The sequence below is a fragment of the Coregonus clupeaformis genome, chromosome 21 (genome assembly GCF_020615455.1).
Source record: "Coregonus clupeaformis isolate EN_2021a chromosome 21, ASM2061545v1, whole genome shotgun sequence".
Classification (NCBI taxonomy): domain Eukaryota; kingdom Metazoa; phylum Chordata; class Actinopteri; order Salmoniformes; family Salmonidae; genus Coregonus; species Coregonus clupeaformis.
This window is the reverse complement of record NC_059212.1, coordinates 57025883-57170061: the sequence shown is the minus strand read 5'-3', so window position 1 is coordinate 57170061 and position 144179 is coordinate 57025883. Positions and strand designations below refer to the sequence as shown.

The window sequence follows — 144179 nt, the reverse complement described above, 5'->3', positions numbered from 1 at the left end:
ATAGTGTAGGTTAACAGGAATAATAAACCAATATCATCGATATTACATTTACATTTTAGTCATTTAGCAGACGCTCTTATCCAGAGCGACTTACAGTTAGTGAATGCATACATTTTTTATTTTTCATACTGGCCCCCCGTGGGAATGGAACCCACAACTCTGGCGTTGCAAACGCCATGCTCTACCAACTGAGCTACATCCCTGCCGGCCATTCCCTCCCCTACCCTGGACGACGCTGGGCCAATTGTGCGGCGCCCCATGGGTCTCCCGGTCGCGGCCGGCTACGACAGAGCCTGGATTCGAACCAGGATCTCTAGTGGCACAGCTAACACTGCGATGCAGTGCCTTAGACAACTGTGCCACTCGGGATATCAAATGGTATCGATATTATATACAATTATCGATTTTGGTGCCCACCACTATACGATTTCCTCATCTGATAAACCTCTACCACAACTTTCTGTCTCGAAGTGGTAGTATTCATTCCCAATATCTTGGGTGTCTGAGATTTGATTGAGATTTGACTGACACCCTTGGATACATCTTTATCCTCAAAAGTGTGTACATTTTGCATATTAATTTGGCAGTCTGAGGGTCTTCTCTGAGCAGTTGACATTCCCTCATTTAAACTCTCTACAGGCAATAGGTTTTGTAGCTGAGCCTCATATACATTCTCTGTTTGTACCATTTTGTTTCATTTCACCTTGTTGTCACTAGCAATAGAATGTATAAATATTACCTCTATTCTTGTCCCACATATTCCTATGATTTTTGACACTACGTTTAGTGACAATGGGCTTTCCAATTGGCTATTGCAAAGTTTTATCAGTATGGTCTGCTCCACAGTTAACTATCACCACAGACAACAGTGTCACTATCAGTACAGTCAACTCCTACTATAGCACTAGGTCCAGCCTTTACCAGTCCCTCCACAGATACAGTGTATATAATTTTTTGGGACAAATAAAAAATGATTTTCTCAAGAAGCCTTTGACTTGCCTCCTGAAGTGCCACCATACACATCACAGCCATTAGTTAGACAGCACAAACATGTTTACATCAGCAAGAGCAGGACAGGCCAGGGCTCATGATTGGAATATCCATTGCAGTGTGTAATGCAGTGTAGCCTAGTTTTATTTACACCATCCCAGCAGCGCAAAAACTTTTCCCTGTGCTTCTCCGAGCATGCACTTTGTATACCCTAGTCCTATAGCCTAGTATAGGCTATGGATCTTTTGATTGAGACCACACTAAATATAGGCACACTTGATATTGCACATCCAGCAGAGAATCAGGGATGAGGGGCAGCACATACATTGGCATGCATACATTTTACTTCGGCACCTAGAATAGTTCTTTCTCTATAAGCCAATATGTAATTTATAGGCCCTGAGTGTATTGCATTGGGACCAATGGAGTGGGTGGAGTAGAAAGTGTTGCTGGGCATATAGACCTAATTCCCTAATGAAATAACACCATATACAGACCCTACTAAGTACTCCACACCCCACTTTTGCATCGGCACAAATAATTGTTTTTCCTGTAAATTGCTATATTTGTACTGTGTGGTGTCCAGACACCCCATTTTAAGCTATTTGACCACAGTAAAAGGCCAGCAGCACTCCGTATTATGCAGCGCCCCATTAAATGACACCATACAGTGGGGAGAACAAGTATTTGATACACTGCCGAAATCCAGAAAATCACATTGTATGATTTTTAAGTAATTAATTTGCATTTTATTGCATGACATAAGTATTTGATACATCAGAAAAGCAGAACTTAATATTTGGTAGAGAAACCTTTGTTTGCAATTACAGAGATCATACGTTTCCTGTAGGTCTTGACCAGGTTTGCACACACTGCAGCAGGGATTTTGGCCCACTCCTCCATACAGACCTTCTCCAGATCCTTCAGGTTTCAGGGCTGTCGCTGGGCAATACAGACTTTCAGCTCAGACTTTCCGGTCTGGAGACTGGCTAGGCCACTCCAGGACCTTGAGATGCTTCTTACGGAGCCACTCCTTAGTTGCCCTGGCTGTGTGTTTCGGGTCGTTGTCATGCTGGAAGACCCAGCCACGACCCCATCTTCAATGCTCTTACTGAGGAAAGGAGGTTGTTCGCGATACATTGCCCCATCCATCCTCCCCTCATTACGGTGCAGTCGTCCTGTCCCCTTTACAGAAAAGCATCCCCAAAGAATGATGTTTCCACCTCCATGCTTCACGGTTGGGATGGTGTTCTTGGGGTTGTACTCATCCTTCTTCTTCCTCCAAACACGGCGAGTGGGGTTTAGACCAAAAAGCTCTATTTTTGTCTCATCAGACCACATGACCTTCTCCCATTCCTCCTCTGGATCATCCAGATGGTCATTGGCAAACTTCAGACGGGCCTGGACATAACCTGGCTTGAGCAGGGGGGACCTTGCGTGCGCTGCAGGATTTTAATCCATGACGGCGTAGTGTGTTACTAATGGTTTTCTTTGAGACTGTGGTCCCAGCTCTCTTCAGGTCATTGACCAGGTCCTGCCGTGTAGTTCTGGGCTGATCCCTCACCTTCCTCATGATCATTGATGCCCCACGAGGTGAGATCTTGCATGGAGCCCCAGACCGAGGGTGATTGACCGTCATCTTGAACTTCTTCCATTTTCTAATAATTGCGCCAACAGTTGTTGCCTTCTCACCAAGCTGCTTGCCTATTGTCCTGTAGCCCATCCCAGCCTTGTGCAGGTCTACAATTTTATCCCTGATGTCCTTACACAGCTCTCTGGTCTTGGCCATTGTGGAGAGGTTGGAGTCTGTTTTGATTGAGTGTGTGGACAGGTGTCTTTTATACAGGTAACGAGTTCAAACAGGTGCAGTTAATACAGGTAATGAGTGGAGAACAGGAGGGCTTCTTAAAGAAAAACTAACAGGTCTGTGAGAGCCGGAATTCTTACTGGTTGGTAGGTGATCAAATACTTATGTCATGCAATAAAATGCTAATTAATTACTTAAAAATCATACAATGCGATTTTCTGGATTTTTTTTTTAGATTCCGTCTCTCACAGTTGAAGTGTACCTATGATAAAAATTACAGACCTCTACATGCTTTGTAAGTAGGAAAACCTGCAAAATCGGCAGTGTATCAAATACTTGTTCTCCCCACTGTATATACATTCTACAGACCCTACTGAGTATTCCCTACAATACTTTTACTGCGGCACCAGAATAGTTTTTGCTCTGTAAGCCAATATGTATTCCATATACAGTGATTCGCATTGTGGCCAATGGAATGGGTGGAGTAAAATGCCAGCAACACTCCATATTATTCAGAGCCCCATGAAATAACCCCATAGATTCTACAGACCCTAATGAGTATTTCCAACCCCACTTTTACATTGACACATATAATAGTTTTTTCTCTCTAAGACAATAATGTAATTTATAGGCATACAGTGTGTTGCATTGGGACCAATGGAATGGGTGGAGTAGAAAGGGCTGCTGGGTATTTAGACCACAGTCATCCAAGAAATAACACCATATATACTGACTATACCAAACATTAGGAACACCTTCCCTTTGGGTGGTGGACCATTCTTGATACACATTGGAAACTGTTGAGCGTGAAAAATCCAGCAACGTTGTAATTCTTGACACAAACCGATGTGCCTGGCACCTACTACCATACCCCATTCAAAGGCACTTAAATATTTTGTGTTGCCCATTCACCTTCTGAATGGCACACATACACAATCCATTTCTCAATTGTCTCAAGGCTTAAAAATCCTTCTTTAACCTGTCTCCTCCCCTTCATCTACACTGATTGAAGTGGATTTAACAAGTGACATCAATAAGGGATCATAGCTTTCACCTGGATTCACCTGGTCAGTCTGTCATGGAAAGAGCAGGTGTTCTTAATGTTTTGTATACTCAGTGTATAGGGCATATATAAGCCTTAAAAGTCTGTTACATATTGTGTTTGTACTGTGTAGGCTATATGATGTTCACAAATGCCTGTTTCATTACTTCCATTCAACTACTTAATTTTTTCCCCAAGACTTTTAATGAGAACATTTATGCAGTTTATCAATTTCATGCACATTTTTTGTTGAGATGTGTATGTGTGGTTTTCATATGGTGTATTTAAAACTTGTTTATGTTTAATAAACACAAAATGGGACTTTTTATTCAAAGTCTTCCATTGAGACTCGCTTTAGTTTACATCACATCTGATCTCACCCTATTCTGCATGTATCCAACAATGCTTTATAACCAATATATACTTAAATATAAAAAATATACCTACACATACCCACACACTAACAAACACCTACTGTACATATCAAAATAGTCAGGCTTGTCTGATGATGACTTTTGACTTATCATAGCTGACTATTTACTCACAACATCATATTTATGTCCACCATGATGGGTTTAACAACAATGAATTATGTAACTACAGTATAGGACTCAAATGTAGTGGGGATGGGTAAACACTCCATGTTGAAAGTGTGTTTATTATCTGTGTGTACGTACCTGAGGGAGTGTATGTCTGTGTAATATGTATCACCTGTCTCTTCCAGGAGGAGGGGGGTTCAGAGATGCTGCTGGTGAAGGAAGAGGGGTGTGAGGAGGGTCTGGGGAACCCTGAGGGGACCATGGTCATGGAGGACAACCAGACTACACCTCCTCCTGAACACACAGAGGAACCAGCTGAGCAGCACAGGACCACACACAGTCTCACTGAGGTGGGCCCACTGTGAACTACTGTCTGAATGGTATTAGGTCAGGGCCCGTATCCACATCCTCTCAGAGTAGGAGTGCTGATCTAGGATCAGTTTTGCCTTTTAGATCTTAATGAATAAGACTATATAGACAGGTGGGGACCTGATCCTAGATCAGCACTCCTACTCTGAGACTCTTTGTGGATACAGACCCAGGTCTTGATTAATTGTGTCTTAAGTGTGGGACCATGTCTTTGAATGATCAAACCATGACTGTAAGTCGCTTTGGATAAAAGCGTCTGCTAAATGGCATATTATTATTATTATATTAAAGAGTTTCAAGTAATCAAATCAACTAACACGTTTGCTTAGTATCAAATCAACTAACATGTTTGCATAGTACTCATAGCAATCCCTCATTGCCCAATCAGAAGATGCAGGGTGCTCATATCAGATGTCTTGATCCAACATCCTCTCACTCTGTATCTCTTACAGTCAGTAGACATGGAGGATGGGAAGCCTGATCTACTGCTAGTCAAAGAGGAGACAATAGAAGACGGACCAGAGAGCATTGACCTGCTGAGTGGGCTAAAGATGGGGGAGCAAGGTAAGGGAGAAATACATAAAGCCTACATACAGTAATAGATCTTCAATGGGAATAGTGATGCGCCTGGCTATAATCTTTTCGTCATTTTCTTAATTCATATAATGTTTACATACAAAAACACACATTATAATGTATGAACTTGACCAGGTAATTAACAAAAAAAATGTACAGTTTTCTCTGCCATGTTTATAAAGTCTGTTTTCTAACCTCTTTCTGCAGGTGGTTGGCTGGAGAATGATAGAGGAGACTGGGCGGCCATCTTGGATTCCCAGACCCAGACGGGTGCAGCCAAGGGCCTGCGGGACAACATAGTGGAGGTCAGTGGATGGGACAGCGTCCTCAACTCTGGGCTGGGGAACAACACTGTTGACCACAACCAGAAACAGACAGTCGAACACAAAACCACGTCTGAACTTAGTCTCCATGACAACAGACTGGCTGAAACAAGGGCGAGGCGTAGATTTGGTCTGCAGGGACGGGGAGGTGTCCCTATGCGGCTGGAGAGAACAGACACAGACTCAGCTAGCGATGCTCCGTCCTGCTCCTATAGTTGTGATTCAGAGAGACTGATGGCGCCTCAGGTTAACCCCCCTAACAGGTGCTGCCTTCAGCCTGCCTTCTATAGGATCTATCAACTGGAACATGGAGCCTGCAACAACACAGACACTCCCTGGCCTTCGTCCTCCTCACACTCTCCTAATGTTAAACCAGACATTAGACAATGCCAGTGCCTCAACACTAAATGGCTACACAAGCCCACTGACAAATGACAGTAGTAGTAATGCTATCAGCAGATCCGGTGGCAAAGAGAAGCTCTTCTCGTATTCGTTCTGTGGGAAAGCCTTCAGTTTTCCTAAACAGGTGGAGCTCCACCAGAGGATGCACACGGGGGAGAAATTGTTCGGCTGCCACCTGTGCCATGCCAGTTTCTCCCGCTCGTTCAACCTGAAGAGGCACCAGCGGGTCCACACAGGGGAGAAAACCTACAGCTGCCCCCAGTGTGAGAAGAGGTTCTCCCACCAGCACCACCTGAAGAGGCACCAGAGGGTCCACACAGGGGAGAAATCCTACAGCTGCCAGAGTGTGAGAAGAGGTTCTCCCACCAGCACCATCTGAAGATACATCTGAAGGTCCATACAGGAGAGAGACCGTTTGCCTGTACTCACTGCAGGAAGAGGTTCTCAGAGAGGAGCTACCTCAGGATACACCAGCAGAAAATGCACATGGCCCATGTATAGTGACATGTAATGTAGTACTAGTTAGTTTGTTTGTAGTTAATTCTGTTGGTTTTGGATGTAGTAGGGAACAGGATGAGGTGAATTAAGGATATAATCAGTATGGTGACATACACCCCACTGATCTAATGAGCCTTATTAATACATACCCAAGTCCTTATTCCCAGTCCCCTCCTGACCTCATCACTAACTGCAATGACTGCCTTTCCTCCTCCCTGGACACACTCGCTCCCCTCAAACCCGCTCAGTCTCCTTCACCCAAACTGCTCCCTGGTACACCCCAGAGCTACGCTAGTTAAAAGCCAGTGGACGGCTGCAAGAGGACTGGTCTAGTAGTTCATTCTCAAGCATACACAGATCACCTGTTAAAATATAAGAACGCCCTCTCAGCTGCAAGAACATTTTACTACTCCGACATCATCAACTCTGGTAAAAACAACCCCAAAGTCCTCTTCTCCACAGCGAACCGCCTACTTCAGCCTCCTGACAACTTCCCTGCAGACTCTTTCCCCGAACAGTGCAAAAGTTCCTCAAAATCAATGACATCCACCAACACCTACTTACAATGCCCAGTACTCCAGTACAATGCCCAGTACAACCTCAGCATCACCATAGATAGTTTCCCGGTCCCTCTGTCAACACAAGTCAAAAGCCTCGGGGTCACCCCTGGCCCGAAACCCTCATCCCTGCCCTTTTCACTTCATGTTTGGACTATTTCAACACTCTCCCTCCCAAACTCACGAACAGACTCCAATTGGTCCAGAACTCTACTGCCAGAATCCTCACCCGCACCAGATCAACCAAACACATCCCACCAATCCTCATCAATCTACACTGGCTCCCTGTGCAATCCCGTATTAACTTTAAGACACTCCTCCTCACCTACAAAGCCCCCCACAACCTGGCACCCACCTACCTCTCTGACCTTCTCCCAGCCTATGCCCCCTCCGCTCCTCCCCTGCTGGTTTCCATGTCAACCCCCATTCACAGGTCAAATGTAAATAGGGGGTGCTTATATTTGTCCTGTTTCACTGCATGTATTAGTGGTTAACCAGTGTGAGTGTTAGATGTGAAATGGAAATGTGTTTTTTTTATATCCCAACGCCCTTCGAGACACCCTCGGAGAGTGGGTTAAGGGCCTTGCTCATCGGCACAGACAGATTTTAACTAGTCAGCTCAGGGATTCGAACCAGCGACATTTTCGATAACTGGCCCAATGCTCTTAACCGCTAGGTTACCTGCCACCTCTCCACCATGGTTGCCTGAACCTTCAGCTGCTCTGCCCCAGGCTCTGGAATGCACTCCCCCACACATTCAACATGCAGACACAGTCATCTCATTCAAAAACCTCCTAAAAACACACCTCTTCAAGGATGTCTATAACCTGTAGAAATAACACATATGGAATCATGTAGTAATCAAAAAAGTGTTAAACAAATCAACAAAAATATATATATATTTGAGGTTCTTCAAAGTAGCCACCCTTTGCCTTGATGGCAGCTTTGCACACTCTTGGCATTCTCTCAACCAGCATCACCTGGAAAGCTTTTCCAACAGTCTTGTAGGAGTTCCCACATATGCTGAGCACTTGTTGGCTGCTTTTCCTTCACTCTGCGGTCCAACTCATCCCAAACCATCTCAATTGGGTTGAGGTCAGGTGATTGTGGAGGCCAGGTCATCTGATGCAGCACTCCATCACTCTGCTTCTTGGCCAAATAGCGCTTACACAGCCTGGAGCTGTGTTGGGTCATTGTCCTGTTGAAAAACAAATGATAGTCCCACTAAGCGCAAACCAGATGGGATGGCGTATCGCTGCAGAATGCTGTGGTAGCCATGCTGGTTAAGTGTGCCTTGAATTCTAAATAAATCACAGACAGTGTCACCAGCAAAACACCATCACACCTCCTCCTCCATGCTTCACGGTGGGAACCACACATGCGGAGATCATCCGTTTACCTACTCTGCGTCTCACAAAGACACGGCGGTTGGAACCAATAATCTCAAATTTGGACTCATCAGACCAAGGACAGATTTCCACCGGTCTAATGTCCATTGCTCTTGTTTCTTTGGCCCAAGCAAGTCTCTTCTTCTTAGTGGTTTCTTTTAGTAGTGGTTTCTTTGCAGCAATTTGACCACGAAGGCCTGATTCAACAGTTGATGTTGAGATGTGTCTGTGACTTGAACTCTGTGAAACATTTATTTGGGCTGCAATTTCTGAGGCTGGTAACTCTAATGAACTTATCCTCTGCAGCAGAGGTAACTCTGGATCTTCCTTTCCTGTGGTGGTCCTCATGAGAGCCAGTTTCATCATAGCGCTTGATGGTTTTTGCGACTGCACTTGAAGAAACTTCTTGACAAGTTCTTGACATTTTCCGGATTGACTGACCTTCATGTCTTAAAGTAATGATGGACTGTCGTTTCTCTTTGCTTCTTTGATCTGTTCTTGCCATAATATGGACTTGGTCTTTTACCAAATAGGGCTATCTACTGTATACCAACACTACCTTGTCACAACACAACTGATTGGCTCAAACGCGTTAAGAAGGAAAGAAATTACACAAATTAACTTTTAAGAAGGCAGACTTGTTAGTTGAAATGCATTCCAGTTGACTACCTCATGAAGCTGGTTGAGAGATTGCCAAGAGTGTGCAAAGCTGTCATCAAGGCAAAGGGTGGCTATTTGAAGAATCTCAAATATCAAATATATTTTGATTTGTTTAACACTTTTTTGGTTACTACATGATTCCATATGAGTTATTTCATAGTTTTGATGTCTTCACTATTATTCTGCAATGTAGAAAATAGTAAACATAAAGAAAAACCCTGGAATGAGTAGGTGTGTCCAAACTTTTGACTGGAACTGTATGTAAATGTGATATTTCCGTTATTTATTTGCCAAACAAATTACAAACCTGTTTTTGCTTTGTCATTATGGGGTATTGTGTGTAGATTGATGAGGGAAAAAAACGATTTAATCAATTTTAGAATAAGGCCGTAACGTAACAAAATGTGGAAAAAGTCAAGGGGTCTGAATACTTTCCGAATGCACTGTATGTGTCCCCCTAACCCTCACCCGGGGCTGTATCTTATTCCCAACCCTACCCCCTAAACCTTACCCTAAACCGTATCCTCTACCCCTCCCTCCTCTTTTTATCTGACCTGTTCGTCTGGTCCTTTATTTGAATATTAATTTGATTGATGCACTTGATTTTATGATCTTTTGTACAGCACTTGATTTTATGTAGGCCTACTTTTAATGTAAGATGTCCTTGATTGCCCTGAAAGGCGTCTGCCAAATATAATGTATTATTCTTCTATTATTATGATGATGAGGCAGAGTAGATGATAAGGTGATGGTAAGGTGATGGTTGGTGTGATGGCGTCTGTACAAATGGTTCACTGATGAAGAGTGACAAACTTTGTCCCTTTAGGTTGATACTGGTGTTTTATAATGAGATAATGATAGTGCCTTAATTCATGTTTACTTGACATTAAGTAGTGAAGCTGTGTGTAATGTAATGTTGAACCTTTTCCAAAGTATTCTAACATTAATTTAATCAAGGCGAGGGTACCAGATTTACAGAGAAGGTAAAGTGTTACCATTATTCTACTTGTCACGTATCGTTTTGTGCAATAAAAGTACTGTACTTCATGTTATGTGAGTGTGTGACCATTTTGTTAAATACAACGTTAACTATGTGTCGACTGCCTTGGTTATTTTTGTATCATTGCAGGGACTGAGTTTCCCTTATCTCTCTCTCTAGTAGTCCGTCGGTTTCGACGATGACGACTCATGGATGTAATTTCAATTTATTGTGTGTTCTTGAGTGGCTCAGGAGTCAGAGTTTTGAAGCGCAGACTCGGAGGCATGAGGGACAGACGTGCTTCTGGTGGTGTTGTGGGCGCGGTTGTGCGAGAATGACGCTTTGCTCTCTGGCTGCAGATAGAGAGTTGTTTCTGTCCCGCTCGTAGTTGTCTACTGCAGTGAGGGTTTTGGAGTGCCAGGTGGATCGGGTAGAGGCGATGTCTGTGAGTTGGCTGGGCTGGATATTGCAGAACTTGGGTTTGTGATTAAGGTGGTCTTTGAAGCGCTTTTTGGGTCGGCCTCTCTTCCAGTGCCCTTGCTAGCCTGTCCATCGGAGCTGTGCCTTAATGATCTTAGCCTCAATGCTGGTGCTGTTAGCTTACTGCAGTACCTCCAGGTTGGAGACCTTGTCTTGCCACTGGATACCAATAATAGATCTCAGAGATCGTGTATGGAATGTCTCCAGCTGTTTGAAGTGGTGACTGTACAGGGTCCAAGTTTCACAGCCATACAACAGAGTTATGATGACTACCGCATTGTAGATTTTCACCTTTGTGGAAAGAGTGATGGTGTTCTGGTTTAGTATCCTGTTCCTCAGTATCCTGTTCCTGCCTTTGTTGAGGTCCTTAGTGGCGTGGTTGAGGATGGCAGTGAAAAGAAGTTGAACAGCATCGGGCTCAAGATACATCCTTGCTTGAAGCCATTGGAGATGGGTAAAGCTTCAGAGATATCACCACCACAGTGGATCTGGCCTTTCATTTTGTCATGGAGTACACGGATGATGTTGACTAGTTTTTGCGGGCAGACAAAAATGAGATGAGGATCTTCCATAACCCCTCTCTGTTCACCATGTCAAAAGCCTTGGGTGAGATCTATGAACATGCAGTAGAGGTTCATGTTTTGCTCAATACATTTTTCTTGTATTTGCTTGATGATAAATTTCATGTCCGTTGTACTGCGACCAGGCCTGAATCCAAATTGCGCTTCTGGGAGGTTCTCTTCTGAGAGGTTAGCCTATTGAGGATGACTCGGGATGACTCGATACCATGCGGATAGCTTTTTCAGTTTCCTCGAGTGTAGGTGGTTCGTCCAGGTGATGTTGGATGGCCTTTTGGGGCATCAGGTTTATGGTTGTGGGGTCGACAGTGGATGGTCTGTTCAGGAGATTGCTGAAGTGTTCCACACACCTCTCTGCAATACTTGTTTTGTCTCTGAAGAGGATTTTGCCATCTGCTGATTTCAGAGGTAATGTGCAAGACTTCACCGGTCCGTAGATGGTTTTGAGGCATTCAAATAACTGTTTGGTGCAGTGTGTGTCTGCATACAGTGGCTTGCAAAGTATTCACCCCCTTGAAATTTTTCCTATTTTGTTGCCTTACAACCTGTATAAAAATTTATTTTTGGGGGGTTTGTGTCATTCGATTTACACAACATTCCTACCACTTTGAAGATGCAAAATATTTTTATTGTGAAACAAACAAGAAATAAGACAAAAAAACTTGAGCGTGCATAACTATTCACCCCCCCCAAAGTCTATACTTTGTAGAGCCGCCTTTTGCAGCAATTTCAGCTGCAAGTCTCTTGGGTTATGTCTCTATAAGCTTGGCACATCTAGCCACTGGGATTTTTGCCCATTTTTCAAGGCAAAACTGCTCCAGCTCCTTCAAGTTGGATGGGTTCCACTGGTGTACAGCAATCTTTAAGTCATACCAAAGATTCTCAATTGGATTGAGGTCTGGGCTTTGACTAGGCCATACATTTAAATGTTTCCCCTTACACCACTCGAATGTTGCTTTAGCAGTATGCTTAGGGTCATTGTCAAGCTGGAAGGTGAACCTCCGTCCCAGTCTCAAATCTCTGAAAGACTGAAACAGGTTTCCCTCAAGAATTTCCCCTTATTTAGTGCCATCCATCATTCCTTCAATTCTGACCAGTTTCCCAGTCCGTGCTGATGAAAAACATCCCCACAGCATGATGCTGGCACCACCATGCTTCACTGTGGGGATGGTGTTCTCGGGGTGATGAGAGGTGTTGGGTTTGTACCAGACATAGCATTTTCCTTGATGGCCAAAATGCTAAATTTTAGTCTCATCTGACCAGAGTACCTTCTTCCATATGTTTGGGGAGTCTCCCACATGCCTTTTGGTGAACACCAAACGTGTTTGCTTATTTTTTTTCTTTAAGCAATGGCTTTTTTTTGGCCACTCTTCCGTAAAGCCCAGCTCTGTGGAGTGTAATGCTTAAAGTGGTCCTATGGACAGATACTCCAATCTCCGCTGTGGAGCTTTGCAGCTCCTTCAGGGTTATCTTTGGTCTCTTTGTTGCCTCTCTGATTAATGCCCTCCTTGCCTGGTCTGTGAATTTTGGTGGGTGGGCCTCTCTTGGCAGGTTTGTTGTGGTGCCATATTCTTTCCATTTTTTAATAATGGATTTAATGGTGCTCCGTGGGATGTTCTTGTACATCTCCACAACTTTGTCCCTGACCTGTTTGGAGAGCTCCTTGGTCTTCATGGTGCCTCTTGCTTGGTGGTGCCCCTTGCTTAGTGGTGTTGCAGACTCTGGGGCCTTTCAGAACAGATGTATATATACTGAGATCATGTGACAGATCATGTGACACTTAGATTGCACACAGGTGGACTTTATTTAACTAATTATGTGACTTTTGAAGGTAATTGGTTGCACCAGATCTTATTTAGGGGCTTCATAGCAAAGGGGGTGAATACATATGCACGCACCACTTTTCCGTTATTAATTTTTTAGAATTCTTTGAAACAAGTTATTTTTTTCATTACACTTTTTTCATTACCACACCTATTTTGTGTATGTCCATTATATGGAATCCAAATAAAAATCCATTTAAATTACAGGTTGTAATGCAACAAAATAAGAAAAAATGCCAAGGGGGATGAATACTTTTGCAAGGCACTGTACATTTGTGTGCATTCTGCTAGTCCCTCCCACCAATGATCTTTCATCGATCGGAGCTGTTTCTGCAGTCTTTGCTGCACGTTTTTGAACTTGTCTCTCTAGGAGGCAGATTGGGGGTTGTTTTGGAAAGACAAGAATGCGCGTTATTTTCCTTCAGGAGCATCATGTCGTTGTTGTCATCGAACCAGTCTTGGTGGGTTCTCTTTTTAGTGCCAAGGAGTTTTGTTGCTGATTCCTGTACAGTCTCTTTGAACTTGTCCCATTTTTCCGAATGCGTATCTGAGGGGATGATACAGTTTGCAAGTTGGGTTTCCAAGCTGCCTTGCAACTGAGCCCTGAGGTGTGCCTCTTGCAGCTTCCCGACATCTGGGGAGGGTGTAGATTGTTTTTGTGCCGCCTTGGGTGGTTTGTCACGATGTGCATACCAAGGATCGCTCTGACCATTCTATGGGTAGCACTCTTCGCCACGCATGGCTCTTGTTATCTTGACATCCATAATGTAGCTCTGTTGCACAATGATATAATCCATCAGGTGCCAGTGCTTGGATCTTGGGTGCATTAATGTAGTTTTGTTCTTGTCTGCTTGCCCAACGATGGTGTTGATAATGGCGAGGCTATGCTCTGAGCATTTGCTCAGGAGTAGGAGCCCATTTCCATTCATGGTTCCCACTCCATCTTTGCTAATCACTCCTCGCCAGTTGGTGCTGTCTTTGCCCACCCTGGCATCGAAGTCTCCAGCAATGATTAGGTTGTCACTCCGGGGAGTTATTGGATGAGTAGATCTGCTCTTGGTAATTTAGGTTCATTGGCACTGATAATTGTGGCAAGCCTGGTCTTGTTGAGAGGAAAAAAATAAAAAAAATAAAATAAGAATCCTGATTTTCATTAGCCTCTCAATTATGCCAGAGGGTAAGTCTTGCAGGTGCCTGTGAAGGTTGGTTCTTATAGCAAGTCCCACCCCATGTATTCTGTCCTCATCGTTTGGTTTCCCTTTCCAGAAAAACGTTCAGTGATGGTGCCATCGTCAGCTAACTTTGTTTCACTCATAAGATTGACAAAGCAGCTCTATCTGCTCAGTTCCCTGGACAGCAAGGGAGTTATTCTCTCGGGACGTGGGACAGAGTTTTTGTCCATTATTGTTCTAACGTTCCAAGCAGCTATTACGAGCTGCTTTTTGTCCAGTTTGCCTGGTTTTCCTTTTTTGTTTATATTGGTTGTGTTTCTACCGTTTGGGGGATGATCTGCCAGCCACGGTAAACTGGCCAGATTCAGTAGGTCAGGCAATTTCTAGGGCACCTTTTCTAGCCCCTTCCCTAGGTTAGGTTGAACAGTGCTGTCCTAAAAAGGGCTGCTCAGACATCCAGGGTGCTGCCAAACATTTTCTATGTCCTGGTTCCGAAGATGAGCGGCCAATATCCTGGACCTCCTGCCAGTGAACATCTCTCCCTGTCCCTTCGCCATTCCCCCCACCGCTGTAGGGCTGTAGAGAAGTGGTGTTAGCACGAGATACCTGTGCGTGAGTTGATTATAGTGGGAGAGACGTTGCACTGGGACAGTCCCACTCTCTCAGCCTCCAAAGCTAGGGCCCAGAGGCATGGTAAATGTTGCGGCTGGAAGCTTCTTCAGCTGCAGTGGCTGGCCAGGGACATGTGTGTCTTGCCTTTGTGCACTCCACAATGCATTGTTGCTTTTTAACCCATAGGTGGGGTACAGGTTGACGGGGCGCCAGGCGTGCCTGCTCACCGGCGGGCCTGCACAACTTGTTTCTGGGACCCACTACTGCGCTGAGATCCCCTGTAGTTTAGCCTGGGGTCGCTTGATACCCAGTTACCACATTTTGCCACTGGGAGGCACTAGAGGAGTCTTGGCGGTGGAGAGGCTATGTACTGGCAGGGGGAGACTTACATAAATGGCTCCTCCTTTTTGCACCGCAGAGTTGCTTGGGGCTAGCCAGCAGCAGTAGCTGAAAGCAAAAGTAGCAAGCAAGCCGGCAAGCAGACATGCTGTATCCACTAACTACCACTACACTACGGCACTAGACGCATCACATACACAAAGTATTTGTTATGTGAGTGTATGACCATTTTGTTGAAATTAAATACAAAGTTAACTATGTGTTGACTGACTTGGTTATTTTTGTATCATTGCAGGGACTGAGTTTATATTATACTTAATTCCTGAATCAACACATATGGACATTTTTATAATAAACTCCAATGGCTCCATATTGTTTGGTACTTGAATCACAGTGTTAGAGATGGGTTTGACTGTGGTTAACATTTAAAATATCATGTCCTGTTTCTGTGTGTACAGTAACGAGTTTGTTATATAAACCTTTATATGCTCTTCTGTACAATTTGTGTTTATAGTCTGCAGTCCATGAGGTCCTGCTGATATCCGGTGTTGCTGGTGGGAGAGACTGGACCTCTGAAGCGGCTGATCACAAAACCTGGCCCCTGATCAGGACCCTGGATCAGGAGCCGTCGCTGTTCCTTTCCGAGTCAGAACCGGGACCGAACCGTGAGGGACAGAGACTCCACCAAAACCACCACACAGAACACAACCAGTGGACAGGTGGACTGAACAACCTCAGTCCTGGTGGTCATCAGAGAGACAGAGGCTCCAGTCAGGGATCCAGTCTGCAGCCCAGACCCTTCTCTTCACAGTCTCAGTGCAGGGATGGAGCAAGGCCTGTGGTTAATAGAGATATACCCTCCTGTTCCTATGATACAAACACCACAGTATCCATGATGAACAGAGCAGGTCATCCTGGGCTTCAGCCTTCACAGAGAGTGGTGGGAGACCCCCTGGTGGTAGTCTATCAGGAAGTATGTCTTCTCCTTCAGGGTCTCGTCTAATGCCTGGTGATTGGGTTCATAGAAGGCCTGGGCTTGGACCTGAGTCTAGCCTTCCTCGGTTACCTCAGGGTTACCCCACCAATACAGACAGGGTCAGGATGGGCGTTCACCACGAGAAGTATCTAGCTTATAACACAGCACACAATCCCAACCACACCCAAACAATGGCTAGAGGTCCAGGAGGGAGCTCAAACACTAACCACCTGAGGGTGGTGGCTCCTGCTTCTACCTCTGGTGTCATTGGGTCACAACATGGGAGACCGAGCATTAGGACGGATGCCGACAAGCCGTACAGCTGCCCCACGTGTGGGAAGTGCTTCACTAGGGCAAACTATTTGAAGGAGCACCAGACCGTTCACACCAAGGAGAGACCCTTCAAGTGCAAGCTATGTTACAAGAGCTTCCCCTTCCGGAGTAACCTTATCAGACATAGGAGTGTCCACAATGGGGAGAAATCGTAGCAGTGTGGCTTGAGATATAAACAGGGGATGTCAGGGGACCATTCTTCAGCTAACATATTATAGTTATCATGTGAAGTGTCTTGGGGTAAGAAGGTAATTAACCACATACCCCTCATTAACCCTTTTGTTAACTTATTTAAAACAGTCTTGTGTAAATACCTGTTTTTTAAGAGACAGTAAACCTAGGCTAGAACAAGGACAGTTGAATATTTACCTTACTGAAGTGATGTAGATGGAATAAAGTAATTCTATTATTTTCTACTCTATTCTTGCTAACACACTGTTCTTTCTAAACAAGTCTGCCCTAAGCTTTAAATATACTGATCATAGGAGATTTGACGTGTAATGTAATAAGCAGTACTGTTCTTTATTTTATTATTATTATTATTTTACCCCCTTTTTTCTCCCCAATTTCGATCTTGTCTCATCGCTGCAACTCCCCAACGGGCTCGGGAGGCGAAGGTCGAGTCATGTGTCCTCCAAAACATGACCCGCCAAACCGCGCTTCTTAACACCCGCCCGCTTAACCCGGAAGCCAGCCGCACCAATGTGTCGGAGGAAACACCGTTCACCTGACGACCGAGGTCAGCCTGCAGGCGCCTGGCCCGCCACAAGGAGTCGCTAGAGCGCGATGAGCCAAGTAAAGCCCCCCCGGCCAAACCCTCCCCTAACCCGGGCGACGATGGGCCAATTGTGCGCCGCCTCATGGGTCTCCTGATCACGTCCGGTTGTGATACAGCCCGGGATCGAACCCAGGTCTGTAGTGATGCCTCAAGCACAGCGATGCAGTGCCTTAGACCGCTGCGCCACTCGGGAGCCTTTGGCTGTACGCACTGCGGGAAGAGGTTCTCAGAAGAAAGTTGCTTCAGGATACACCAGCAGAAAATGCACATGGCCCATGTATAGTGTATAGTGACATGTAATGTAGTACTAGTTAGTTTGTTTGTAGTTAATTCTGTTGGTTTTGGATGTAGTAGGGAACTGGATGAGGTGAATTAAGGAAATAATCAGTATGGTGACATAAACCCCACTGATCTAATGAGCCTTATTAATACATACCCAAGTCCTTATTCCCAGTCCCCTCCTGACCTCATCACTAACTGCAATGACTGCCTTTCCTCCTCCCTGGACACACTCGCTCCCCTCAAACCCGCTCAGTCTCCTTCACCCAAACTGCTCCCTGGTACACCCCAGAGCTACGCTAGTTAAAAGCCAGTAGACGGCTGCAAGTGGTCTAGTAGTTCATTCTCAAGCATACACAGATCAGAGTGCGCAGCTCCACACTATGCTGGAAACACTCGGTTTGTTATTTTAACTAAAACATAATCAATCTTTGTTAAACATAAATACCAAACTTGTTTTTGCATGGATTCTCCAACGCGGTTAGCATTTAACAGCTAGGGCCACTATTTCTTGTCCCGGAATCCCGCTTAACTGACAGGTTAAAGTCTGCTCGAAAGAGCCTCTAACCTAGCTAAGCTGCTAATATTAGCCATCAAGCTAACGAAGTTAGTCCCAAATGAGTTTTCCAATGGAGCCCTCTTTGTCTGGAGAAGTAAATGAACGGTTCTAGCGCTGTAGGAGCTGTATCTACTACGCTTTGTTTCGGGGACAAACTGGATTACTCAGAGTTCCAATGTGGCAATTGTTTGCTTGCCGAGGATTATAGACTTGGTGGCTTCCTTGATCACGCAGGTCGGCAGCCTCCGTCAGAAACTGGGGAAAACGCAGAGTGGAATGTTTACCCTTTTTTATTTTAAATATATATTTTTACCCCCTTTTTTCGATCGTCTCATCGCTGCAACTCCCCAATGGGCTCGGGAGGCGAAGGTCGAGTCATGCGTCCTCTGAAACATGACCCGCCAAACCGCGCTTCTTAACACCCCCGCCTGCTTAACCCGGAAACCAGTCGCACCAATGTGTCGGAGGAAACACTGTTCACCTGACGACCGAGGTCAGCCTGCAGGTGCCCGGCCCGCCACAAGGAGTCGCTAGAGCGCGATGAGCCAAGTAAAGCCCACCCGGCCAAACCCTCCCTAACCCGGACGACGCTGGGCGGATTATGTGCCGCCCTATGGGACCCTATGGGACTTGTGCGCCACTCTGGAGGCCAATGTTTACCTTTTCTACACTGGACGGTGTTTGCGCATGTTGGATGCATCTCAGTCTTGTCGTTTGTCGTTATCCGACTGGCCAGTGTTGCCCGGAGTTCGTTCGCCAGGGAAGCCATCTCCTGCCTCTCCTCCCCCATCTGATACTGGAGTCGAAGGAGCATGGCAATCAACGATGGTCGCATGTCACGAGCCGTGGAAGCCGAAGACAGCGGCCTCCCGCAAAGCAGTCTACACAAACCATTGAGAGGCCTGGAGCGGATACAAACAACGAATAGTTTCGCCGTCCTGGAACATGATCTTCCTGCACCTTCGTCGCTGGGGGTACCTGTGTCTGCGGCCACTGTGCCTACTCCTACTCCTTCCCTTATGATTTCGAAGTCGACGTCGGCAACCTTCCGTCCCTGATCTGGATCGAGCTGGGCTTCTCCATCTGTCGGAGGCCTGCACCATCCTGTGAAGCGTGGGAGTGGGTGGATTTCCTCGTCCTTCTCGCCAACCATGATTTTAGCCAGCTCCATGTGACTGTTCCTGGTGCAAAAACAATGTCCTATCCCGGAGCTCGAGTAAATGACATTACTAAGTTGCTCCCGAATGTACTACGCCAGGACATGGACATTGATTCTATCGTAGTCCATGTGGGTTTTAAATGACATTATGAAGGGCAGCTCTGAACAGTTGAATCTGGATTTCAAAGAGCTGATTGACTCTCTGCTAGACACTAATAAAAGACCCATCATATCTGGCCCTGTGCCCTCTCTGAATCGTGGCATTGAACTCTTTAGCAGGATTATTTCTCTTCACAACCGGCTACGTGATTATTGCAGCTCCATGGGTGTAACTTTTGTTGACAATTTCGATACCTTTTGGAAACAAAACACGTTTTATGAGGAAGATGTGATCCACCCAAATCATTTGGGTTCCTGGATCCTTTCACAGCATTATAAAGCTGCGTTGAGACTACAGACTTTCAGCACACTTATAGGGAAGGACATTCAACAAGCACTTACACAAATTACTGATGATTGGCTGAGAGAAATTGATGCAAAAAAGATTGTGGGGGCTGTTTTGTTAGACTTCAGTGCGGCTTTTGACATTATCGATCATAGTCTGCTGCTGGAAAAACGTATGTGTTATGGCTTTACACCCCCTGCTATATTGTGGATAAAGAGTTACCTGTCTAACAGAACACAGAGGGTGTTCTTTAATGGAAGCCTCTCCAACATAATCCAGGTAGAATCAGGAATTCCCCAGGACAGCTGTCTAGGCCCCTTACTTTTTTTTACAATATTTACTAACGACATGCTACTGGCTTTGACTAAAGTGTTGTGACTTGACTAACATTAATCTGAAGAGTGTTATTGATCTAATTAACTAGCTATTTTTAATTGGTACCCAATTAAATGAATCATGTAACAATTAACTCATTAGGATCTGGGGCACCACGAGAGCGGTTCTTTAAAGAGTTACCATCTCCCGAATTAAACTCTAAAAGGTCTTTACCTATCACATCTATAAACAGTCAACTTATTCATCATAACCTTGTATCATATCATCATTCTGAACAGTCGTAACCTCCTTGCATCTGCAAAAACCCGAGCCTTACTTATGATTCAATACTACACAAATTGGTTTAATTATTTATTTACTTGCTAATTAAATGAGAACACAGGATAAACACTCTGCACCGGTTATTGACTGGAGACTTAATATGCTGAAAACAGGTCCCTAGCAGAATGACAACATGGCTGCTTGTTAAAGAAGAGATGGAGAGGGGAGAGAGAGGGACAGAGATACTTAACCTGGATACATTCAGAAACTACTCTCACCTACATTGCCCATATATCGTTGCACACGAACCGCCGCCCGCTTTGAGTAAGAAATTATTAATGTATTTGCGTGAAATGCCTGGGTTCCCCGGGGGTCTCTCGGTGAACAAGGCAGCCTTGGAAGGGGGTTGGGCCTTTTCGCGGCACGCTTGTAAGGTTCTGATTGTCCGAAATGGTTCCAACAAGTCTTCTACTGTTGTCCTTATTTGTAGTTGTCGGTATCTGGTGACTTGTCGTGTAGTCCTGAACAGAACTACAGAGTTGATTTTCCCTTCCATTTGCTCTTGAAGAGGCTTCTTTGAAGATAAGCTAGCCAGCCGTATCCATGGTTCCCCAGTGGGGTGATGAGAGTAAGCGTAATACGATGGTTTGAGCAGAGTAATAGGATGGTCCTACTTAAATTCACTCAGCCGTACCAGTGACTGTCCGGGAGGCGAGTTTCTCTTCTTCACCTCGTGTTGAGATTCAAAGTTCAAACCATTTTAAACGTGTAGATGATGTGTTAATTCGTAACCCATCATTTATACATTCTGCTCGAAAGGGGCGGTTCCGGCAGGCTGACACACTCCCTGACCTCACTCCTGGGCAGTGACTACTCACTGTGCAAAGTTCATGGAAAACAATCTATTATAGCTTCTCAAATCACATCCCTCTCTTAACAAAAACAGTTTCATCATTTTTCATAATACATGCACAACACATAGTATGGAAACTTCATATATGTAGTGGGCAGGGGCGGTGTGTTCATTAGGGCGATATGGGCGACGCACTGCCAAACGGGAAAAGGAAGGGATTTTTTTTCTAATCAATTATATCACGGCAACAGTAGTTATCAGTGTTCTAATCTAGACGTCTGATCTGCCACTAAATGTCCAATCAGGCTAAAGTCGTGCTTCAAATGGCCCCCGCCCCTTTTAGGCGATTTCAGTCAGGTTGAAAATCGCCCCAGAAGTCTCTCATAGACTCTCATGTAAAATCTTTTTTTTTTCAAATATCAGAGCTTTCAATACAATCTCTATGGGTTCCGGGGAGGGCTTGCACTTACGCGCTTTCGTCATACGTAACATAAGTAACCATGAACATAACTAAGAAAAGAGCGGGTAGCAGCGTCAATCAATTCACGTACTACTGTCAAGATGGCTAGCTTTGCGAGGCAAAGATGAAACTGAGGGCTCCACCAACCCTGGTATTTTCTTGGACTTGTCAACTTTGTGGGACAATTAGATGAGGTGTTTGATGACCATCTTAAAAATGCTAAAGTTTTCAAGGGCACATCAAAGACCATTCAAAACGAGCTACTGGAGTGTATGCTAGCGGTCATGAGGGAACATATTGTGGAGGAGGTGAAGTCGGCGAACCGTAGCTATCCAAGCTGAGGAGACCACGGATGTTTCTACACAGACACAGCTGGTGCTTGTGCTGAGGTACATAGATAGCAACCACAAAGTGCAGGAGCGCTTTTTTTGAGTTCCTTCCCATCTCGGAATCAACCTCAGTCTCAATCGCCAGTGTGCTTTTGGAGAGACTGAACGGTCTTTTTGCCGACGACGAGAAAGTCAAACTCATTGCGCAAGCTTACGATGGAGCCAGTGTGATGAGGGGGAGAGAAGGCTGGTGTGCAGCAAAGGTGCGTGAGCATTTCAAGAATGCCCATTACGTGCATTGCTATGCGCATCAGCTGAATTTGATCATGCAGCAAGCTACTTCTCGCATCAAAAAAGTAACTAGTAAACTAGTCCTCAGCATGCCTGATTTCAATGAGAAAGTCATTGACCGCTTTGCTGCATTGAAAGAGAGAAGAGAACAGTTTCAGTACAAGTAATGTAGCCTCTCTCTCTCTTTGTCCCTCCCTGTCTGTCTCTTTAACACACACACGCCCAAATCAGTTCACAGTTGATGTTGTTTAAAATAGTTATTTTTCATTTTAAAAAAAGTAAAAAAAAAAAAAAATCTGTTCATGTTCATTTTTACAAATCTATACAATTGGCCAGAATATGGTTGTTCATATTTACAAATCTATACAATTGGCCAGAATATGGTTGTTCATTTTTACAAAGCCATACAGATAGCTGTGTTTACCTTTTCTAGAAATTATTTTCAAATTCTGTTTTCAGGCAAAATGTCTATCACTGTTCATTTTCACAAATCTATACAAGAGGGCAGAATATGGAAGTCTATAAAAATTTCTTATTACCAATAACTTGCATCAATGTTTTCAGTAGCCTCTATCAAAAGCTCCTCCTTGCTTGTTGTGAATTATGCTCAGGTGCACATATTTCCAATTCAACCATGAGGCCTTTTTGAAGCAAGTAATGTGTATATCAGTATTGACTTATATGCTGCCCCTGTCTTCATGTTGTTGCTGGACATATCTTTTTTAAAATGTGTGTAGGTCACCTAAATCATCAGAAAAATTGCCCCCCCTGAGAATTTTTTCAGGAGCCGCCACTGGTAGTGGGTATATTTCCAAGTTACAGTATTTCCTTTATAACATTTTTAATGACATCACAAAATAACAAACAAAATGACCTTAATGTCCTATAGATCGCCTCTAACCATTCCCCACGTTCTACGTTAGAAATATTGTTCCAGTAGACGCTTTTGAACGTGTTAGAGTTTCAGCGGGAAAAATACTGTTGAAACAAAGAACATTCCTTTAGTGAATCTTGAGAGGGAGAGCCTGCATCTTCTCCCTTGATTTACAACAGGATGGGAGTTGTTAATCATTAGTTATTTCCTTCCCTCTCAATGGGTGAGAGGAGGTCTGATTCAAGTTATTCATTGCAAACCTGATCTGACCTATTTGGATTCTTGTTGGACAGTCATGACAAAAGCCAGTGTTTATGTATGCGGATGACTCAACACTATACACGTCAGCTACTACAGCAAATGAAATGACTGCAACACTTAAGAGCTGCAGTTAGTTTCAGAATGGGTGGCAAGAATAAGTTAGTCCTAAATATTTCAAAAACTAAAAGCATGGTATTGGGGACAAATCATTCACTAAACCCTAAACCTCAACTAAATATTGTAATGAATAATGTGGAAATTTAGCAAGTTGAGGTGACTAAACTGCTTGGAGTAACCCTTGATTGTAAACTGTCATGGTCAAAACATATTGATACAGTAGCTAAGATGGGGAGAAGTCTGTCCATAATAAAGTGCTGCTTTACCTTCATAACAGCACTATCAACAAGGCAGGTCCTACAGGCTCTAGTTTTGTCACACCTGGACTACTGTTCAGTTGTGTGGTCAGGTGCCACAAAGAGGGACTTAGGAAAATTGCAATTAGCTCAGAACAGGGCAGCACGGCTGGCCCTTGGATGTACACAGAGAGCAAACATTAATAAGTTACAATCTATCTGCAATATTAAAGCTGATCTACCCCCTAAAGAAAAAGAAAAAAAAGAAAAAAAACAATAATATGCAGGTCAATCTCTCCTGGCTCGAAGTAGAGGAGAGATTGACTTCATCACTACTTGTATTTGTGAGAGGTATTGACATGTTGAAAGCACCCGAGCTGTCTGTTTAAAACGACTAGCACACAGCTCAGACACCCATGCATACCCCACAAGACATGCCACCAGAGGTCTCTTCACAGTCCAAGTCAAGAACAGACTATGGGAGGCGCATAGTACTACATAGAGCCATAACTACATGGAACTCTATTCCACATCAGGTAACTGATGCAAGCAGTAGAATCAGATTTAAAAAACAGATAAAAATACACCTTATGGAACAGCGGGGACTATGAAGCAACCCAAACATAGGCACAGACACATGCATACACACCGATAACATACGCACTATACACACACGTACACATGGATTTTGTGTTGTAGATATGTGGTTGTGGCGTATGGGCCTTAGGGCACACACTTAGTGTGTTGTGAATTCTGTAATTCTGTTATGGGTGAATTCTCTCCATTGGGAATCTCTGCCTCTGACCCTATTACGGGGCGGAGTCACTGGCTTACTGGTGCTTTCCATGCCGTCCCTAGGAGGGGTGCATCGCTTGAGTGGGTTGAGTCACTGACGTGATCTTCCTGTCCGGTTTGTGCGCCCCCTCTGGCTCGTGCAGTGGAGGAGATCTTAGTGGGGTATACTCTGCCTTGTCTCAGGGTAGTAGGTTGGTGGTCTGTTGATATCCCTCTGGTGGTGTGGGGGCTGTGCTTTGGCAAAGTGGGTGGGGTTATATCCTGCCTGATTGGCCCTGTCTGGGGGTATCGTCGGACGGGGCCACAGTGTCTCCCGACCCCCCTGTCTCAGCCTCCAGTATCTATGCTGCAATAGTTTATGTGCTGGGGGCTAGTCTGTTATATCTGGTGTTATTCTCCTGTCTTATCCGGTGTCCTGTGTGAATGTAAGTATGCTCCCTCTAATTCTCTCTCTCCCTCCCGGAGGACCTGAGCCCTAGGACCATGCCTCAGGACTACCTGGCCTGATGATTCCTTGCTGTCCCCAGTCCACCTGGTCGTGCTGCTGCTCCAGTTTCCACTCTTCTGCCTGCGGCTATGGAACCCTGACCTGTTTTCAACTCTCTCTCTCTACCGCACCTGCTATTTCAACCTCTAAATGCCCGGTGATGAAAAGCCAAGTGACATTTACTCCTGATGTACTGACCTGTTGCAACCTTTACAAACACTATGATTATTATTTGACCCTGCTGGTCATCTATGAACGTTTGAACATCTTGGAGAAAAATCTGGCCTTAATGGCCAAGTACTGTTATAATCTCCAGCCGGCACAGCCAGAAGGGGACTGGCCACCCCTCAGAGCCTGGTTCCTCTCTAGGTTTCTTCCTAGGTTTCTGCCTTTCTAGGGAGTTTTTCCTAGCCACCGTTTCTACATCTGCATTGCTTGCTATTTTGGGTTTTAGGCTGGGTTTCTGTACAGCACTGTGACATCATAAGTACATTTGATTGATTGATTGTAATGTTTTTTAAATGGTATAACTGCCTTAATTTTGGCAGACCCCAGGAAGAGTAGATGCTGCCTTGGCAGCAGCTAATGGGGATCCATAATTAATACAAATACCTGTTAAAAACAGAAGAACACCCTCTCAGCTGCAAGAACATCTTACTGCTCCGACATTATCAACTCTGGTAAAAACAACCCACAAGTCCTCTTCTACACAGTGAACCGCCTACTTCAGCCTCCTGACAACTTCCCTGCAGACCCCTCCCCTGAACAGTGCAACAAGTTCCTGAACTTCTTCCACGCCAAAATCCACTACATCCACCGACATCTACTTACAATGCCCAGTACTCCTGACGACAACATCTCCTTGATGAACACCTCTGAAGGCCCAGCCTACACCACCTGCATCTCTGACCTCACCCTCGCTACTGTGAACTGCATCATTGAGTTTATCCGCAAATCCAAATCATCCACCTGCCAACTTGACCCCCTGCCCACCAACCTTGTCAAAGCCTGCCTGCCTTTCATAGCTCCCCTCACCACTGGCATCGTACCCTCCACTCTCAAGATTGCTGCCGTTTCCCCATCCTGACCTGAACAGCTTCCGTCCCATCTCAAACCTTCCCTTCCAAAATACTGGAGCGGGTTGTGGCCACTCAGCTGCAACACCATCTCAACTCCAATAACCTTCGAACCATTCCAGTCCGGTTTCCGCTCCAAACACAGCACTGAAACAGCCCTGGTCAAAATCACCAACAACCTCCTTTGTGCAGCTGACTCAGGACTGCTATCCATCCTCATCCTCCTCCACCGGAGTGCAGCCTTCGATACTATCTCCCATCCACTCTTCATGGAATGACTGGCTGGTGTTGGTGTCATGGGTGTTGCACTCTCCTAGTTTTCCTCCTAACTCACTGACCGTCAACAGTTTGTGCAACTGAAATATCACAGATCAAGTTCACTTCCACTGCTATGCTGATAACACCCAGCTCTACCTCTCCACCAAACCCACCACTCCCCTCCCTACCACCTCCCTCATCAGCTGCCTTTAAGACATCTGGAGCTGGATGAGCATGAACCCCCTCAAACTTACCAGCAACAAGACAGAGGTCATGCTCACCGGCTACAAATCCACTCTCTCCAAACAGCACAACCTCAGCATAGATGGTTTTCTGGTCCTCTGTCAACACAAATTAAAAGCTTTAGTGTCACCCTGGACAGTTCCCTCTCATTCAACCCCACATAAAAACCATCACCAGGACAGCATTCTTTCTTCACCTCTGCAATATCTCCAGGCTCCGTCCCTCACTGTCGCAATCCAGCACCGAAACACTCATCCATGCCCTCGTCACTACCCGTTTGGACTATTGCAACACTCTCCCTCCCAAACTCACCAACAGACTTCAACTGGTCCAGAACTCTGCTGCCAGAATCCTCACCTGCACCAGATCAACCGAACACATCCCACCAATCAACACTGGCTCCCTGTGCAATCCTGTATTAACTTTAAGACACTCCTTCTCACCTACAAAGCCCTCCACAACCTGGCACCCACCTACCTCTCTGACCTTTTCCCAGCCTATGCCCCCCTCCCGCTTCCTCCACTGGTCTCGTCACCCCCATTTCGCCTCTCCACCATGGGTGCCCGGGCCTTCAGCTGCTGTGCACCCAGGCTCTAGAATGCACTCCCCCCACACATAGAACATGCAGACACATACAACATTCTCATTCAAAAACATATTTAAAACACATCTCTTTAAGGATGCCTATAACCTATGGTCTATGATTGACTCTGTCTTACCCCCCCCCCCCTTCTGTGCCATCTCAGTATACCTATTGTGGCAGACCAGGGGGTTTGATCTAAACGTTTACACAGATCAGACACAAGTGTGATACCTCAGTTTCAAGGGTGTTTATTTAAAACAAAGTAAAGAAAACAGGTCACCTCCAGGAGACCTCTTCCGGGTTACCGTCTTCTGGGCTCCGGGGAACGCTGTCTCCTCTGGGGTAGAACACCGAGCCCCTCGGTTCTAGCAGACCGTGAGGACATCTATCCGGTAGCAACCTCTCACTACCTCCAACCTCTCTCCTGTTCCGCTCTCCTGGCAGCTTTATGGGCCCCTTACGGCTAGTGAGCAATCAGCCCCTTGATTACGCACCAGCCCCAATTAGTCCTGGCCGGAGGACCCGTCAAGACATGGCACGTCCAGCAGAGGGACCCACCGCCGTGTGATGTAGACTCCGTCTGTCACCAGGCCTCGACGAGTCTCCCCCTGGTGGCTTGTCCGTGGTACGCCACACTGTGTATCCCTATGTGTCTCCCCCCAACCCCCACCCTTACCCTAAACTGGGTCTGTATCCTCTACCCAACCCCTCCCTCCTCTTTTTATCTGACCTGTTTCGTCTGGTCCTTTGATTTAAATTGTACTTTGATTGATGCACTTGATTTTATGTAGGCCTACTTTTAGTGTAAGATGTCCTTGAGTACCCTGAAAGGCGTCCGCCAAATATAATGTATTATTATTATGAGGCAGAGTAGATGATATGGTGATGGTGTCTGTAAAAATACTAAACTGATGAAGAGTGACAAACTTTGTGCCTTTAGGTTGATACTGGTGTTTTATAGGCCAGGTACTCAAGCAAAATACACAACAAAATTTAACATTAACAAACAAAGGGCAAACAATTCACACAATGAAACAATGAATGCGCACAAATTAGTGGGAGACGGAGAGGCGTTCTGGAGAGAGACATGCCTATTGCGTCTTCGCCACAAACCCCTTCCCTTCTTGTGTTGACATTTTAAATTAGGGATGTCATTTTTGAAAATACTAAGCTGTAGTGTAGACCACAACACAATTATCGCATTCTGTCTTCTCCCTACAGTTTTCAGCCATGGAATACCTCATGTGAAAATCCTGACGCTGTGTTTTAACGTTTAGAAACCTCAATAATCATCGCTTGTGATATGGCTTTCGAAAAATATGGCCCTTATCTTTCACCAGCAAGAAAGAATCCTTCAAATAAAAAAGATACACTTACTGTAGCAGTTACAGATCCATACAGCTATGGGCGCCTCCATCTGAGGAAACTACACTTCCTGAATTACGTTTACACACAGGTCTTGGGAGCACGCTAGATCGCTAATAAGCACAGATGGCCGCCTCTTGTCTTCCGTAAACAAGCGCTGTAATATGGAGATATGGCCATGTGGGAACACTAACCCTATCAAAAAAGGTGTGTATCAATTTAACCTTCAGTTTTTCATTCTCACTGATATGAAAGATAAGGTCCTTATGCTTCCAAAACCGTACCGCGTTTATGTTCAGATTGGGTGTCAGGGATCTTAAAAAACTTCCCCATACAGAAGAAGCCTTAGTCCAATGACTTAGTCTATGTGTAATGTAATGGAACTGAGAGTCATGATCGATGGCAAAATTCCCTGCCAGAAAAGTCACCAAAAAAATATTATTTTGGATCCGATACAGACCAGACCCAATTTGGATCCGGTTCACCCTCATCTCTGACATATTTTGGGTCGATCCACCTCGGATCGGTATTGATATATTTTTTAAATGACCGGGTCCTGTAGGTGTCGGATGGGAATTTCACAGATCCAATTCGGTTCAGATCTCAATTTTGGGATACGAGAAGACCTCAAATCTGTAGGGTTAGATGGTGGTGATAATTTTTTCCCCCATTACCTTTTCCCATTTTTTTATTTGTGACAAAATGTGCAATTCACACTCCAACCTGTGGAAGGCAGCAATACCGCAACACAGTATCTAGTCTGCGGGAAACGCACACGAAGAAATTAACGGATTTGAACAGTGACCAAGAATAATTAACACGTTAGCCTTTTTATTGTTATTATTTAAACGTATATTAACACCTTGGAACTCAAAATATGACTAATTGAACTGCAAAGCATCACATACTTACCGCATGTAGTGTTTCATTCGCGTTGGAGACAGGACTTGGTTGATAGATGTTATCTAGGAAACGCTAGTTGTCTAGCTGCTAACAATGGCTAACTCTAACTGTATGGTTTTTCACACTCAAATAGCCTCCATCATGGAGGTGCTAGCGAATGCAGCCGTGGCAGAGATCTGTAAACTCGTAGACGACGACTATGCAGTGTTTCGTTTGGAAATAACTCAAAGCCAGAAAGAAAACAGGACATTGCGGAGGAAACTACTGGAAGTTAAGGTGGCACGGGAGCGCGCAGAGAGGACATTGCGAGAGCGCGTCCTCGCCAGTCGTCCCAGCAGTATCAAGATCCTCGACAGATACAGAGGAATAGCAAGAGGTACATTTTGCAGAAGGCCGAGGCTGCGCGGCCTGTCGCCGTTCATGTAACAGTGCAGTGCCTGTCGCCCCGTTCACCTCTGCACGTGTTCAGATGTGTGACACAGAATTGGTTCTTGGTCAGTTTTTAGATAGCTAATCAGGGGAATTATTGCATACTATCATGTGCAAAGACACAATATCATATTCTAACAAGATTCTTCATTTACTGCATTTCCTATTATTTACTCAATGAAAACAATGTGATGCATGGATAATAATACATCAATTAATAATTAGTATATCATGAAGTTATGAGAAGTGTTACCTTACATCCTTGCCAATTCTAGGGTACAATATACCGTTGAGCATTGACAGTAGCTAACTTAACCACCTCTTTTACCCCAATCACTCTCTCAGGTGAAGGACATCTCACTGGAGGACACAGGAGCTTTGTGAAGACAGCGGCACACAATACATGGAGAGATGACCAACCAATCACTGTTGATGAGGGAGTGGAACCTCAACCCAGCACGTTATCATGATAGAGGTTAGTGGAATAGTGTTGCATTAAAAATTATTAGGTACTTTGTATATCAAATGTGGCTGTTTATTTCAGAAAGGCTACCCTTAGGTATTCACTTGCTTGCATGTAAATCCTCATTTATCTGCCATAGGGGAGCTTGTGAGACTTCTCTACGACATTGTTATCCAATACAACTCATGTACCGGTAATAACCCTCTCTCTTCTTGTGTCAGTCTGCAGATGTAGAGGCTGCAGGTCCTGGAAGATCGTCTCTGGTCAAGCAGGAGAGGACTGAAGGAGAGCACCCACGACACAGCAGAGACATCCAGACTGGAGCACGGCTGTACTGGTGACCCCTGCAGCTACGGATCACCTATCCACCGCCGTGCCCCAGCCCAGGGACGCGATGCAGCATCACGGAGGTCAGTGGGAACGCCAACGCCGCCCTCAAGTCAGAGATGGACACAGAGACTTTAGTTTTAAAACAAAGGCTTTTACACACAGGATCTGACCACAGGTCAGACCCAGAGAGACTGGGCTGTCCACTTGCTTCCGGCTCAGAGTATTTACTTCACGGTAACCCGAGACCGAGGACGGTTCATTCCCATCGGGACTCAGGTGACACTATAGAGACTGGCAATGATCCGTCTTGTTCTTACACAACAGAGATTGACCCTGACAACATGCCCTTAGGTTTAGAGACACAGACTGATCTGTCTAGAGCGGATTGGAACCAGTACAGTAGTAGTGTATACTCTGAAGGGTGCCTAGATAAGAAAGGGGAGGTTATAGTGGTAGATGAGTTGACTGTGAAAGTGGAGGACGACACTCCTCTGACATGGAATGTAGACGAGACTCACTTAGGAGAAGGACACTCACAAGGCAGAGATTTCTTAGATTACAGGGGAAGCTTAAAGACGAATCTAAATGTCGCCACCCATTCCCCTTTACACGCGTTCAGGGATCGCGACTCAGTGTCCACGTCGATGGCACCTTCCGATTCACATGGCAGTGTCTTTTTCGATCAGGTATTGAACTCAAACGACAGGGCTAGAGCCCAGGCTCAGGGAGGGGGAGCCACATCAGGTAATAGTAAAGAGAAACGGTTCCTCTGCATGTTCTGCAACAAAGGCTTCAGCTGCCCCCCAGAAGGTGGAGCTCCACCAGAGGGTCCACACAGGGGTGAAACCCTTCAGCTGCCCCCCAGTGTCACATGCGCTTCGCCCTGGCTGGCAACCTGAAGAGACACCAGAGGGTCCACACAGGGGAGAAACCCTTCAGCTGCCCCCAGTGTGAGAAGAGGTTCTCCCAGGCTGGTGACCTGAAGAGGCACCAGAGGGTCCACACAGGGGAGAAACCCTTCAGCTGTACCCAGTGTCACATGCGCTTCGCCCTGGCTGGCAACCTGAAAATGCACCTGAAGGTCCACACGGGAGAAAAGCCGTTTGCCTGTACACACTGCGGAAAGAGTTTCTCAGAGAGGAGCTACCTCAGTATACACCTGCAGAAAAACCATTCCACTCTATAACATAGAAAGGAACCATTCCACTCGATAGCTTCTGATGTTTAGATCAAACCCTGCATTAAAGACAAAGTTAAACTAATATTGTTGTCAGCGGAAAATATCCACAGTTTCATTTGGAATAACGACTGTAACAGATTTCAGTTTTGAATATTGCATCCAGGCATTGTGTGATATACACTACGTGAGAATGCTAATCATTGACTACAGCTCAGCGTTCAATACCATAGTGCTCTCAAAGCTCATCACTAAGCTAAGGACCCTGGGACTAAACATCTCCCTCTGCAACTGGATCCTGGACTTCCTGACGGGCCACCCCCAGGTGGTAAGGGTAGGTAACAACACATCTGCCATGCTGATGCTCAACACGGGGGCCCCTCAGGGGTGCGTGCTCAGCCCCTCCTGTACTCCCTGTTCACCCTTGACTGCATGGCCAGGCCTGACTCCAACACCATCATTAAGTTTTCCGACAACGCAACAGTGGTAGGCCTGATCACCGACAATGATGAGACAGCCTATAGGGAGGAGGTCAGAGACCTGGCCATGTGGTGCCAGGATAACAACCTCTTCCTCAACGTGATCAAGACAAAGGAGATGATTGTGGACTACAGGAAAAAAAAGTGGACTGAGCACACCCCCATTCTCATCGATGAGGCTGTAGTGGAACAGGTTGAAAGCTTGAAGTTCCTTGGTGTCTACATCACCAACAAACTATCATGGTCCAAACACACCAAGACAGTCGTGAAGAGGGCACGACAAAGCCTATTCCACCTCAGGAGACTGAAAATATTTGGCATGGGTCCTCAGATCCTCAAAAAGTTATACAGCTGCACCATCGAGAGCATCCTGACTGGTTGCATTACTGCCTGGTATGGCAACTGCTCGGCCTCCGACCGCAAGGCACTACAGAGGGTAGTGCGTACGGCCCAGTACATCACTGGGGCCAAGCTTCCTGCCATCCAGGACCTCTATACATTACATTTACGTCATTTAGCAGACGCTCTTATCCAGAGCGACTTACAAATTACCAGGCGGTGTCAGAGGAAGACCCTATAAATTGTCAAAGACTCCAGCCACCCTAGTCATAGACTGTTCTCTCTGCTGCCACATGGCAAGCGGTACCGGAGCGCCAAGTCTAGATCCAAAAGGCTTCTTAACAGCTTCTACCCCCCAAGCCATAAGACTCCTGAACAGCTAATCAAATGGCTACCCGGACTATTTGCATTGTCCACCCCACCCCCTCTTTTACGCTGCTGCTACTCTGTTTATTATCTATGCATAATCACTTTAACTCTACCCACATATACATATTACCTCAATTACCTCGACTAACCAGTGCCCCGCACATTGACTCTGTACCGGTACCCCCGTATGTAGCCTGCCTACTTTTATTTTATTTTACTGCTGCTCTTTAATTATTCTTATTTTTTATTATCTATTTTTTACTTAACACTGTCTTTCTTAAAACTGCATTGTTGGTTAAGGGCTTGTAAGTAAGCATTTCACTGTAAGGTCTACACTTGTTGCATTCAGTGCATGTGGCAAATAAAATTTGATTTGATTTGTATGAAACATTAAGAACACCTTAATATTGAGTTGTACCCCCCCTTTTTGCCCTCAGCACAGACTCAATTCGTCGGGACATAGACTCTACAAGATATCGATAGCATTCCACAGTGATGCTGGCCTATGTTGACTCCAATGCTTCCCACAGTTGTGTCAAGTTCGCTGGATGTCCTTTGTGGTGGACCATTCTTGATACCCATCAGCATTGCAGTTCTTGACACAAACCGGTGCGCCTGGCACCTACTACCATACCCCGTTTAAAGGCACTTACATATTTTGCCTTGCCCCTTCACCCTCTGTATGGCACACATACACAATCCCGGTCTCCATTGCCTTGAGGCTTGAAATACAATGTTGTTGATCCATCCTCAGTTTTCTCATATCACAACCATTAAATCCCAGAGCAGTTTCTTTCCTCTCCGGCAACTGAGTTAGGAAGGACGCCTGTATCTTTGTAGTGACTGGGTGTATTGATGCACCATCCAAATTATAATTAATAACTTCACCGTGCTCAAAAGGATATTCAGCATCTGCTTTTTATTTTTTATTTTATTCTACCAATCGGTGTCCTTCTTTGCAAGGCATTGAAAAACCCTCCCTGGTCTTTGTGGTTGAATCTGTGCTTGAAATTCACTACTCGATTGAGGGACCTTACAGATAATTCTGTGTGGGGTAGTCATTCAAAAATCATGTTAACCACTTAATGAACACAGAATGAGTCCATGCAAGTTATTATGCGATTTGTTAAGCACATTTTCACTCCTGAACTTATTTAGACTTGCCATAACAAAGGGGTTGAATACATATTGACTCAAGACATTTCAGCTATTAATTTAAAGAATGTTCTAACAATTGACATTATGGGGTATTATGTGTAGATCAGTGACACAAATCTCAATTTACTACATTTTAAATTCAGGCTGTAACAACAAAATGTAGCCGAGGAGACAAAAATTTACTTTGCTTGGGAAGTAATCTAATTCTGTCACTATCGATTTGTTAATATTAACTTTCTGTACAACAGAAGATTAGAACAGAACATTTTCTGTGTTGGTAGGCCTACTCTGTTTGGGGTGGAAAGGTATAGGCCTAACTTTTGAAAGTACCATGCTCAGATTCCTAATGACGTCCCAGATTAAATTATTTGCAAACAGGGACAGTTTTGTTGCAAACAAGACACACTGATTTGGCATTGGAAAAATATGATAAGATGAACACATAGGTCTATCTCTCTGTCCATTCTTAGCCTGTAATTTCAGTAATTTGTTTGGTATTAAAAAATATTCTGCTAATATGTAAAAGGACATAGAATTGCATGACATTTAAAACAATTCTTTGAACTGCAAATATGATGATAGATTCATGCAATGCTTTTACTATAAAGGAGATCTTTGCAACCCCTACTCTTGTCCACGGTGGTCTGTGAGCCCACAACCTTCTGGCCCGCAGCCCTTTGCGCTATCACAATTCCTGCGTTGCCGTGTAATGCTTACAGGACGAAAAACCGTTTCTAAAACTGCATATCTAAGGCTCTGGTCTGTCCAAGAAGTGAGGGTAAACGGTAGTCATGGTATGTGCTATCCACTTATTATTTTGGATATAGGGGAGGGTCAACGTTTTTTTCCCTCTCCAAGCATTCAGGTAGGGTTTAGGTCAAATATATTTTGCTGAAGGGAGGGCTATACATTTTCATTTCAGAGTAGTCCGATTTTCTCCATGTAACCCTTATTATGAATAACGTTCACTCCCTAAAGTTACTTTGAAAAAAGTAGTTCACTACATCCAAACTACTTTGTGATAAATTATCAGATCTAAATCGGAAATGTCAGACTACAAATTGCAAGAACAGATCATTCTGGAGTCAGACGTTAACAGAATGTGTAGTTTAGCCTATTAAACACTCTAAATATGTTTTAAGTGAGAATTAGGCAGGCCTGATGCCGAAAAACAAAAGGAAATGCTTGCCTACTTAACCCATATTTTCTTTTTGCAAAAAAATGTAATTAACTACTGAAAACACTACCAAGATTTTAATTTAGTTCAACTACCACCAAGCTACTGCAAAATGTAATTAAATTACTAGTTGAACTACATGTAGTTCACTACTCCCCAACACTGCATATCACATCAAAATAATTGCACAAATGCTAAATATACACTTACTGTATGTATACTGTTTTAACCGGTTTTAACACAGCTGCAGTGACAACACGTTTGTGGAGTCCGTCTTAATTTTACACACAGGTGTTCGGAGAGGCATATACAGTGGGGATAACAAGTATTTGATACACTGCCGATTTTGCAGGTTTTCCTACTTACAAAGCATGTAGAGGTCTGTCATTTTTATCATAGGTACACATCAACTGTGAGAGACGGAATCTAAAACAAAAATCCAGAAAATCACATTGTATGATTTTTAAGTAATTAATTTGCATTTTATTGCATGACATAAGTATTTGATCACCTACCAACCAGTAAGAATTCCGGCTCTCACAGACCTGTTAGTTTTTCTTTAAGAAGCCCTCCTGTTCTCCACTCATTACCTGTATTAACTGCACCTGTTTGAACTCGTTACCTGTATAAAAGACACCTGTCCACACACTCAATCAAACAGACTCCAACCTCTCCACAATGGCCAAGACCAGAGAGCTGTGTAAGGACATCAGGGGATACAATTGTAGACCTGCACAAGGCTGGGATGGGCTACAGGACATAGGCAAGCAGCTTGGTGAGAAGGCAACAACTGTTGGCGCAATTATTAGAAAATGGAAGAAGTTCAAGATGACGGTCCAATCACCCTCGGTCTGGGGCTCCATGCAAGATCTCACCTCGTGGGGCATCAATGATCATGAGGAAGGTGAGGGATCAGCCCAAACTACGCGGCAGGACCTGGTCAATGACCTGAAGAGAGCTGGGACCACAGTCTCAAAGAAAACCATTAGTAACACACTACGCCAGGGTTCTTCAATTCCGGTCCTGGAGGGCCGAAACACTTCTGTTTTTTATTTCTACCTGGTAGTTAATTGCACTCACCTGGTGTCCCAGGTCTGAATTAGCCCCTGATTAGGAGAGGATGAAAAACAGGAGGTGTTTCGGCCCTCCAGGACCAGAATTGAAAACCCTGCACTACGCCGTCATGGATTAAAATCCTGCAGCGCAGCAAGGTCCCCCTGCTCAAGCCAGCGCATGTCCAGGCCCGTCTGAAGTTTGCCAATGACCATCTGGATGCTTTTAAGTAGGAAACCCTGCAAAATCGGCAGTGTATCAAATACTTGTTCTCCCCACTGTAGCTAATTTGCACGGTACGCCTCTGTCTTCCACTCCATCTTCCAAGCGCTGTAATATGGAAACATGGAGGTGTGGGAACCCTAACCCTATAAAGGTGTAGTCATTTAAAATGTGTATTATTATTACTCGCTGACATTAAAGATACGTTCCTTATGTTTCCAAATCCGTACCTCAAGCGATGAATTTTAACATTCAGAATGAATGCATTGGGGGCGCTTAACAAAACTCCCCTTCCCAGAATAAACTATCGCCAATAGGCGCTAAAGATAGTTAAGCCCAAGGGTGAGTTAGTCGACTGGGATCCCCCCAGTGAGTAGGCCTGAAGAGAGAGATCCAGAGAGAATGCATAAGGTAGGATTTCTTGTGTTTATTTCTATGCTTATTAATTGTACTGCACTGATGGAGCGTAGATCCCAGAAAATAGATGTGGGAGTGACAGCAGCAGAGACATTTTTGGGTGTAAGAGATTTGAGTCCAGAGGAGCTACAGGGGGTTTTAAGAGAAGGGGTTCCGTCCTCCAAGGCTCTTGGCTTGGAGTAGGATCTGGTAGGGCTAAAGTATTGGGATAGGGCCTGTGTTTTTGTGGGGGTATAGTGGTGTATATCTGTAGGGTTTGATGCTGGTGCGATTCATTTTTTCCCCCTTTCTCCTTTTTTTGTGTTACAATGTGCAATTCACACTCTGGCCTATAAGAGCGCAATACACAAGTGTCTAATCCCCCTATACCTGTGTTGTTGGTTGAAATGGGGGAGGTTCCATTGAGGCTGGGAGGAGCTAACCGGGCCATGTGCTACTGCATGACTCAACTCACCCCACAAGGTGTCTGTTGGGAGAGGCATGGGGAGGTGAGGGAACTGGAGTGAGAAGAGGTAGGCCAAGCTATGTGACCCAAGTGCAGGAATGGGGGGAGGAATTAGGAATGGGAGGAGGAATTAGGAATGGGAGGTCTGGAAGTGGGGGCCCCTGTCTGCTGGCCATGTGTTCCTCGGTGGCTGTTGCCAGAGCCTGGTGTTGACATGACCATTCTTGGTGAAATAAGGGCTGAGGACTGCGGAAAGCCTTCTGTGGTGGTTGAGGCGCATATGCAGTGGGTATGGGGTCCATACTTGCGGATCTTCAAGAGACCCAGGCAGTGGGAGAACAGGGTTTGGGATACATGTTCCCCGGTTTCAAATACACCAGGGTAGGCGACTGTCTGATGGAGCTTCAATCTTCTCTGCTGAAATTCTAGCACCAGTGTGGGGATTGGGATGGGTGGAAGAAGTAGGGCCTAAAATGATAATTGTGTGTCCAGACTGCTACTAGCCTGGTTGTGCTGAGAGAAGGGAAGTCAAAGGTACGCCCAGACCTGATAAGAGCTGTTGATGGCACTTTATAGGGTGGGGCAGAAAGGGTGTAAAGTAGGTTTTCTGTTGGTCCCAGCCAACGTTCCCTCTAAGCTGCGTGCATGCGCAGCCGTGCACCTCCTTCAGGACTGCTACACAGAAGAAATGCCAGCCCGCGCACAGAGACGCACCGAAATTGAACTTCACAGTGCCCCATTAGTTTGCACTGTATATCAACATAATATCAGCCCCTTTTCAATGCAACAAAACAAAACAAATCTAACTTTGCAAGATTGAGTCTGTGATTTTATTGCAGGCAGAGCCAGAGCACATAGGAGTAGAATTATATTGACTGGTAGCCCACAAGCACAGGTATGGACTATGCATTTGGGGCCCAGGGGCACCAACCTCTGGGGGGATTGGAGAGAATCAGCTAACTTACTGCATTTCAACACATTTTACCATGGTGTAGAGAGAAAACTGTGCAGTTTTATACTGCTATTCTACACATTTTGTCATGAGGCTAAGAGAAAATGCTAATTTCTTGCAATTCTACCACAGAGTAGACTAATACCGGACTGCACTCTGGTCAAAGAGTGATGACAGACACAGAATCCCAGTCTAGGTGTGTTAATGATGAAACAGAGTATACATGTGGTCTGTGTACAGAGGGGAAAAAGGATAAAAGAGAAAATTACTACAATGTAAATTCAATGAACAATATTACATTAAAGGTGCAATATGCAGAAATCGCTCTGCCATTTCCTGGTTGCTAAAATTCTAATAGTTCTCCTAATTTCAGTTTAGGTGACAAAACAAGCAATGTATAGTGTAGAGAATCATTGTACCATCTAAACCGCTATGAAATACCTTTTCAATAACCAAAAATATTGTATTTTCAGCTGTTTGAAGCTGGTGTACAAAACCGAAAGTAAAAGACACAGAAAATGGGAAGCATTTAAATAGCACACATAGAACAGATCTACCGCTTCTTAGACTTGCGTTCAATGAGAATGACAGAGCTCTCACTCACATTTCAATGAGAATTTGGTAGGGTCGCACAAAAAGTTACTTATTGCAGCTTTAAATAGTAGTGTCAGCAATCTCTAGACACAATTTACAATAAGATAAAAAGAACACACCATAATTCCTCTCAGGAGAATTAACATTAGTTAAACCGACAGGTATAGGCTAATCACATAATAGTACAAAATGGTAAGAGAACTGGTGACGAAAGTTACCCCCTCTACATACAAATTACATATAACAACAGGAATATTATAAAGTGAAATAAGTATTTGTTCTGACTTACATTTGGTCAAAAATACACAAATATCCCGGCAAAGGAAAAACAGTCTGGTCTCCACAAAAGCCAACTGAAAACTGAGAAATAACCATTAATTCAGTTTTTATACTAACAACTGGTTACCATGGTGAATAATCCATTAATAATTGGTAGGACACATGAAAGGAAAGAGTTTATCAGAATCTCTAAATAAATACTGGCAGATCAATAAAATGTCCTTGTAGGTCTAATAAAATGTAGCTGGATTCTAAATTCAAATCTAAAGGGCTTTTATACACCCTGCATAATTTAAAAAGTTTAAAAGTCTCATGATGGAATGTAGGCCTCCTGCATTGAACACCACGTAGGCTAATGTAGGCTATATCATAGAAATGTGAAAATGTTATTGCTTCATTGGTTTTGTTATGCGCAAATAGCCACAATAGCCTATTGGATAGTTTAAAACTGTAACTTAAAGCGGGTACAGCATCGATTTTCACTGTAAATGCGCACAGGAAGTTGCACAGAATTCTCACAACATTCAAGTTTAAGCTCACACGACCTGAAATTTGCTCAGTGCCGCCAAAAAAAGAAGGGAACAGTGTTGGGGTAGGGGGAAATGAGGCAGATAAGGTAGTGAAGGCAGCTCTGAAGAGGGAGGAGGTAGATGTGTTGGTCCCATTAGGGGGGATGGAATGTAGGAGCATCATAGCCGAGGGGTTGACCCGTGAGTGGGAGAGAGAGGAGCGGGGAAGGCAGTTTTTCTCCATCTTGAATTCTGTGAGGAATGTCAGTAGGTATCAGGGGAGTGAAAGGAGGGATGGGGTGCTGTTGACAAGACTGAGGTTGGGTCATTGTGGATCGGGAAGTGGGTTATTGTTAGTGGGGAAACACCCATATGGGAAGTGTGAGGAATGTGGCAAGGTAGAGACTGAAGTATGTCCTGTTATATTTCTGGTGGTATGCTGAGGATAGGAATACATTTTTCTGTGAGCTGACTGAGTTGGGTAACCCCGTTTTCGCTTGTAACAATTTTGAGCTCAAATGATGGGCAAAGCGAAAAAAACAAGGAAGCTGTTATCGTTTCTCTATTCCACCGGCCTGCACCTACTGGTGTGAGGCTATTTTTTAAATGTATAATTCCCACCCCGACCTGAGAAAGGCAGCAATACGCAGTACACGGTCTTGTCGACCGGGAACGCACAAGAAGAAGACAGCGTCTAGTCTGCTGGAATATCAAAAGAAAAATAAGTAAACGGAAGTGAACAGTGACCAAGAACAATTTCCACGTTAGCGTTTTTATTATTGTTATTTAGACGTTTATTAAAACCCTGGAACTTAAAATGACTAATTTAACTTACCCCATGTAGTGTCTAATTCGGGTTAAGGACAGTACTTTGTTGATAGATGTTATCTCGGTAACGCTAGCTAACTGCTAACAATGGCTAACTGTATGGTTTTTCACACTCAAATAGCCTCCATCATGGAAGTGCTAGCAAATGCAGCCGTAGCAGAGATATGTAAACTCGTAGACGACGACTATGCAGTGTTTCGTTTGAAAATAACTCAAAGCCAGAAAGAAAACAGGGCATTGCGGAGGAAACTACTGGAACCGAAGGTAGCACGGGAGCGCGCAGAGAGGACAATGCGAGAGCGCGTCCTCGCCAGTCGTCCCAGCAGTGTCAAGATCCTCGACCGATACAGAGGAATGGCAAGAGGTACATTTTGCAGAAGACCTGCGCGGCCTGTGGCCGTTCATGTATAGCGCCTGTCGCCCCGTTCACCCCTGCACGTGTTCAGATGTGTAACCCAGAATTGGGTGTTGTTCAGTTTTTGGAGAATATGCAATAATTCGACTGATTTACTATATTGCGCAAAGACACTAATATTCTAATCAGATTCTTGATTTACTGCATTTCTTATTATTTACTGAATGAAAACAATGTGATGCAATACATAGTATATCAAGAAGTTATGAGAAGTGTTACCTTACATTCTTGCCATTTCTAGACAGTGTCCATAATGTACAATATAGTGACAGTAGCTAACCTAACCACCTCTTTTCCCCCAACCACTCTCTCAGGTGAAGGACATCTCACTGGAGGACACAGGAGCGTTGTGAAGCCAGCGGGACACAATACATGGAGAGATGACCAACCAATCACTGTTGATGAGGGGAGTGGAACCTCAACCCAGCACGTTCTCATGATAGAGGTTAGTGTAATAGTGCTGCATAAAAAATGAGTTACTTTGTCAATCCACAGTCCTCTGTAGCTCAGCTGGTAGAGCACGTAGTGGGTTCGATCCCCGGGACCACCCATACATAAAAATGTATGCACGCATGACTGTAAGTCGCTTTGGATAAAAGCGTCTGCTAAATGGCATATTATTATTATTATTATTATTATTATATTTAATCAAATGTGGCCATTTATTTCAGAAAGGCTACCCTTAGGTATTCACTTGCTTACATGTACATCCTCATTTATCTGCCATAGGGGAGCTTGTGAGACTTCCCTACAACATTGTTATCCAATTCAACTCATGTACCGTTAATAACCTCCTCGCTTCTTGTGTCAGTCTGCAGATGCAGAGGCTGCAGGTCCTGGAGGATTGTCTCTGGTCAATCTGGAGAGGTCTGAAGGAGAGGAGGACCCACGGCACAGCAGAGACATCCAGACTGGACCGGCTAGTCCACCCCCTGTAGCCACGGAGGACCCCACCACCCCCCCAGCGCAGCCCAGGATCAGACGCAGCATCACGGAGGTCAGTGGAAGGCCAGATGCCGTCCTCAAGTCAGAGACAGACACCAAGACTTTAACAGTAACACAAAGGCATTTACACACAGAGAAACTGGGGCTGGGGAGGCTGGGCTGTCCTCCTGCTCCCACCTCAGAATATTTACTTTACGATAACCCGAGCCCGAGGACGGTTTATTCCCATCGGGACTCAGGTGACGAGACTGGCAATAAACAGTCTTGTTCATACACTACAGAGATGGACCCTGGCAATATGCCCTTGGGTTTAGAAACACAAACTGGTCCATCTAGAGGGGACTGGAACCGGTACAGTAGTAGTGTATACTCTGAAGGGTGCCTAGATAAGAAAGGGGAGGGTCTGGTCGTAGATGAGGTGACTGTGAAAGTGGAGGACGACGTTCCTCCCACATGGAATGCACATAGTCACCTAGGAGACGGACTCTCACAGGGCAGAGATTTCTTAGATTACAGGGAAAGCTTAGAGACAAATCTAAATGTCGCGACCCACTCCCCTTTACCCACGTTCAGGGATCACGACCCAGTGACTACGTCGATGGGGCCTACCGATTCACACGGCCGCTTCCTTTTCGATCAGGTATTGAACTCAAACGACAAGGCTAGAGCGCAGGCTCCGGGAGGGGGAACCACATCAGGCAATAGTAAAGAGAAACGGTTCCTCTGCATGTTCTGTAACAAAGGCTTCAGTTGCTCCCAGAAGGTGGAGATCCACCAAAGGGTCCACACAGGGGAGAAACCCTTCAGCTGTACCCAGTGTCACATGTGCTTTGCAGAGGCTGGCAACCTGAAGAGGCACCAGAGGGTCCACACAGGGGTGAAACCCTTTAGCTGTACCCAGTGTCACATGCACTTCGCCCAGGCTGGCAGCCTGAAGAGGCACCAGAGGGTCCACACAGGGGAGAAACCCTATAGCTGCCCCCAATGTGAGAAGAGGTTCTCACGCCAGCATCAGCTGAAGATGCACCTGAAGGTCCACACAGGAGAGAGGCCGTTCGCATGTACACACTGCGGGAAGAGGTTCTCAGAGAGGAGCTGCCTGAGGATACACCAGCAGAAAAACCATTCCACTGTATAACATAGAAAGTAACCATTCCACTCGATAGCTTCTGACGTTTATATCAAACCTTGGTTTAATGACAAACTGGATGCATTTGGAATAACGAGAGTAACACATTTCATTGTTGAATATTCCTGTGTAGAATATTGGATCCAGACATTGTGTGATATACAGTATAAGGCACATATACAGTGCCTTCAGAAAGTATTCACACCCCTTGGCTTTTTCCACATTTTGTTGTGTTAGAAAATGGTATTATAATATATATATATATTTTTTTTTGCTTTTCCATATTTTGTTGTGTTACAAAGTGGGATAAAACATTTTGTCAATGATCTACACAAAATACTCTAATGTCAAAGTGGATTTTTTCTTCTTCTAACGTTTGTTTAAAAAAATATCACACTCTCTTTGTTAGATAAGTATTCAACCCCCTGAGTCAATACATGTTAGAATCACCTTTGGCAACGACTATAGCTGTGAGTCTTTATGGGTCTCTAAGAGCTTCCCACACCTGGATTGTGCAACATTTGCCGATTTTATTATTCTCAAAATTCTTCAAGCTCTGTCAAATTGGTTGTTGATCATTGCTAGACAACTATTTTCCAGGTGCTTAACTAAATTTTTTAATTTTTTATCCTGATAAACTCCCCAGTCCTTAACGATGACAAGCATACCCATAAGCCTAGGCGGAGAGTTCTGTAAATATTGTACATATTTGTACATAACTGTTTTTTGTTGCATTTTTATATTTATTTTGGTTTTGGGCTGCTCTAGGGTTTGATCAATATATCCTGTGGTCTTGACTCTCAGAGTTGCAAGATCGGGATAAAGTATTTTGGCTTGATAGCTAGCTAGCCAGCTGGCTGTTTCGATTCAAATAATGTGGTTTTTGTTTAATCTGTTTTGAAGTATTACAACAAGGACCGCAAGCTGTGTCCAGAGGAAGTTCAGGGAATGCTCCTAACCAACCACTGCTTAGATGTGGTGGCTTTTTGTGCGCTTTTCAGCAGCTGTGGCATCACCCAGGTGGGTGCTACATTCCTGGCAACGGAGGACCAGTACCAGAGAAGGGGCTCCAATGGAGTGACTGACCATTCAGAGAAGCAGGTGTGGTGGGCTGTTGAAGAGCTCCGGGCCTGTTTTTTCAGACTGTCTTTGTTTCATCTTGGCTGTCCCATCGATGCCCCCTCCACTGCCTTTCCACTGACCCTACAGCCCAAACTGCCTGAGGCTTTCAATCTCGATCATTTAAATGTTTTGTTTGTTTGACTTTTTATACACTTTGAGATTCTTTGAAAAGCACTATACAAAAAAAATGTATTCATTATTATCTGTAACCCAAGTATTCCTAGTAGGCTAGGTCTGCTGTGTAGGCCTACATGTTATGTTTGTAAATTGTTTGAGCCATTTATTTAAGAGGACCACAATGGAAATACGTTTTCAAACTTTTTTGTGTCATCTTCGATGATTTTAAATGCGTTATCCACGTGTGGTTGTATTGTGTTTTAAATGATCAAATAAATCTATCTATAACATGATGCAGTCACCACTATGCTTGAAAATATGGAGAGTGGTACTCAGTAATGTGTTGTATTGGATTTGCCCCAAACATAACACTGTATTCAGGACAAAAAGTGAATTGCTTTGCCACATTTTTTGCAGTATTACTTTAGTGCTTTGTTGCAAACAGGATGCATGTTTTTTTATTCTGTACAGGCAGCCTTCTTTTCACTATGCCAATTAGCTTAGTATTGTGGCATAATTACAATGTTGTTGATCCATCCTAAGTTTTCTCCTATCACAGCCATTAAACTCTGTAACTGTTTTAAAGTCACCATTGGCCTCATGGTGAAATCCCTGAGTGGTTTCCTTCCTCTCCGGCGACTGAGTTAGGAAGATGCCTGTATCTTTGTAGAGACTGGACGTATTGATACACCATCCAAGGTGTAATGAATAACTTCACTATGCCCAAAGGGATATTCAATGTCTGCTTTTTTAAATTATAATTTTTTTACCCATCTACCAATAGGTGCCCTTCTTTGCGAGGCATTGGAAAACCCCCCTGGTCTTTGTGGTTGAATCTGTGTTTTAAATTCACTGCTCAACTGAGGGACCTTACAATTATCTGTATGTGTGGGGTACAGAAATTAGGTAGTCATTCAAAAATCATGTTAAACACTTAGTGAGTCCATGCAACTTATTATGTGACTTGTTAAGCACATTTTTACTCCTGAACTTATTTTGGCTTGCCATAACAAAGGGGTTGAATACTTATTGACTCTGGACATTTCAGATTCTAATGAATTTGTAATTGTGTGTAGGCCTGTGACAAAAAATCTAAATGTAGTCAGTTTTAAATTCAGGCTGTAACACAACAAAATGTGGAAAAAGTCAAGAGGTGTGAATATTTTCTGAAGGCACTGTAAGCCTAAAAAGTCTACATCTATCTACAGTACCAGTCAAAGGTTTGGACACACCTACTCATTCCAGGGTTTTTCTTTATTTTTACTATTATCTACATTGTAGAATAATAGTGAAGACATCAATACTATGAAATAACACATATGGAATCATGTAGTAACCAAAAAAGTGTTAAACAAATCAAAATATATTTGAGATTCTTCAAAGTAGCCACCCTTTGCCTTGATGACAACTTTGCACACTCTTGGCATTCTCTCAACCAGCTTCATGAGGTAGTCACCTGGAATGCATTTCAATTAACAGGTGTGCCTTGTTAAAAGTTAATTTGTGGAATTTTGAATGTGACATGGTAGGGTTAGAATACAGAATATAGCCCTATTTGATAAAATACCAATATTATGGCAAGAACAGATCAAATAAGCAAAGAGAAACGACAGACCATCATTACTTTAAGACATGAAGGTCAGTCAATCCAGAAAATGTCAAGAACTTGTCAAGAAGTTTCTTCAAGTGCAGTCGCAAAAAACAATTAGCACTATGATGAAACTCGCTCTCATGAGGACTTCCACAGGAAAGGAAGACCCAGAGGTACCTCTGCTGCAGAGGATAAATTCATTAGAATAACTGCACCTCAGATTGCAGCCCAAATAAATGGTTCACAGAGTTCAAGTAACAGACACATCTAAACTACAACTGTTCAGAGGAGACACGGTCAAATTGCTGCAAAGAAACCACTACTAAAGGACACCAATAAGAAGAGACTTGCTTGGGCCAAGAAACACGAGCAATGGACATTAGACCGGTGGAAATCTGTCCTTTGGTCTGATGAGTCCAAATGTGAGATTTTTGGTTCCAACCGCCGTGTCTTTGTGAGACGCAGAGTAGGTGAACGGATGATCTCCGCATGTGTGGTTCCCACCGTGAAGCATGGAGGAGGAGGTGTGATGGTGCTTTGCTGGTGACACTGTCAGTGATTTATTTAGAATTCAAGGCACACTTAACCAGCATGGCTACCACAGCATTCTGCAGCGATACGCCATCCCATCTGGTTTTCACTTAGTGGGACTATCATTTGTTTTTCAACAGGACAATGACCCAAAACACACCTCCAGGCTGTGTAAGGGCTATTTGACCAAGAACGAGAGTGATGGAGTGCTGCATCAGATGACCTTGCCTCCACAATCACCTGACCTCAAACCAATTGAGATGGTTTGGGATGAGTTGGACCGCAGAGTGAAGGAAAAGCAGCCAACAAGTGCTCAGCATATGTGGGAATTCCTTCAAGACTGTTGGAAATGCATTCCTGTTGACTACCTCATGAAGCTGGTTGAGAGAATGCCAAGAGTGTGCAAAGCTGTCATCAATGCAAAGGGTGGCTACTTTGAAAAATCTAAAATATAGATTTTTTTTATCACTTTTTGGGTTACTACATGATTCCATGTGTTATTTCATGGTTTTGATGTCTTCACTATTATTCTACAATGTAGAAAATAGTAAAAATAAAGAAAAACCCTTGAATGAGTAGGTGTGTCTAAAATTTTGACTGGTACTGTATATCTAAAGCAATGTAATCTAATAAAACAAGGAAAAACAAAGAAAGAATACTGGACTTTATTTATTGTCAATAGTTTGTTTTCTCTTTTTTATGTTCAAAGATCAATGCACAACAACAGAGTGCCACAACCGCAATGACTGTTCATTCACAACAATAGTTTTATCCAATACAGAAATAAAAATATATAATAAACTGGGTACCCAATAAAAATAAAATGTGCGTGCACTCAATGATCTTAGTTCAGTTCCTACCACGATGTACCAGTCAATTGTCCCTCTATAGCAGGGATGGGGCAACTCCAGTCCTCGGGGGTCAGAGTGGTGTCACACATTTTCCCCATCCCTAGCAAACACAGCTGATTAAACTAATTGCGTTCTAAACTGAAGATCATGATTAGTTGATTATTGGAGTCAGGTGTGTTAGCTGGGGCTGGGGCAAAGGTTTGACGCCAATCAGGCCACCGAGGACTGGAGTTGCCCATCCCTGCTCTATAGAGATGAGGCGACGATGATGATTGTGGATGCTGTAGATCAGGGGTATTCAACTCTTACCCTACGAGGTACGGAGTCTGCTGGTTTTGTTCTACCTGATCATTAATTGGATCTACCTGGTGTGACACGTCTAAATCTGTCTCTGATTAGAGGGAAACAATAAAAACAAGCAAGTGGAACTGGCTTCGAGGTCTAGAGTTGAGTTTGAAGATGATGAGCCTCTGTAGATGGCGAAGTAGTTTGTAGAAGATGGCAGGTGGCTCTGGTGCTGTCGAATCAAAAGGGGAGTACAAAAACCAGTTTGCACAGAATAGATGTTCAGACTCTAGGGGTTGCCAACAAACTCCCAATCCATAGAATTATTGTAAATAATTTAGGGACTGTCTTGTTTTTGTGAAAACGTTGTCTAAAATTGCATGGGTTACATATACAGTAAGTGTGATGCATGTGACATCATGGGAACTTTGAGAAAAAACACTTTATATCGGAGTTGTCTCTTGACATTCGAGAAGGTCTATTCATGAGGCTAGCATAGCATCTCACTGTCTATTGAATCCAGGCGGTTGACGTCAACACCCCTCATCGAATATTCAAAAAAGTATTCAAATAGCGAGATGTATCCACCATCCAAAGAGAGGAATATATGGCGCCCCTTAGAGGTCATGGTGGAGAGAGAAAAAAACTGCCAGGCAAATCCGTTCCCTCTGGGTTTTTTTATCCATTGCCTATTTTTTTTTTTATATATTGCCTCTGATTTTTTTTTTATTAGTTCCTTTTTTTTTTTTTTATAAGCTACTCCTGACTCCTTGTATTTGTGTAGCCTATATCTAGGCCTAAAACATGCATTATTATGTAGGCTACCATGACGGTCCCACTTGGCCCGAAAACATTACAGCCTAAATGTAATTCTATTGTGTTAATTACATGCTTCAAATGGTGATGACCACTGACCATTCAATCGCCTATTTCAAGTTTCAGTGTTTTCATATGCCTCCGAATCATAAGGGCAAATAATAGGTACCGGGCATGTAAAACCCCTCAACTAGGCTAAGTAATTTAAATCGCCTGAAAAGCGAGGAACCTCACTAGCAGTCATAACTGAACGTTCATTCCACTTGGACAACATGAACAGTTGTCTATTTTGCGCGCCTCTCATTCCCGCGACCCAGTATTTTACCCCTTGTGCATAAAGTTAGGGCGATATACGTCCAGTAAAACATGGTGCAGCCACGCGCCTGCATGTGTTTGTTGTTAACAACTGTGCATAACTCATCCGAGGCAGAAACGTATGGAAGCCCATTCCCGCCACCCAAAAAAACAAACATGTATACTGTCTCAAAATGTCAAGATATTAACTCTAAATTTCGAGATAGTATAAGAACATATGATATTTTTCTTCATTTGTAGCGTTGTGTGGCGATTTCCTATTTCCAGATATCAGCACAGCAGGGTCGCTGACAAACGTGTGGTGAGGTGGCATATGCCCCAACACTTTTGATTCGGTTTGATAAAAAATATTGACAGAAAAGCATTGAAAATAGGGACTAAGTACTGCTGTTAAGACTGATTTGCTTCATGATGTGTCAACTCGTGCACAATTAGTCTGTGTTTCAGTCTGATCAACTGTAGCCTGCTGATAACAACCACAGCTGCAGGTAGCCTAGAGAAGCCTATAGGCTCTGATCCCCTCTGGCCAGGGGAAACGAAGCGGTAATGTCATGTATTTATAGCTTAAGCTATGTATTTATAGCCTAAAATAGGCCTATTTATTTGTGTTGAGAAAATATGTTATCAAGTTTGGTTTATATTCCAACTTCGGGTGGCTAGGCTAGCTAGACCTTATTGATACAAAATTATTGACAGGAATTAATCAATCAACACAAGTGATGACATACTGTGTGAGTAACTTTTTAATTACCGATGCAAAGGCCTACATGATGCAACCCTGCTTAAAGCAAACTCAGCCCTGTTGTCCAATCTCAATGTCTTTTTTTTAACCATATGACCTGATTAGAAACAATCTGGTCCCATCATAGCCCATATAAAACCGTTTTACAGCTGATTTATTACTACTCTCCAACTAGGGTCCGAAGTTTTACCTGGTTAGGTTAGCCCAGTGGTTCTCAAACCTCTCCTCGGGGACCCCCAGATGTTTCACAATTTTGTTTTAGCACTGAACTACTTCAACTGATTCACCTAATCAAGCGCTTGATGATAAATTGACAAGTTAAATTAGATGCGCTAGCTCTGGGATAGATCAAATACATGAACCGGCAGGTTTGAGAACCTCTGGTTTAGCCAACCAGATAAGGAAAAACTCTGTTGTGCATAATTTCCAAGAGGCTTCGGCGTTAACAGGTGCAATGATACGCTCTCATCGCTACGCTAGGCAGGTGAACATCTTGTGCGACATAGCCAACAAGGCACAGGTAGATGGTTTAAAGCGGCTCTGGCTCTATGTTCATAACTAAAACTGACAGCTATTTGCTTTGTTCCAATGACAATACGTTTACCTGGAAATTAGCTAATTGCAAGACTAGGAAGCTAATCAACTCCTTCAGAATATAATTATATATCAGCTAAGGTCATGATGAAGCAGAGCCAGACGGAATTCCTGCCTAGGGATGAGAATGCATCATTGCACCATATTTGCACCTTGAGTGGTTTCGCACGCCCGTTATTATTACTTGCCCTTATGATTCGTAGGCATATGAAAACACTGACACAGGAAATAAGCTATTGAATGGTCAATGATCATCACCATTTAAAGCATGTCATTAACTAAATATAATTAAATGAAGGCTGCAATATGTTATCAGCCAAGTGGGACCATCACGGTAGCCTACATAAGGAGTAGGGGGAACCGAACAAAACATCTGAGGGAATTTATTTTTAAAAATGAGGGAACAGATCAAATAAGAGGAAATTAAACAGCCGGAACAAATTTTAAAAAATGAGAGGGAACTGATAAAAAAGCAGAGATATGGATAAAAAAGCAGATAAGAAGAAAGAAAAAAAGAAGGTGGAACGGGATTAGCCTGGCTGTTTTTTTCTCCTCCACCAAGACCCCTAAGGGTCTCCGTAGGTTTAGGCTGGAGCTTGACAGTCTGCCGTTCCGCTCTGTGGACAACGAATCCCATTGTTAGGGCGGGGATACAAGCATCTCGTCATGATATCCAGTATCTCTGGTACCGTATTTCAAAGAACAGCGCGCATTCCTTTTCATTTAGCCACACCATTTGCGCTATGACGCCAACCAATAACAACCTTTCTCTCCAGTGTAAACGGAAGGAAGCAATGACCAAGAACAATTTCCACGTTAGCGTTTTTATCGTTGTTACTTTGACGTTTATTAACACCAAGTGAATTCAAAATATGTCTAATTTAACTGCACAGCATCACATATTTACCCCATGTAGTCTTTAACTCGCGTTGGAGACAGGACTTGGTTGATTGACGTTATCTAGGTAACGCTAGCTAGCTGCTAACTGTAACTAACAATGGCTAACTGTATGGTTTTTCACACTCAAATAGCCTCCATCATGGAGGTACTAGCGAATTCAGCCGTGGCAGAGATCAGTAAACTCGTAGACGACGACTATGCAGTGTTTCGTTTGGAAATAACTCAAAGCCAGAAAGAAAACAGAGCATTGAGGAGGAAACTACAGCTACTCGAACTGAAGGTAGCACGGGACCGCGCGGAGAGGACAATGCGAGAGCGATACAGAGGAATGGCAAGAGGTACATTTTGCAGAAGGCCAAGGCTGCGGGGGCTCTCGTCCCGTTTCGCATGCATTTACAAGTGTTACATATAATTGGGTCTTGCTCCGTTTTTGATAGTATGCCATACTTCCCCTGATTACTTAGCTATCTTGCACATTTGTTGTATTTTACTTTTATTTTACCAGGCAGGCCAATTAAGAACAAATCATTATTGCATAAAGACACATCATATTCTAACCAGATTCTTGATTTACTGATTTTCCTATTATCATACTTTTATAATAATGTGATGCATGGAACATAATCAGTCAATAAATAGTATATCAACAAGTTATGAGAAGTGTTACCTTACATTCTTGCCAATTGTAGACTGTAAATAGTGTACAATATAGCACTGAGCATTGACAGTACATCATTTAACCACCCCTTTCCCCCAATCACTCTCTTAGGTGAAGGACATCTCACTGGAGGCCAGAGGAACGTTGTAAAGCCAGCGGGACACAACGCGTGGAGAGATGACCAACCCATAGCTATAGATGAGGGGAATGGAACCTCAACCCAGCATGTTATCGTGATAGAGGTTAGTGTCATAGTGTAACATAAAAATTACAGTATATCAAATGTGGCCTGTTAATTTCAGAAATGCTCCCCTCAGCTATTCACTGGCTTACATCAATATTTATCTGCCATAGGGGAGTTTGTGAGACTTCCCTACGACATTGTTATCCAATTCCACCATTGTACCGATAATAACCTCCTCTATTATTGTGTCAGTCTGTAGATGCAGAGGCTGCAGGTCCTGGGGTCAAGCAGGAGAGGACTGAAGGAGAGGAGGACCCACGGCACAGCAGAGACATCCAGACTGGAGCAGCGCCTGGAGTGGCGCCCCTGTAGCCACAAAGGACGTCACCACCACCACCACTGCGCCCCAGGCCAGGTCCCGATGCAGCATCCCGGTCAGTGGAATGCCAAATGCCGCCCTCAAGTCAGAGACGGACACCGATACTTTAACTGTAACACACCGGCTCTTACACACAGGGTCTGACCACAGATCAGACCCAGAGAGACTGGGGCTGAGGAGACTGGGCTGTCCTCCTGCTCCTGGCTCAGATAACTTAACGGTATTTCATCATAGCCAGAGGACGGTTCATTCCCGTGGAGATGGTGACGTGTTAGACACTGGTGTTGATGATCCATCTTGTTCTTACGCTACAGAGATGGACCCTGGCAACATACCCTTAGGTTTAGACACACAGACTGATCTGTCTAAGGGCAACTGGAACCGGTACAGTAGTAGTGTATACTCTGAAGGGTGCCTAGATGAGAAAGGGGAGGTTATAGTGATAGATGAGGTGACTGTGAAAGTGGAAGGCGATGCTCCTCCCACATGGAATGCAGATAGTCACCTAGGAGACAGACACTCACAGGGCAGAGATTTCTTAGATTACAGGGAAAGCTTAGAGACTAATCTAAATGTCACAACCAATTCTCCTTTACACACGTTCAAGGATTGTGACCCAGTGTTCACGTCGATGGGGCTTTCCGATTCACACGGCAGCGTCCATTTCGATCAGGTATTGAACTCAAACAACAGGGATAGACCCCAGGCTCGGGGAGGAGGAGCCACATCAGGCAATAGTAAAGAGAAACGGTTCTTCTGCATGTTCTGTAACAAAGGCTTCAGGTGCCTCCAGAAGGTGGAGATCCACCAGAGGGTCCACACAGGGGAGAATCCCTTCAGTTGTACCCAGTGTGAGAAGAGGTTCTCCCGCCAGGACCACCTGAAGAGGCACCAGATGGTCCACACAGGGGAGAAACCCTTCAGCTGCCCCCAGTGTGAGAAGAGGTTCTCCCGCCAGGACCAGCTGAAGATGCACCTGAAGGTCCACACGGGAGAGAGGCCGTTTGCCTGTACTCACTGCGGGAAGAGGTTCTCAGAGAGGAGCTACCTCAGAATACACCAACAGAAAATGCACACGGCCCATGTATAGTGACATGTAATCAGGATGAAAGTATGGCGGTCCTGACGAAAAAATATATAGTGGGATATGCTGTACCGGTAAAACATGAGCCTATCACAGTAATTAAAACAGAAGTTTAAAAAAACTGTAGGCTATTACAGCTTTATTTTTCATTAGGCAACCGAATGTCAAAGGCATGAAAAATTGGCGAATGGACTTGAAAATGAGTGGTTTAACTTATTCTCCAAAATGCAATGTGGTTAGATGAGAACACTGACATTTTTCCAAGGCAGAGAGGAATTGCTGAAACAGAGGCACGCGTGGACAGCAGTGGATGTATAAATTCTGGCCTAATGAAAGTCCCCAAAATGTAATTACACTTTGTGGTGTTTTGTGTAACCGATGTCTCTTTCCATTCACCATTGTTTGGAGGCTGGAAATACAGTGCCTTCAGAAATGATTCATACCCCTTGACCTATTCCACATTTTGTTGTGTTACAGCCTGAATTCAAAATTGATTAAATATATTTTTTTCTCTCACCCATCTAAACATGTTTTTAGAAATATTAGCACATTTTTTGAAAATGAAATACAGATATCTAATTTACACACACTACCAGTCAAAAGTTTGGACACACCTACTCATTCAAGGGTTTTTCTTTATTTTTACTATTTTATACATTGTAGAATAATAGTGAAGACATCAAAACTAGTCCCGTATAGCTCAGTTGGTAGAGCATGGCGTTTGCAATGCCAGGGTTGTGGGTTCGTTTCCCACGGGGGACCAGTATGAAAAAAAATATGTATGCACTCACTAACTGTAAGTCGCTCTGGATAAGAGCGTCTGCAAAATGACTAAAATGTAAAACTATGAAATAACATACAGTGAGGGGAAAAAGTATTTGATCCCCTGCTGATTTTGTACGTTTGCCCACTGACAGAAATTATCAGTCTATAATTTTAATGGTAGGTTTATTTGAACAGTGAGAGACAGAATAACAACCAAAAAATACAGAAAAACGCATGTCAAAAATGTTATAAATTGATTTGCATTTTAATGAGGGAAATAAGTATTTGACCCCCTCTCAATCAGAAAGATGTCTGGCTCCCAGGTGTCTTTTATACAGGTAACGAGCTGAGATTAGGGGCACACTCTTAAAGGGAGTGCTCCTAATCTCAGCTTGTTACCTGTATAAAAGACACCTGTCCACAGAAGCAATCAATCAATCAGATTCCAAACTCTCCACCATGGCCAAGACCAAAGAGCTCTCCAAGGATGTCAGGGACAAGATTGTAGACCTACACAAGGCTGGAATGGGCTACAAGACCATCGCCAAGCAGCTTGGTGAGAAGGTGACAACAGTTGGTGCGATTATTCGCAAATGGAAGAAACACAAAAGAACTGTCAATCTCCCTCAGCTTGGGGCTCCATGCAAGATCTCACCTCGTGGAGTTGCAATGATCATGAGAACGGTGAGGAATCAGCCCAGAACTACACGGGAGGATCTTGTCAATGATCTCAAGGCAGCTGGGACCATAGTCACCAAGAAAACAATTGGTAACACACTACGCCGTGAAGGACTGAAATTCTGCAGCGCCTGCAAGGTCCCCCTGCTAAGAAAGCACATATACATGCCCTTCTGAAGTTTGCCAATGAACATCTGAATGATTCAGAGGAGAACGGGGTGAAAGTGTTGTGGTCAGATGAGACCAAAATGGAGCTCTTTGGCATCAACTCAACTCGCCGTGTTTGGAGGAAGAGGAATGCTGCCTATGACCCCAAGCACACCATCCCCACCGTCAAACATGGAGGTGGAAACATTATGCTTTGGGGGTGTTTTTCTGCTAAGGGGACAGGACAACTTCACCGCATCAAAGGGACGATGGACGTGGCCATGTACCATCAAATCTTGGGTGAGAACCTCCTTCCCTCAGCCAGGGCATTGAAAATGGGTTGTGGATAGGTATTCCAGCATGACAATGACCCAAAACACACGGCCAAGGCAACAAAGGAGTGGCTCAAGAAGAAGCACATTAAAGTCCTGGAGTCGCCTAGCCAGTCTCCAGACCTTAATCCCATAGAAAATCTGTGGAGGGAGCTGAAGGTTCGAGTTGCCAAACGTCAGCCTCAAAACCTTAATGACTTGGAGAAGATCTGCAAAGAGGAGTGGGACAAAATCCCTTCTGAGATGTGTGCAAACCTGGTGGCCAACTACAAGAAACGTCTGACCTCTGTGATTGCCAACAAGGGTTTTGCCACCAAGTACTAAGTCATGTTTTGCAGAGGGGTCAAATACTTATTTCCCTCATTAAAATGCAAATCAATTTATAACATTTTTGACATGCGTTTTTCTGGATTTTTTGTTGTTATTCTGTCTCTCACTGTTCAAATAAACCTTATTTCTTTGTCAGTGGGCAAACGTACAAAATCAGCAGGGGATCAAATACTTTTTCCCTCACTGTATATGGAATCATGTAGTAACCAAAAAAGTGTTAAACAAATCAAAATATATTTTCTATTTGAGATTCTTAAAATAGCCACCCTTTGCCTTGATGACAGCTTTGCACACTCTTGGCATTCTCTCAACCAGCTTCATGAGGTAGTCACCTGGAATGCATTTCAATTAACAGGTGTGCCTTCTTAAAAGTTAATTTGTGGAATTTCTTTCCTTAATCCGTTTGAGCCAATCAGTTGTGTTATGACAAGGTATACAGAAGATAGCCCTATTTGGTAAAAGACCAAGCCCATATTATGGCAAGAACAGCTCAAATAAGCAAAGAGAAAATACAGTCCATTATTACTTTAAGACATGAAGGTCAGTCAATACGGACAATTTCAAGAACTTTGAAAGTTTCTTCAAGTGCAGTCGCAAAAACCATCAAGCGCTATGATGAAACAGGCTCTCATGAGGACTGACACAGGAAAGGAAGACCCAGAGGATAAGTTCATTACCAGCATCAGAAATTGCAGCCCAAATAAATGCTTAAAAGAGTTCAAGTCACAGACACATCTCAACATCAACTGTTCAGAGGGGACTGTGTAAATCAGGCCTTCATGGTCGAATTGCGGCAAAGAAACCACTACTAAAGGACACCAATAAGAAGAAGAGACCTGCTTGGGCCAAGAAACACGAGCAATGGACATTAGACCGGTGGAAATGTGTCCTTTGGTCTGGAGTCCAAATTGGAGATTTTTGGTTCCAACCGCCGTGTCTTTGTGAGAGTGTGTGGGTGAATGCGGTGTGGGTGAACGGATGATCTCCGCATATGTAGTTCCCACCGTGAAGCATGGAGGAGGTTTTATGGTGTAGGGGTGCTTTGCTGGTGACACTGTCTGTGATTTATTTAGAATTCAAGGCACACTTAACCAGCATGGCTACCACAGCATTATGCAGTGATACGCCATCCCATCTGGTTTGGGCTTAGTGGGACTATCATTTGTTTTTCAACAGAACAATGACTTATCTCTTCAGTAGGTCATATGATTGAGTGTAGTCTGGCCCAGGAGTGTGAAGGTGAACGGAAAGGCTCTGGAGCAACGAACAGCCCTTGCTGTCTCTGCCGGGCCGGTTCCCCTCTCCACTGGGGTTCTCTGCCTCTAACCCTGTTGCAGGGGCTGAGTCACTGGCTTGCTGGTGCTCTTTCATGCCGTCCCTGGGAGGGGTGCGTCACTTGAGTGGGTTGAGTTACTGACGTGATCTTCCTGTCTGGGTTGGCGCCCCCCCTTGGTTTGTGCTGTGGTGGAGACCTCTGTGGGCTATACTCGGCCTTGTCTCAGGATTGTAAGTTGGTGGTTGAGGATATCCCTCTAGTGGTGCGGGGGCTGTGCTTTGGCAGAGTGGGTGGGGTTATATCCTTCCTGTTTGGCCCTGTCCGGGGTTTCTTCGGATGGGGCCACAGTGTCTCCGGACCGCTCCTGTCTCAGCCTCCAGTATTTATGCTGCAGTAGTTTATGTGTCGGGGGGCTGGGGTTAGTTGGTTATACCTGGAGTACTTCTCCTGACTTATCCAGTGTCCTGTGTGAATTTAAGTATGCTCTCTCTAATTCTCTCGTTCTCTCTTTCTCTCTGAGAACCTGAGCCCCTAGGACCATACGTCAGGACTACCGGGCATGATGACACCTTGCTGTCCCCAGTCCGCCTGGCCTTGCTGCTATTCCAGTTTCAACTGTTCTGCCTGCGGTTACGAAACCCCTACCTGTCCCAGACCTGCTGTTTTCAACTCTTAATGATCGGCTAGAAAAGCCAACTGAGAGACCTGAGCCCTAGGACCATACGTCGGGACTACCGGCCGTGGTGACTCCTTGCTGTCCCCAGTCCGCCTGGCCTTGCTGCTATTCCAGTTTCAACTGTTCTGCCTGCGGTTATGGAACCCCTACCTGTCCCAGACCTGCTGTTTTCAACTCTTAATGATCGGCTATGAAAAGCCAACTGAGATTTATTCCTGATTATTATTTGACCATGCTTGTCACTTATGAACATTTTTGAACATCTTGGCATGGTTCTGTTATAATCTTCACCCGGCACAGCCAGAAGAGGACTGGCCACCCCTCATAGCCTGGTTCCTCTCTAGGTTTCTTCCTAGGTTTTCGCCTTTCTAGGGAGTTTTTCCTAGCCACCGTGCTTCTACACCTGCATTACTAGCTGTTTGGGGTTTTAGGCTGGGTTTCTGTACAGCACTTCGAGATATTAGCTGATGTAAGAAGGGCTATATAAAATAAAATTGATTGATTGATTGAATGACCCAACACACCTCCAGGCTGTGTAAGGGCTATTTGACCAAGAAGGAGAGTGATGGAGTGCTGCATCAGATGACCTGGCATCCAGAATCCCCCGACCTCAACCCAATTGAGATGGTTTGGGATGAGTCGGACGGCAGAGTGAAGGAAAAGCAGCCAACTAGTGCTCAGCATATGTGGGAACTCCTTCAAGACTGTTGGAAAAGCATTCCAGGTGAAGCTGTTTGAGAGAATGCCAAGAGTGTGCAAAGCTGTCATCGAGGCAAAGGGTGGCTATTTGAAGAATCTCAAATATAAAATATATTTTGATTTGTTTAACACTTTTTTGGTTACTACATGATTCCATATGTGTTATTTCATAGTTTAGGTCTTCATTATTATTCTACAATGTAGAAAATAGTAAAAATAAAGAAAAACCCTGGAATGAGTAGGTGTGTCCAAACTTTTGACTGGTACTGTATGTATTCACAATTCTGAGTTAATACATGTTAGAATCACCTTTGGCAGTGATTACAGCTGTGAGTCTTTCTGGGTAAGTCTCAAAGAGCATTGCACACCTGGATTGTACAATATTTTCACATTATTGGTACTCAGTAATGTGTTGTATTGGATTTGCCCCAAACATAACACTTCATATTCAGGGAAAAAAAGTTAATTGCTTTACCACATTCTTTGCAGTATTACTTTAGTGCCTTGTTGCAAACAGGATGCATGTTTTGGAATATCGTTATTCTGTAGAGTCTTCCTTATTTTCACTCTGTCAATTAGGTTAGTATTGTGGAGTAACTACAATTTTCTTGAGCCATCCTCAGTTTTCTCCTACCACAGCCATTAAACTCTGTAACTGTTTTAAAGTCACCACTGGCCTCATGGTGAAATCCCTAAGCGGTTTCCTTCCTCTCCGGCAACTAAGTTAGGAAGGACGCCTGTATCTTTGTTGTGACTGGGTGTATTGATACACCATCCAAAGTGTAATTAATAACTTCACCATGCTCAAAGGGATATTCAATGTCTGCTTTAAAAAGTATATATTGAAATACCTATACGTGCCCTTCTTTGCGAGGCATTGGAAAACCTCCCTGGTCTTTGTGGTTGAATCTGTGTTTGAAATTCACTGTTTGACTGCATGTGTAGGGTACAAAAATCATGTTAAACACTATTATTGCTGAACTTATTTAGACTTGCCATATCAAAGGGGTTGAATACTTAATGACTCAAGACATTTCAGCTTTTCATTTTTTATTAATTAGTAAAATATTCTAAAAACATAATTCCACTTTGATATTATGGGGTATTGTGTGTAGGCCAGTGACAAAAATAATCTAAATGTAATGCATTTTAAATTCAGGTTGTAACACAACAAAGGGGTGTGAATACTTTCTGAAATGTAAAAAAATAAAACATTGATTTGGCCAGTATGCTGTACCACAAAATGGAATGTAAATCACAGAAAATATATGTTGTGGTGGCAGCTGCAGAGAAGTATTTAGGTATACAATATTTGACTTCAGAAGAGTTACAGGATGTGTTGAGTGGTGGTGTCTCGTCGTCCCAGGCCGTTGGCATAAGGTCAAAGTAGTGGAATGGGGTAGTGGGTTTTTAATGAGTGTAGGGTTAGTTGGAAGGGTGTTTTTTTTGGTATATATTTATTTTTGGTTTGTTTATTTTATTTTATTTGTATCACAAAGTATAATGGAGTTATATTATAGTCCAGTTGGGGGAGGTAATGCAACATATTGGATGCCAACCGCCGGTAAACTCCAAAGAAGAAGAAGTAGTAAACGGAAGTAAACAGTAGTCAAGAACAAGTTTGCGTTTTTATTGTTGTTATTTATACGTGTATTAACACCATGGAACTCAAAATATGACTCATTTAACTGCACAGCATCACATACTTATCCCATGTAGTCTTTAATTCGCTTTGGAGACGGGACTTGACTGATAAATGCTATCTAGCTAACAATGGCTAACTGTATGGTTTTTCACACTCAAATAGCCTCCATTATGGAGGTGCTAAGGCGAATGCAGCCGTGGCAGAGATCTGTAAAATCGTGGACGACGACTATGCAGTGTTTCGTTTGGAAATAACTCAAAGCCAGAAAGAAAACAGGGCATTGAGGAGGAAACTACAGCTACTAGAAATGAAGGTGTCACGGGAGCGCACAGAGAGGACAATGCGAGAGCGCGTCCTCGCCAGTCCCAGAAGTGTCAAGATCCTCGACCGATATAGAGCAACGGCAAGAGGTACATTTTGCAGGATAGTCCTGGCAATATGTGGAAATTATGTTCACTTTTTCATAAAAGCATGACACAAGGGTGAGTTCGTAAATTAACACTGGCTATCTACTCCGATGTCAGAGCACTCTCGGAGTGTGCCAGAAAGCGCAGCATAACTGATGATTTTACGAACGCATAACAACCGTTAAATATGACCGGTGTCAAAAAACGTTATTAAATTGTTGCCAGCACAGTTTGTCACCAACGCTCTAGATAACATGAACACAGCCTAACCAGCTCTGCTAAGGCGAGTAAAATGGTCAGTGAGGTGTTCTCTCATGTGTCTGGAAGTAGCTAGCCAACTTTAGCCAGTTAGCTTGACTGCGGTTGTGAGGTCAGAACGCTCGGATGAACCCAACGCCCAGAGCGCACTCTGGCACTCCAGAGTGAATTTACGAACACACCCTTTGTACACTAGTACAGTTTGGGGGCCCTGAACACATATGGAGGCATTGCAAAAAACACATCCTGGCGGCTTTTCCCATTCCGCCATAATGAAATAATGTGTTTTGCGTCATATCTCCAGAATCAAACATGATATAACAGAAAAGGTGATGTATACCCACCCCTATGTTTTGATGGTCAATAACTACAAGGATGCCATACACAACCTCATTTTGCTATTCCACCATAACCGGACAATGTATTTTCCGTAATATCTGCTACACCAAACATGATAACACAGAAAATGGGACTTTTACACCTACATGGCCAAAAGTTTGTGGACACCTCTTCAAATTAGTTTATTTGGCTATTTCAGCCACACGCATTGCTGACAGGTGTATACAATCGAGCACACAGCCATGCAATCTCCATAAGTAAACATTGGCAGTAGAATGGCCCATACTTAAGAGCACAATCATAGGATGCCACCATTCCAACGAGTCAGTTCGTTCAATTTCTGCCCTTCTAGAGCTGCCCCAGTCAACTGTAAGTGCTGTTATTGTGAAGTGGAAACGTCTAGGAGCAACAATGGCTCAGCCACAAAGTGGTAGGCCACACAAGCTCACAAATTGGGACCGCTGCAGCGCATAGCACGTAAAAATCGTCTGTCCTTGTTTGCAACACTCACTACCGAGTTCCAAACTGCCTCTGGAAGCAACGTCGGCACAATAACTGTTCGTCGGGAGCTTCATGAAATGGGTTTCCATGGCCAAGCAGCCGCACATAAGCCTAAGATCACCATGCGCAATGCCAAGCGTCGGCTGGAGTGGTGTAAAGCTCGCCACCATTGGACTCTGGAGCGGTTCTCTGAAGTGATGAATCATGCTTCACCATCTGGCAGTCTGACTGACAAATCTGGGTTTGGCAGATGCCAGGAGAACGCTACCTGCCCCAAATGCATAGTGCCAACTGTACATTTTGGTGGAGGAGGAATAATGGTCTGGGGCTGTTTTTCATGGTTTGGGCTAGGCCCCTTAGTTTCAGTGAAGGGAAATCTTAACGCTACAGCATAGTGACATTCTAGATGATTCTGTGCTTTCAACTTTGTGGCAACAGTTTGGGGAAGGCCCATTCCTGTTTCAGCATGACAATGCCCCCGTGCACAAAGCGAGCTTCATACAGAAATGGTTTGTCGAGATTGGTGTGGAAGAACTTGACTGGCCTGCACAGAGCCCTGACCTCAACCCCATTGAAAACTTTTGGGATGAATTGGAATGCCGACTGTGAGCCAGGCAGAAAGGCGTTATCATCAGTGCCCGACCTCACTAATGCTCTTGTGGCTGAATGGAAGCAAATCCCTGCAGCAATGTTCCATCTAGTGGAAAGCCTTCCCAGAAGAGTGGAGGCTGTTATAGCAGCAAAGGGGGACGAGCATGTGTCCACATACTTTTGGCCATGTGTATGTTTTGATGGTCAAGTACATCATAAACAGTTCAGGATAATTATGTAATGGTGGACTGTCATGTGAAGAAATACAATTAAATCGCCATTTCTCAACATACACCATATAATATTATTTCTGTTGATTTAAAAAAACAGAACTTTTCGAGAAACATAATACTTGAAAGTGAATCCCAGTTTAGAGGCAATGCAGAACCATTTTTTATTCATAGAGTTAGCCCAATATTGGACTAAAGGAGCATAATGTTATCCTTATAGTCCAAGGACCTTATGTTCTGTTTAAAGGCAAATTGGCTCTGAACGGGACAGGGATGTATGTCTGGTCCCCCCACTCCATAGACTTCAAGAAGGCTTTATAGACTTCAAGAAGGCTTTTATAGACTTCAAGAAGGCTTTGGTAGTATGCATGGTGTCACTCTGGAAGATTGAGATTATATGGTACAGTATACTTATCAAGATTGTTACAAACTTGGACATTTGGACTACTTCAAGGGTCGTTTCACCAAATGAGTACTTTGTGCGTCCCTTTTGATATTTTAAGTAGAAATTGTGCACCAATATTACATTTAAAAGCCTGTTATATTAAATATAGTTTCCTTTAATATAGACCACATGGAAAATGTAATAAATTAAAATGTTCAATATGAATAAAGACTTCCTAATGTGCCAAAATTCAGCATTTTGACATGTGCATCTTCTGTGACTTCTAGGAAGATTTTAACCCACTTAACCCCAACATTTCTCCCAAGTTTTCATCATCATTGTAAAGCCCTAGTTGTGTTTCTTTGACAGTCTTTTCTGAATATTATTATTTATTTCATGTGATTAGGGGTTCATCTAATCACATTAAATGTATGTCCCTCATTTTAAGGTCAACCCTGTTAGGTGAACTGAACTCGTTTTAATATAGTGAAACTATTCCTTTAAAAAACAAAAAATTCTAAAGAAACATTGAACATCTAATAAACTAATCATAGTGTAAAAGCTGAGCTGGTTCTACTCTTTATGGCCATTTTCTGGTGTTTTGTGTTGAAAAACTGAGCAGGTCGAGCATAACACGTCAACCTTGTTACCCATAGACAGGCTAGAATTTTTTAACAATTATTATTTTTGTTGTGAAGCTCACATTCAATTGCCCCTCCCTGTTGCACACAACAAGCTTCCATTCCCCCTGTCACAAGGGGATGTTATGGCTGATTTAGAATGAAATCGTCAACCCTTTTACTTTATTTGGCACTTAATAGGCAATTACTCTATACACTACCCCAAATTTGGTGGCACACCCCTCAATTATGGGCAATACCACAGAGTTTTCAAACCCAGAGTTACAAGTGGCCAACACAGGAACACCTCGCAAAGCAGACTCGACAGACCAGACAGGGGTTTGGTGTGTCAATGGGAGAAGTGAACGTTTCTTCCTTAGTTATTACTTTTCTCAAAATCTGAAGGCACGACCTAGATTCCAATGTCTCAAGTAGCTGAACATGTCATTAAAACAACCTGTTCTTATTTTTGTCAAAAACAACTTTATATCGAAGGAGTGCCTTTGATTTGACGGTCTGCACGTGCACATTCCGGCGGGACACGACCATTAGACCCGATTATGTGTTTCTGCGCATGAGTTTAGCTAGCTAACCACATCATACAAATCCAGAGGTATTGAGTGGACCGTCTTCTCCCAGCTGGAAGATCTCTAGCAGTGTTTTCCATAAGCACATGGAGTAGCCAGCCAAATAGAAAAAGTAGCCAGCCAGTGAAGTAAATAGCCCAAATTATCTTAAATTAATTAAAGGTTACATTTAAAATCAAACAAATTGTGTGATGGGCAGTTTGTCAAATGACAAAATGGGTCTCTAAAATAAACAGAACAGATGCTCAATTAAGTTCTGCTCGTCAGTAGCTTACGAATCGCATCGTTAAGAGAACCGTTCATATGGCTCCCTAATTTGAATACTTGTAGGCTTTTTTGGCGATTATTTGCTGATAAATTATGAAAACGTTCAATGAAGAATCCTCCTCACTACAGGAGCAATCGGAGAGAGAGCCTCACTCTGGTCCAAAATATGCTAAAAGTAAACAGATTGAATTGTTTAACATCACTGTCTGGCAAGTCCTGATGGACTTCATATCGACAATACGAACGAGATCTTTAGTTTACTTGGCCATATGCGATACCATGGACATAACTACGTTGTATGAGTTATGAATGGCAAGGGATATGAGATTGACTTTATTCAGTCAGTTCGACGCCTTTTATGAACTAATCAAGCTTGCCCCTGCGTCAATTAAAGCACAGTAAATACCCCCTATGCGCCACCACTCCGTGGCTGCAAATGGAACACGCGAAATAAAATAAATGTGCCAGAAAACAATAGGCTAAGTGGATTGACTCATCGTTACCACATATTGGATTCGACTACGTCAATGTAATAGATCATATTTGATAAGATATTTGAGTGACCGCTCTAACAATGGAAATACATGTCCTCAATGATGGAAGGCAAGCGAGGTCAGGTGGGACCATTCTAGCCAATGAGAGGGCAGATACGTGTAATAGCCAATGAGAGGGCAGATACAGGCATAATCAAGTTGTTTTTTCCTCAAAGTTGCCGGGAATGCCATGTGCATCCACTTATATCAGTACATTTGTAACAGCCTAAACATTACGAAACTTCTATTCGATCAAATAAGCCTAATGTAACTCGACACTCTCATAGACCTACATTCAAAAAGTGCTCATCTCACGCGGACAGATTTAGGAAGGAGAAAATCCTCTCGCTTCGGCTCTTGCTCTCTGACTGCAACAACAGCGCACACTCAGGTACCGGAAGGCGGGACAGACAGTCATTGCTTACTTTGTGACTGACAGGGGCCTGTCCTATCAATAGAAAACTAGAAGATGCATATCATTTATTCTAGCGGGAGAGAGCTCGACGACTTTTTTCTGACTAGCGAATTGAAAGGTAGCCTAGTTAATTTAAGTGAAACAAGTAGCCGGCTGAAAATGAGTAATCGGCTGGATAGCCGAAAGCCGGCGCTAGTGGAAAAAAACTGCTCTAGACCAGTGTTTCCCAACCCTGGTCCTCCAGTACCCCCAACAGTACACATGTTTGTTGTAGCCCTGGACAAACACGCCTCATTCAGCTCATTGAGGGCTTGATCATTAGTTGACAAGTTGAATCAGGTGCGCTTGTCCAGGGTTACAATACAAATGCATACAGTTGGGGGTACTGCTCTAGACAACAACCTCTCATTGTGCATTTGTCCAACTCGTCCTATTTGGAGGTCTGAGCAGAACAGCCTCGAAACAAATGTCCACCTATAATACGACAGCAATGTCAAATATGTTCTGTTGTATGGTTTGGAATGTTCCCGTGTTGTCAAGAAACACTTGAGAAGGATGTAGTCTCTCTGCAGTGGTTGTCTTGAATCTGCTGCATCTTCTGGCTGAATAAAATACACAACAGTACGTTATACAAGTAGGACCGGTTGCCAAAATGTCACACATCAAGAGACGATGACTTGGCCATATTCTCAGAATGCTCAGTTTTGACTCATTATGGATTTATGTCCCAATGAGGATAATGTGGCTTGAGTAAGTAAGCCTATTAGAATGAGATCTTTGTCGGCCCATGTGGACAACTATCTGACTAGAGTGTCTCGTACACTCTGATCTACTATGAGCCTGTTGGTCATCCATGCCATGAATCTTGCCTAAATGAACAACTGTATAATGGTCAAATACTCTACCATACTCGCTTGTCATAATTGACAACTGGTCTGGACTAGATGGTCACATGCATGCCAACCTTCATCCCAGTACAGCTAAAGGAGGTTCCTTCCATATTGTCTGCAGCAGACAACTGTTTGGCTCTGTATGCCACAGAAATAATATTAAATTGTGTATGTTGTCAGAATCTTCGATTTCAGTAGATTTCTTCCCATGGCTTACCACCATTATATAATAAACTGAACTACATTTATTTATGATGTACTGGGTATCATTGTAGTCCTTGATCATCAAAAATAGGTGTAGACATCACCCTTTCTGTGTTATCATGTTTGGTTCAGACGATATGACAAAATACATTATTTGGTTATGGCGGAATTAAAACGGCCATTTTGGGATTGCTTCATATCTGAACATATTCAGGGGCCCCAAAAGTGTACCAAGTTTCATGCTTTTATGAAAAAAGTGAACATATCAGCTAAAGTTTGGCACATAGACTGGACTAGAAGAGCCGAGGCTGTGGGGCCTATAGCACCGTTCTCCTCTGCTCATGTGTAACTTTAGATGTGTTAACGATATGGTTAACCAGAATTGGGTCTTGGTCAGTTTTGGATATTATGCAATAATTCCCTTTATTACTTAGCTATCTTGCGCGAACACACTATCATATTCTAACCAGATTCTTGATTTACTGCATTTCCTATGATTTAGTCAATGAAAACAATGTGATACATGAAACATAATACAATCAATAAATAGTATCAAGAAGTTAGAAGAAGTGTTACCCTACATCCTTGCCAATTCTAGACAGTGTCAATAGTGTATAATATAGTGTTGAGCATTTACAGTAGCTAACCTAACCACCTCTTTTCCTCAAATCACTCTCTCAGGTGAAGGACATCTCACTGGAGGCCACAGGAGCTTTGTGAAGACAGCGGGACACAATACATGGAGAGATGACCAACCAATCACTGTTGATGAGGGTGGAACCTCAACCCAGCACGTTATCGTGATCGATGTTAGTGGAATAGTATTACATCAGAATTACAGTACATAAAATGTGGCCAGTTTATTTCAGAAAGGCTCCCATCAGCTATTCATGTACATCCTTATTTATCTGCCATAGAGGAGCTTGTGAGACTTTCCTAAGAGATTGTTATCCAATTCAACTCATGTACCAGTAGTAACCTCCTCACTTCTTGTGTCAGTCTGCAGATGCAGAGGTTGTAGGTCCTGGGGTCAAACAGGAGAGGTCTGAAGGAGAGGAGGACCCACAGCACAGCAGAGAAATCCAGACTGGAGAGGCTGGAGCGCCCCCCTGAGCCACGGAGGACCTCACTGCCACCGCGCCCCAGCCCAGGACCACACACAGCATCATGGAGGTCAGTGGAACGCCAACGCCCGTCCTCAAGTCCGAGACAGACAACGAGACTGTAACTGTAACACACAGCCTCTTACACACAGGATCTGACCACAGATCAGACCCAGAGAGACTGGAGCTGGGTAGACTGGGCTGTCCTCCTGCTCCCGGCTCAGAGTATTTACCGGTATTTCACAAGAGCCAAAGGACTGTTCATTCCCGTGGGGATGGCTATGGTGACACGTTAGACACTGGCAGTGATGATCCGTCTTGTTCTTACACTACAGAGATGAACCCTGGCAACATGCCTTTGGGTTTAGAGACACAGACTGATCTGTCTAGAGGGGACTGGAACCGGTACAGTAGTAGTGTATACTCTGAAGGGTGCCTAGATAAGAAAGGGAGGGTCTGGTCGTAGATGAGGTGACTGGAAAGTGGAGCGTGACACTCCTCTGACATGGAATGCAGACGAGACTCACTTAGGAGAAGGACACTCACAGAGCAACACCAGTGACTTCTTAGACTACAGGGAAAACCTGGAGACAAATCTAAATGTTGCTACCCACTTCTCTTTACATGCATTCAGGATCACGACCCAGTGTCCACGTCAATGGGGCCTTCCCGATTCAACGGCCGCATCCTTTTCGATCAGAAGTTGAACTCAGACGACACGGCTAGAGCCCAGGCTCAGGGGAGGAGCCACATCAGGCAATAGTAAAGAGAAACGGTTCCTCTGCATGTTCTGTAACAAAGGCTTCAGCTGCTCACAGAATGTGGAGATCCACCAGAGGGTCCACACAGGGGTGAAACCCTTCAGCTGTACCCAGTGTCCACATGTGCTTCACCCAGGCTGGCACTCTGAAGAGGCACCAGAGGGTCCACACAGGGAGAAACCCTTCAGCTGTACCCAGTGTCACATGCGCTTCACCCAGGCTGGTCACCTGAAGAGGCACCAGAGGGTCCACACGGGAGAGAAGCCGTTCAGCCTGTACGCATTGCAGGAAGAGGTTCTCAGAGAGGAGATGCCTCCGGATACACCAGCAGAAAAACCATTCCAATGTATAACATAGAACGTAACCATTCCACTCGATAGCCTCTTACGTTTAGATGAAACCCTGCATTAAGGATCGACTCAGTGAGATGACGTAGATGCAAAAGTAAACAGCAGCAGTGGGTCAATTTCCACAACAACTAAGTGTTGAAGTGCAAGGCCCAGACATTGTAGGATATACAGTGCATTCGGAAAGTATGTAGACCCCTTGACTTTTTCCACATTGTTACGTTATAGCCTTATTCTAAAATTGATTAAATTGTTTTTTTTCCCCTCAATCTACACACAATACCCCATTATGACGAAACAAAAACATGTTTTGTTTTAATTTTTGCAAATATATTAAAAACAAACTGACATTTTACATTTACATAAGTATTCAGACCCTTTACTCAGTACTTTGTTGAAGCACCTTTGGCAGCGATTACAGCTTCGAGTCTTCTTGGGTATGACGCTACAAGCTTGGGACACCTGTATTTGGAGAGTTTCTCCCGTTCTTTTCTGCAGATCCTCTCAAGCTCTGTCACGGTTTGATGGGAGCGTCACTGCACAGATATTTTCACGTCTCTTCAGAGAGATGTTCGATCGGGTTGAAGTCCGGGCTCTGGCTGGGCCACTCAAGAATATTCAGAGACTTGTCCCGAAGCCACTCCTGCGTTGTCTTGGCTGTGTGTGCTTAGGGTCGTTCTCCTGTTGGAAGGTGAACCTTCGCCCCAGTCTGAGGTCCTGAGCAGATTTTCATCAAGGATCTCTCCGTACTTTGCTCTGTTCGGCTTTCTCTCGATCTTGACTAGTCTCCCAGACCCTGCCGCTGAAAAACATCCCCACAGCATGATGCTGCCACCACCATGCTTCACCGTAGGGATGGTGTCAGGTTTCCTCCAGACGTGATGCTTGGCATTCAAGCCAAAGCATTCACTCTTGGATTCATCAGACCAGAGAATCTTGTTTCTCATGGTCTGAGAGTCCTTTAGGTGCCTTTTGGCAAACTCCATGCGGGCTGTCATGTGCCTTTTTACTGAGGGTGGCTTCCATCTGGCCACTCTACCATAAAGGCCTGATTGGTGAAGTGCTGCAGAGATGGTTGTCCTTCTGGAAGGTTCTCTGGAGCTCTGTCAGAGTGAACATCGGGTTCTTGGTCACCTCCCTGACCAAGGCCCTTCTCCCCGATTGCTCAGCTCTATGAAGACTTTTGATGGTTCCAAACTTCTTCCATTGAAGAATGATGGAGTCCACTGTGTTCTTCGGGACCTTCAATGCTGCAGAAATGTTTTGGTACCCTTCCCCAGATCTGTGCCTCGACACAGTCCTGTCTCGGAGCTGTGCGGACAATTCCTTCGACCTCATCGACTTGGTTTTTGCTCTGACATTTACTGTCAACTGTGGGACCTTATATAGACAGATGTGTGCCTTTCCAAATCATGTCCAATCAATTGAATTTACCACAGGTGGACTCCAATCAAGTTGCAGAAACATCTCAAGGATGATCAATGGAAACAGGATGCACCTGAGCGCAATCAAGTCTCATAGCAAAGGGTCTGAATACTTATGTAAATAAGGTATCTGTTTATTATTTGCTAACATTTCTAAAAACCTGTTTTCACTTGGTCATTATGGGGTATTGTGTGTAGATTGAGGGGGAAAAAAACAATTTAATCCATTTTAGAATAAGGCTGTAAAACTTCAAGGGGTCTGAATACTTTCCCGAATGCACTGTATAAGCCTAAAAAGTATATTACATATAGTGTTTGTACTGTGTAGGCCACTGTTTACCAACTCCAGTCCTCAAGTCCCTCAACAGTACACCTTTTCGTTTGTAGCCCGGACAAGCACACCTCATTCAACTCAATGTCAGTGGGCTTGTGTAGCCATTGATGATTAGTTGCCAGTTGAATCAGGTGTGCTTGTCCGGGGCTACAATAACAATGTGTACTGTTGGTGGAACTGGAGGACTGGAGTTGGGAAACACTGTGTAGGGATATATGATGTTGACAAATGCCTATTTCATTACTTCCATTCCAACTACTTCAATGTTTTTCCCCAAGACACTTTTAACGACAATGAATGCCGTTTATCAACTTCATGCAGATTTGTAGTTGAGACATGTGTATGTGGTGGTTTTCATATGGTGTATTTAAAACTTGTTTATGTTCAATAAACACAAAATGGACATTTCATTCTAAGACTTTCATTGAGACTCTCTTTAGTATACATCACATCTGATCTCACTCTATTCTGCATACACCCAACAGCGCTTTATAACCAATATACACTTACTAAATATACCTACATACCCACACACTAACAAACACCTACTGTACATGTCACAATAGTTTAGTCAGGTTTGTCTGAACTTTTTACTTATCATAGCTGACTTATTTTACCCACAACATCATATTTATGTCCACCATGATGGGTTTAACAACAATGAAGTCATTCTGTAACTCCAGTATAGGATTCAAATGTATTGGGGATGGGTAAACACTCCATGTTGAAAGTGTGTTTATCTGTGTGTGTACGTACCTGAGGGAGTGAATGTCTGTGTAATCTGCATCACCTGTCTCTTCCAGGAAAAGGAGGGTCCAGAGGTGCTGCTGGTGAAGGAGGAGGGGGTGTGAGGAGGGTCTGGAGAACCCTGAGGGGACCATGGTCATGGAGGACAACCAGACTACACCTCCTCCTGAACCCACAGAGGAACCAGCTGAGCAGCACAGGACCACACGCAGTCTCACTGAGGTGAGCCCACTGTGAACTACTGTCTGAATGGTATTAGGTCAGGGCCTGTTTCCACAAAGCCTCTCAGAGCAGGAGTGCTGATCTAAGATCATTTTTGCCTTTTATATCATAATGAGTAAGATTATATGGAAATATCCTAGATCAGCACTCCTACGGGCCCAAGTCTTGATTAATTTTGTTCCTTTAGTGTGGGGCCATGTCTTTGAATTATCAAACAATTAAAGAGGGTTAAGTAATCAAATCAACTAATATGTTTGCATAGTACTCATAGCGATCCCTAATTCTTTATCCAACATCCTCTCACTCTGTATATCTTACAGTCAGTAGACATGGAGGATGGGAAGCCTGATCTGCTGCTGGTCAAAGAGGAGACAATAGAAGATGGACCAGAGAGCATTGACTTGCTGAGGTGGACTAAAGATGGGGGAGCAAGGTAAAGGGAGAAATACATATAGCCTACATACAGTAATAGATCTTCAATAGGAATAGTGATGCATCTGGCTATAGTTTATTTCATTCATAAAATGAAATCAATAGAAAAACCCACATTGTAATGTATGAACTTGACCAGGTAATTCACTCAAAGAAAACTCAATATGTATTTTCTCTGACATGTTTGTAAAGTCTATTATGTAACCTCTTCTTGCAGGTGGTTGGCTGGTGGCTAACAGAGGAGACTGGGCAGCCATCTTGGATTCCCAGACCCAGACGGGTTTAGCCAAGGGCCCAGGGGACAACATCACCGAGCAGGCCAGGACCAGAGCGACACAGTGAGGTCAGTGGATGGAACAGCGTCCTCAACTCTGGGCTGGGGAACAACACTGTTAACCAGAAACAGATAGTCAAACACAAAACAACACCCAAATTTAGTCTCCATGACAACAGACTGGTTGTCGTGTTCGTATTCGGCTGGAGAGAACAGACAGACTCGCTAGCGATGCTCCGTCCTGCTCCCTATAGTTGTGATTCAGAGAGACTGATGGGGCCTCAGGTTAACCCCCTAACAGGTGCTGCCTTCAGCCTGCCTTCTATAGGATCTATCAACTGGAACATGGACCCTGCGACAACACAGACACTCCCTGGCCTTCGTCCTCCTCACACTCTCCTAATGTTAAACCAGACCTCAGACAATGCCAGTGCCTCAACACTAAATGGCTACACAAGCCCACTGACAAATTACAGTAGTAGTTACGCTTTCAGTAGATCCGGTGGCAAAGAGCAGCGCTTCCCATGTTCATTCTGTGGGAAAGCATTCAGTTTCCCTAAACAGGTGGAGATTCTCCACAGGGTCCACATAGGGGAGAAACCGTTCGGCTGCCACCTGTGACAGGCCAGTTTCTCCCACTCGTTCCACCTGAAGATGCACCTGAAGGTTCACACGGGAGAGAGGCCGTTTGTCTGTATGCACTGCAGGAAGAGGTTCTCAGAGAGGAGCTACCTCAGGATACACCAGTAGAAAATGCACACGGCCCATGTATAGAGACATGTAGTATTAGCTAGTTTTTTTGTTTAGTTCATTCTGTTGTTTTAGATGAAACTGGATGAGGTGAACTGAGGAAAGAATGAGTATGATGAGGCAGAGTAGATGATATGGTGATGATTGGTGTCTTAAAATGCGTCACTGATGAAGTGTCATGTTTACGTAATGTTGAACCTTTTCCAAAGTATTCTAAAATAAATTTGATCAAAACGAGGGTACCAGATTTACAGAAAAGGTAAAGTGTTACCATGGTGACAAGTTATTCTTGTCACATCCTTTTGTGCAATAAATGTGATTGTAATGCCATTTTGTTGAAATTAAATATTACGAAATTGATTGACTTGGTTATTTTTGTATCATTCCAATGGCTCCATATTGTTAGGTATTTGAATCAGTGTTAGAGATGGGCTTGACTGTGATTAACATTTTATAATATTATGTAATCTTTCTGTGTAAAGTGTTTCTTATATAAACCTTTATGCTTTTCTGTACAATCTCTTGTTTGCAGTCTGCAGTCAATGATGACCTTCTGATATCCGGTGTTACTGGTGGGAGAGACTGGACCTCTGAGGTGGCTGGTCACAAACCCTGGCCCCGGATCAGAACCATCGATCAGGAGCCGTCGCTCTTCCTTCCTGAATCAGAACCAGGACCAAACCGCGAGCAGACACTCCACCACCACACAGAACATAACCTGTGGACAGGTGGACTGAACAACCTCAGTCCTGGTGGTCATCAGAGAGACAGAGGCTCCAATCAGGGATCCAGTCTGCAGCCCAGACCCTTCTCTTCACAGTCTCAGTGCAGGGATGAGGCAGGGCCTGGGGCTGATAGCGATAGACCCTCCTGTTCCTATGATACAAACACCACAGTATCCATGATGCACACAGCAGGTCACCCTGGGCTTCAGCCTTCACAGAGAGTGGTGGGAGACCCCCCTGATGGTCGTCTATCAGGAAGTCTGTCTTCTCCTTCAGGATCTCGTCTAATGCCTGGTGACTGGGTTCATAGAAGGCCTGGACCTGGGTCTAGCCTTCCTCAGTTACCTCATGGTTACCCCACAAATACAGACAGGGTCAGGATGGGCGTTCACCACAAGCGCTACCTAGCCTCTAACACAGTACAGAATCCCAACAACAACCAAACAATGGCTAGAGGTCAAGGAGGGAGCTCAGAGACTAACCACCTGAGGGCGGTGGTTCCTGCTTCTACCTCATCTGTTGTCATTGGGTCACAATGTGGGAGGCCGAGCGTTACGACGGACGTAGACAAGCCATATGCCTGCCCCACATGTGGGAAGCGCTTTGCTAAGACTAAATATATGAAGCAGCACCAGACCGTTCACACCAAGGAGAGGCCCTTCAAGTGCAAACTATGTTACAAGAGCTTCTCCTTCCTGAGTTACCTCATCAGACATAGGAGTGTCCACAACAGAGAGAAATCGTAGCTATTCTTTAGTTGAAATAGTATAGTTATCATGTGAAGTGTACTGGGGTTGGAGTTTTGGGGGATTACTAGGTTCCTTAGTTGAGCATCTGGGTATGCTCACATGATATAGCCTTGTTGTTTGGTGTGTTGGCATAGCCAAAACACTGACATTGAAGTGTAACACTTTCACCTCTGAATTTGTTTTTTCTTATGTTCTATTCATAACAAATGTGTTTTTATAACACCTTTACCACCTGATTATGCCAAATTATGTGTTATTTGTTAATTTATGTATAAAAATAGCTTATCAAATATTTTAATAAATGAGAAATCATGTTGTCCTTTTGATATGTTGACATTTGGGGCACATCCCAAGGATCCCGGATAGCAAGGACCCCAGAGGGCAAGGACAGAGCTTGAAAGGGTTTCCACTAGGTTCCACAGGTAAAGTAAAAATAATTGCTATATTGTACAAATTCATGAAAACAAAAATGAGCTTTTGCTAATTGAAGTTTAGGGTTAGGCATAAGGTTAGCATTGGGGTTAAGATACATTGTAGAAATAGGGGGTTTAGCCATAATTATAACTGTGGCTGTGGACAACTAGTGACGACCGCTTGAAAGATACTGATCATGAATAGATTTGATGTGTAGTGTGGGGATTGGGATGGGTGGAAGAAGTAGGGCCTAAACATGTGGAAAGTGTCTGCAGAAGGGAACATTCGAGATGTCCATGTTGTGGAAGAGATCATCTCATGTGTTGTAAAAGTGAGGAGCATGTGAAGTGTTGCAATTATGGGATCATGAAGCCACGTCTTTAGAATTAAGCATTAAGGACCGAGGAGGTGTGGTATATGGGCAATATACCACGTCTAAGGGCTGTTCTTATGGTTGCCAACATAATTAGAGCAGTAAAAATACATGTTTTGTCATACCCGTGGTACACCACAGCTGATATACCATGGCTGTCAGCCAATCAGCATTCAGGGCTGGAACCACCCAGTTTATAATGGCCAATGAGGGTGAAAGAGGATGAGGTGGCTAAAGTCAAGGCCAACTAGAGCATTTCATATGCAGCGGCTATAAAAAGGGTTGAGGGATCTAATGGTCCTGAAGAGCCCATGGTGGTGGATAAGCCTTCTCTGCAGGCGGCAGGGTTGCCAGATATTTTACATGTCAAGAAGGTGGACTTTGTGGCCATTATAGACTTTTACATTTGAGTCATTTAGCAGACGCTCTTATTTTGAGCGACTTACAGTTAGTGAGTGCATTTATTTTTCATACCCTGCCCCCCGTGGGAATCGAACCCACAACCCTGGCGTTGCAAAGCGCCATGCTCTACCAACTGAGCTACATGGGGCATGGTGTAGCTATGGTGATTAATGGCACAGCCAAAGTGGAGAGGAAGTCCAGGAAAATAGCCATCATTGTGGATGCGGCAGAGCGGTTCCTGGGACTGGAAGACTTCTCATCAGAGGAGATGCATGGAGTATTGTCACAAGCCATACCACCCTCTCAGGCCCCAGAGCCTGAGAAGGGAGATATGGAGCTTTAAAGGACGGAAGAAGTGTGAGTTTTGTTTTTGTTAATGTATTATTTTTAGTTAAGTTAGTTTTCCTACATCACATATGGATTTTCATTTTACCTTGTTTTTTCAACCCCGTCCAGTTGGTGGCCGCAATACACCTTATTGGGGTGTGAGGAGAGATGGGGTGAGGTTGTGTTCCTCTAAGCGGGGAGGTAAGCTTGGCTTCTTCTTTATGTGTCGAGTAAGCTTAAACCATGCATTTAGATTGTAGGTAGTTTATCCAGGTAGTTATTGTAGGTAGTTATTGTAGGTAAGTATTGTAGTGTATTCGGCTGAGCCCGGTGAAGCAAGAGGCTAGCTAGCTAACCCACTACCTGGACCATTAAAGCTAGCTAGCGGGGTAGCAACAACGCAGCCACTGCTAGCTGGCCAACTATACCAGCTAGCAGTACTGTAGCAACTAAATACATTTCAACGGAACGATTTGATTAGTGGAAAGTTAGCTAGCTACATAGTTGTCTTGGTATCAAAGACAAAGGTGTAGTATAGAGAAAATATCGAGGTTAGCTAACCAGCTACATTTTCAAACAGTCAACACCGCAGCCACTGCTAGCTAGTCAACATTACCAGCTAGCAGTACTGTATCATTTTAGTCAATGAGAATTTTTGCAACGTAAGCTTCACTTTCTGAACATTCGAGATGTGTAGCCACTTGTGTAGCTAGCATGACTGACTTTGTGCTAGCTAGCCAACGTTTAATTACTTCTGCGTAATGAAAGGAACTAGACACGGACATGATTGATCCATTGGTAGTTTGTTGTAACCAAGTATTGGTGCTAAACCGTGTGTTATTGGATGCTAGTATGCTAGTTAGCTATGGCGTCATTTTCACAGAAGAATACTGTACCAAGTTAGCTAGCTGAATAAACTAAGTTAGTCTATTCCTGGAAACATTGAATTACTGTAGATTACAGCAATTATAATTTCTAAAGTGGAAGTTGGAAGAGTTGTATTTGAGTGTTTCAGTGAAAGGTTAGTGAGGGAGGCCTCACTTCCCCAGATGTTTAGTTAATTTCATTCCGATCTCGTTTGCATTAGTGTAGCCTTTTCTGTAGCCTGTCAACTATGTGTCTGTCTATCCCTGTTCTCTCCTCTCCGCACAGGCCATACAACACCTCACACAGCGTGGCTGCTGCCTCTCTAACCTGGTGGTCCCTGCACGCACGACCCACGTGGAGTTCCAGGTCTCCGGCAGCCTCTGGAACTGCCGTTCTGCGGCCAACAAGGCAGAGTTCATCTCAGCCTATGCTACCCTCCAGTCCCTCGACTTCTTGGCGCTGACGGAAACATGGATTACCACAGAAAACACTGCTACTCCTACTGCTCTCTCCTCGTCTGACCATGTGTTCTCGCATACCCCGAGAGCATCTGGTCAGCGGGCGGTGGCACAGGAATCCTCATCTCTCCCAAGTGGACATTCTCTCTTTCTCCCCTGACCAATCTGTCTATCTCTTCATTTGAATTCCATGCTGTCACAGTCACTAGCACATTCAAGCTTAACATCCTTATCATTTATCGCGCTCCAGGTTCCCTTGGAGAGTTCATCAATGAGCTTGACGCCTTGATAAGTTCCTTTCCTGAGGATGGCTCACCCCTCACAGTTCTGGGTGACTTTAACCTCTCTACGTCTATCTTTGACTCATCTCTCTCTGCCTCCTTCTTTCCACTCCTCTCCTCTTTTGACCTCACCCTCTCACCGTCTCCCCCTACTCACAAGGCAGGCAATACGCTTGACCTCATCTTTACTAGATGCTGTTCTTCTACTAATCTCACTGCAACTCCCCTCCAAGTCTCCGACCACTATCCTTTTCTCTCTCGCTCTCCTTCAACACTACTCACTCTGCCTCTACTCAGATGGTAATGCGCTGTCGTGACCTTCGCTCTCTCTCTCCCGCTACTCTCTCCTCTTCCATCCTATCATCTCTTCCCTCTGCTCAATCCTTCTCCCTCCAATCTCCTGATTCGGCCTCCTCAACCCTCCTGTCCTCCCTTTCTGCATCTTTTGACTCTCTATGTCCCCTATCCTCCCGGCCGGCTCGGTCCTATACTCCTGCTCCGTGGCTTGACGACTCATTGCGAGCTCACAGAACAGGGCTCCGGGCAGCCGAGTGGAAATGGAGGAAAACTAGACTCCCTGCCGACCTGTCATCTTTTCACTCCCTCCTCTCTACATTTTCTTCCTCTGTTTCTGCTGCTAAAGCCACTTTCTACCACTCTAAATTTCAAGCCTCTGCCTCTAACCCTAGGAAGCTTTTTGCCACCTTCTCCTCCCTGCTGAATCCTCCTCCTCCTCCCCCCTCCCTCCTCCCTCTCTGTGGATGACTTCGTCAACCATTTTGAAAAGAAGGTTGACGACATCCGATCCTCATTTATTAAGTCAAATGACACCGCTGGTCCTGCTCACACTGACCTACCCTATGCTTTGACTTCTTTCTCCCCTCTCTCTCCAGATGAAATCTTGTGACTTGTGACGGCCGGCCGCCCAACAACCTGCCCGCTTGACCCTATCCCCTCCTCTCTTCTCCAGAACATTTCCGGAGAGACCTTCTCCCTTACCTCACCTCGCTCATCAACTCATCCTTGACCACTGGCCATGTCCCTTCCGTCTTCAAGAGAGCGAGTGTTGCACCCCTTCTCAAAAAACCTACACTCGATCCCTCCAATGTCAACAACTACAGACCAGTATCCCTTCTTTCTTTTCTCTCCAAAACTCTTGAGCATGCCGTCTTTAGCCAACTCTCTTGCTATCTCCCTCAGAATGACCTTCTTGATCCAAACCAGTCAGGTTTCAAGACTGGTCATTCAACTGAGACTGCTCTTCTCTGTGTCAAGGAGGCTCTCCGCACCGCTAAAGTTAACTCTCTCTCCTCTGCTCTCATCCTTCTAGACCTATCTGCTGCCTTTGATACTGTGAACCATCAGATCCTCCTCTCCACCCTCTCCGAGTTGGGCATCTTCGGCGCGGCTCACTCTTGGATTGCGTCCTACCTCACAGGTCGCTCCCTACCAGGTGGCGTGGCGAGAATCTGTCTCCGCACCACATGCTCTCACCACTGGTGTCCCCCAGGGCTCAGTTCTAGGCCCTCTCCTATTCTCTCTATACACCAAGTCACTTGGCTCTGTCATATCCTCACATGGTCTCTCCTATCATTGCTACGCAGACGACACACAATTAATCTTCTCCTTTCCCCCTTTTGATAACCAGGTGGCGAATCGCATCTCTGCATGTCTGGCAGACATATCAGTGTGGATGACGGATCACCACCTCAAGCTGAACCTCAGCAAGACGGAGCTGCTCTTCCTCCCGGGGAAGGACTGCCCGCTCCATGATCTCGCCATCACGGTTGACAACTCCATTGTGTCCTCCTCCCAGAGTGCAAAGAGCCTTGGCGTGACCCTAGACAACACCCTGTCGTTCTCCGCTAACATCAAGGCGGTGACCCGATCCTGTAGGTTCATGCTCTACAACATTCGCAGAGTAAGATCCTGCCTTACACAGGAAGCGGCACAGGTCCTAATCCAGGCACTTGTCATCTCCGGTCTGGATTACTGCAACTCGCTGTTGGCTGGGCTCCCTGCCTGTGCCATTAAACCCCCTACAACTCATCCAGAACACTGCAGCCCGTTTGGTGTTCAACCTTCCCAAGTTCTCTCACGTCACCCCGCTCCTCCGCACACTCCACTGGCTTCCAGTTGAAGCCTGCATCTGCTACAAGACCATGGTGCTTGCCTACGGATCTGTGAGGGGAACGGCACCTCCGTACCTTCAGGCTCTGATCAGTCCCTACACCCAAACGAGGGCATTGCGGTCATCCACCTCTGGCCTGCTGGCCCCCCTACCTCTGCGGAAGCACAGTTCCCGCTCAGCCCAGTCAAAACTGTTCGCTGCTCTGGCACCCCAATGGTGGAACAAGCTCCCTCACGACGCCAGGACAGCGGAGTCACTCACCACCTTCTGGAGACACTTGAAACCCCACCTCTTTAAGGAATACCTGGGATATGATAAAGTCATCCTTCTACCCTCCCCCTACCCCACTCGTGGTTGTCCCACTCGCTATCATAAGGTGAATGCACCAATTTGTAAGTCGCTCTGGATAAGAGCGTCTGCTAAATGACGAAAATTTAAATGTAAATTTAGTCCGCCATAAAACCCACAGAAGAAGAAGTAGTAAAAGTTAAGACTCGATGGAGGAAGATGGCGGAAGCGGATGTTTTGTTTGAAACTGATTGCGTTGGATGAAGTGGCGTCAGTGAGAATAACAAGAAGTGGGCTTATTTTGTTTTTATGTGTCTGCGGAGCAGACAAGCGCGCTTTGCAACTCAAAAAGATATCGGATTGGAATGTGTCGTATGTGGATCTTCGAAGCAGGGTGCCTATCAAGGGCATTATCTCTGGGGTGGCGCTAGAAGTTAATGCAAAATATATAACTGAAGAGGTAGATGGAATGGTTGGTGCATGCCGACTGACCCGCATGGTGGATGGAGTGAGGACGCCCACTCCATCCATTCTATTGTTCTTTGAAGAAGAGTCTCCCTTCTCACATATATTTGGGTTATGTAAGAGCCTTTGTGCCCAAACCCATGCAGTATGATAAATGCTAAATATTTGGACGGAAGTGTATGTAGACGGGAGGAGTATCATATGCCAGATGGTTAAGTGGTGGCAAACATGCGCCCGAATTCCTGAAGTGCCCCGTTAGGGGTGAAGGGAGACAGAGGTGGCAAAAATAAGGGCTGTCCAGTGTGTCTGGAAGAAGGAAGTAACATTGAAGAAACAACGGTAGTTAGATTAGAGACACCAGTGAATGTTCCTCGCCAACAGAGAGATCCTTACATGTTGCATGTTAAAAACGGTGACTTGCAATTGCAATGGTTATAAACTGCACAGCGCAAACAGAAAGAAAGAAAATCTGAGAAAATAGTCATCATTGAGTGCTGCAGAGACATTACAAGGAATCCTGTCGATGAATGTTCCGCCTTCACAGACCCCTGAGCCTGTGTAGGAATGTGATTTGGACTATGATTGAAATAGTGGGATGTTTTTTTTTATTTATTTAACTTTTTGTATGATGTCGGTCTCCCACCTTTCCCGCAATTGATTTTTTTTCTCGTTCACTACCCGTACAGAAAGTTTGGAAGTCTGACAGCCAAAATGGCGGCGAGAGTGCGGACGAAATGGAGAAAAGGTTGGAGAAGCAACAGCTGTGCTGGAATGCGAACACTAGGGGTGTCAGTTTTGATGATATGGAGCGGGAGGATGAGGGTCAAGGACCGGAATGGTCTGTAGTGGAAAGACATAGGAAGAAGATAGATCATGATACTGAAAGCAGTGGAGCATCTAGTAAAGAAAACATAAAGGGGGCCAAGGTAGGAAGCAAGAGTAATAAGGTGTCGGAGTGGAAAGTGGTGATGGTGTTTGATGAGACCACAGGGCCTCATTTACACCCTATCCAACTAACCAATGCTGTAGAGAAAGAGATAGGTGAAGTCAAATTAGCCAGGTTCATTGGAAATGGTCGATTATTAATATTGTGTGGTAGCCAGGCTCAGCAAGGGAAGATTCTGCAAATGGAACAGCTTAATGGGAAGAACACTAAAAGCCATGTCCCTGGTGCTTATGCTAGATTGAGGGGAGTCATCACTGGGGTCCCAATATCTACAGTGGGGAAAAAAAGTATTTAGTCAGCCACCAATTGTGCAAGTTCTCCCACTTAAAAAGATGAGAGAGGCCTGTAATTTTCATCATAGGTACACGTCAACTATGACAGACAAATTGAGAAATTTTTTTCCAGAAAATCACATTGTAGGATTTTTAATGAATTTATTTGCAAATTATGGTGGAAAATAAGTATTTGGTCACCTACAAACAAGCAAGATTTCTGGCTCTCACAGACCTGTAACTTCTTCTTTAAGAGGCTCCGCTGTCCTCCACTCGTTACCTGTATTAATGGCACCTGTTTGAACTTGTTATCAGTATAAAAGACACCTGTCCACAACCTCAAACAGTCACACTCCAAACTCCACTATGGCCAAGACCAAAGAGCTGTCAAAGGACACCAGAAACAAAATTGTAGACCTGCACCAGGCTGGGAAGACTGAATCTGCAATAGGTAAGCAGCTTGGTTTGAAGAAATCAACTGTGGGAGCAATTATTAGGAAATGGAAGACATACAAGACCACTGATAATCTCCCTCGATCTGGGGCTCCACGCAAGATCTCAGCCCTGTGGGGTCAAAATGATCACAAGAACGGTGAGCAAAAATCCCAGAACCACACGGGGGGACCTAGTGAATGACCTGCAGAGAGCTGGGACCAAAGTAACAAAGCCTACCATCAGTAACACACTACGCTGCCAGGGACTCAAATCCTGCAGTGCCAGACGTGTCCCCCTGCTTAAGCCAGTACATGTCCAGGCCCGTCTGAAGTTTGCTAGAGTGCATTTGGATGATCCAGAAGAGGATTGGGAGAATGTCATATGGTCAGATGAAACCAAAATATAACTTTTTGGTAAAAACTCAACTCGTCGTGTTTGGAGGACAAAGAATGCTGAGTTGCATCCAAAGAACACCATACCTACTGTGAAGCATGGGGGGTGGAAACATCATGCTTTGAGGCTGTTTTTCTGCAAAGGGACCAGGACGACTGATCCGTGTAAAGGAAAGAATGAATGGGGCCATGTATCGTGAGATTTTGAGTGAAAACCTCCTTCCATCAGCAAGGGCATTGAAGATGAAACGTGGCTGGGTCTTTCAGCATGACAATGATCCCAAACACACCGCCCGGGCAACGAAGGAGTGGCTTCGTAAGAAGCATTTCAAGGTCCTGGAGTGGCCTAGCCAGTCTCCAGATCTCAACCCCATAGAAAATCTTTGGAGGGAGTTGAAAGTCCGTGTTGCCCAGCGACAGCCCCAAAACATCACTGCTCTAGAGGAGATCTGCATGGAGGAATGGGCAAAAATACCAGCAACAGTGTGTGAAAACCTTGTGAAGACTTACAGAAAACGTTTGACCTGTGACATTGCCAACAAAGGGTATATAACAAAGTATTGAGAAACTTTTGTAATTGACCAAATATTTATTTTCCACCATAATTTGCAAATAAATTCATTAGAAAATCCTACAATGTGATTTTCTGGATTATCTGAAAAATTACAGGCCTCTCATCTTTTTAAGTGGGAGAACTTGCACAATTGGTGGCTGACTAAATACTTTTTTTCCCCACTGTATGTCCATAGATTATAAAGAAAATGTGAAGGGAGGCAGAGTGATTTGAGGCCAAAAGGTTGATCAGTAGGAAAGAAGGTCAAAGAAATGGAACCCAACAGTGCTGCTGATGTTTGAGAAGGATATGCCTGAAAAAGTACAGATTTTGTCCCATCCCCATTGCAGTGTTTTAAATGCCAAAGAATGGGACATGTAGCTGTTCAGTGTAAAAGAAAGAAAAGAGGTGCCAAGTGTGGAGGGGAACATGATAACGGTGAATGTGGGAGCAATGTGAATATTTAGTATTGTAATTGTCAGGGGGGAACATAGTGCAGCCTTTGGTGGATGCCAGGTGCAGAGAGAGGCTACATAGGCTCAGAGATATAGAATCAGTCATGATGTATAGTATGCAGAGGATGTAAAACAGATTGGTGGAACTACAGTGAGCAATGATGGAGCTTCCATGGCTGCTCTTGTACTAAGTGGACCTAATGTTGGGGCTGGTGTTTCTGCTGGTCCTGGCATGGTTTCGAGACCTGTTCAGAAATCTTGCGCTCATGAATGTGCTCTGTCAAAGGACATTTTGAAGGTGAATAAAGTTAACTTCATAGCTTTCATTGGTAAGGTTATCAACACCGACTTGGGTTGTAGAAAGCAGAAATGCCAGGGTGAAGGTTGTTGTGGATAAGGCAAAATAGTTATTGGGGATAACAGATGTTACTGTTGAAATGGTTGTAGACATGCTGAATAATCCTACTGGTGGATTGTTTCAGCATTATATAGATAAAGCTTAATCGGTTGGGGTGTTTGGGAGAGTTAGTTGGGCATTTTTCCCCCAGTAATTTTGTTTTAGTAGTACAGGATTAGGTAGACCATGATTGATCGCACACTCCAGCACTGTAGGTGGCAGCATGCACATTAAACGTTTGTTTGCGGACCGCCAAGATATCGTAGATGACTAAGACGAACGGAAGTGAACAGTGACCAAGAACAATTTTCACGTTAGCGTATTTATTGTTGATATTTAGATGTGTATTACTACCGTGGAACTCAAAATATGACTTAACCGCACAGCATCACATATTTACCCCATATAGTTTTTAATTCGCGTTGGCGACAGGACTTGGTTGATAGATGTTATCTAGGTAACGCTAGCTAGCTAGCAGGCTGCTAACAATGGCTAACTCAAACTGTATGGTTTTTCACACTCAAATAGCCTCCATTATGGAGGTGCTAGCGAATGCAGCCGTAGCCGAGATCTGTAAACTCGTAGACGACGACTATGCAGTGTTTCGTTTGGAAATAACTCAAAGCCAGAAAGAAAACAGGGCATTGCGGAGGAAACTACTGGAACTGAAGGTGGCACGGGAACGCGCAGAGAGGACACCGCGAGAGCGCGTCCTCGCCAGTCGTCCCAGTAGTGTCAAGATCCTCGACCGATACAGAGGAATGGCAAGAGGTAAGTTTTGCAGAAGGCCCAGGCTGCGCGGCCTGTTGCCATTCATAAACTTAGCAAAAAAGAAGCGTCCCTTTTTTCAGGACCCTGTCTTTCAAATATAATTGGTAAAAATCCAAATAACTTCACAGATCTTCATTGCAAAGGGTTTTAAACACGGTTTCCCATGCTTGTTCAATTAACCATAAACAATTAATGAACATGCACCTGTGGAACGGTCGATAAAACACTAACAGCTTACAGACGGTAGGCTATTAAGGTCACAGTTATGAAAACTTAGGACACTGAAGAGGTCTTTCGATTTGGAGGTGGATGGTCCGTCATGGTCTGGGGTGGTGTGTTACAGCATCATCGGACTGAGCTTGTTGTCATTGCAGGCAATCTCAACGCTGTGCGTTACAGGGAAGACATCCTCCTCCCTCATGTGGTACCCTTCCTGCAGGTTCATCCTGACATGACCCTCCAGCATGACAATGCCACCAGCCATACTGCTCGTTCTGTGCGTGATTTCCTACAAGACAGGAATGTCAGTGTTCTGCCATGGCCAGCGAAGAGCCCGGATCTCAATCCCATTGAGCACGTCTGGGACCTGTTGGATCGGAGGGTGAGGGCTAGGGCCATTCCCCCCAGAAATGTCCGGGAACTTGCAGGTGGCTTGGTGGAAGAGTGGGGTAACATCTCACAGCAAGAACTGACAAATCTGGTGCAGTCCATGAGGAGGAGATGCACTGCAGTACTTAATGCAGCTGGTGGCCACACCAGATACTGACTGTTACTTTTGATTTTGACCCCCCCTTTGTTCAGGGACACATTATTCAATTTCTGTTAGTCACATGTCTGTGGAACTTGTTCAGTTTATGTCTCAGTTGTTGAATCTTTTTATGTTCATACAAATATTTACACATGTTAAGTTTATAATATAATAATATAATATGCCATTTTAGCAGACGCTTTTATCCAAAGCGACTTAGTCATGTGCGCATACATTTTTACGTATGGGTGGTCCCGGGGATCGAACCCACTACCTGGCGTTACAAGCGCCATGCTCTACCAATTGAGCTACAGAGGACCACAAGTTTGCTGAAAATAAACACAGTTGACAGTGAGAGGACGTTTCTTTTTTTGCTGAGTTTATATACGGCAGTGCCTTTCGCCCTGTTGCCCTATGCAAATGTGTTCAGATGTGTTACCCAGAATTGGGTCTTGGTCAGTTTTTGGATTGTATGCAATAATTCCCATAATTAAATCAAATGTTATTTGTCACATGCGCCGAATACAACAGTGAAATGCTTACAAGCCCTTAACCAACAATGCAGTTTTAAGAAAAATAAGTGTTAAGAAACAATAGATAAATAGAAAAATAACAAATAATTAAAGAGCAGCAGTAAAATAACAGTAAAATAACAGTAGCGAGTCTATTTACAGGGGATACCGCTACAGAGTCAATGTGCGGGAGCACAGGTTAGTCGAGGTAATTGAGGTAATATATGTACATGTGGGTAGAGGTAAAGTGACTATGCATAGATAATAAACAGAGTAGCAGCAGCGTAAAAGAGGGGGTGGGGTGGGACAATGCAAATAGTCCGGTTAGCCATGATTAGCTGTTCAGGAGTCTTATGGCTTGGGGGTAGAAGCTGTTAAGAAGCCTTTTTTGACCTAGACTTGGCACTCCGGTAACCGCTTGCCTTGCGGTAGCAGAGAGAACAGTCTATGACTAGGGTGGCTGGAGTCTTTGGCAATTACTTAGCTATCTTGTGCAAATACACTATCATATTCTAACCAAATTCTTGATTTACTGCATTTCCTATTATTTACTCAATGAAAACAATGTGATGCATGGAACATAATACATAGATAAATAAATAGTATATCAAGAAGTGTTAACTTACATCCTTGCCAATTCTAGACAGTATCAATAGTGTACAAAAAAACATTGAGTATTGACAGTAGCTACCAGCGTTTCCCAAACTCAGTCCTCGGGACCCCAAGGGGTGCCATTTTTGTTTTTACCTAATACTACACAGCTGATTCAAATGATCAAAGCTTGATGATTAGTTGATTATTTGAATCGGCTGTGTAGTGCTAGGGCAAAAACTAAAACGTGCACCCCTTGGGGTCCCGAGGACCGACTTTGGGAAACCCAGAGTTAACCTAACCACTTATTTTCCCCCAATCACTCTCTCAGGTGAAGGACATCTCACTGGAGGCCACAGGAGCTTTGTGAAGCCAGCAGGACACAATACATGGAGAGATGACCAACCAATCACTGTTGATGAGGGGAGTGGAACCTCAACCCAGCAAGTTATCTTGATAGAGGTTAGTGTAATAGTGTTACATAAAAATTACAGTTACTTTGTACATTAAATGTGGCTGTTTATTTCAGAAAGGCTTCCCTCAGCTATTCACTTGCTTACATTTACATCCTAATTTATCTGCGAAAGGGGAGCTTGGAGACTTCCCTATGACATTGTTATCCAATTCTACTCATGTACCGGTAATATCCTCCTCTCTTCTTGTCAGTATGCAGATGCAGAGGCTGCAGGTCCTGGGGTCAAGCAGGAGAGGTCTGAAGGAGAGGAGGACCTACGGCACAATAGAGACATCCAGACTGGAGAGGCAGTAGAGCCCCCTGTAGCCACAGAGGACCCCACCACTGCCCCAGTGCAAGCCAGGACCCAATGCAGCATCACGGAGGTCAGTGGAAGGCAGAACGTCCTCAAGTCAGAGACCGACACAGAGACTTTAACTGTAACACAAAGGCTTTTACACACAGGATCTGACCACAGGTTAGAACCAGAGAGACTGGGCTGTCCTTCTGCTCCCGGCTCAGAGTATTTACCGGTATTTCACCAAATCCAGAAGACTGTTCATTCCCGTGGAGATGGTGACACGTTAGACACTGAAGTTGATGATCCGTCTTGTTCTTACGCTACAGAGATGGACCCAGGCAACATGCCCTTGGGTTTAGAGACACAGACTGATCTGTCTAGAGGGGACTGGAACCAGTACAGTAGTAGTGTATACTCTGAAGGGTGCCTAGATAAGAAAGGGGAGGTTATAGTGGTAGATGAAGTGATTGTGAAAGTGGAGGGGGATGTTCCTCCCACATGGAATGCAGATAGTCACCATGGAGATGGACACTCACAGGGCAGAGATTTCTTAGATTACAGGGAAAGCTTAGAGACAAATCCAAATGTCGCCACCCACTCCCCTTTACACACTTTCAGGGATCGCGACCCAGGTTCCACGTTGATGGGGCCTTCCGAATCACACCTTTTCGATCAGGTATTGAACTCAAACAACATGGCTAGAGCCCAGGCTCAGGGAGGGGGAGCCACATCAGGCAATGGTAAAGAGAAACGGTTCCTCTGCATGTTCTGTAACAAAGGCTTCAGCTGCCTCCAGAAGGTGGAGATCCACCAGAGGGTCCACACAGGGGAGAAACCTTTCAGCTGTAACCAGTGTGAGAAGAGGTTCTCCCGCCAAGACCACCTGAAAAGGCACCAGAGGGTCCACACAGGGGAGAAACCCTACAACTGTACCCAGTGTCACATGCGCTTCGCCCAGGCTGGTCACCTGAAGATGCACCTGAAGGTCCACACGGGAGAAAGGCAGTTTGCCTGTATGCACTGCGGGAAGAGGTTCTCAGAGAGGAGCTACCTCAGGATACACCAGCAGAAAAAACATTCCACTCTATGAAATAGAAAATAACCATTCCACTTGATAGCTTCTGACGTTTAGATCAAACCCTGCATTAAAGACAAAGATTAATTTTCATTGCTGTCAGCAGAAAAGATCGACAGATGCATTTGGGATAATGAGAGTAACAGATTTCAGTGTTGAATGTTCCTGGGTAGAATATTGCATCCAGACGAGTCTCCTGAGTGGCGCAGTGGTCTAAGGCACTGCATCGCAGTGCTAACTGTGCCACTAGAGATCCTGGTTCGAATCCAGGCTCTGTCGCAGCCGGCCGCGACCGGGAGACTCATGGGCGGCGCACAATTGGCCCAGCGTCGTCCAGGGTAGGGGAGGGAATGGCCGGCAGGGATGTAGCTCAGTTGATAGAGCATGGCGTTTGCAACGCCAGGGTTGTGGGTTCGATTCCCACGGGGGGCCAGTATAAAAAAAAAAAATATTCACTAACTGTAAGTCGCTCTGGATAAGAGCATCTGCTAAATGACTAAAATGTAAATGTGTGATTATATAAGCCTAAAAAGTATTTCATATTGTTTGTGCTGTGTAGGCTATATGATGTTCACACATTTTCCCAAGACACTTCATGAGAAAATTAATTAAGTTCTTGAAGTTCATGCTGATCTGTAGTTGAGACATGTGTATGTGTGGTTTTCATATGGTGTATTTAACACTTGTTTCTGTTTAATAAACACAAAATGGGACTTTTCATTCTAAGACTTTCATTGAGACTCTCTTTAATATACATCACATCTGATCTCACCAAATATACCTACACACTAAGAAACACCTGTTCATTATTTAATTATTTATGCATAGTCACTTTACCCCTACCTACATGTACATATTACCTCGACTAACCTGTACCCCGACACATTGACTCTGTACCGGTACCCCCTGTATATAGCCTCTTAATTGTTATTTTATTGTTGCTCTTTTATTTGTTACTTTATTTAGTAAATATTTTTCTTAACGCCATTGTTGGTTAAGGGCTTGTAAGTAAGCATTTCACGGTAAGGTCTACAGCTGTTGTATTCGGTTCATGTGACAAATAGAATTCGTTTTGATACAAGGTGGGGATGGGTAAAGACATGCCACCAGAGCTGAACCTTTCCAAAGTATTCTCAAATGTATTTTATCAGAGCGAGGGTACCAGATTTACACAACTATGTTACCATAGTGAGAAGTTATTCTACTTGCCACGTATCGTTTTGTGCAGTAAATGTGATTGTAATGCCGTTTTTGTTGAAATTAAGTAAATTGACTCTGTGCTGACAGACTTGGTTATTTTTGTATCATTGCAGAGCCCAGTGTAAACTCCAATGGCTCCATATTGTTAGGTACTTGAATCACAGTGTTAGAGATGGGCTTGGCTGTGGTTAACATGTAATAATATGCCATGTTTGTGTGTAAAGTAAAGGGTTTCTTATATAAACCGTTATGCTTTTCTGTACAATCTTTGTTTGCCGTCTGCAGTCCATGAAGACCTGCTAATATCCTGTGTTACTGGCGGGAGAGACTGGACCTCTGAGGCGGCTGGTCACAAACCTTGGCCCCGGATCAGGACAATGCATCAGGAGCCCTTCCCGAGTCAGAACCCAACCGTGAGGGACAGACTCCACCACAACCACTACATACAGTGCCTTCAGAAAGTATTCACAGCCCTTGACTTTTTTCACATTTTGTTGTGTTACAGCCTGAATTTTTCTGGCCTACACACAATACCCAATAATGTCAAAGTGGAATTATAATAATAATAATAATAATATAATATGCCATTTAGCAGACGCTTTTATCCAAAGCGACTTACAGTCATGCGTGCATACATTTTTGTGAATGGGTGGTCCCGGGATCGAACCCACTACATTGGCGTTACAAGCGCCGTGCTCTACCAGCTGAGCTACAGAGGACCACATTATGTTTTTCGAAATGTTTACAAATTGATTAAAAATGAAAAGCTGAAATGTCTTCAGTCAATAAGTATTCAACCCCTTTGTCATGGCAAGCCTAAATAAGTTCAGGAGTAAGAATTTGCTTAAGAAGTCACATAAGTTGCATGGACTCACTCTGTGTGCAATAATAATAAGGGCGGCAGGTAGCTTAGTGGGTAAGAGCGTTGTGCCAGTAACCGAAAGGTCGCTGGTTCTAATCCACGAGCCGACTAGGTGAAAAATCTGTCGATGTGCCCTTAAGCAAGGCACTTAACCCTAATTGCTCATGTAAGTCGCTCTGGATAAGAGCGTCTGCTAAATGACGTAAATGTATAATATAGTGTTTAACATGATTTCTGAACGACTACCTCACCTCTGTACCCTACACATACAATTATCTATAAGGTCCCTCAGTCGAGCAATGGATTTCAAACACAGATTCAACTACAAAGACCAGGGAGGTTTTCCAATGCCTCGTAAAGAAGGGCACCAATTGGTAGATAAATAAATACAAATAATAAGCAGAAATTGAATATCCCTTTGAGCATGGTGAAGTTATTTAATTACACTTTGGATGGTGTATCAATACACCCAGTCACTACAAAGATACAGGCGTCCTTCCTAACTCAGTTGCCAGAGAGGAAGGAAACCGCTCAGAGATTTCACCATGAGGCCAATGGTGACTTTAAAATAGTGACAGAGGTTAATGGCTGTGATAGGAGAAAACTGAGGATGGATCAGCATCAGCACCATTGTAGTTACTCCACAATACTAACCTAAATGACAGAGTGAAAAGAAGGAAGCCTGTACAGAATAAAAATATTCGAAAACATGCATCCTGTTTGCAACAAGGCACTAAAGTAACTGCAAAAAATGTGGCAAAGCAATTAACTTTTTGTCCTGAATATAAAGTGTTATGTTTGGGGCAAATCCAATACAACACATTACTGAGTACCACTCTTCATATTTTCATGCATAGTGGTGGCTGCATGATGTTATGGGTATGCTTGTAATCGTTAAGGACTGGGGAGTTTTTCAGGATAAAAGAGAAACGGAATGGAGTTAAGCACAGGCACAACCTTAGAGGAAAACCTGGTTCAGTCTGCTTTCTACCAGACACTGGGAGATTAATTTACCTTTTAGCAGGACAATAACCTAAAACACAAGGCCAAATCTACACTGGAGTTGCTTACCAAGAAGACAATGAATGTTCCTGAGTGGCCGAGTTACAGTTTTGACTTAGATCTGCTTGAAAATCTATGGCAAGAACTAAAAATGACTGTCTAGCAATGATCAACAACCAATTTTACAGAGCTTGAAGAATGTTGAAATGAATAATGGGCAAATGTTGCACAATCCAGGTGTGGAAAGCTCTTAGAGACTTACACAGAAAGACTCACAGCTGTAATCACTGCCAAAGGTGATTCTAACATGTATTGACTCTGTATTTCATTATTAATACATTCTCAAAAACTTCTAAAAACATGCTTTCACTTTGTCATTATCGGGTATTGTGTGTCGATGGGTGAGAAAAAAAAAAGATTTAATCAATTTTAAATTCAGGCTGTAACACAACAAAATGTGGCATAAGTCAAGGGGTATGAATACTTTCTGAAGGCACTGTAGGTAGGAGTTGTCTTTAATCAGATCTTTTTTCATACCTCCCCTCTATCAACTTTCATCTCCCATATCTGTTATGTGTATTATTGTTATGAATCTCCCATGGCTGTAGCAAACATTGCCACTTAATAATTGACGTTGGCTGTATTTATACTGATGTATGTCACCACGTCACTGTGTTTAGTCTACAGTCCTTGACCTCAAGCTGTTTTCAGTAAATGGCCTATAAGCTACCTTCAGGTCGTGTGATGACTGTGGTGAAATATTAAACCTGAACTAAATTGAACCTGTAGTTGATATTCCAGACTGACTGGTCTTTACAAACTGGGTCAGAGTGTACAACCTTTTTACTGTTGAATTTGATATTTTAAAAGCTTGCAAATAGGGTTGTCAAACTATTTGATAATTTCTTGAATAAATGTTTAAAAAAATGTTTTTACCCTTTAATGTCAATGATCTAAAAACAAATAAAACTTTTATTTTTGCATATGTTGCAGCTTTGACCATATTTTACATAATCTGAGATGCTTATGTTGTACTCGTCTTCGGTTGAGACGCAGCATGCTCTTGAATACAGGGTGGGTGTCATGTTTTGGCTGATTAATGTACTAAAATGGGAATAACATTGACATTTCAACTTTCAAATGGTACAACAAAGATGGTTGGAGGTCCACACATAGAGATTGTCGACTTGAATGAGATATCAGTTAAATTACTGTCAGTCTTCCATATGAAACCTATTGATATCATAGGAATATAGATAATAGAATAGACATTCCCATTTAAGTTGATATTCAATGGTGGGTGGACCGGCGGCCATCTCTGTAAGTAGTAATTGGAAGTTAAAATTTCAATTTCAATATCAATGGAGTACCAGCTAAATTGCAGTGATCTGAAGGGATAGGCCCATTCTATGAATTATATTTATATGATTGAAATGACACCTACCCTGTATTCAAGAGCATGCTGTGTCTAAACTTCAACATATGCGAAAATAAATAAAACAAATCTGAGTTTATGCTTTTTTAGATACTGTACCTTAGATTTTTTATTTAAAAAACATTTATTTCAAGAAATAGTTTGACAACCCTGCTTTTATGCTTTTAAATAATATAAAACTCAACAATAATATTTTCCAGTGATGAAGATATGGATGTCTCATGGTATGGTATGGTATGCAAAATGGATCACCTCTATCTCCTTTGGCATTCAGGTCCAAAAAGTCACTTTCTGACCACTTCTACCATGGGCAAATATGTATGGTAAGTTTCATTCAAATCAAAAGGGGTGTGGTCAAAAAGTGATTAACATCAAATGGAACGACCCTTCTGTTTAGGAGGGTAATTAACCACGAATCCCTCATTAACCTTTTGTTAACTTGTCATTTTAAAACAATGTGGCCAATCAGCTTAAATCCAATATTTTTTTCATATTGAAAATACATATTAAACCGTACACAACCGGTGGAATATGTATGTCCAATATGAAAAAACGATTCGTTTTAAACTGATTGGCCACTCTTTAAGGGCCGCAAAATGAGCAGCAACTCTCCTCTGGGTGTAAACTGAGGATTTGGAAACAAGAAGTGCCCCTTTAACTGCGACACAACGTACAGGCAAAATAAAATAAAAAAATAATTCTGCAATAAATGATAGGAGTACAAACACAAAAAACATTGTTGACCATTTAGACTTGAAAATCATATAATATCTCATATAAATACTTTTATTTATTCTTTGTATGATAACTAGTATAAAATATATTGATAATTGTGCACATTTTCCATCATTTTCACCCTAATTAGTAATTCCCTTACAAAACAAATATGGCCGTTTCGAAACTGCAGTCAACTGTGGTATTTTGGAGGCAGTAATTGTAGAATAATAGCAGTGTGCTGCGGTTGAACTGCAGTTATACTAAACTGTAACTGCAGTTACACTGCAAAATTACTGCGGACATTTTTATTTATTTTGGATGCAGTATAGGCCTATAGTGTATTGCATTGGGACCAATGGAGTGGGTGGAGTAGAACGTGCTGCTGAGCATATAGACCTCAGTCCCCCATGAAATAACACCATATAGCTTCTACAGACCCTAGTGAGTAATCCCAACCCCACTTTTACTTCGGCACCTAGAATAGTTCTCTCTAAAAGCCAATATGTTTTGGGAGATTTTATTTGACCTTGAAAACCCCAATTTAATTGAAATATATTTAATTTAATGAAAATATCACTTAAATATGAATCATTGTTAATGTTTAGACAATCACTTTTCATATATCATCAATAAAATAAATACATGTTATTGACACTTTTCTACTATTACGTGGGGGACCTTTATTTGGAAAATTTCCGAAAATCTGTGACCCGGAAGTACTTTTTTTGTATTGGGACAAGGCGCTGGTGAAAACAGTGACCAAGAACAATTTCAACGTTAGCGTTTTAGTTCAGACGTTTATTAACATCCTGGAACTCAAAATATGAACAATTTAACAGTAAAATATCACATACATACCCCATGTAGTGTTTAATTCGCGTTTGAGACAGGACTTGATTGATAGATGTTATCTAGGTAACGCTAACTAGCTGCTAATGTTAGCTAACAATGGCTAACTGTATGGTTTTCCACACTCAAATAGCCTCCATCATGGAGGTGCTAGCGAATGCAGCCGTGGCAGAGATCTGTAAACTCGTAGACGACGACTATGCAGTGTTTCGTTTAGAAATAACTCAAAGCCAGAAAGAAAGCAGGGCATTGCGGAGGAAACTACAGCTACTGGAACTGAAGGTGTCACGGGAGCGCGCAGAGAGGACAATGCGAGAGCGCGTCCTCGTCAGTCGTCCCAAAAGTGTCAAGATCCTTGACCAATACAGAGGAATGGCAAGAGGTACATTTTGCAGAAGGCCGAGGCTGCGGGGCCTATCGCCCCGTTCTGATCTCTGCGCATGTGTGACTTTAGATTTGTTAACCACGTACTGTATATGGTTAACCAGAATTGGGTGTTGGTCAGTTTTTGGATAGTATGTAATAATTCCCCTGATTACTTAGCTGTCTTGTGCAAAGACACTATCATATTCTAACCAGATTCTTGATTTACTGCATTTCTTCATTGAAAATAATGTGATGCATGTAACATAATACATGGTTCAATAAATAGTATATCAAGAAGTTATGAGAAGTGTTACCTTACATCCTTGCTATTTCTAGACAGTGTCCATAATGTACAATATAGTGACAGTACCTAACCTAACCACCTCTTTTCCCCCAACCACTCTCTCGGGTGAAGGACATCTCACTGGAGGACACAGGAGCTTTGCTAAGCCAGCGGGGCACGATACATGGGGAGATGACCAACCAATCACTGTTGATGAGGGGAGTGGAACCTCAACCCAGCACGTTATTGTGATAGAGGTTAGTGTAACAGTGTTGCATGATAAATTATAGTTACTTTTTAAATCAAATGTGTCACGTTTATTTCAGAAAGGCTCCTCTCAGCAATTCACTTGCTTACATGTACATCCTTATTTATCTGCCAAAGGGGAGTTGTTATCCATTGTTATCCAATTCTTACATGCTGACTACACCGGCCACGCGAGTGCGCTATCGCGCGCATGTTGATATATCAAAACGAACTCTGAACCAACTAAATTCATTTGGGGACAGGTCGAAACACATATGAAACATTCATGGACATTTAGCTAACTAGCTTGCTGTTGCTAGCTAATTTGACCTGGGATATAAACATTGGGTTGTTATTTTACCTGAAATGTACAAGGTCCTTTTTTTTTCTGGATCTTTGTAGATTATTGACCCATTTTGAGTAACACAAAATCGTGTGTTCTCTACTCTAACAGTCTCCTGAGTGGCGCAGTGGTCTAAGGCGCCACATTGCAGTGCTAGCTGTGCCACTAGAGATCCTGGTTTGAATCCAGGCTCTGTCGCAGCCGGCCGCGACCGGGAGACCCATGGGGCGGCGCACAATTGGCCCAGCGTCGTCCAGGGTAGGGGAGGGAATGGCCGGCAGGGATGTAGCTCAGTTGATAGAGCATGGCGTTTGCAACGCCAGGGTTGTGGGTTCGTTTCCCACAGGTGACAGTATAAAAAATTTAAATAAAATTCACTAACTGTAAGTCGCTCTGGATAAGAGCGTCTGCTAAATGACTTAAATGTTAAATGTTAACAATAAATCCACAGATACAAGGGAAAATCTAGTTATTTTCTAGTAATCTCTCCTTGTTCAGTCGTCTTCTGCTTCTTCTTCTGTGGATTTTATATGGCGGTTGGCAACCAGCTTTAAGGTGCATTACTGCAACCAACTGGACTGGAGTGTGGACCTTGTTCATCTTTCAAATCACCCACCTGGGTATATGCCCCTAAAAACCAATGAGGAGATGGGAGAGGCAGGATTTGCAGCGCGTCAAAGCATCTAAAATAGAACCAAGTTCTATTTTAGCGCCTGTACACAGATACTCGTTGTACGCGCATAAGCAGCTTGGATGAAATGTCGTCCAAAAAGTTATACGTTTGACTTATCTGTCCATAGAACATTCTTCCAAGAGTCTTGATGATCATCCAGGTGCTTCCAGGTGATTTTTGGCAAACTTGAGTCAACTTTATGAACGACATGGGTCCCATTATGCCTGGCGAAAACCATACACTGCATTCCACAGTAAGAACCTTACACCAACAGTCAAGCATGGTGGTGGTACTGTGATGGTTTGGGGATGCTTTGCTGCCTCAGGACCTGTATGACTTGCCTTAATAGAAGGAACCATTAATTCTGCTCTGTATCAGAGAATTCTACAGGAGAATGTCAGGCCATCCGTCTGTGAGCTGAAGCTGAAGCGCAGCTGGGTCATGCAGTAAGATAATGATCCAAAACACACAATCAAGTCTACATGAAAATGGTTAAAAGCAACACATTTGAAGTTTAGGAATGGCCTAGTCAAAGGCCATACCTAATCCCAATTGAGATGTTGTGGCAGGACTTGAAACGAGCAGTTCATGCTTGAAAACCCACAAATGTCGCTGAGTTAAAGCAGTTCTGCATGCAAGAGTGGGCCAAAATTCCTCCACAGCGATGTGAGAGACTGATCAACAACTACAGGAACCATTTGGTTGCAGTCATTGCAGCTAAAGGTGGCACAACCAGAGTGTAAGGGGGCAATTACTTTTTCACACAGGGGAATTGGGTGTTGCATAACTTTTTAAATAAAATAAGTTAAAAAATGTATAAATATATTTATAAACTCAGGTTCCCTTTATCTAATATTAGGTTTTGGTTGAAGATCTGATAACATTCAGTATCAAAAATATGCAAAAATAGAGAATATCAGAAAGGGGGCAAATACTTTTTCACGGCACTGTAGATACATGGGCTCCGATTCGATACAAGAACGATATGTTCCATGGCAAAATTGAAAACACAAAGCAGACAAAACTCTTTGGTCTTTTAAAATCCTGCTGTATATAAAATATTGTGTACTATAGCTTGGCAAATAAATAAATATGACTCTGGATGACAACATTAGGGCTGTTTTGCTAAAGAAGTGAAATCCGCTTTGTGTTTTGTTTCCTTGCCATGATACTAACAACTGGTGTCGTCCCGGCCCTAGTTTTAGCTTAAAAATAATCGGTGCGAATCGGTTTGATTAGAGAACCATTCGATGTGATTCGGTTCGATGCAATACGATTCGATTCACTAACATTTGTTGCATAAACACATACATTTTCCATTCTAAATTCAAATCTACTGCTCCTGAGCTGGGCCTTTCTGAGCTGGATCTGTCTGAGCTGACTGTTTGTTTGTGTTTGTGTTTGTGTGTGTGTGTGTGTGTGTGTAAATTATGTATGTCTATGGTGTGTGTGTGTGTGTGTCTGTTAGTGGTGCGTGGGTCAGCTGTTTGTTGACCCGCCATCAATTGCTAATAACCCAGCTGCAACCGCCCAACTATATGTGATAAAGTGAAAATCTGAGGCCCGCACCCGACCCTAACCCGCTAATATAGAAAATGCGCTGTAGGCTACAGTCAGAGATGGTAGGCTATTTGTTTTTCAACTTGTCTATAATTAGATACATGCAGCTTCTCTTCTGTCATTGTATGCTACCCTAGAATACTAAATAAACCCTTGCCCACCAGTATAATGTCAATAAATGATAGAATGCATCAATCAATTTGACATCGGTAAAGTTTTCTGTCATCTCTGCTGCTTTCGTGGAGGAAAGACATATAGGGACCTGGGAGAAAATGCAATAAAAAAAATAAAAATAAAATAAAAAAAATGGGAAAGGTTTTCTGTGCAAAATTTCCAAATGACAGTTTGTAAGGAAATAGAAAGCTGTGAAAACGACCCAACATGTTTCTGATAAGATTTCAGTTCGGCTTGGATGCATATTTTATGTGGTTGAAATACTATCAGCTTTTATGATGCTGATAAAGATAGCACCTCTACAGACGGTCCCTAACTGCGCATTCGCATTCTCTCAAGATGCTGAAAGAAATAAATCATATTTCTCTAATTTTGCTGCAAGAAATTGTTAATTCTGCAGGAGTTCATACTAAGACTATGTGAGAGGTTATAGCCCTACAGTCAGTGTCCAGATTTCAGTTTCCATTTAACCCATCTGAACAGTAGGCTACAGTTCCGTTGATGTGCCATAGGCCTATTTGAAGTCCCCGTCTTGTGACTCGAATTTGTACAGCACCTCACAATCATCACACATAACATCATTCTGTTTTACCACTTCACCAAATATTTCCCAAACATTACTTTTCTGGCACTCCCTTCTCATTATTGTCAACTCTCCATTTCGCAGATTTTCTCTTATGGAATTAAACTCCGACATCGGCCTTTTTGCTTCAGTGGATCGACTTCCTGTTCCCAAAAGTGCTTGCCGATTGGTGTAGGCTATTTGGCACACGTAAAGTTAGGCCCTGAAGCTTAAGTTTATGAACTAATGCCAGATAGACAAACAATTATTAAAGAAAAACCTCAATGTAGCCAACCTGGTTTCAGAGCATTTCGTATTATTCTGTATGTTACGTATCGTATAGTTTGTATTAATTTGTGGATGTCCATCACCCATTTCGTATGATATGTTATGAATTTGCAAAATGTATGAAACACTACATGGCCAAAAGGATGTGGACACCTCTTCAAATGTGTGGATATGGGCATTTCAGCCACACCCCGTTGCTGACAGGTGTATAAAATCGAACACATAGCAATGCAATCTCCATAGACAAACATTGGCAGTAGAATGGCCCGTACTGAAGAGCTCAGTCACTTTCAGCATGGCACCGTCATAGGATGCCACCTTTCCAACAAGTCAGTTCGTCAAATTTCTGCCCTTCTAGAGCTGCCCCGGTCAACTGTAAGTGCTGTTAAGTGGAAACGTCTAGGAGCAACAACGGCTCAGTCACCAAGTGGTAGGCCACACAAGCTCACAGAATAGGACCACAGAGTGCTGAAATGTGTCTGTCCTTGGTTGCAACACTCACTACCGAGTTCCAAATTGCCTCTGGAAGCAATGTCAGCACAATAACTGTTCGTCAGGAGCTTCATGAAATGGGTTTCCATGGCCGAGCAGCCGCACACAAGCCTAAGATCACCATGTGCAATGCCAAGCGTCAGCTGGAGTGGTGTAAAGCTTGCCGCCATTGGACTCTGTAGCAGTAGAAATGCATTCTCTGGAGGGATGAATCACGCTTCACCATCTGGCAGTCCGACGGACGAATCTGGGTTTGGCGGATGCCAGGAGAACGCTACCTGCCTGAATGCATAGTGTCAACTGTAAAGTTTGGTGGATGAGGAATAATGGTCTGGGGCTGTTTTTCATGGTTCTGGCTCCTTAGTTCCAGTGAAGGGAAATCTTAACGCTACAGCATAGTGCACAAAGCAAGGTCCATACAGAAATGGTTTGGAAGAACATGACTGGCCTGCACAGAGCCCTGACCTCAACCCCATCAAACACCTTTGGGATGAATTGGAACGCTGACTGCGAGCCAGGCCAAATCGCCCAACATCAGTGCCCGTCCTCACTAATGCTCGTGGCTGAAGAAAAGCAAGTCCCCGCAGCAATGTTTCAACACCTAGTGGAAAGCCTTCCCAGAAGAGTGGAGGCTGTTATAGCAGCAAAGGGGAGACCAACTCCATATTAATGCCCATGATTTTGGAATGAGATGTTCGACAAGCAGGTGTCCACATACTTTTGTGTATGTTATGAATTCTAGCTAGGCTAGGGGTTAAGGTTACGTTTAGGAGTTAGGTTAAAGGGTTAGTGGAAGGGTTAGCTGAAAGGGTTTAGTTTAGGGGAAGGGTTAGCTAACATGCTAAGTAGTTGCAAAGTAGCTAAACAGTAGTAAGTAGTTGCTAATTAGCTAAAATGCTAAAGTTGTCCGTGATGAGATTCAAACTCGCAACCTTTGAGTTGCTAGATGTTCGAGTTAAGGCCACCAATCCACCCCGACCAACTACCCTACTTTCTTTTTTTCCTTAAGTAACCATGTCTTATGTAACCATACCAAACGTAACATATCATACTAATTTGAGTTTCCCGGATTTACATTTACTGTGTTACGTATAGTCTGAGACCAGGCTGATGTAGCCTACAGATATAAATAGCAAAATAATTATACATTTATGATTTTTTTCTAGGTATTGTTTTCTCATTATTCAACCCGACCGCCCTGTGGATATAACCGTGGGGACTGCGAATTATGAGTCAACCCCAGCATCACTAGTGTGTGTAAATGATGTATGTCTATTATGTATGTACTAGGCCCCTGATCTAAGCCATAAGGGAGACTAGGTATCTACCACTATCAGATTAGGGGGGTGTTTTGTCTCCCCACTTTGGTTCTGAAAACACCATCACCCACTAATTAACTTGTCATGTTTGCAGATTCAGTGTTTGAGCTCGTAATGTATCAATATTGATCGTTTACAAATTAGCTATGACATAGCCAATGAATATATAGCACAACTTTTGATTTCACCCCCATCTCAAAATCAAATGGTTTTGACCATTTGGAAGTTTAGTGAGCTTCTTTTCTCCTCCCGCTTTGGCCATGCAGTGCGCCAGATTGCCGTCCTTATTCTGAAGTGATTAACTTTACCCTGTATATCTAAAAATGACCATATACACTCATTGTTTGAAGCAAAACTACCAAAACTATTGCTGATGGTGAACCTGAACAATCGAAACTCAAATCTATTGTGAGCCCCGTTCAGCAGCTTAACTAGGCTACTGATATTTCCTGGGGTTGTTCGGCATGCAAGATGACTTGTAGATCAATGACTGTCAACACTGGTACATTCTTAGTTCGACACTGAAGAGAGGACGCATCAGTTGTGACAAAAGATGAGGTATGGTAAGTAGAAAGAAAGTAATACGTTAGTGAATCAGCTACTCGTAATGTTTGAATCGACATTTGGATCGGTTTGGGGTCTGCGGACCAATGCAGTTGTATCTTAAACATTTTAATTGGGACCGATGCGTATCGGTGAATAGTTACATCCCTACCAATTCTACTCATGAACCGGTAATAACCTCCTCTCTACTTGTGTCAGTCTGCAGATGCAGAGTCTGCAGGTCCTGAAGGATCATCTCTGGTCAAGGAGGAGAAGTCTGAAGGAGAGGAGGACCCAAGGCACAGCAGAGACATCCAGACTGGAGCAGCGGCTGGAGTGGTGTCCCCTGTAGCCACCGCGCCCCAGGCCAGGACCCGATGCAGCATCACGGAGGTCAGTGGAACGCCGAACGCCGTCCTCAAGTCAGAAACAGACACAGAGACTTTAACACAAAGGCTTTTAGACACAGGACCTGCCCACAGGTCAGACCCAGAGAGACTGTTGGTGGGGCCACTGGGCTGTCCTCCTGCTCCCGGCTCAGAGTATTTACTTTACGGTAACCCGAGCCCAAGGACGGTTCATTCCCATCCGGACTCAGGTGACGCGTTAGAGAATGGAAATGATCCGTCTTGTTCTTACACTACAGAGATGGACCCTGGCAACATATCCTTGGGTTTAGAGACACAGACTGATCTGTCTAGAGGGGACTGGAACCGGTACAGTAGTAGTGTATACTCTGAAGGGTGCTTAGATAAGAAAGGGGAGGTTATAGTGGTAGATGAAGTGACTGTGAAAGTGGAGGGCCACGTTCCTCCCACATGGAATGCAGATAGTCACCTAGGAGACAGACACTCACAGGGCAGAGATTTCTTAGGTTACAGGGAAAGCTTGGAGAAAAATCTAAATGTCACGACCCACTCCCCTTTTCATGCGCTCTGGGATCGCGACCCAGTGTCCACGTCAATGGAGCCTTCCGATTCACACGGCCGCGTCCTTTTCGATCAGGTATTGAACTCAAACGACAGAGCTAGAGCCCAGGTTCAGGGAGGGGGAGCCACATCAGGCAATAGTAAAGAGAAACGGTTCCTCTGCATGTCCTGTAAAAAAGGCTTCAGGTGCCCCCAGACGCTGGAGATCCACCAGAGAGTCCACACAGGGGAGAAACCCTACAGCTGCCCCCAGTGTCACATGCGCTTCACCCAGGCTAGCAGCCTGAAGAGGCACGTGAAGGGCCACACGGGAGAAAGACCGTTCGCCTGTACGCACTGCGGGAAGAGGTTCTCAGAGAGGAGCTACCTCAGGATACACCAGCAGAAAAACCATTCCCATTCCACAAAATAAAAACCATTCCAATGTATAGCTTATTAAGTTTAGAACAAATCCTGCATTAAAGAAAGATGAATTTTTATTGTTGTCAGCAGAAAATATTCACAGATGCATTTGGAATAACGAGAGTAACAGACTTCAGTGTTGAAGATTCCTGGGTAGAATATTTTATCCAGACATTGTGTGATATATAAGGCATATATAAGCCTAAAAAGTCTGTTACATATTGTGTTTGTACTGTGTAGGCTATAATGATGTTCACAAATGCCTCTTTCATTACTTCCATTCAACTTTTTCCCACAACATGCTTTTAATGAGAGAATGAATGCAGTTTATCAAGTTAATGCAGATTTTTAGTTGAGACGTGTATGTGTGGTTTTCATATGGTGTATTTAAAACTTGTTTGTTTAATAAACACAAAATGGGACATTTCATTCTAAGACTTTCATTGATACTCTCTTTAGTCTACATCACATCTGATCTCACCCTGTTCTGCATACACCCAACAGCGCTTTGTAACCAATATACACTTACTAAATATATATACACCTACACATAATACCTTAGTCTATTACACTAACAAACACCTACTGATGATGACTTTTGACTTATCATAGCTGACTTATTTTTACCCACAACATATTTATGTCCACCATGATGGGTTTAACAACAATGAAGTCATTCTGTAACTACAGTATAGGACTCAAATTTAGTGGGGATGGGTAAACTCTCCGGGCCATACTTGCAAAAATTATAAAAAAAGTTCAAGGTTAAGTTTAAGTGGCCACCTGATGAAGTTAGCATAGGGCTAAATGTGCAAGCTTATGTAATGGGAACAGCTAACAAGTAGCCTTGGCTCATGTTCCAGTACATCAAGGATTTTATTTGGCTGATGCTTAAACTTACCCTTGAACTTAAACTTTTTCTAAATGTTCGCAAGTATGGCCCCCACATGTTGAAAGTCTGTTTATTATACGTATGTGCGAATGTACATACCTGAGGGGGTGTACACTACCAGCTAAAGTTTGGACACACCTACTCATTCAAGGGTAGGTGTGTCCAAACTTTTGGCTGGTAGTGTACACTCCCTCAGGTATGTACATTCTTTCTTTTTACATTGTAGAATAATAGTGAAGATAGTGAAATAACACATATGGAATCATGTAGTAACCAGAAAAGTGTTAAACAAATAAAAATATATTTGAGATTCTTCAAATAGCCACCTTTTGCCTTGATGACAGCTTTGCACACTTGGCATTCTCTCAACCAGCTTCATGAGGTAGTCACCTGGAATGCATTTCAATTAACAGGGGTGCCTTGTTAAAAGTTAATTTGTGGAATTTATTTCCTTCTTAATGCGTTTGAGCCAATCATTTGTGTAGTGACAAGGTAGGGGGTTATACAGAAGATAGCCCTATTTGGTAAAAGACCAAGTCCATATTATGGCAAGAACAGCTCAAATAAGCAAAGAGAAATTACAATCCATCATTACTTTAAGACATGAAGGTCAGTCAATACGGAAAATCTCAAGAAAGTTTCTTCAAGTGCAGTCACAAAAACCATCAAGCGCTATGATGAAACTGGCTCTCATGAGGACTGCCACAGGAATGGAAGACCCAGAGTTACCTCTGCTGCAGAGGATAAGTTCATTAGAGTTACCAGCCTCAGAAATTGCAGCCCAAATAAATGCTTCAAAGAGTTCATGTCACAGACACATCTCAACATCAACTGTTCAGAGGGGACTGTGTGAATCAGGCCTTCATGGTCGAATTGCTGCAAAGAAACCACCAATAAAGGACACCAATAAGAAGAAGAGACCTGCTTGGGCCAAGAAACAAGAGCAATGGACATTAGAGTCCAAATTGGCGATTATCTCCGCATGTGTAGTTTCCACCATAAAGCATGGAGGAGGAGGTGTTATGGTGTGGGGGTGCTTTGTTGGTGACACTGTCTGTGATTTATTCACACTTAACCAGCATGGCTACCACAGCATTCTACAGCGATACGCCATCCCATCTGGTTTGGGCTTAGTGGGACTATCATTTGTTTTTCAACAGGACAATGATCCAACACACCTCCAGGCTGTGTAAGGGCTATTTGACCAAGAAGGAGAGTGATGGAGTGCTGCATCAGATAACCTGGCCTCCACAATCCCCCGACCTCAAACCAATTGAGATGGTTTGGGATGATTCGGACGGCAGAGTAAAGGAAAAGCAGCCAACAAGTGCTCAGCATATGTGGGAACTCCTTCAAGACTGTTGGAAAATTATTCCAGGTGAAGCTGGTTGAGAGAATGCCAAGAGTGTGCAAAGCTGTCATAAAGGCAAAGGGTGGCTATTTAAAGAATGTCAAATATAAAATATATTTTGATTTGTTTAACACTTTTTTGGTTGCTACATGATTCCATATGTGATATTTCATAGTTGTGATGTCTTCACTATTATTCTACAATGTAAAAAATAAAGAAAAAACCCTTTAATGAGTAGGTGTGTGTCCAAACTTTTGACTGGTACTGTATGTCTGTGTAATCTGTATCACCTGTCACTTCCAGGAGGAGGATGATCCAGAGGTGCTGCTGGTGAAGGAGGAGGGGTGTGAGGAGGGTCTGGGGAACCCTGAGGGGACCATGGTTATGGAGGACAACCAGACTACACCTCCTCCTGAACCCACAGAGGAACCATCTGAGCAACACAGGACCACACACAGTCTCAATGAGGTGAGCCCACTGTGAACTACTGTCTGAATGGTATTAGGTCAGGGCCTGCATCCACAAAGGCTCTCAGAGCAGGAGTGCTGATCTACGAACTGTTTTGCCTTTTAGATCATAATGAATAAGACTATGTAAACAGGTGGGGACCAGGGCCCGTAGTTATCTAACAGCCCGAAAATTCTCTGTGTCGCAAATTTGGTCCTACTTTTACGCATAGGAGTAACAGCATGTTATCAACATTCCTATGACATAAAAGTACTCATATCTCAAGGTGTATTTATGAGCGCTCAAGAGGTGTCCTAACCGGTTACGAGTTGCCAGAAGATGGCTGCATTGAGACAATGGCGAGCACGCATATTTAGGGAGAGGAGGGATTTTTTACAAACATTTGGTAATGACATTTTAATCAAAAGATACCGGTTAGATAGGGATGGTATACTTTGTGACTGACCTTGTCCGTGATGCTATTTCTCCATCTACGGGATGATAATGTGCTCTCTCAGCAGAGATCAAAGTTATCGCCACTTTACACTTCTTGGCAACAGGAAAAATGCTACAGTGTAACAGCGATGATTTGGGTCCATAACAGACCATCAGCAGAGAAAGAGCAGTCAAACCCAGATGGCATTTACAGCACCTTAAATCATCCAAAGGTTCATTGATTTTCCCACCACTCAACGCCAGATTATTCAAAAATAAGCTGCCTTCATCCAAATCGCATTGATTGTGCCCACATCAAAACCATTGCCCCACACGGATGAGGACTCATTCATCAATCGAAAGCGGTACCACAGTATTAAAACCCACGTTTTTTTTGAATGCAGACTATATGATTCTTGATGTTGTAGCCAACTGGCCTGGGTCTACACATGACTCCAGAGTGCTCAGTGAGAGTGGCCTCAACATGCTGTTTGAGCACAATGTTGTTCCCTCTGGATGTCACCTGCTTGGTGACAAGGGGTACCCCCAGATAAGGTGGCTGCTGACCCCTTTCCTACAACCTCTTCCCGGCGCTCAGCTCAATTATAACAGGTGAGGCAATAGGCCAAACATTTGATTTACTGGGCTACAGTATATAGTGGATTTTATTTGAACATAATTACAATATTTATCCACATAAAATGACATGTAAACATTGTTTTATCTGAAGGGCTCACAAGATCACAAAGAGCGTGGTAGAAAGGGGGAATAGGCCAGTGGAAGAGGAGATTTCATGTGCTCCATGGAGAGGTACGTCACAGCCCAAGCAAGGATGGTCTGCCGTATAATAATGGCTTGTGGAATATTGCGCGACATCTGCAAACTACGGCTGATCCCTCTACCTCCCGACGATGGAAACGCGGGAAACTGACGATGACGACCGTGATGGAAACGATGACGATGAGCCAGTGCCATAGGTGAACAGGGAACTCTTTTCCGCCAGCACGTTGCCAACCTTCCCTTTAGTTAGGCTCGCATAGCAATCTCCACACTTTGTTTTGGCGCTGTGTCAGCGGAGGAGAATTGTCTCGTAGAACCCAATATCTAGCTACAGAACATCAAACATTAAGGAGTTGGAGAGCATTATAGAGCATTATCGAGATATGCCATAGTGGGCTAACATTTAGATATACAGTGCATTCGGAAAGTATTCAGACCCGTTGACTTTTTCCACATTTTGTTACGTTGCAGCCTTTATTCTAAAATTGATTAAATACATTTTTCCCCCTCATCAATCTACACACAATACCCCATAATGACAAAGCAAAAACTGGTTTTTAGTAATTTTGGCAAATGTATTACAAATGAAAAAACTGAAATATTACATTTACATAAGTATTCAGGCTCTTTACTCAGTATTTTGTTGAAGCACCTTTGACAGCGATTACAGCCTTGAGTCTTCTTGGGTATGACGCTACAAGCTTGGCACACCTGTATTTGGGGAGTTTCTCCCATTCTTCTCTGCAGATCCTCTCAAGCTCTGTCAGGTTGGATGGGGAGCGTTGCTGCACAGCTATTTGCAGGTCTCTCCAGAGATGTTCAATGGCTGGGCCACTCAAGGACATTGAGACTTGTCCCTAAGCTACTCCTGCGTTGTCCTGTTGGAAGGTGAACCTTCGCCCCAGTCTGAGGTCCTGAGCAGATTTTCATCAAGGATCTCTCTGTACTTTGCTCTGTTCATCTTTCTCTCGATCTTGACTAGTCTCCCAGACCCTGCCGCTGAAAAACATCCCCACAGCATGATGCTGCCACCACCATGCTTCACCGTAGGGATTGTGCCAGGTTTCCTCCAGACGTGACGCTTGGCATTCAGGCTAAAGAGTTCAATCTTGGTTTCATCAGACCAGAGAATCTTGTTTCTCATGGTCTGGGAGTCCTTCAGGTGCCTTTTGGCAAACTCCAAGCGGGCTGTCATGTGCCTTTTACTGAGGAGTGGCTTCCGTCTGGCCTCTCTACCATAAAAGCCTGATTGGTAGAGTACTGCAGAGATGGTTGTCCTTCTGGAAGGTTCTCCTATCTCCACAGAGGAACTCTGGAGCTCAGTGACCATTGGGTTCTTGGTCATCTCCCTGACCATGGCCCTTCTCCCCCGATTGCTCAGTTTGGCCGGGCAGCCAGCTCTATGAAGAGTCTGTTCTTGGGGACCTTCAATGCTGCAAAAATGTTTTGGTACCCTTCCCCAGATCTGTGCCTCGACACAATCCTTTCTCGGAGCTCTACGGACAATTCCTTCGACCTCATGGCTTGGTTTTTGCTCTGACATGCACTGCCAACTGTGGGACCTTATATATATATAGACAGGTGTGTGCCTTTCCAAATCATGTCCAATCAATTGAATTTACCACAGGTGGACTCCAATCAAGTTGCAGAAACCTCAAGGATGATCAATGGAAACAGGATGCACCTGAGCTCAATTTCGAGTCTCATAGAAAAGGGTCTGAATACTTATGTAAATAAGGTATGTGTTTTTTGTATACATTTGCATACATTTCTAAAAACCTGTTTTCGCTTTGTCATTATGGGGTATTGGGTGTAGATTGATGAGTAAAAACATTTACTTAATCCATTTTAGAATAAGGCTGTACCCTAACAAAATGTGGAATAAGGGAAGGGGTTTTAATATTTTCCGAATGCACTGTAGGCTAGATTACTGTGAACAATTAAACACACCATATTATGTCTTAAGCTTTTTTATTGTAAATAAGTAATATTCCTCCTGCAAACGCAAAACGTATATTTTTTTACTTCCGGGGAGCTGCTGGTGGATGGCAGTCCTGCAGCAACAGCGAGGTGAAGGTGAGGAAAAAGATGGCGGAAGTGGATGCTGAGTTCGAACCAATCAGCGGGTTGAGCAAAGTTGGTGAAGACGAATGTTCTGAATAGACAACAGTAGTATCGAAAACTGGAACAAAAAGGAAATTGTCTAAAATTGGGAGTGGAGGATATGTGTATGAATGAAAATTAATCGCTTCTTGTTGGGATGCGTTTGTTGAGTAAGGATGCATATGTGGGAGACCCGTTTGGAGGAGTCAAATTGTGAAGTATGCTCTGGGAAAAGTGGAGTCTGTCAGAGTGACCAGGAGTGGTTTTACTTTGATTAATTGTATTTCTGAAGAACAGAGGAAGATTGCAGTGAACCTCAAAAGAATCCGAACAGAAGTTTTGTGTTTTGAACTTCGGAGTAGAGCACCCGTCAAATGAGTCATCTCAGGGGTGACGACGGATGTTCAGGTTGAATACCTGAAGAAAATTCCTGGTGTGGTTGGTGCCCGGCATCTGACCCGCTGGGTGAATGGAGAAAAATAAGAAAGTCTGTCAGTCCTGTTGTTTTTTTATAAAGAGCAAATACTTATCATGTGAAGCTTGGTTATGTAAGATACGCTGTAAGAGCTTTCGTCCTCAAACCATTGCAGTGTAAGAATTGTAAAGGATTTGGCCATGTTTCAAGTGTGTGCAGACGGACAGAGTGTATTGAAGAACGGTGTGTAGAAGGACGACGGTGTTGCAATTGTGGTGGAGATCATGATCCTGAGTTCCTGGAGTGCCCTGTAAGGGTGAAGGAGATTGACGTGGCAAAAGTTAGTGTTCAATCAAATCTTTTATGAGGATGTGATTAAAATAATTGAGAAAACAAGTGATGCTAGTGAAGATATGGTAGTGGACGCACCACAGCCTGTAGTACATTTTTGCAGTCAGTCAAAATGTACCCTGTGTGTTAAAAAGGTGGATTTTGTGGCGTTCATTGCCACAGATATAAACAGTACGGCACAGGTCTCAAAGAAGTCTAAGAAACTAGACATTATTGTGGCTGCGGCAGAAAGGTTTTGGGGACTTAAAGATTTTACATCTGAAGACTTGCAAAGGGTACTGGAAGACCCGCCTTCCCAGGTTCCCCTTGAGCCTGTGTAGGGATCAGAACAGTTGCATTTTCTTTACAGAAAAGTTGTTTGATTTTTTTGCGTATTTTTTTTTTGTTAGTTGGTTTTTTTTTGGGGGGGCGGGGGTATTTTGTTCCATTTTGGGGAATCCTGTTTCCATCCTGCACAGTAGGTGGCGGGATGCACATTAAATTGTGCGATCGCCAATATAAAAAAGAAAGGAGGATACCTTGTCAGTTGTACAACTGAATGCATTCAACTGAAATGTGTCTTCCGCATTTAACCCAACCCCTCTGAATCAGAGAGGTGCGTGGCGCTGCCTTAATCGACATCTACGTCATCGGCGCCCTGGGAACAGTGGATTAACTGCCGCCCCAATATACCAATAGAAGAGGTGGAGGTCCCCTCAGACGCTGGAGCAAGAGATGCGCTGCAACAAGATAATTATTGTTTTCAGTTTAGCTTACTTATGTCCAATAAAAATTATAATTTGTTATTCAAAATATCATGTGAATAAAAGTGTTCAACAGTAAGCTTAAATCCTGGTTATTGTGCTGCTCGGTGACCCTCAACAGCGCAGCGTCTTGGTCCTCTCCAATGCCTGAGATGGTCAAATTTGAGCGCCACAGGTAGTTAAACACATTCAACTATGGCACTGAGGGGGTTACGTGGAGGGCCACCTCCTGAATGCATATAATACCCATTAGACAACAAAACAGTCTACATAACATAGCAACTGAATTTAAGCCTACCTGTTTTTTTCCGTTTCCCTGCAGAAGTTGGCAATCTCCAACCGACATTTTGATAGGATGGTGTACCCGTGTTGTTCACATTCTTCAGGAGTTCTTATAGAAAAATGACGTGTGCGCTTTATTGTTTCGGAGATGGCCCTCCACGCGTCCTAGGTTGGCTGGTCAATGTAGGACGAAATTAGCTCTTGATAATACTTTTGTATTTCTCAACTTACTCCTCAAGTAAAATACTTTCCTCCTCCCGCCAGTTTGGTTTTATTTTTATTTCCATGATCGCATGCCGCATAATGACATGTGGTGTTTAAAAGGGCAAGAAACCGAAAAGGGATTTGTAGTTCTATGTAAATAGGGGAATGTGAGCCAGCTGTTCATAATGTTCTCTCAAACTAATTGGGTGAGTTAGATTAGCCTTTCATGCGCCGGTGTGCCTGGGAGTATTATTTAACATAAATTGGCCTAATATCCAATGTTACAATTGGCCGACACCATTATGATTATATTTTATGATGATTACGTTTGAATATAACAAAAACAAGATATCTAATAGCCTATAAAAGAAACATAACGTTATGTTGCTAGGCCTATTATTGGTTTGATATTGTTGCTTAAATGTATGTCTTGTTTTTGGAAATGTGGAATCCACTCTGCCCTTTTTCTAATAATAATTTTTTAAAATGTCATCCACTTTCACTTAACGGCTCTTCTAATGTGGTAAAAACGTGCTGAGATCAACTCATTAGACTAACTCCTCCTCATCGCTGAGAGTAGGGGAGAGACGCTTAATAACTACCTTTTAGGTCCTATTCTGAGCAGTGAGTAAAATAGGTCACAGTCGTACTTCTAGCGCGATTTCTATGAGTAATTCAGAGACGCTTGATAACCGGGCCTTGATCTCGATTAGCACTTCTACTCTGACACTCTGGGCCCTCCCATCTCAGAGTAGGTTTTAGGATGATGTTAAAACACTGCACAGACAAACTCTGAGCCAGGAGTAAAATCAACTCAGAAAAGTTTCTCAGCTGGTAATCATGACAGTTTGAGGTACTGCAAAGGAAAGATATTGATGACGCTCATTGATTGACATGTTGCAAATGATGGGGAATAACCAACCGTGATGAGGCATCGCCAGTTTTGAACTCTATAGCACGCTTCATACAACCACGGTGAATGTGACTGTACATCAAATGTTGCAGTGGTAAAAACGTTTGATATAATTTTCGCCTGACACAATCACTTTGCTTAATCTTAATTATTGGCTAATATGTTGGCATGCATAACAAAAAAAATCTGATATTTGTAGTAATGTGATAGACATATTACACTGAATCATGCAGTATAATGGTTGTTAAAAGCAGAATTGTGATATTACCATTATATCCACACACTCGTCACTCCCGTTTAACAACTCTACATCGCTTTGGCACAGTAGGCATCAAGTTACTTGCCGATAATGTTGCATAAAATGTTTGAAAGGTCTAATCTTTACCGAACACAATTCAAGTTAACATGTGACGCTTTCAATTGCTCAATATATAGCTATAACCAATTTAGGCATCTTTTTTTTTACAACGTGTTATTCAGCTTGAAATAACATGAACTAGTAGGTTAATGAAATAATCGAATTAAAAATATACGGAGTGTACAAAACATTAAGAACAACTTCCTAATATTGAGTTTTGCCTTCAGAACAGCCTCAATTTGTCAGGGCATGGACTCTACAAAGTGTCGAAAGCATTCCACAGGGATGCTGGCCCATGTTGACTCCAATGCTTCCCTCAGTTGTGTCAAGTTGGCTGGATGTCCTTTGGGTGGTGGACCATTCTTGATACACACAGGAAACTTTTGAGCGTGAAAAACCCAGCAGCATTGCAGTTCTTGACACAAACTGGTGCGCCTGGCACCTACTACCATACCCCTTCAAAGGCACTTAAATCTTTTGTCTTGCCCATTCACCCTCTGAATGGCACACATACACAAACCATGTCTCAATTGTCTCCAGGCTTAAAAAGCTTCTTTAACCTGTCTCCTCCCCTTCATCTACACTGATTGAAGTGGATTTAACAAGTGACATCAATAAGGGATCATAGCTTTCACCTGGATTCACCTGGTCAGTCTGTCATGGAAAGAACAAGTGTTCATAATGTTTTGTACACTCAGTGTATGATTATTTATTAGCCTAGTGGTTGTAGGTATTTAGGCATATCATGTGAATTAGGCCTCGTGAAATCATTGTCAAAAGCGCAAGAGATACTATTGCATGTAGGTCTAGATTATTTATGGGTTGATCATATAGAAATATAGAAACATTCTTTCAACAACTCCAAAGCAATTGCCTGTCGATGGTGCAGGAACCACTGACTCGCTGCATTTTCCTATCATCAAGACACCTGCTGGTAACTCTTAACTGGTAAGGACAGCTCATGAGGTCTCCTAAATATATGTCGACTAGGTGGGACTCTTATGACTAAAGAGGTTTCATGCATAGCTTTTATTTTTACCCATAAGAGTAGGAGTAAAATGTAGCTTCTCAGCACTAATGACCAATTTTCTACTCTGAGACTTGGTGGATATGGCCCCAGGTCTTGATACATTTTGTCTTAAGTGGGATCATGCCTTTGAATTATCAAACCATTAAAGAGTGTCAGGTAGTCAAATCAATTAACATGTTTGCATAGTACTCATAGCAATCCCTCATTGCCCAATCAGAAGATGCTCCGTAGCAGGGTGCTCATATCAGATGTCTTGATCCAACATCCTCTCACTCTGTATCTCTTACAGTCAGTAGACATGGAGGATGGGAAGCCTGATCTGCTGCTGGTCAAAGAGGAGACAAGAGAAGATGGACCAGAGAGCATTGACCTGCTGAGTGGACTAAAGATGGGGGAGCAAGGTAAGGGAGACATACATATAGCCTACATACAGTAATAGATCTTCAATGGGAATGGTGATGCACCTGGCTATAATTTTATGTCAAATGAAATCAATACAACTTATGTTTACATACAAACACACACATTATAATGTATGAACTTCACCAAACAAAGAAGAAGAAAGAAAACTCCATATGTAGACTTCTCTGCCATGTTTGTAAAGTCTAGTTTGTAACCTCTTCCTGCAGGTGGTTTGCTGGAGGCTAACAGAGGAGACTGGGTGGCAATCTTGGATTCCCAGACCGGTGCAGCCAAGGGCCCAGGGGACAACATCACTGAGCAGGCCAGGACCAGAGGCGACATAGTGGAGGTCAGTGGATGGGAGAGCGTCCTCAACTCTGGGCTGGGGAACAACACCGTTAACCACAACCAGAAACAGACAGTCGAACACAAAACAACAACCGAACTTAGTCTCCATGACAACAGACTAGCTGAGACCAGGGCGAGGTGTAGATTTGGTTTGCAGGGACTGGGAGTTGTCCATATGCGGCAGGAGAGAACAGACACAGACTCGGCTAGCGATGCGCCGTCCTGCTCCTATAGTTGTGATTCAGAGAGACTGATGGCGCCTCAGGTTAACCCCCTAACAGATGCTGCCTTCAGCCTGCCTTCTATAGGATCTATCAACTGGAACATGGACCCTACGACAACACAGACTCTCCCTGGCATTCGTCCTCCTCACAGTCTCCTTATGTTAAACCAGACCTCAGACAATGCCAGTGCCTCAACACTAAATAGCTACACAAGCCCATTGGCAAATGACAGTAGTAGTAACGCTATCAGCAGATCTGGTTGCAAAGAGAAGCGCTTCCCGTGTTCGTTCTGTGGGAAAGCCTTCAGTTTCCCCAAACAGGTGGAGATCCACCAGAGGATGCACACGGGGGAGAAACCGTTCGGCTGCAATCTTTGCCGGGCCAGTTTCTCCCAGTTGTCCAACCTGAAGAGGCACCAGAGGGTCCACACAGGGGAGAAACCTTACAGCTGCCCCCAGTGTGAGAAGAGGTTCTCCCACCAGCATCATCTGAAGATACACCTGAAGGTCCACACGGGGGAAAGGCCTGTACGCACTGCGGGAAGCGGTTCTCGGAGAGGAGCTACCTCAGGATACACCAGCAGAAAATGCACACGGCCCATGTATAGTGTATAGTGAGTGATAAGTAATAATAATAATATTTTTAAAATTTTACTTTTCATACAGAATCTGTCACTTTTTTAAAAACTGACTCAAACAAATAAAGTCTGTCTTCTCCTTCAGGGTCTCGTCTGGTGACTGGGTTCATAGAAGGCCTGGGTCTAGCCTTCCTCAGTTACCTCAGGGTTACCCCACCAATACAGACAGGGTCAGGATGGGCGTTCACTACAAGAGGTACCTAGCCTATAACACAGTACACAATCCCAACAACACCCAAACAATGGCTAGAGGTCAAGGAGGGAGCTCAAAGACTAACCACCTGAGGGTGGTGGCTCCTGCTTCTACCTCCTCTGGTGTCATTGGGTCACAACATGGGAGGCCGAGCATTAGGACGGACGCCAATTAGCCGTAAGCATGCCACGCGTGTGGGAAGCGCTTTGCTAAGACAAAATATATGAAGCAGCACCAGACCGTTCACACCAAGGAGAGGCACTCCAAGTGCAAACTATGTTACAAGAGCTTCTCCTTCCTGACTTAACCTTACCAGACATAGGAGTGTCCACAATGGGGAAAAGATCGTAGCAGTGTGGCTTGAGATGTACACAGAGAATATCTGGGAACCATTCTTCAGCTGACATATTATAGTTATCATGTGAAGTGACTTGGGGTAAGAGGGTAATTAACCACATACCATTCATTAACCCTTTATTAACTTGTCATTTAAAATAGATTTGTGGACCTGTTTTTAGAGAGGCTAGAATAAGGACAGTTGAATATTTACCTTACTGAGGTGATGTAGATGGAATAAAGTAATTCTATACTTTTCTACTCTATTCTTGCTAACACACTGTTCTTTCTAAACAAATCTGCTCTGAGCTTGAAAGATGGTGATCATGAATAGGAGATTTGATGTGTAATGTAGTAAGCAGTACCGTATTTCAAAGAACAGCATGCATACCTTTTTCATTTAACCACACCCTTTGACCTATGACGCCAACCAATAAGATACTTTCTCTTCAGTTTAAACGGAAGTGGGTGTGGCTTGGCGACATGATGGAAGCGGATGTGGAACTTGAATCAGATGGTGGTGGATAAAATAATGAGTTTTGTCCAGAAGAATGTCTCGTTTGTATTTGTATTTATTATGGATCCCCATTAGCTGCTGCCAAGGCATCACCTACTCTTCCTGTATGGGAAAGGGAGCAAAATTGCTGTGGAAAATATGTCTAGTTCTGATCATAACCCATCGTATCTGGTAGGACTGCGGTTTTTGGAAAAACAATGTATGCCAGACTTTGTGAATCCGTTTGAAGCATCTAAAATGGTGGAGAAAGCTTTGGGTAAAGTGAAATATGTGAAGATCACAAGAATTGGGCTTGTTTTCATTTTGTGTGTTTCTGCTGATCAGAAAAGGCGTGTTGGGTCTCACCCAAATTGATGATTTTATTGTGTCTTGCTTTGATCTGCCACCTGTCAAAGGAGTCATTTCTGGAGTCTTGGAAGAAGTCAACATTGCTCTACTGAAGAATGTTCCTGGAGTGGTCGATGCACGAAGGATGAATCGCGTGGTAAATGGCATGAAGGAGAAGAGTTTGTCTGTTCTTGTGTTATTTGATGTGGAGTGTCTCCCTACCTAAGTGCAGCTGGATATGTGTACTATCTTGTGAGAGCCTTTATATACAGACTTATCAATAAACTGAAAAGGAGAAATTGCTTTTAAATTCAAATCACTTCCTGAATTGCATTAGGCGGTGCGTGGGTAAAATCACTGGGGAAGCCAAGCCAGGGATAAAAAGCCATATTACAACCTATGTGTTGTGATAATTGTGTTGTTTGCTCTATAACTTGTTAGTTCATATGCCTTGACACCGTGATATATAGGCCTAAGGCCGAGACAAGAAGACACAGTGGCAGAATAAATTCAACCACACCTTTGTTTCATCACAAAACCGGAGAGGAACATCTGTCTGGTAAAGTCAACAAAACATACATCCCCTACAGCAGGGGTACTCAACTCTTACCCTTCAAGGTCCGGAGCCTGCTGGTTTTCTGTTCTACCTGATCATTAATTGCACATTCCTGGTGTCACAGGTCTAAATCAGTTCCTGATTAGAGGGGATCAATGAAAACATGCTGTGGAACTAGCTTCAAGGTCCAGAGTTGAGTTTGAGGGACCTACAGCATGGTCAAGCAAGTAAATGTTTCTGACATTATCGGACTATAAAACAACTCTTGATTTAGAACCACGGAGTTACTTCAAGTCGCAAAGAAAACAGGTGCTGCCTCCACTATTCCAGCATCATTGAAACTTACATTTTAAACTTCAACATCATCTAATCACCTATGCTTAGTCTTATACAGAGCCAACTAAAAGATACCAAAAACTATTTAGTCCAATCAACGTAAGCTAAATATGATGTAGCTGTCCATGGTACTGATTTCTATGTGTGCGTGCAAGTAGAAAAAACATGTTGACTCACCCTACTTGTAGAGAAACACCAATGCCATCCTCCTCTTTCATGTTGCCTAAACAGTCTATGACTCTGTCATACAGTACAAGGTTTTAGTTTTTGTTGTCCTAGGCTACCTGGCTAAAATGCTTGCTAACTAGCCTAACTTCCTTTCATGGGAGACGATTCACTAGGCCAGCTAGTTAACATTAGCCTACTACATCTAGCTACAGTTGAAGTCGGAAGTTTACATACACTTAGGTTGGAGTCATTAAAACTCGTTTTTCAACCACTCCACAAATTTCTTGTTAACAAACTATAGTTTTGGCAAGTCGGTTTGGACATCTACTTTGTGCATGACACAAGTAATTTTTCCAACAATTGTTTACAGACAGATTATTTCACTTATAATTCACTGTATCACAATTCCAGTGGGTCAGAAGTTTACATACACTAAGTTGACTGTGCCTTTAAACAGCTTGGAAAATTCCAGAAAATGTTATGGCTTTAGAAGCTTCTGATAGGCTAATTGACATAATTTGAGTCAATTGGAGGTGTACCTGTGGATGTATTTCAAGGCCTACCTTCAAACTCAGTGCCTCTTTGCTTGACATCATGGGAAAATCAAAACAAATCAGCCAAGACCTCAGAAAAAAAATTGTAGACCTCCACAAGTTCATCTGTAGACCTCCACTGGTTCATCCTTGAGAGCAATTTCCAAACGCCTGAAGGTACCACGTTCATCTGTACAAACAATAGTACGCAAGTATAAACACCATGGGACCACGCAGCCATCATACCGCTCAGGAAGGAGACGCGTTCTGTCTCCTTGAGATGAACGTACTTTGCAAATCAATCCCAGAACAACAGCAAAAGACCTTGTGAAGATGCTGGAGGAAATAGGTACAAAAGTATCTATATCCACAGTAAAACGAGTCCCATATCAACATAACCTGAAAGGCCGCTCAGCAAGGAAGAAGCCACTGCTCCAAAACTGCCATAAAAAAGCCAGACTATGGTTTGCAACTGCACATGGGGACAAAGATCTTACTTTTTGGAGAAATGTCCTCTGGTCTGATGAAACAAAAATAGAACTATTTGGCCATAATGACCATCGTTATGTTTGGAGGGAAAAGGGGTGGCTTGCAAGCCGAAGAACACCATCCCAACCGTGAAGCACGGGGGTGGCAGCATCATGCTGTGGGGTTGCTTTGCTGCAGGAGGGACTGGTGCATTTCACAAAATAGATGGCATCATGAGGAAGGAAAATTATGTGGATATATTGAAGCAACATCTCAAGACATCAGTCAGGAAGTTAAAGCTTGGTCGCAAATGGGTCTTCCAAATGGACAATGACCCCAAGCATAATTCCAAAGTTGTGGCAAAATGGCTTTAGTACAACAGAGTCAAGGTATTGGAGTGGCCATCACAAAGCCCTGACCTCAATCCTATAGAAAATGTGTGGGCAGAACTGAAAAAGCGTGTGCGAGCAAGGAGGCCTACAAACCTGACTCAGTTACACCAGCTCTGTCAGGAGGAACGGGCCAACATTCACCCAACTTATTGTGGGAAGCTTGTGGAAGGCTACCCAAACGCTTTGACCCAAGTTAAACAATTTAAAGGCAATGCTACCAAATACTAATTGAGTGTATGTAAACTTCTGACCCACTGGGAATGTGATGAAAGAAATAAAAGCTGAAATAAATCATTCTCTCTACTATTATTCTGACATTTCACATTCTTAAAATAGGGTGGTGATCCTAACTGACCTAAAACAGGGAATTTTTACTAGGATTAAATGTCAGGAATTGTGAAAAACTGAGTTTAAAAGTATTTGGCTAAGGTATACGTAAACTTCCGACTTCAACTGTACATGTTGAACTTCCATCCAAACGTAGTTGGAAGAGAGCAGAGTTGGAGAGACTTAAAATGTCTCTTGAGGTACGTTTTATAGCATAACTTTTAGGAGTGGGACGGATTTCAAACGGAGACATATGGGTAATCAATATTAATTTCTAGGCAATGTAGTAAACTATAGCCTAATCATATTTAGGAAGTACATTTCCTTAGAAAGATAGCTGCTCCGCCAATAGGCTATAGACCTCTCTATTTAATTACATGCACACCTGATCTCGCATGTATGGCTACTGAACTTCAAGCAGCAGCAAGAATGATGACAGCGGACACTTGCACTTTCTCTTGAGCTAGGTTTTGCATATAGGTTATAGCCTACCTTTTAGGAGGACGATTTGCAGGCAGAGACAAATAAATGGGCAGCCTAATAAATATTTATTGAAAACTAAAAGGTGCAACACTCACTCACCATGGTAGCCTGTGCTCGTGTTGCGTCTTTTCCTTTTCAATTAAGATGACGTTTTTTGATTGCACCTCGACTCACGTTGGTTGAACGCCCTCCACTTATTTCCCATTATCAATATTTATTTACAGACACCGTAGTAAACTATAGTCTAATCATATTTAAGTTAATTTCCTTGGAAAGATGACTGCCACATAATTCCCCTGCCCATGCATAGGCAGCCTACTCTATTTCAATGAGACTACACATCTATACTGAACAAAAACGCAACAATTTCAAAGATTTTACGGTTCATAGAAGGAAATCAGTCAATTGAAATAAATAAATTAGGCCTTAATCTATGGATTTCACATTATTGGGCAGGGGCGCAGCCATGGGCGGGCCTGGGAGGGCATAGGCCCACCCACTGGGGAGCCAGGCCCAACCAATCAGAATTTGTTTTTCCGCACGAAAGGGCTTTATTACAGACAGAAATACTCCTAACCCCCGGCTGGCACAGTTACACGTGGTCTGGGGTTGAGGCACATTGGACATACTGCCAAATTCTCTAAAATGATGTTGGATGCGGCTTATGGTAGAGAAAGGATCATTCGATTCTCTGGCAACAGCTCTGTTGGACATTCCAGCAGTCAGCATGCCAATTGCACGCTCCCTCAAAACTTGAGACATCTGTGGCATTGTGTTGCATGACAACTGCACATTTTAGAGTGGCCTTTTATTGTCCCCAGCACAAGGTGCACCTGTGTAATGATCATGCTGTTTAATCAGTTTCTTGGTATGCCACACCTGTCAGGTGGATGGATTATATTGGCAAAGGAGAAATGCTCACTAACAGGGATGTAAACAAATTTGTGCACAATATTTGAGAAAAATAAGCTTTTTGTGCATATGGAATATTTGGGACAACACATTACATTTTGTATTTATATTTTTGTTCAGTATACTAGGCACACCTTATCTCGCACGCCCAACTAGGACAGGTAGGCTATTGAACTTGAAGCAGCGAATTCCGAGTGTGAATAATGCGACACAGATGTGCTTTTAATACAATAGGTAGGACTAGGCTAACGCATTGCAAAGCAGAAAGACGACTGTTCACAAATAATCTGCGGGACAAAAACATTTTTCCATCCCAAAGTTGATTTATGACCACCGGCTCCCACCCGCAGCATGAAAAATGCCGACCGCGCCACAATGATCTCTGTCGGGACCCGCAGGCAGGCGTCTCTCTACCCTGATGCACACACACAATATATTTCAGTTTGGAAACAGCCAAACCGATGTTAGCAAAGCTGCACTGCTAGCCACAACTTCTTCTAACACTTCAAAATAAGTTTGGTAGCGTCAATACTTGAAGGTAGTTATTTTTTGCAATAAAATTCTAATTGTGGAATGCTCTGATACTTCCTATGTTTACCGGTCAGTTTTGTGACATCTGGAAAGCAATGCGCGCCGTAATGCCTGCCGAATGTGGATGACGTCATCACTGGAAAATAGAGATGCTGTGGCCAGATAAGGAAATAGCTCCAGTTCTAACAATTCCAGCAGTATGCACGTAAAACAAAAATCCCTGCTAACTCCACCAACTACCGAATTTAGTTTGAAGTGTTTTCGTGAAGCTTTGCTAACATTGGTTCGGCTGTTTCCACTCATGAAAACTGACGATGCTGGTGTCCAATCAAAAACGCATATTTTGACCAATTGTGTAGATTCTCCTCTAAGAAAACCTAACGTCTCTATCGTAATCCGTTTAAAAGTTATTGGAGTTTTTACCCTTGTAGGATGGCCAAGATTAGGGTGACTAAATCAAGAGGCCAGAGAAAAAAAAAGTGCTAAAAAGATATTGGAAATAGCATTGTGTGAGCGAGGCTGGATGCAGTGCAACAATTAAGACAAAATGACAGGCTCTCCTGTTGAACTCATCTTTCTTTTCGAATCCGGAGGACATAAAACAATAGAGGTGATATCGATTTTCAGACATCACATTTTCATATTTTAGTATAAGCCTTTCATATGAATGCGAAATTCCTGTTATTTTTCCGTAGATTGCTCAGAAAAACCAGCGTATCTCTGTGAAATGTCAACGGAGCACACCGCAACCATTTTATATTCAAAAGCCTTTTACATTCAATTCTGCTCGTGTCATGTTAATTTAGCTTTTTACGACCGACAGAAACAACTTTGCAGAAGATGTAAAATCCTCAAAAGTCACTGCAAGAAGGGGCACTGCTCTGTCAACAGAGCGCGCTGCGTATTATCGGATGTACTAGGTTACGAAATCTGACTTTTTGGATATATGTTAATGATATGTTAGAGACCCCACTGAGCGAGTTAGAATAAGAAGAATCATATTTGTCTTGGTAAAACGTATTTTATAACATAAGGACTATAACTCCAGGCTGTAGCCATATGTTAATAATGGATTATTGTTGACTCTGTCACCATGGGCCTTCAGACAACTCAAGGTATTTAAGGGTAATGTGACCCAAATATAGATTTGGCATTTACTATCCCTTTAAAATCTCCCAGTTTTGACCCCACCCAGTAGGTGGCGGCTTTTTGGTGTAGTCCGTCGATAAAACCTCAAAGAAGAAGACGTAAACAGAAGTGAACCGTGACCAAAAACTATTTCCACGTTTGCGTTTTTATTGTTGTCATTTAGACGTTTATTAACACCCTGGAACTCAAAATATGACTAATTTAACGACACAGCATCACACACTTACCCCAGGTATTCTTTAATTCGCGTTGGAGACTTGGTTGATAAATGTTATCAAGGTAATGCTAGCTAGCTAGCTGCTAAAGTTACCTAACAATGGACATGGTTTTTCACACTCAAATAGCCTCCATTATGGAGGTATTAGCGAATGCAGCCGTGGCAGAGATTTGTAAACTCGTAGACGACGACTATGCAGTGTTTCGTTTGGAAATTTCTCAAAGCAAGAAAGAAAACTGGGCATTGCGGAGGAAACTACAGCTACTGGAACTGAAGAAGGTGGCACGGGAGCGCGCAGAGAGGACAATGCGAGAGCGCGCCATCGCCAGTCGTCCCAGTAGTGTCAAGATCCTCGACCGATACAGAGGAATGGCAAGAGGTACATTTGCAGAAGGCTGCGGGGCCTGTCATCCTCTGCACATGTGACTTTAGATGTGTTAACCAGAATTGGGTCTTGGTCAGTTTTTGGATAGTATGCAATAGCCTAATTCCCTTGATTACTTAGCTATCTTGACAGTAGTTAACCTAACCACCTTATTTTCCCCCAATCACTCTCTTGGATGAATTACATCTCACTGGAGGTCAAGGTAGCTTTGTGAAGCCGGCGGGACACAATACATGGAGAGATGACCAACCAATCACTGTTGATGAGGAGAGTGGAACCTCAACCCAGCACATTATCGTGATAGAGGTTAGTGTAATAGTATTACATCAAAATTACAGTACATAAAATGTGGCCAGTTTATTTCAGAAAGGCTCTCCTCAGCTATTCACTTGCTTACATGTACATCCTCATTTATCTGCCATAGGGGAGCTTGTGTGACTTCTTTATGACATCGTTACCCAATTATACTCAATACCGTCAATAACCTCCCCTCTTCTTGTCAGTCTGTAGATGCAGAGGTTGCAGGTCCTGGGGTCAAGCTGGAGAGGTCTGAAGGAGAGGAGGACCCCACCACCGCCCCAGCGCCGCCCAGGACCCGACGCAGCATCACGGAGGTCGGTGGAACGCTGAATGCCGTCCTCAAGTCAGAGACAGACACCAATAATTTAACGGGTCTGGGGCGACTGGGCTATCCACCTGCTCCCCACTCAGAATATTTACTTTATGGTAACCCAAGCCCAAAGACGGATCTGTCCCATCAGGACTCAGGTGACATGTTAAAGACTGGCAATGATCCGTCCTGTTCATACACTATAGAGATGATACCTGGTGACAAGCCTGTCGGATTAGATACACAGACTGATCTGTCTAGAGGGGACTGGAACCAGTACAGTAGTAGTGTATACTCTGAAGGGTGCATAGATAAGAAAGGGGAGGTTATAGTGGTAGATGAGTTGACTGTGAAACTGGAGGGTGACGCTCCTCTGACATGGAATGCAGACGAGACTCACTTAGGAGAAGGACACTCTCAGGGCAACACCAGTGACTTCTTAGACTACAGGGAAAGCTTAAAGACCAATCTAACTGTCGCAACCCACTCCCCTTCACACACGCTCAGGGATCGCAACCCACTGTCCACGCCCGATGGCACCTTCGGATTCACAATACCTTTTCGATCAGGTATTGAACTCAAAGGATCAAAGGGCCAAGGCACAGGGAGGGGGAGCCACATCAGGAAATACTAAAGAGAAACGGTTCCTCTGCATGTTCTGTAACAAAGGCTTCAGCAGCTCCCAGAAGGTGGAGATCCACCAGAGGGTCCACACAGGGGTGAAACCCTTCAGCTGTACCCAGTGTCATATGCGCTTCACCCAGGCTGGTGACCTGAAGAGGCACCAGAGGGTCCACACAGGAGTGAAACCCTTCAGCTGTACCCAGTGTCACATGAGCTTTGCCCAGGCTGGCAACCTGAAGAGGCACCAGAGGGTCCACACAGGGGAGAAATCCTACAGCAACCCCCCAGTGTGAGAAGAAGTTCTCCCACTTGCACCAACTGAACATGCACCTGAAAGTCCATATGGGAGAAAGGCCGTTCGCCTGTACGCACTACGGGAAGAGGTTCTCAGAGGATACACCAGCAGAAAAAACATTCCACGCAATGACCTATAAATTAACCATTCCACTCGATTGCTTCTGGCGTTTAAATCAAACCCTGCATTAAAGACAAAGATACATGTTAATTGTTGTCAGCAGAAAAGATCCACAGATGCTTTTGGAATAACGAGAGTAACAGATTAGTGTTGAATATTCCTGGGTAGAATATTGCATTCAGACGTGTGCTATATAAGCCTAAAAAGTCTGTTACATATTGTGTTTGTACTGTGTAGGCTATATGATGTTGACAAATACCTATTTCTTTAATTTTTTCATGCAGATATTTTGTTGACGTGTGTGTGGGTTTTATATGGTGTATTTAAAACATAAAAAAAAAAAAAAAAAAATCACCTTTATTTAACCAGGTAAGCCAGTTGAGAACAAGTTCTCATTTACAACTGCGACCTGGCCAAGATAAAGCAAAGCAGTGTGATAAAAACAACAACGCAGTTACATATAGGGTAAACCAAACAAAGTCAAAAATAGAAAATATATATACAGTGTGTGCGAATGTAGTAAGTTATGGAGGTAGTAAGTTATATTTGTAAGTCGCTCTGGATAAGAGCGTCTGCTAAATGACGTAAATGTAAATGTAAGGCAATAAATAGGCCATAGTGCAAAATAGTTACAATTTCGTATTAACACTGGAATGATAGATGTGCAAAAGATGATGTGCAAATAGAGATACTGGGGTGCAAATTAGCAAAAATAAATAACGATATGGGGATGAGGTAGTTGGGTGGGCTAATTTCAGAATGGATGTGTACAGGTGCAGTGATCGGTAAGATGCTCTGACAACTGACGCTTAAAGTTAGTGAGGAGATAAGTCTCCAGCTTCAGAGATTTTTGCAGTTCGTTTCAGTCATTGGCAGCAGAGAACTGGAAGGAATGGCGGCCAAAGGTGGTGTTGGCTTTGGGGATGACCAGTGAGATATACCTGCTGGAGCGCAGACTACGGGTGGGTGTTGCTATGGTGACCAGTGAGCTAAGGTAAGACTGGGATTTGCATAGCAGTGATTTATAGATGACCTGGAGCCAGTGGGTTTGGCAACGAATATGTAGTGAGGGCCAGCCAACAAGAGTGTACAGGTCACAATGGTGGGTAGTATATGGGGCTTTGGTGGCAAAACGGATGGCACTGTGATAGAGTACATCCAATTTGCTGAGTAGAGTGTTGGAGGCTATTTTGTAAATGACATCGCCGAAGTCAAGGATCGGTAGGATAGTCAGTTTTACGAGGGCATGTTTGGCAGCATGAGTGAAGGAGGCTTTGTTGCGAAATAGGAAGCCGATTCTAGATGTAACTTTTGATTGGAGATGCTTAATGTGAGTCTGGAAGGAGAGTTTACAGTCTAACCAGACACCTAGGTATTTGTAGTTGTCCACATACTCTAGGTCAGACCTGCCGAGAGTAGTGATTCTAGTCGGGTGGGCGGGTGCAAGCAGCGTTCGGTTGAAGAGCATGCATTTAGTTTTACTAGTGTTTAAGAGCCGTTGGTGGCTACGGAAGGAGTGTTGTATGGCATTGAAGCTCGTTTGGAGGTTTGTTAACACAGTGTCCAATGAAGGGCCAGATGTATACAAAATGGTGTCGTCCGCATAGAGGTGGATCCAAGCTTCACCAGCAGCAAGAGCAACATCATTGATATACACAGAGAATAGAGTCGGCCCGAGAATTGAACCCTGTGGCACCCCCATAGAGACGGCCATAGGTCCAGACAACAGGCCCTCCGATTTGACACATTGAACTCTATCTGAGAAGTAGTTGGTGAACCAGGTGAGGCAGTCATTAGTGAAACCAAGGCTATTTAGTCTGCCAATAAGAATGCGGTGGTTGACAGAGTCGAAAGCCTTGGCCAGGTCGATGAAGACGGCTGCGCAGTATTGTCTTTTTATCGATCGCGGTTATAATATCGTTTAGGACCTTGAGCGTGGCTGAGGTGCACCCATGACCAGCTCGGAAACCGGATTGCATAGCGGAGAAGGTACGGTGGGATTCGAAATGGTCGGTGATCTGTTTGTTAACTTGGCTTTCAAATACTTTCGAAAGGCAGGGCAGGATGGATATAGGTCTGTAACAGTTTGGATCTAGAGTGTCACCCCCTTTGAAGAGGGCATGGGCAAGTTGCAGCGGAGGGTGCAGAGCTGGTGGCCGGGGTAGTGGTAGCCAGGTGGAAAGCATGGCCAGCCGTAGCAAATTGCTTGTTGAAATTCTCGATTATTGTAGATTTATCGGTGGTGACAGTGTTTCCTAGCCTCAGTGCAGTTGGGAGGAGGTGCTCTTATTTTCAAAGGACTTTAGTGTCCCAAAACTTTTTGGAGTTAGTGCTACAGGATGCACATTTCTGTTTGAAAAAGCTAGCCATTGCTTTCCTAACTGATTGTGTATATTGGTTCCTGACTTCCCTGAAAAGTTGCATATCGTGGGGGGCTGTTCGATGCTAATGCAGTACGCCACAGGATGTTTTTGTGCTGGTCAAGGGCAGTCAAGTCTGAGGAGAACCAGGGGCTATATCTGTTCTTAGTTCTGAATTTTTTGAATGGTGCATGCTTATTTAAGATTGAGAGGAAAGCACTTTTGAAGAACATCCAGGCATCCTCTACTGACGGAATGAAGTCAATATCCATCCAGGATACCCGGGCCAGGTCAATTAGAAAAGCCTGCTCGCTAAAGTGTTTTAGGGAGCATTTGACAGTGATGAGGGGTGGTCGTTTGACCACGGACCCATTACAGACGCAGGCAATAAGGCAGTGATCGCTGAGATCCTGGTTGAAGACAGCGGAGGTGTATTTAGAGGGTAAATTTGTCAGGATGATATGAGGGTGCCCATGTTTACAGATTTAGGGTTGTACCTGGTAGGTTCGTTGATAATTTGTGTGAGATTGAGGGCATCTAGTTAAGATTGTAGGTTGGCCGGGGGTGTTAAGCATATCCCAGTTTAGGTCACCAAGCAGTACGAACTCTGAGGATAGATGGGGGCAATCAGCTCAAACTGTTTGGGCACAGACCTGGATAGTATGAAAGAGCTCTGCAGGCTCTCTCTACAGTAGATTGCAACCCCACCCCCTTTGGCAGTTCTATCGAGACGGAAAATGTTGTAGTTGGGGATGGACATTTCTGAATTTTTGGCAGCCTTCCTAAGCCAGGATTCAGACACTGCTAGGACATCAGGGTTGGCGGAGTGTGCTAACGCAGTGAATAACTCAAATTTAGGGAGGAGGCTTCGGATGTTAACGTGCAAGAAACCAATGCTTTTACGGTTACAGAAGTAAACAAATGATAACGCCTGGGGAGTAGGAGTGATACTGGGGGCTACAGGGGTTAACCTCTACATCACCAGAGGAACAGAGGAGGAGTAGAATAAGGATACGGCTAAAGGCTTTAAGTACTGGTCTTCTAGTGCGTTGGGTACAGAGAAAAAAAGGGGCAGGTTTCCGGGCGTTGTAGAATACATTCAGGGCATTATATACAGAAAAGGATGTGGAAGGATATGAGTACAGTGGAGGTAAACCTAAGCGTTGGGTAACGATGAAAGAGATGGCACCACTGGAGGCACCGATCGAGTCGGTCTCCGCGTGTATGGGGGGGTGGGACAAAGGAGCCATCTATGCAGGTTGAGCTGGGCTGGGGGATCTACAGTGAAATAGTACAATAAGAAATAACCAAAACAGCAATAAGCAAGGCATATTGAAATGGGAGAGAGGCATAAAGCAATCACGTGTTATTCGAGAGCTAAGACAACAGCTGGTAATGGCGACAAAGTTTGGGTTGAGGCTAAACATAAACAGGATGCGGTACCGTATAAAGGAACAGTCCAGCAGGCATCAGCTGTATAGCTGAGTTATCATAAGGTCCGGTGAACAGCAATAGGAGAGTTCGGAGGTAGTTTGGGGGCTGCTATAGCACTAGCGAGCAAGAGACCACGGCTAGTGTGTGCTAGCGGGCCGGGGCTAGCAGATGGATCTTCGTGGTCGACGTCGTAACGGAAAACCTGTTGTAATCAAATCAGACGATTTCGTCGGCAGACCAGTCGTGTTGGATCGGCGGGGCTCCGTGTCAACACTAGGAGGTCCCGTCCAGTTGACAGAGAGGTAGATAGCCGGGAGAAGGGCCTGGCTCGTGGCTAGCTCGAGGCTGATTAGCCAACAACAACGTCCATTTGATTGCAGCTATCTAGCTACGATAATCCAGTGTTAAAGGTCCAGTGAATCAGTGATTCCGGCAGAAAAACCTATATGTTCTGGGTCGATAACGCGCTGTGCAGACAGTGCAGATTGGCGGATAATAGTCCAGGCTAGAGCTGGCTGGTAGGTAGTGCAGGACAATGGTGAGAAACCGCTAGCGGTGGCTAATGGCAAGTAGCTAGTTAGCTGGCTACTCCCGTCCGGTAGACAGAGAGGTAGATAGCCGGGATATGGCCCTGGCTCAAGGCTAACTGGTGCTTGCTTCAGGGGCAGTGGTGATTAGCCAAACAGCAACATCCAATTCGGTTGCGGCTAGCTAGTTGCGATCCGGTGTTAATGTCCAGTGATTCAGTTATTCCGGCAGAAAATCCGATGTTCTGGGTGAAAACTGCTAACGGTGGCTAATAGCAAGTAGCTAGTTAGCTGGCTAGCTGGTATCAACTGGAGATTCTAGATAAAAGGTAAGTCAATAATATAATCCGTTCCACATTGAGTGAGGCGGGTTGCAGGAAAGTATATTTTGTAGAAGGATGAAAAGTGTGATAGGGAAATATGTACAAAAAATACAGAGAACTGGCTATTTACACAGACACACAACAAAGAACACGACCGCACTGCTATGCCATCTTGGATTCAATGTTTGTTTACTAAACACAAAATAGGACTTTTCATTAATTGAGATTATGTTTAGTGTATCACATCTGATCTCACCCTATTCTGAAAACACCAGGCAGTGCTTTATAACCAATATGCCTTCCAGCCAATTAGAGTGCTTGGTGGACATTTGGACTCTGGCTCCACCCACTCTAGCTCAGTGTTTTAGTCGTTGACAGAAGACCAAGTTTTCAGTGTTTATTCTAAAAGTGTTGTGCGTTCATCTGCAATAAACCACAAGATCACATCTGATGTAAAATGTGTGTGGGTTTAACTGTGTGGTGGTAAGCAAGAGAATAAAACACTGGATATGGACATGTCTGCCTGGTTGTTGCCGGACCGCCTGTAGGGGGACAGACCTAAGTAGAGTCAGCATTAAGTTACTAGCGGATGAGGCAGCTAGCAGTTTTACAATACACACACTAAATATACCTACACATACCCACACACTAACAAACACCTAATGTACACGTCAAAATAGTTTAGTCAGGTTTGCCCGATAATTACTTTTGACTTATCATACCTGACTTGTTTTTACCCATATCATATTAATGTCCACCATGATGGGTTTAACAACAATTAAGTAATTCTGTAACTACAGTATAGGACTCAAACGTAGTGGGGATGGGTAAACACTCCATGTTGATAGTGTGTTTAGTATCTGTGTGTGTACGTACCTGAGGGAGTGTATGTCTGTGTAATCTGTATCACCTCTCTCTTCCAGGAGGAGGGTCCAGAGGTGCTGCTGGTAAAGGAGGAGGGGTGTGAGGAGGGTCTGGGGAACCCTGAGGAGACAATGGTCATGGAGAACAACCAGACTACACCTCCTCCTGAACCTACAGAGGAACCAGCTGAACAGCACAGGACCACACACAGTCTCACTGAGGTGAGCCCACTGTGAACTACTGTCTGAATGGTATTAGGTCAGGGCCCGTATCCACAAAGCCTCTCAGAGTAGGAGTGCTGATCTAGGATCAGTTTAGCCTTTAAGATCATAATGAATAAGATTATTTGGAAAGATCCTAGATTAGCACTCCTACTCTGAAAGGCCTTGTGGATACGGGCCCAGATCTTGATGAATTTTGTCTTAAGTGTATGAATTATCAAACCATTAAAGTGTCAAGTAAGCATTGACCTACTGAGTGGACTAAAGATGGCAGAGCAAGGTAAGGGAGACATACATATACAGAACATAATAGATATACTTCAATGGGAATAGTGATGCACCTGGCTATTATTTTCTCTTCATTCATCAAATCAATACAACTTATGTTTACATACTAAAACACACATTATAATGTATGAACTTGACCAGGTAATTGACCAAAAAACTCCATATGTAGAGTTTTCTCTGCCATGTTTGTAAAGTCTATTTTGTAACCTCTTCCTGCAGGTGGTTGGCTGGAGGCTAACAGATGAGGGGACGTCGTCACTGAGCAGGCCAGCACCAGAAACAGACAGTGGAACACAAAACAACATCCGAACTTAGTCTCCATGACAACAGACTGGCTGAGACCAGGGGTAGGTGTAGATTTGGTCCGCGGGGACGGGGTATGTGGCGGGAGAGAACAACAGACACAGATTCGGCTAGCAATGCTCTGTCCTGCTCCTATAGTTGGGATTCAGAGAGACTGACGGCGCCTCAGGTTAACCCCCTAACAGGTACTGCCTTCAGCCTGCCTTCTATAGGATCTATCAACTGGAACATGGACCCTGCCACAACAAACTCCCTGGCCTTCGTCCTCCTCACATTCTCTTTATGTTAAACTAGACCTCAGACAGTGACAGTGTCAACACTAAATGTCAACACAAGCCCATTGTCAAATGAGAGTAGTAGAGATGGAATCAGTGGCAGTGCTTGTTCTGGGGGAAAGCCTTCAGTTTCCCCAAAAAGGTGGAGATCCACCAGAGAGTGCACACAGGGGTGAAATCCTAAAGCTGTACCCAGGGTCACATGTGCTTTGCCCAGTCTGGGCACCTGAAGAGGCACCACAGGGTCCACAAAGAGGTTCTCCCACCAGCACCAGCTGAAGATGCACCTGAAGGTCCAAATGGGAGAGAGGCCGTTCGCCTGTACGGCAAGAGGTTCTCAGAGAGGAGCTACCTCAGGATACACCAGCAGAAAAATGCACAAAGTCCATGTATAGAGTGTAGTGATATGTAATGTAGGACTAGTTAGTTTGTAGTTAAGTCTGTTAGTTTTAGATGTTCTAGGGAACTGGATGAGGTGAACTGAGGAAAGAATGAGTATGTTGAGGCAGAGTAGATGATATCGTGATGGTTGGTGTGATGGCGTCTGTGAAAATGCTTAATTGATGGGTCCAACCTTAACCTGACTGCATGTCCCTTTAGGTTGATGCTGATGTTTTATAATGAGGAAATGATAGTGCCTTAATTAATGTTTCCTTGGCATGAAGTAGTGAAGCTGTGTGTAATTTAATGTTAAACCTTAAATTCATTTTATCAAAGTGATGGTACCAGATTGACAGAAAAAGTGTTACCATAGTGAGAAATGTTATTCTACTTGTCACATCATTTTGTGCAATAAATGTCATTGTAATGCCATTTTGTTTTAATTAAATACGAGATTGACTCTGTGCTGACTGACTTGGTTATTTTTTTATCATTGCAGGGACAGAGTTTTGACATTTAAAAAAAATCCAATGGCTCCATATTGTTAGGTACTTCAATCAGTGTTAGAGATGGGCTTGACTATGGTTGACATTTTATAATATGTCATGTTTCTGCGTACCGTAAAGAGTTTCTTATATAAACCTTTATGCTTTTCTGTACAATCTTTGTTTGCAGTCTGCAGTCAATGAAGACCTGCTGGTGGGAGAGACTGGACCTCAGAAGCAGCTAGTCGCAAACCCTGGCCCTGGATCAGAACTGTGGATCATGAGCCATCGCTCTTCCTTCCCGAGTCGGAACCAGGACCCAACCGCGAGGGACAACGACTTCACCACAACCACTACATAGAACACAACCAGCGGACAGAACAACCTCAGTCCTGGTGGTCATCAGAGAGACAGAGGCTCCAGTCAGGGATCCAGTCTGCAGCCCAGACCCTTCTCTTCACAGTCTCAGTGCAGGGATGGAGCAGGGCCTGGGGCTGATAGCGATAGACCCTCCTGTTCCTATGATACAAACACCACAGTATCCATGATGGACAGAGCAGGTCACACTGGGCTTCAGCCTTCACAGAGAGTGGTGGGAGAGCCTCCTGGTGGTAGTCTTTCAGGAAGTCTGTCTTCTCCTTCAGGATCCAGTCACCTACTGAGAGTTCATAGAAGGGCCTGGACCTGGGTCTAACCTTCCTCAGCTGCCTCAAGGAGAGGCTTTTCAAGTGCAAACTATGTTTAAAAGAGTCTCTCCTTCCTGAGTAACCTTATCAGACATAGGAGTGTCCACAATGGGAATAAATCGTAGCAGTGTGGCTTGAGATGTACGCAGGGGATATCTGGGAACCATTCTTTAGCTGTTATAGATATAGTTATCATGTGAAGTGTTTTGGGGTAACCCTTTGTTAACTTGTCATTTGTAAATAACTGTTTTTATAGAGACAGTAAACATAGGCTATAACAAGTAAGTAGCCTTGCACAAACCTCATCTCCTGTTTCTGTAGCTTGAGGCAGCTTGATGTACAAGTACACCCACTGGACAAGATGCTAGTCTATTGCAGGGCCTTACCCCAAATCTATCTCCTTAATGCTGAGTGCCAAGCGGAGACGCATCAGGGCCCATTTTTTACAGTCTTTGGTATGACTCGGCCAGGGATTGACTCACAACCTTCTAATCTCAGGGCAGACACTAACCACAAGGCCACTGAGTCGGTCAGACTATAACAAGGACAGTTGAATATTTACCTTACTGAGGTAAAGTGATGTTATTTTCTACTCTATTCTTGCTAACACACTGTTCTTTATAAACACGTCTGCTCAGCTTAAAATATACTGATCATAGGGTATTTGATGTGTTATGTAATAAGCAGTACCATATTTCAAAGAACAGCACGCACACCTTTTTCATTTAACTAACGTTACACCCTTCCATCTATGACGCCAACCAATAAGATCCTTTCTCTTAGGTAAACGGAAGGGAACGGGGACCAAGAACGAGTTCGACGTTAGCGTTTTATTATCTAGACGTTTATTAACACACTGGAACTCAAAATATGACTCATTTAACTGCACAGCATCACATACTTACCTCAGGTAGTCTTTAATTCGCGCTGGAGACAGGAATTGGTTGATTTATGTTATCTTGGTAGATAACGCTAGCTAGTTAACTGCTAACAATGGCTAACGAAATGGGTTTTCACACTCAAATAGCCTCTGTCATGGAGGTGCTAGCGAATGCAGCCGTGGCAGAGCTCTGTAAACTCGTAGACGACGACTATGCAGTGTTTCGTTTGGAAATAACTCAAAGCCAGAAAGAAAACAGGGCATTGCGGAGGAAACTACAGCTACTGGAACTGAAGGTGGCACGGGAGCGCGCAGAGAGGACAACGAGAGAACGCGTTCTCGCCAGTCGTTCTAGTAGTGTCAACATCCTGGACCGATACAGAGGAATGACAAGAGGTACATTTTGCAGAAGGCTGCGGGGCCTGTCGCCCCATTCCCCTCTGCGCATGTGTTCAGATGTGTTACAAAATTGGGTCTTTGTCAGTTTTTGGATAGTATACCATACTTCTCCTGATTACTTGGCTATCTTGCACATATTTTTTCATTTAACCAGCCAGGTCAATTAAGAACAAATTAATCTTGCACAAAGATTATTTACCGAATTTCCCATTGTCATACTCAATTAAAAAAAAGTAATGCATGGAACATAATCAATAAATAAATATCAACAAGCTATGAGAAGTGTTACCTTACATCCAGGGCTGGATTACCTAACTGGCACGCAAGAGCTCTATTTTCATTTTATCTGACCAAAGCACAGGTTCCAATCCAAGTGCCAATGCCATTAAGCAAACTCCAGGCATTTACATTTGTTGGTAGTCAGATTAATCAGGCTGTAATACACAATTAATTGGTATATACAGCCTGAAACTAACAGGGATGGGCATTGACATTTGACTGTTGGAGTGTTCCCATGATTTTTTTCTGAGTACTCAAATGAGGGGGAAAAATATATATGTTTAGAACATAAGGCCCGCACTGGAAAAAATGTGTGCATTTATCTATATGCCAACAGATCGCAACAATGCCTAATTTATCATAACCATTACAGATAACAAATCCTAATTGCTCACATTGTCATTTAAAAAGCAAGCGCCATTTAAGATTAATTTATTGAAACCGTAATATCAACGGGTAGTAACTGGATTGTTCTCCACCCTCCCCTGATTCAGAATATACAATTTTCATTGTCCTGGCATATTTGGTTCAAATGCTATTGACGATAAAAAAATGAATATCCAATATAAAACTAATTTTACCTCGGTGCCAAACTGAACCATATACCTACCAGCTCTCTAGAAAGTAGTGTAAACAATACTTTTCTGTCTATATTTTGTCTCAAATTTCGAGCAGCTGACAGACAAACTGCACAAACAGCTGCTAGAGTAAGTTTAAATGTATAGTATGTACATTTACACAATTGTGCAGGCATTAGTTTCAGGCTGTATATACCAATTAATTGTGAATTACAGCCTAATTAATCAGACTAATTTGTTGGATGACATGAAATAGAGCTCTATGGCCACGCACACCAGTGGTGGGTTTGGCGTCGAAATGACAATGCATGACCAGAAAAGAACCACATACCCTACTGTAAAATATGGTGGTGGATCTTTGGTTCTGGGGCCCTTTAAGGTCAACGGCATCATGGACTTTACCCAGTACCAGGATATTTGAGCCAAAAACCTGATTGCCTCTGCCAGGAGGCTGAAACTTGGCCGCAAGTGGATCTTCCAGGAAGACAATAACTCCAAGCCCACATCAAAATACACAAAGAAATGGTTAATTGGCTACAAAATCAAGTCTCTGGACTTGAAACACATTGAAAACCTGTGGTTTGAATTGAAGAGGGCAGTCCATAAGCACAGACAAAGGATATCAAGGATCTGGAAGGATTCTGTATGGAAGAACAGTCTAAGGTCCCTCCCAATGTGTTCCTCAACTCATAAAACATTTTTTTTAAAGGCTCTGTGCTGTTATCCTTGCAAGGTGAGGTATTGAAAACAGGGGTGTCAATAATTTAGACCCTTACCTTTTTTAGATTTTTTAAAAACTTGTTAAACAAAATCTCTTACTCTGAGCAATTGTATTAGTATAAAATAATATAATGTATACCTTTATATTTTAGCTCATCTTTATCAAGGGTGTGAATAATTACGGATCCCACTGTAGGTGCCCCAGGTCCCCAGATGTGGTAGTCCGGCTTACATCCTTGCCAATTGTAGACGGTGTCAATAGTGTACAATATTGTGTTGAGCTTTGACAGTAGTACCTAACTTAACCACCCCTTTTCCCCAAATCACTCTCTTAGGTGAAGGACATCTCACTGGAGGCCACAGGAGTTTTGTGAAGCCAGCGGGACACAACGCGTGGAGAGATGACCAACCCATAGCTATAGATGAGGGGAGTGGAACCTCAACCCAGCATGTTATCGTGATAGAGGTTAGTGTCATAGTGTAACAAAGTAAATTATAGTACATCAAATGTGGCCCGTTTATTTCAGAAAGGCTCCCCTCAGCTATTCACTCATGTACATCCTTATTTATCTGCCATAGGGGAGTTTGTGAGACTTCCCCTACGACATTGTTGTACAATTTAACTCATGTACCGATAATAACCTTGTCTCTTCTTGTGTCAGTCTGCAGATGCCGAGGCTAGAGGTCCTGGGGTCAAGCAAGAGAGGTCTGAAGGAGAGGACCTACGACACAGCAGAGACATCCAGACTGGAGCAGCGGCTGGAATGGCGCCCTCTTCAGTCACGGGGGACCTCGCCACCTCGCCCCAGCCCCGATGCAGCATCACGGAGGTCAGTGGAACGCCGAACACCGTCTTCAAGTCAGAGACAGACACAGAGACTTTAACTGTAACACAAAGGCTTTTACACACAGGATCTGACCAAATATCAGACCCAGAGAGACTGGGGCTGGGGGCCACTGGGCTGTCCTCCTGCTCCCAGCTCAGAGTGTTTACTTTACGTTAACTCGAGCCTGAGGGCGATTCAATCCCATCGGGACCCGGGCAACTTGCCCTTGGTTTTAGAGACACAGACTGATCTGTCTGGAGAGGACTGGAACCAGTATAGTAGTAGTGTATAGGATCCACACAGGGGTAAAATCCTTCAGCTGTACCCAGTGTCTTATGCGCTTTGCCCAAACTGGCCACCTGAAGAGGCATCAGGGGTCCACACAGAGGAGAAACCTTACAGCTGCCCCCAGTGTGAGAAGAGGTTCTTCCACCAGCACCATCTGAATATGTACCTCTAGCTCCACACGGGAGAAAGGCCATTCTCCTGTACGGGAAGAGGATCTCAGAGAGGAGCGAGCTCAGGATACACCAGCAGAAAAACCATTCCACTCTATAACATAAACCACGTTTCCATCCACAGTTTTAATGTGAGTAAAGTCATACTGAATAAATAAAAAAATAATGGCAGCTGTGATGGAAACAGGAAGTTTCGGTACAATTTTATACATGCCGACAGATAATTTGTTAGTTTGACATGGTGGGATCTTTTTGCATCTGTAAAATTAATTATGCGAGAAAGGGTGGTGGAAATGCCTTTATGTGCAAATGTTGATATAGTAACCATCATATCGAAGTAAACTTGGAGTCACGCGATGACATGGTGTGTGGTCCTCCCAGTACGACTCGGGGAAACCATGCCGTTTATTAGGCTACAGATGAAATAACTTATAAACTTCACAGGGTGGTGAAAGTGCACAGTGATCTTGATGCTCATTTTCAAAGAAATATTAAAGGTCTTATTCTGGTGACATGATGATCGATGCTTGACTGCTGTTTGACAAATACAAATATTCTCGCTCTTATCCATAATAATCTCATAATGTAGACTAGCTTCCCTGCACTGTATCTGCAAACTGTTGGCTAGAGCGCACGTGCCAAGACCAGAGTAGGCACATTTGAAAATGTGATGGAAACACATTGAACTTTAGATTTTTATTCGGTACATGAAAACGTAAGCGAAAAAGTACATTTCGTGTGCACTACCTCATCACACAAAGATTTGTATCTGCAACAAGTCAGTTTGGTGGAAACACACCACTGGTGGGAAAATGCACATATTTACTTTATGTAGATTTTTGAATATTCGATTGAAAATCTGTCGTCAATTAAATGGAAACCTAGCTATAGAAAGTAACCATTCCACTCCTAAAAAAATATCCCCCCTCAACATAGAAGCCACCTTCCCCTCTATAGCTTCTTATGTTTAGATCAAACCCTGCATTAAAGACTAAGATTTATTTTCATTGTTGTCAGCAGAAAAGATCCACCGATACATTTGGAATAACGAGAGTAACATATTTCAGTGTTGAATATTCCTGGGTAGAATATTGCATCCAGACATTGTGTGATATAAACTCAGCAAAAAAAGAAACGTCCCTTTTTCAGGACCCTGTCTTTCAAAGATAATTCATAAAAATCCAAATAACTTCACAGATCTTCATTGTAAAGGGTTTAAACACTGTTTCCCATGCTTGTTCAATGAACCATAAACAATTAATGAACATCCACCTGTGGAATGGTTGTTAAGACACTAACATCTTACAGACGGTAGGCATTTAAGTTATGAAAACTTAGGACACTAAAGAGGCCTTTCTACTGACTGAAAAACACCAAAAGAAAGATGCCCAGGGTCCCTGCTCATCTGCATGAACGTGCATTAGATGTGGCCAGGGCAATACATTGCAATGTCCGTACTGTGAGATGCCTAAGACTGCGCTACAGGGAGACAGGACGGACAGCTGATCGTCCTCGCAGTGGCAGACCACGTGTAACAACACCTGCACAGGATCGGTACATCCGAACATCACACCTGCGGGACAGGTACAGGATGGCAACAACAACTGCCCGAGTTACACCAGGAACGCACAATCCCTCCATCAGTGCTCAGACTGTTCGCAATAGGCTGAGAGAGGCTGGACTGAGGGCTTGTATGCCTGTTGTAAGGCAGGTCCTCACCAGACATCACCGGCAACAACGTCGCCTATGGGCACAAACCCACCGTTGATGGACCAGACAGGACTGGCAAAAGTGCTCTTCACTGACGAAGTCGCGGTTTTGTCTCACCAGGGGTGATGGTCGGATTCGCGTTTATCGTCGATGGAATGAGCGTTACACTGAGGCCTGTACTCTGGAGCGGGATCGATTTGGAGGTGGAGGGTCCGTCATGGTCTGGGCGGTGTGTCACAGCATCATCGGACTGAGCTTGTTGTCATTGCAGGCAATCTCAATGCTGTGCGTTACAGGAAGACATCCTCCTCCCTCATGTGGTACCCTTCCTGCAGGCTCATCCTGACATGACCCTCCAGCATGACAATGCCACCAGCCATACTGCTCGTTCTGTGCGTGATTTCCGCAAGACAGGAATGTCAGTGTTCTGCCATGGCCAGCGAAGAGCCCGGATCTCAATCCCATTGAGCACGTCTGGGACCTGTAGGATCGGAGGGTGAGGCCTAGGGCCATCCCCCCCCAGAAATGTCAGGGAACTTGCAGGTGCCTTGGTGGAAGAGTGGGGTAACATCTCACAGCAAGAACTGGCAAATCTGGTGCAGTCCATGAGGAGGAGATGCACTGCAGTACTTAATGCAGCTGGTGGCCACACCAGATACTGACTGTTACTGTTACTTTTGATTTTGACCCCCCCTTTGTTCAGGGACACATTATTAAATTTCTGTTAGTCACATGTCTGTGGAACTTGTTCAGTTTATGTCTCAGTTGTTGAATCTGGTTATGTTCATACAAATATTTACACATGTTAAGTTTGCTGAAAATAAACGCAGTTGACAGTGAGAGGACATTTCTTTTTTTGCTGAGTTTATAAGGCATATATAAGCCTAAAAAGTATTACATATTGTGTTTGTACTGTATGTAGGATGTATGATGCGTTTAACTACTTCCATTCAACTACTTAATTATATATACTGTATATAAGGCATATACAATGCGGTCCTAAATTAGACACACTTGATAAAGATGAACAATAATGATTTTTTGTTCAGTATAGTATTTTTCCCTGATCTTTATCAAGGTTGCCAATGATTTTGCAGTTACATTTGCATGTACAGGAATTTGACTCTGTGAAATCGTATATTTACATTTAAGTCATTTAGCAGACGCTCTTATCCAGAGCGACTTACAAATTGTATAGGACTCAGACATAGTGGGGATGGGTAAAAACACTATGTTGAAAGTGTGTTTATTATCTGTGTGTACGTACCTGAGGGAGTGTATGTCTGTATAATCTGTATCACCTGTCTCTTCCAGGAGGAGGAGGATCCAGAGGTGCTGCTGGTAAAGGAGGAGGGGTGTGAGGAGGGTCTGGGGAACCCTGAGGGGACCATAGTCGTGGAGGACAACCAGACTACACCTCCTCCTGAACCCACAGAGGAACCAGCTGAGCAGCACAGGAACACACACAGTCTCACTGAGGTGAGCCCACTGTGAACTACTGTCTGCATAGTATTAGGTCAGGGCCCGTATCCACAAAGCCTCTCAGAGTAGGAGTGCTGATCTAGGATATCATCTTATTCATTATGATCTAAAAGGGAAAACTGATCCTAGATCAGCACTCCTGCTCTGAGACTCTTGGTGGATACGGGCCCTGGTCTTGATTCGTTTTGTCTTAAGTGTGGGACCATGCCTTTCGAATGATCAAACCATTAAAGAGTGTCAATTAATCAAATCGACTAACATGTTTGCATAGTACTCATAGCAATCCCTCTTTGCCCAATCAGAATATGCTCCATCGCAGGGTGCTCATATTAAATTTCTTGATCCAACATCCTCTCACTCTGTATCTCTTACAGTTAGTAGACATGGAGGATGGGAAGCCTGATCTGCTGCTGGTCAAAGAGGAGACAATAGAAGACGGACCAGAGAGCATTGACCTGCTGAGTGGAGTAAAGATGGGGGAGCAAGGTAAGGGAGACATACATATAGCCTACATACAGGAATAGATCTTCAGTGGGAATAGTGATGCACCTGGCTATTATTATTTATTTATTTTCTTCATTCATAAAATGAAATCAATACAACGTATGTTTAGTTACATTATAATGTGTGTGTTTTAGTATGAACTTGACCAGGTAATTGACTCAACTCTAGATATGGAGTTTTTTCTCTGCCATGTTTGTTGTCTTTTTTGCAGGTGGTTGGCTGGAGGCTAACAGAGGAGACTGGGCGGCCATCTTAGATTTCCAGACCCAGATGGGTGTAGCCAAGGGCCCAGGGGATATCATCACTGATCAGGCCAGGACCAGAGGCGACATAGTGGAGGTCAGTGGATGGGACAGCGTCCTCAACTCTGGGCTGGGGAACAACACTGTTAACCACAACCAGAAACAGACAGTCGAACACAAAACAACAAACAAACTTAGTCTCCATGACAACAGACTTGCTGAGACCAGGGCGAGGTGTAGATTTGGTCCGCGGGGACAGGAAGGTGTCCGTATGCGGCGGGAGAGAACAGACACAGACTCGGCTAGCGATGCTCCGTCCTGCTCCTATAGTTGTGATTCAGAGAGACTGATGGCGCCTCAAGTTAACCCCCTAACAGGTGCTGCCTTCAGCCTGCCTTCTATAGGATCTATCAACTGGAACATGGACCCTGCGACAACACAGACACTACCTGGCCTTCATCCTCCTCACACTCTCCTAATGTTAAACCAGACCTCAGACAATGCCAGTGCCTCAACACTAAATGGCAACACAAGCCCATTGACAAATGACAGTAGTAGAGACAGAATCAGTAAAGGTGGCAGCGCCAAAGAGAAGCGCTTCCCGTGTTCGTTCTGTGGGAAGGCCTTCAGTTTCCCCAAACAGGTGGAGATCCACCAGAGGATGCACACGGGGGAGAAACCGTTCGGCTGCCACCTGTGCCGGGCCACTTTCTCTGACTCTTCTAACCTGAAGAGGCACCAGAGGATGCACACGGGGGAGAAACCGTTCAGCTGCCACCTGTGCCAGGCCAGTTTCTCCCACTCGTTCAACCTGAAAAGGCACCAGAGGGTCCACACAGAGGAGAAATCCTACAGCTTCCCAAGTGTCAGAAGAAGTTCTCCCACCAGCACCAGCAGAAGATGTACCTGAAGGTCCACACGGGAGAGAGGCCGTTCACCAGCACACACCACGGGATGAGGTTCTCAGAGAGGAGCAACCTCAGGATACACCAACAGAAAATGCACACGGCCCATGAATAGAGTATAGCGATATGTAATGTAGTACTAGTTAGTTAGTTTGGTTGTAGTTAATTCTGTTGGTTTTGGATGTAGTAGGGAACTGGATGAGGTGAACTGAGGAAAGAATGAGTATGATGAGGCAGAGTAGATGATATCGTGATGGTTGGTGTGATGGCGTCTGTAAAAATGCTTAATTGATGGGTCCAACCCTAACCTGACTGCATGTCCCTTTAGGTTGATACTGGTGTTTTATAGTGAGATAATGATAGTGCCTTAATTCATGTTTACTTGACAAGAAGTAGTGAAGATGTGTGTAATGTAATGTTGTACCTTTTCTAAAGTATTCAAACGTATTTTATCAAAGCGAGGGTACCAGATTTACAGAAAATGTAAAGTGTTAGCATAGTGAGAAAAGTTATTCTACATGTCATGTATCGTTTTGTGCAATAAAAGTACTGTACTTCACGTTATGTGAGTGTATGACCATTTTGTTGAAATTAAATACAAAATTGACTCTGTGCTGACTGACTTGGTTATTTTTGTATCATTGCAGGGACTGAGTTTCCCTTATCTCAGTCGAACCAAAACATTATACTTAATTCTTGAATCAACACATATGGCCAATGGCGCCATAATGTTAGGTACTTCAATCAGTGTTGGGCTTGACCGTGGTAAAATTTTTTATGATATCATGTTTCTGTGTGACAGCAAAGAATTTCGAACATACCCCCAACCAAAAAGCTAGGGATAGATGGCAGTATTTGCGCAAAACTGAAACCGCGAACAACCGCATTCAACCACAGCAAGGTGACCAGGAACATGGAGAAGTACAAACAGACCAGCTACGACCTCCGTATGACCTCAGAGGCAAAAAGTCAGTACAGGGACAAAGTGGAGTCCCAATTCAACGGCTCAGACACAAGACGCACGTGGCAGGGACTGTTAACTCTTAAATGGCTGCCGGCCCGGACGGCATCCCAAGCCGCATCTTCAGAGCATGCACAGACCATCTGGCTGGAGTCTTTACGGACATATCCAATCTTTTTATCCTAGTCTGCCGTCCCCACATGCTTCAAGATGTCCACCATTGTTCCTGTACCAAAGCAAGCTAAGGTAACTGAAGTAAATGACTATCGCCCCATAGCACTCACTTTTGTCACCATGAAGTGCTTAGAGAGGCTAGTCAAGGGCCATTTCACCTCCACCTTACCGCCCCAACAGATCCACGGATGACGCAATCGCCATCGCACTAGAAAAAACGCCCTATCCCACCTGAACAAGAGGAATACCGACTACAGCTCAGCTTTCAACACCATAGTGCCCTCCAAGCTCGTCACTAAGCTCAGGGTCTTGAACTCATCCCTTTGCAACTGGGTCCTGGACTTCCTGACGGGCCGCCCCCAGATGGTAAGGGTAGGTAACATCTGCCACGCTGACCCTCAACACAGGGCCGCTCAGGGGTGTGTGCTTAGTCCCCTCCTCTACTCCCTGTTCACCCACGACTGTGGCCAAGCACGACTCCAATGCCATCATCAAGTTTGCTGACGACATGACGGTGGTAGGCCTGATCACCGACGACGATGAGACAGCCTACAGGGAGGAGGACAGAGACCTGGCAGTGTGGTGCCAGGACAACAACCGCTCCCTCAACGTCAGCAAGACAAAGGAGCTGATCGTGGACTACAGGCGATGGCGGGGCGAGCACGCCCGATCCACTGGGCTTTAGTGGAGCATGTCGAGAGCTTCAAGTTCCTCTGTGTCCAGATCACCAAGGACTTAACATGGTCTTCTCACAAGAGCACAGTTATGAAGAAGGTGCGACAGCGCCTCTTCCCCCTCAGGAGGTTAAAAAGATTTGGCATGGCCCTTCAGATCCTCAAAAAGTTGACAGCATCTTGACTGGCTGCATCACCGCTTGGTAAGGCAACTGCACCGATCGCAAGGCGCTACAGAGGGTGGTGTGGACGCCCCAGTACATCACTGGGGCCGAGCTCCCTGCCATCCAGGACCTCTATACCAGGCGGTGTCAGAGGAGACCCCAGCCACAGACTGTTCACTCTGCTATCGCCCGGCAAGCGGTACCGGAGCGCCAATTCTGGGACCAAAACGCACCTGAACAGCTTCTACCCCCAAGTCATAAGACTGCTAAATATAGTGAGGGAAAAAAGTATTTGATCCCCTGCTGATTTTGTACGTTTTCCCACTGACAAAGAAATGATCAGTCTATAATTTTAATGGTAGGTTTATTTGAACAGTGAGAGACAGAATAACAAAAAAATCCAGAAAAACGCATGTCAAAAATGTTATAAATTGATTTGCATTTTAAGGAGGGAAATAAGTATTTGACCCCCTCTCAATCAGAAAGATTTCTGGCTGCCAGGTGTCTTTTATACAGGTAACGAGATGAGAGTAGGAGCACACTCTTAAAGGGAGTGCTCCTAATCTCAGCTTGTTACCTGTATAAAACGACACCTGTCCACAGAAGCAATCAATCAATCAGATTCCAAAATCTCCACCATGGCAAATGGAAGAAACACAAAATAACTGTCAATCTCCCCTCGGCCTGGGGCTCCATGCAAGATCTCACCTCGTGGAGTTGCAATGATCATGAGAACGGTGAGGAATCAGCCCAGAACTACACGGGAGGATCTTGTCAATGATCTCAAGGCAGCTGGGACCATAGTCACCAAGAAAACAATTGGTAACACACTACGCCGTGAAGAACTGAAATCCTGCAGCGCCCGCAAGGTCCCCCCTGCTCAAGAAAGCACATATACATGCCCGCCTGAAGTTTGCCAATGAACATCTGAATGATTCAGAGGAGAACTGGGTGAAAGTGTTGTGGTCAGATGAGACCAAAATTGAGCTCTTTGGCATCAACTCAACTTTCGCCGTGTTTGGAGGAGGAGGAATGCTGCCTATGACCCCAAGAACACCATCCCCACCGTCAAACATGGAGGTGGAAACATTATGCTTTGGGGGTGTTTTTCTGCTAATGGGACAGGACAACTTCACTGCATCAAAGGGACGATGGACGGGGCCATGTACCGTCAAATCTTGGGTGAGAACCTCCTTCCCTCAACCAGGGCATTGAAAATGGGTTGTGGATGGGTATTCCAGCATGGCAATGACCCAAAACACACGGCCAAGGCAACAAATGAGTGGCTCAAGAAGAAGCACATTATGGTCCTGGAGTGGCCTAGCCAGTCTCCAGACCTTAATCCCATAGAAAATCTGTGGAGGGGAGCTGAAGGTTCGAGTTGCCAAACGTCAGCCTCGAAACCTTAATGACTTGGAGAAGATCTGCAAAGAGGAGTGGGACAAAATCCCTCCTGAGATGTGTGCAAACCTGGTGGCCAACTACAAGAAACGTCTGACCTCTGATTGCCAACAAGGGTTTTGCCACCAAGTACTAAGTCATGTTTTGCAGAGGGGTCAAATACTTATTTCCCTCATTAAAATGCAAATCAATTTATAACATTTTTGACATGCGTT

At 43.8% G+C, this 144179-nt stretch overlaps 5 protein-coding genes, 2 long non-coding RNA genes and 3 pseudogenes across 10 annotated transcripts; all 10 read left to right on the top strand.

Moving 5' to 3' along the window:
- The first annotated feature begins 5208 nt into the window (after positions 1-5208).
- On the top strand, positions 5209-7065 carry LOC123481570 (annotated as a pseudogene).
- Positions 7066-30728: 23663 nt separating this feature from the next.
- LOC123481554 lies at positions 30729-32045 on the top strand (annotated as a pseudogene).
- An 8427-nt stretch (positions 32046-40472) lies between these two features.
- Positions 40473-43307, top strand: LOC121535728 (zinc finger protein 227-like). Its single transcript, XM_041842987.2, has 3 exons — positions 40473-40975; positions 41341-41471; positions 41838-43307. The coding sequence occupies exons 1-3, from the start codon at positions 40699-40701 to the stop codon at positions 43107-43109; spliced, it is 1680 nt and encodes a 559-aa protein (XP_041698921.1). The 5' UTR covers positions 40473-40698; the 3' UTR covers positions 43110-43307.
- Positions 43308-50801: 7494 nt separating this feature from the next.
- On the top strand, positions 50802-131884 carry LOC121535736. 2 transcript variants are annotated; one of them, XM_045206007.1, is made up of 6 exons: positions 50802-51302; positions 51734-51864; positions 122314-122424; positions 129027-129188; positions 129696-129823; positions 131111-131884. In XM_045206007.1, exons 1-5 carry the CDS (start codon positions 51062-51064, stop codon positions 129789-129791), a joined length of 741 nt encoding a protein of 246 aa, XP_045061942.1. In that variant the 5' UTR covers positions 50802-51061; the 3' UTR covers positions 129792-129823; positions 131111-131884. The 2 variants fall into 2 exon arrangements, with proteins under 2 accessions (XP_045061942.1, XP_045061941.1); XM_045206006.1 differs by lacking the exon at positions 131111-131884 and having other exon boundaries at positions 129696-130899.
- LOC123481560 lies at positions 70941-71739 on the top strand. The gene is made up of 3 exons (XR_006657191.1): positions 70941-70982; positions 71303-71415; positions 71632-71739. It is a non-coding gene; the product is annotated as an uncharacterized LOC123481560 (long non-coding RNA).
- Positions 86435-89517, top strand: LOC121534517. Its single transcript, XR_006657190.1, has 3 exons — positions 86435-86452; positions 86657-86830; positions 89306-89517. It is a non-coding gene; the product is annotated as an uncharacterized LOC121534517 (long non-coding RNA).
- On the top strand, positions 94083-102494 carry LOC123481235 (zinc finger protein 264-like). The gene is made up of 3 exons (XM_045206001.1): positions 94083-94267; positions 94667-94791; positions 100954-102494. The coding sequence occupies exons 1-3, from the start codon at positions 94195-94197 to the stop codon at positions 102073-102075; spliced, it is 1320 nt and encodes a 439-aa protein (XP_045061936.1). The 5' UTR covers positions 94083-94194; the 3' UTR covers positions 102076-102494.
- Positions 112740-115692, top strand: LOC123481556 (zinc finger protein 33A-like). Of its 3 annotated transcripts, XR_006657189.1 has the most exons (4): positions 112740-112770; positions 112999-113956; positions 114066-114609; positions 114963-115692. XR_006657189.1 is itself a non-coding variant. In XM_045206004.1 (3 exons), coding segments are annotated over exons 1-3 (972 nt in total). In that variant the 5' UTR covers positions 112740-112757; the 3' UTR covers positions 114067-115692. The 3 variants fall into 3 exon arrangements, 2 of the variants coding, with proteins under 2 accessions (XP_045061939.1, XP_045061940.1); XM_045206004.1 differs by having other exon boundaries at positions 114066-115692; XM_045206005.1 differs by having other exon boundaries at positions 112999-115692.
- Positions 122957-123767, top strand: LOC123481559 (protein krueppel-like). Its single transcript, XM_045206011.1, has one exon. It carries the CDS (start codon positions 123074-123076, stop codon positions 123335-123337), a length of 264 nt encoding a protein of 87 aa, XP_045061946.1. The 5' UTR covers positions 122957-123073; the 3' UTR covers positions 123338-123767.
- A 201-nt stretch (positions 131885-132085) lies between the features above and the next one.
- Positions 132086-141202, top strand: LOC121535723 (annotated as a pseudogene).
- The last annotated feature ends 2977 nt before the right edge of the window (positions 141203-144179 follow it).

Excerpts from the sequence above, each read along its gene's own strand:
- LOC121535728 (XM_041842987.2), top strand. The coding sequence starts at position 40,699 with ATGGCTAACTGTATGGTTTTTCACACTCAAATAGCCTCCATCATGGAA. Across the intron at positions 40,976-41,340 it reads ATACAGAGGAATGGCAAGAG|GTGAAGGACATCTCACTGGA; the intron begins GTACATTTTGCA and ends CCACTCTCTCAG. Across the intron at positions 41,472-41,837 it reads AGCACGTTCTCATGATAGAG|TCTGCAGATGCAGAGGCTGC; the intron begins GTTAGTGTAATA and ends TTCTTGTGTCAG.
- LOC121535736 (XM_045206007.1), top strand. The coding sequence starts at position 51,062 with ATGGCTAACTGTATGGTTTTTCACACTCAAATAGCCTCCATCATGGAG. Across the intron at positions 51,303-51,733 it reads ATACAGAGGAATGGCAAGAG|GTGAAGGACATCTCACTGGA; the intron begins GTACATTTTGCA and ends TCACTCTCTTAG. Across the intron at positions 122,425-129,026 it reads CCCGACGCAGCATCACGGAG|GAGGAGGGTCCAGAGGTGCT; the intron begins GTCGGTGGAACG and ends TCTCTCTTCCAG.
- LOC123481235 (XM_045206001.1), top strand. The coding sequence starts at position 94,195 with ATGCGAGAGCGCGTCCTCGTCAGTCGTCCCAAAAGTGTCAAGATCCTT. Across the intron at positions 94,268-94,666 it reads ATACAGAGGAATGGCAAGAG|GACATCTCACTGGAGGACAC; the intron begins GTACATTTTGCA and ends TCTCGGGTGAAG. Across the intron at positions 94,792-100,953 it reads AGCACGTTATTGTGATAGAG|TCTGCAGATGCAGAGTCTGC; the intron begins GTTAGTGTAACA and ends TACTTGTGTCAG.
- LOC123481559 (XM_045206011.1), top strand. The coding sequence starts at position 123,074 with ATGTTCTGTAACAAAGGCTTCAGCAGCTCCCAGAAGGTGGAGATCCAC.